The sequence below is a fragment of the Lacerta agilis genome, chromosome 13 (assembly GCF_009819535.1).
Source record: "Lacerta agilis isolate rLacAgi1 chromosome 13, rLacAgi1.pri, whole genome shotgun sequence".
Classification (NCBI taxonomy): domain Eukaryota; kingdom Metazoa; phylum Chordata; class Lepidosauria; order Squamata; family Lacertidae; genus Lacerta; species Lacerta agilis.
Window position 1 is genome coordinate 5,822,514 of NC_046324.1, and position 139,972 is coordinate 5,962,485.

General features: G+C 47.9%; 7 protein-coding genes across 15 annotated transcripts; 4 read left to right on the plus strand and 3 right to left on the minus strand.

The window, feature by feature from the left end:
- Positions 1-9,872: 9,872 nt before the first annotated feature.
- On the plus strand, positions 9,873-22,239 carry DNAAF4 (dynein axonemal assembly factor 4). The gene is made up of 9 exons (XM_033167578.1): positions 9,873-10,045; positions 10,947-11,094; positions 13,816-13,949; positions 14,400-14,628; positions 15,771-15,916; positions 17,266-17,375; positions 17,670-17,823; positions 19,991-20,096; positions 21,873-22,239. Exons 1-9 carry the CDS (start codon positions 9,923-9,925, stop codon positions 21,971-21,973), a joined length of 1,251 nt encoding a protein of 416 aa, XP_033023469.1. The 5' UTR covers positions 9,873-9,922; the 3' UTR covers positions 21,974-22,239.
- Positions 22,240-23,503: 1,264 nt separating this feature from the next.
- On the minus strand, positions 23,504-27,228 carry C13H15orf65 (chromosome 13 C15orf65 homolog; the record flags this gene model as incomplete). The annotated part of the gene is made up of 2 exons (XM_033167603.1): positions 23,504-23,928; positions 26,623-27,228. Coding segments are annotated over 2 exons (969 nt in total), but the record flags the coding sequence as incomplete, so codon positions are not given.
- CCPG1 (cell cycle progression 1) lies at positions 26,871-45,166 on the plus strand. 7 transcript variants are annotated; one of them, XM_033167635.1, is made up of 11 exons: positions 26,871-26,961; positions 31,381-31,451; positions 32,117-32,243; positions 33,991-34,070; positions 36,465-36,687; positions 38,253-38,303; positions 39,641-39,895; positions 40,710-40,721; positions 41,910-42,058; positions 42,943-44,342; positions 44,762-45,166. In XM_033167635.1, exons 2-11 carry the CDS (start codon positions 31,392-31,394, stop codon positions 44,943-44,945), a joined length of 2,541 nt encoding a protein of 846 aa, XP_033023526.1. In that variant the 5' UTR covers positions 26,871-26,961; positions 31,381-31,391; the 3' UTR covers positions 44,946-45,166. The 7 variants fall into 7 exon arrangements, with proteins under 7 accessions (XP_033023526.1, XP_033023528.1, XP_033023527.1 ...); XM_033167637.1 differs by having other exon boundaries at positions 41,937-42,058; XM_033167636.1 differs by lacking the exon at positions 40,710-40,721.
- Positions 45,167-45,415: 249 nt separating this feature from the next.
- Positions 45,416-60,007, minus strand: PIGB (phosphatidylinositol glycan anchor biosynthesis class B). Its single transcript, XM_033167643.1, has 12 exons — positions 59,848-60,007; positions 58,262-58,397; positions 57,086-57,203; positions 56,082-56,186; positions 55,806-55,939; positions 55,048-55,188; positions 54,713-54,764; positions 53,260-53,471; positions 50,937-51,001; positions 48,939-49,161; positions 47,651-47,831; positions 45,416-45,836 (listed from the first exon to the last, which is right to left on the minus strand). The coding sequence occupies exons 1-12, from the start codon at positions 59,969-59,971 to the stop codon at positions 45,711-45,713; spliced, it is 1,617 nt and encodes a 538-aa protein (XP_033023534.1). The 5' UTR covers positions 59,972-60,007; the 3' UTR covers positions 45,416-45,710.
- Positions 60,008-66,354: 6,347 nt separating this feature from the next.
- RAB27A (RAB27A, member RAS oncogene family) lies at positions 66,355-88,758 on the plus strand. 3 transcript variants are annotated; one of them, XM_033167494.1, is made up of 7 exons: positions 69,821-69,839; positions 73,003-73,059; positions 77,333-77,506; positions 81,414-81,499; positions 82,885-82,988; positions 84,112-84,235; positions 86,366-88,758. In XM_033167494.1, the coding sequence occupies exons 3-7, from the start codon at positions 77,354-77,356 to the stop codon at positions 86,562-86,564; spliced, it is 666 nt and encodes a 221-aa protein (XP_033023385.1). In that variant the 5' UTR covers positions 69,821-69,839; positions 73,003-73,059; positions 77,333-77,353; the 3' UTR covers positions 86,565-88,758. The 3 variants fall into 3 exon arrangements, with proteins under 3 accessions (XP_033023387.1, XP_033023385.1, XP_033023386.1); XM_033167496.1 differs by lacking the exons at positions 69,821-69,839; positions 73,003-73,059 and adding an exon at positions 66,355-66,763; XM_033167495.1 differs by lacking the exons at positions 69,821-69,839; positions 73,003-73,059 and adding an exon at positions 73,719-73,979.
- Positions 88,759-102,079: 13,321 nt separating this feature from the next.
- On the plus strand, positions 102,080-106,874 carry RSL24D1 (ribosomal L24 domain containing 1). Its single transcript, XM_033167539.1, has 6 exons — positions 102,080-102,234; positions 103,199-103,312; positions 104,387-104,459; positions 105,068-105,131; positions 105,680-105,765; positions 106,742-106,874. The coding sequence occupies exons 1-6, from the start codon at positions 102,154-102,156 to the stop codon at positions 106,813-106,815; spliced, it is 492 nt and encodes a 163-aa protein (XP_033023430.1). The 5' UTR covers positions 102,080-102,153; the 3' UTR covers positions 106,816-106,874.
- Positions 106,875-121,383: 14,509 nt separating this feature from the next.
- LOC117056911 (rho guanine nucleotide exchange factor 11-like) lies at positions 121,384-122,333 on the minus strand. Its single transcript, XM_033167605.1, has 2 exons — positions 122,180-122,333; positions 121,384-122,057 (listed from the first exon to the last, which is right to left on the minus strand). Exons 1-2 carry the CDS (start codon positions 122,331-122,333, stop codon positions 121,489-121,491), a joined length of 723 nt encoding a protein of 240 aa, XP_033023496.1. The 3' UTR covers positions 121,384-121,488.
- Between the last annotated feature and the right edge of the window lie 17,639 nt (positions 122,334-139,972).

Sequence of the window (139,972 nt, forward strand, 5' to 3'; positions counted from 1 at the left end):
GTGATATTAGTACACACTCACCCTTTCCAAGACCCATATGTCCTCTGCAGTGGCATTGCAAGACCATGAAGTGTGATGCTGCCATCCCAGTGTCGGCTGTCTTGGAACTCCATTGTGGTGCTAGATTGGAGTTCTGGGCTCTTTAGACTTTTTTGTGCAATGAATGTAATCCAGATAAATTTGCTAGTATGGTAAATTGTTCAAGTCCCACTGTCTTCAGAGGGACTTGACTTACTAAGCACGCTAACTTTTCTTTGGCTTGGGATTGTGCATTTGGTTCCACATGGACTTACTCTGGTGCCTGCTGTACAGAATTTATTGATGCACATAGGCAGCCTCTGTGTCTCCCTTTCTTCCTGCCCTCAGTCGCAGCAAGCTTGCACATTTGGCTTTGTTTGTAACTCTTGTTTTAGTGTGTTTTTGTGTCTGCTCAGCTGCTCTTTGCAGTGCTTCCTTTCCCTTACAGTTCAGGGTCTGCCCTGGGACCCTGGCTGCTTGCTAAGATCCACTGCCATCGCTTGCTTGCTCCTTCTTCTGCTGCTTCCAGTTGAGCTTCTCATCTCTGCCGCTGTTTTTGTTTTGCTTCTGGCTGTGTTCTTGAAAATGGCTTGTCTTTGGAGGGTTTAATATCTCCCTTCTGGGAAGGGAAGGTCACGCCCAGCATTTTTCTCCTCCACTCGCCCCAGTGTAACTGCCTTTGGGGATTTGATACAGTAGATCAGGTGCAGAGACCAGAGTGCAGGGCACAAACAATAGCCCAGGTTTCCCAACTCTTTAATATCTAAGGCTTGTCTGGAAAAGACCCTAGGTCAGAGTTTTTCTCCATTACAAAAAGTCTTTTTTCACTTCCATGGGAATCTCAAGCTCTTCCAGCACATTGTGGCTTCACTGATCTCCTCTGGAGGTTTACAGAGCACATGAATTTCTGAATAATGCTGGAGGAATGAGCAGCTGTTGCAGCTATGGATGGTTGATGGAAATTCTACTGTGTTTTAGCCTCATTTCCCCCACTCATTAAATAAATAAATAAATTGTTCCCCAGCCACTCTGGGTGGCTCCCAACAGAATATTAAAAACATAATAAAAGATCAAACATTAAAAACTTCTCTAAACAAGGCTGCTTTCAGGTGTCTTCTAAAAGTCAGATAGTTGTTTATTTCTTTGACATCTGATGGGAGGGCGTTCCACAGGGTGGGCACCACTACTGAGAAGGCCCTCTGCCTGGTTCCCTCTGACTTCACTTCTCGCAGTGAGGGAACCGACAAAAGGCCCTCGGAGCTGGACCTCAGTGTCCGGGCTGAACTATGGGGGTGTAGACGCTCCACACAGGCAGCCTGAGGGGCCCACAAAGGATGCTCTGTTGGCATGCCTTATTTGAATTATAATTCCCCAAGGCCCTTGATGTTTGAATTAGATGAATTTAACCTTGTAGCCCATCAAGAGAAGAGTTAGTCCTCCGTGGGCTGTACCCAACCCACACTTCTCTGTTTAAACCAGGCATAGGCAAATTCGGTCCTCCAGATGTTTTGGGACACCAACTCCTGTCATCTCTGACCACTGGCGCTGTTAGCTAGGGATGATGGGAGTTGTAGTCCCAAAAACATCTGGAGGGCCGCGTTTGCCTATGCCTAGTTTAAACTGAAGCTTAAATCCAGGAATGGCTACAGCAACCACATAGCAGTTTTAAATGTTACATTTGGAGTTCCATCCATGAGAGTTGCAAATGCATCAAATTTTAATCCAATTTATCCCAAGATTTTTTTAAAAAAAACTTTAAGATAATCATCTATCTTGGGACCAGCAAGTTCTAGTTTCTCAAGAACAGCTAGGAACTGGGTTATGTGATTGCTACAGTCCTTCTGCCATGCCTCCAAGCAGAGTACTGCAGCAGAAATGTGCTGGGCCCCGAAACTGTATGTGGGAAATGTGTTGAGAATTAAATCTGTAGCTTTAGATCTAAACCTATCACACACGTGTTGGTGAAATACAAAAGTAATCCGGCTATGAAGCCTTTTTAGCAGAATAAGTTTTGCAGCTTATTGAAGCCTAGGAATTAGGCAATTATACAATTTTATTCCTTCTATTCATGGTCTGTTGACCTTCCCCTCTTCACCCCTGTTGCAGAGAATGAACCACATGTTTTTAGTAAGATTTTTTTAAAGGGGTTTACTTACATTTCAATGCTGGCAGCAAATACAGCAAAATAGTGTGCAGAAAATACTTCTAAGTTACAGTAAAATAAAAGTTGGTAGTCAACTAACATGGCTGAAAGCAGGAGCTTTAGCCATGTGTATCTGGTCAGCTTGGAGGCATAGCGGAAAGAGAGAGTCTCCTTACAGGCAAAAGGAAATATAAAGAATTGTCTCATTTGTTACAGAGTTCCCTCACAGAGGAGGCAGAGGAAGTGACCACACACAAGAGGGTTCTCTTTAGAAAATTCAAGAATTCTCTGTGCTTGTCTAGCAAAACATCCAATTGTGATTTTGGCTGTAAACCCCACAGCTTCCCTCCCTCTTCAGCCCTGGGTTCTTGAGATCATGTAACCCACAGGAGGCAGTGTGTGCTTCAGTCTAGATCTCATCTTTGTGACCTCATGAGGCCTTTCTCCCAGCCTATACTGCTGGGGGCTGGGAGGCCTAGGTGGGTTGTCATTAGCCTGGCCTGATAATAAGATTTTGAAATAAGGCAAGGAAGTTTTATTCCAGAACAAGCTGTGATATAAATGAGCTCTGTGAGAGCTTGTGGGAGTTTGAATGCCAACTCTGCACTCTCATTTGTTGGGATTCTGAATTATCCAGCCAAATTCCTCTTCATGGACTCTGCACCAAAGAATGGTCTTATCTTTCGTAAGGCAAAGTTGAGATGTCGGAGGGGCTTGCACTTTCTCTCTTTTGCAGCCATGCACCAGCACACCCTGGAGGGTTCCAGCAAAATAGCAAAATATGTTTAACCTACTACCATTGCTGCTGCTGCTGCTGCATTCTCAAGAGCATTCTCTTGGTAATTGCCATAGAGGAGCACCTGGGCTCTCTTGCATGTCTCGTCATTTTATTGTTTGTACTGCATAAACCCTTGGGAAGTTCCAGTTTGATTGAAAGAGGTGCATTCTTGTGCATAATGCCCATGTGACTGTTTTGAGGAGGGCTGCTTTTCTTTCGTTGGAATGTGCCCTGCCAGTTGGAAAAATGTATAGAGTAAAGAAAATTTGGGGCACTTGAGATACTTACGAGTTTGAGGTGCTTGCAATAGCTGTGGTCTCAATGATGGCCTTCAACTCTAGAATCAGAGCAGGAGACCTCAAGGCTTAAAAGGTTTAGCTGGGACCACACCTAGACTTGAATCTCCTTTGTCAACAATGTGCCTTATTCTGTGACCTCTGGGTTTGTTTCCCCATGATGAGTTGTGGTTCATTTTTTGACTCTTGGTTGAAAGTAGCCATGCCAGGAACAAAGAGTAGACTGGTGGCTAGCCTTTGTGGACAACACATTTCTCTCAATGTGGTGTCTTGCAGCCCTTCTAGAGCTGTTTCAAGGTGCTCACACACCCAACATGAACTTTCTGTTGTATTCGGTGTTGTGGAATGAGAATGTAAAGAAACACATTTTGTGAGCCTTTCTCTTGGAAATGTTGTTTGCATTTGTGGCTTTCTCCCAGCATGCTTTTATCACCCCAAACTAAGAGTAAATCAGTGTCATCATAAAACTAGAGCCCTGGAGTGCCTCCACCACTCTTTAGGCAGCTTTGCACATGTGTGCAGCCTGGCCATAAAGCAGTGGTCCCCAAACTAAGGCCCGGGAGCTGGATGCGGCTCAATTGCCTTCTAAATCTGGCCCACAGATGGTCTGGGAATCGGCGTGTTTTCACATGAGTAGAATGTGTCCTTTTATTTAAAATGCATCTCTGGGTTATTTGTGGGGTCTGCCTGGTGTTTTTACATGAGTAGAATGTGTCCTTTTATTTAAAATGCATCTCTGGGTTATTTGTGGGGCAAAGGAATTCGTTCATATATTTTTTTCCAAAATATAGTCTGGCCTCCCACAAGGTCTGAGGGACAGTGGACCGGCCCCCTGCTGAAAAAGTTTGCTGACCCCTGCCATAAGGTAATGAGGGTGCACAACTCAGGCAGTGAACCTTATGCACCAGTAGGGAATGTAAGAAGAGCCCTGCAGCTGGGTCAGACCAAAGGAGGCCAATCTAGTCCAGCATCCTGTTCTTACAATGGCCAACCAGGTGCCTCTTCTGGGAAACCCACGAGCAGGACACGAGCACAAGAAGATAATCACAACTTGTTGGTCATCACAACCTCCTCCTAGAATAAAAGTTATAAATGTCCTAAATGTCAGCCATTGGTAATCTTATTCTCCTCCCTGAATTTGCTTTTTTAAAGCTGTCCAACTTAGTGTGCATCACTACACCTTATGGCAGCAAATGCCACAGTTAGATTTAGGTGCTGTCACCTCAGCAACATGTTTGTACTATCAGTTTTTAACTCAGGTGCAGTCAACAGCAGGAGGCTTCTAACAGGAAGCCTTTGTATTTATTAATAGGTGGCAATCATTCTGCAGTATCGGGGGGGAAAGGAACATCTCATTTTATCTAGAAATCAGCAGAAATGCAGCTTAGCCAGAGAGGAACACATATGTAACTTCTGATCCAACATTTGGTTGCTGCCATGGAATCCTGGAGATGTGGCTTCTTGTTTCTGTGTAAAAAAAGCAAGTTGCTAGGCCTCGTGGTTCTGAAGAAAAGCAGCAACTGGCAGTCTGTGCAAGGCAGTCTTCCAGTGTTCAAGGTGCGGTGGTACTTCACTTGCTATGGGTCGTTTCCTTTGAGAAGAAACTGAATCATTCTTTTCCAGGATGTGTCAAACAATTTGGAGTGATAGTATCCAGCTGTGGCAAAAGACAAATCCAGGCCTAAACAGTGGGCTGGATATGGAAATTAGTAAATATGTGAAGGCTTGTGCATCACAATTCGTTCTAGGTACTGATTTTGAAGTTTTCTTCATCTAGAATTTTGGGTAGAGGCTAGCACACTCTCATATGCTCTCCCTTCTCCCAATCCCTGTGTTTTGATTAGCCAAAGCTTCTAAAACCTCTCTGAAATCTCTGGCAAATGAGCAACTTGGCAACCCATAAGCTGATGGGGTCAGATTCCACTGGGGTAGAATTTCAGTGCTGCAGACTGTGGGTTCAGTTTAGTGTTCGATCTGTGCCTCTGCAGCCTCTCTTGAAATGAAGAAAAGCTGGTTGTATGGTAGCAGTGCCCTGGTGAGTTGGACCCTTGGAGGAACAGTTTACTGGTTAGCAAAATGAGGATAATGCTGCCAACAGTAGCTAGACAAAAAGGTTTGAATGTGCTTAAGTAGAAGACAGATGAGAAGTGTCTTATCAGAAGGGTCCCTTCTGCGTAGGGCATCTGGTTCAGCTTTCTCCCACCAGCTTTGCCTCTGGAGGGTCAACCACAATGTGTTCACTTAGGCAGAAGACAGGTGCACTGCAGATATATTTTGTCAAAGCACATGACTGGAGCCAGAAGGAAAGAAACAGCCTTCAGGACCTTGTAGCGTGCCATTGCAGGGAATGGAACCCTGCAACGGGTTGGACTCTGTGCTTCCAAAGCAAAGTCAGAAAAGATTATTCCTTATATCTGTTGCACATTTTATGCTTAAATATCAGCTGTCCTAAATTTATGAATGTCTAAGTTGGGTTAAAGTTGGGGTGACTAACCTGTGGCCCTCCAGATGGTGTTGGACTCCAACTCCCATCATCATAATGCTGCTTGAGGCTGCTGAGATGCCAATAACATCTGTAGTGCCATAGGTCAGCTGTCCCTGGGTTAAAGAGATACCAGTGGGTTCAAGAGCCAAGAAGCCCACCTCTTGTGGAGTGTTGATTTATCCTTATGTCACGTGCAAGTTAGTCACTTGAATACCACAGCAGCAAGCATCAAACACTGGCATCCGGATGGCCACTGAGAACAAGATGCTGACGTAGGTGAGTCACCAGTTTGATCCAGCATCCCATTCTTCTCATGCTCTTAATTCCACAGAGAGAAGTTTCATATTTCTTAGTGCTTTCTCTGACACACTACATTTCCATAGCATCGGCTGACATATTTGCCTAGAGGCATTGCATAATGCAAAAGGAATATATAAGCTGGCTCACCTCTTCATCTCTTTTCTTCAAAGTGAAATAGATTAAGCTCTCTTAAGTTTTCTTGAGATAAATTTCCTATCCCTGTGGTCATTTCGCTCCTTGGAATCATAGAATCGCAGAGTTGGAAGGGACCATGAGGGTCATCTAGTCCAACCCCCTGCCACGCAGGAATCTTTTGCCCAATGTGGGGCTCAAATCCACACCCCTGAGATTATGAGTCTCATGTTTTACCAACTGAGCTATCCTTCTGACGTACATTTACGTCAATTGAAAAGCCCTCTAAATTACCTTTAAAAATATCTAATTTTACAATTATATCTTAAGATGGCAATGGGTTCCAGCTTTCCAGGTGGCAGCTTTCCTGCCTCTCTCAGGCTGGCTGTTTTGCAGGCATCTCGGTAGACAACTCTCCCTCTTCTTGGCTCCTATTCTCTGCCTGTGACTAATGATGGCTTTGAATGATGTGGGTTAATCTGTCTTCCAAGTGCTAGGATTCTGTTGCCCAGATCCAGTAAGGTGTGGTTTCACATAGAAGCAGATTCTGCCTACTAATTGTTGTCACCACATGGCCAAGAGGAGACACACCCAGCATCTGGCAGCTTAGGTTGCACATGGTGGTCTGGCTCCAACACAGCAGGCCCACAACTATCACTTGATCTGCTTTCCTCCGAGACCGAAATTTGTCATAAGCACTCAGTCTCTCCCACAAGCTCTTAGGTTAGGGTGTATGAGTGAGACTACATTTAGCAATGCAGATAATTATCTTAAAGGCCCGCAATAAAATATCATAATTACTTGTGGGATTATTTCTCACATTTGTTAATGATAAGGGATAATATTTCACAAATGTTTTTGGCTTGATATTTTTTATTTTTTTTAAAAAAACCCAGTCTTGAACTTTGACAGTTTCCCATGTCATTTCAATCTAATAGTAACGATACCACTTCACGTTTAAAATATATGTACCCCTCTCTTTATATATAAATAATAGCCTTGCTTGCTAGTAAAGGTACGTGTGACATTTTATACGTAGTTTGATCATGTGTTTTTTTATGTTGTATGTGACTTAATGACAGTTTCATATTAAAACTAGTCTTTCCTTATGTACTGCTTACATATACCTGTTTTTGGGATATCAGTTCAGTACTTTTATACAATCTCAAATGTGTTCCACATTGGTGACATTTATTTTTGCAACAACTTTAAATGAAAACGAAATTAGAGCATGTCTGAAATAACACGTGCAGTAGAACTGTGGTGTGCGGCAAAGTTGATGTATGTAATTCAAATTGGAAACAAACACCCAGACTTTGTCCATTATTATTCCTTTAGTTCAGCCTTCCCCAACAACGGGGACCCTTGAAATGTTTCTGGACTCCAGTTCCCACCATCATCCCTCAAGCCTGGTCATGCTGGCTGATGCGAGTTGTAGTTCAGTTGAACGTCTGGAGGGTACCAGGTTGGGGAAGGCTGCTTTAGTAAGAAATTTAATTACTATGTAATGCAAATGATTTCATATCATGGTGTGTGTTAAGCTACTCTATGACGTATAGGAACCATGTTTATGTCTCTGGATAGTTAGCTGGTCTTACGTTACAAGCTGAGTTCTAGTAGATGATAGCAAGTGCATCAACCAGTGTAAATGCCTTAAGGCACACACAGAATTTGTGTCCGATCTAAATGGTTAAATGTTTCAATGTGCGATACTGAGAAATGGGTGCCCATTTGATTGCATTACCAAAATGACAATCCTATATTTGTTTTTTCTTCAGGATGTTCATCATGAAAAAAGGAAAATGTGAGGGCACTATATCAGAATTTTAATTCACTGCTGGAATTGTTAATATTTCAATTCACTTTTCACAAAGTTGAAGACAGACAGAATTAAGTGCTTGTAAAATGAATGTTAATAAAGTCTTGTCAAAGTAACAAAGGAGAATGAAAGGTGTTCTGTTTGTGCATGAAGCACTGCATCACATACTTGCTTGTATTAGGAAGTCATTGCGACACCCCCAGTAATGCTGCCTTTTGTCACATCTTAATTGATCATTGTTGTGAATGTGAAGAATCAGGAAGGAAAGATTTTATCCTGTTTAATTCACAAACTGCTAGATTTGATGTTTACCTGACTGTAGTGGGTGCTTGCTGGAGTGGCAGCCGTATGAACTCTTCTTTCCCTGTAGGCAGCAGCATCTCTGCCAGAAGGGAGAAAATGAGTTAGAATACCTCTACAGAGTGCCTTGACCCATCTTCATTGCTAGCAAAGGCTGCAATCCTGTGCACATTAACCTGAATGAAAGCCCCATCGAACATTGAGAGTTACTTCTGAGGAAACCTTTAGGGTCCAGGTCACAAATTGAGTTGGCTGTTACTGCTGGTTGAGCAACACTGGGATTAAAAAACAGAAATGCCTTTTGAGTCCAGCTGGATGTGGGATCTGCACTCATTCTTGCCCCAGACTGCTCTCTCTGTGTCTTAATAGAAGGCATGAGCTGCCATATAGCTGAAGTTCAATGGGCAACTTAACAGGGGTTAAAAAGGACTGCACGTGGTCACTATGGCTGGGGATATAGCATTCACGATCATTTTAAAAACATTTTTATTGAGGATTTACCCATATAAGGAAAAATAGCATTAGTACAATAATGAAGCTAAAACCAATAAGCAAATGAGCAGCAGCTGGCTTATTGACAACAGGGCACAACATGGAATGATGATTCATGTCAATCAAGGGTATTACGTTAGTATTGTTCATTCATACATTTGGACTCATTCAGCAGGGGAAGTGTTTCCAAGTGTGGAGATGGCCTATTAGCAATAAAACATGCAGGAGCTTCCTCAGGGGGGAAAGTAGCAACCCTGAAGGTTTCTGCAAAAACATTTTAAACTACTTTAGTTCTGGGAGTTTTGTTTTTGTTTCTCTTCTACCTAAAGCATGGGAGGTAAACTCTTTAAATAAGCTGCACAGCTCCTCCTCCTGGCTACAGCCAACCTGTTCCAGGCATTCTTATTTATAGCAACCAATCTATTTTGGGAGTTATACTTCAGAGGTTGAAGCCACTGTGATTTAACTTTGCCTACCGGACTGCAAATGGCAGGTGTCTCATGGTCTGAGTAGGGAGATGTTTGCTTTTCAGCAGTGCTGTGAGCTTTTGATCTCGCTGATAAGAAGTCTGGGTGGAAAGGATTTTCTAACTGCCCAGCATTTGGAAAATCCTGCTCCTGCTCTGGCCTCTCTATTCCTGTATTTTCCCAGTTGAAATGTATGCAAATGATTAATACTCTGGCCTGTGTATTTATCATGACATTTCTCTACTCCCTGCTAATCTATATACTCTGATTATGATGGTGCCTTTTCTCGGGGTGGGAGGGAAACGAAGGAAAAAGCAAACTATATTTAAACGTTTTCGCAGTTCGGCAAAATAAATATAAATGCCTCCTCTTCAGGAGCTGCATATGGCAGACTGGAGTTTTTTTGCAGGGAGCACCCAGGCGAATTTCGCTGTGCAATTTTGGAGTGCAATTCCAGGGCACAACCTTGCACTTAGTGGATCTCCTGTCCTCAACTGAGATCCACTTCGCCAGTGTACAAGTGGTGGCTGAGAACAGACAGCTATAAAAGCGCCAGGAGGGAAGGCAGCGCGCACGCGCGACCGCCCGCTATCCGCAAAGGCTCCGTTCGCCGGAAGTGCTTAAGAGTTTCCTGGAAACCGTTGCTTAGCAGCGGCGATGCCGCCGCGGACGCGGCCCTTAGCAACGGGAGCATGCCGGTGTGGGTGCGCGACTACAGTTGGGAGCAAACGGCCGAGGCCGTCTACCTGGTCGTCCCCTTGAGGGCAGCCCCTCTCCGCCGCGACGGCATTTTCTGCACCGAGCGATACCTCAAGGTCTGTGTGGTAAGACCGGCGGGGGCAGGAAGGGCCTGGGGGTGGGGTGGCCCTCATGCAGTTGGGGGCCCTTTGCCAGGAAAGGAAAAGAAACAGTTGTTGTTGTTGTTGTGACAGGGCAGGGGGCGCCACGAAGACCCTAGCGGATCGCTTGCGGTGCAAGCCTGTATGTGTCTACTCAGAAGTAAATCCCACCGAGGTTTGCCCTCATCAGGCCCATGCAGGCCTTGCAACCTTAAGCTAGTGTTGCTGCTCTTTAAGGTAGACTCATACAATTGTGAAGTTGGAAGGGACCCTGAGGGTCATCTAGTCCAACCCTCTGTAACACTGGAATTCTGATCGGATCTCCCCTTCTTGTTCATGTGCTTTTCTTTAAAGGAGCCGCAAAGGGATGCCTCAAACTGGATCGAAAGAGCAGCAGTGTGTGTGTGTGTGTGTGTGTGTGTGTTTGATATTGGGTTGTTGTCTTTATTTTGATTATATATATTGTGTTTTTTAGGTTGATCTTTTCTGTGAACCGCCCTGAGACCTCCGGGTACAGTGCGGTATATAAATTCAATTAATAATAATAATAATAATAATAATAAAAACAACACAGGAGTATGCAGCTATCCCATATGGGGATCAAACATGCAACCTTGGCGTTATCAGCACCATGCTCTAACCAGGCTGACAAATGAGTTGGGGCTTAGCAGGTTTGGTGCAAGTATAATGTGTAAATGTTTTGGGATACACATCATCATCATCATCATCATTATTACTACTAATTGCATTTATATCCCACCTTTCCTCCAAGGAGCTAAAGGTGGTGTGAAGCTTTGACTTGTGCCCCCAGCGTGCTGTCCAAGTGTGTTTCTGAAATGCAAGCATATTCACGTCGATTTCTAAATGTTGTTCTTAGGTAAATTCTCCTCCGTTTCTATTCGAAGCCATTCTCTACGCTCCTATAGATGATGTCCGCAGTACTGCCAAAATTGAGAATGGCTCAGTTTTCTTCACCCTCTATAAAAAAGAAGCGGCCATGTGGGAATCCCTCATTATGGAAAATGGTGAGTTTTCCATTGGGTTGGTCTTAAACAAACCTTTGCTGACCTTCCTGCAGTGTGTGTGTATATATATATTCTTTGCCACATATATGCATCACGATACTTATTATATATTAGCACTCACAATTCCTAACATTTTATATCTGATTTAAATAAAGCTTAACAAGTGATGTGATGCCCAGATACAGCAATCAACCTGGTTTTTGTCTTACATACAATAATAACTTTTCATTTGGCAATAACCATTATTTTTGACTATATTCAGTAAAGTTAATCCAGTTTCCCATAAAGTTGTCTTTCCTTTGGTCCTTGATTCTAATAAAGTGTGTTAGTCTAGTGATTAAGGCAAACCCCTTTCCATGGGCATAGCTAAGGGGGGCGGGGGGGGGGGGAGCTTCCGCCCTCCCTAGATCCACAAATATTATTGAAAAGCATTGAAAGTTGTTGTCTGATGTAGAGCAGTATATATTCTTTAGAACATCCACATTTCTTGCCAAGGCTTTACAGATTTGTGTAATAAAACCTAAAGGGGGAATGGGAAATTATTTATGGTATCCTGTAAAGGTTGGGGAGTGGAAATGTAAACCACTATTATTAGCAGTATTATTCTTCTTATTATTTTTATGTGTGTAATGGCTGCTCGCTAAACACAATACTGTAAATTGAACTGAACTGAACTCATTTATCTGAGGTTCTGTGTCCCCCCCCCCCGCCCCCAGCAGAAGCTTGTCCCCTGCAGTGCCCTGTTTATGGGGTATTTTACCCAAAAAAATCCTGGCTACACCCATGCCTCCTTCATTTGTCAACTCATCTCTTTAACAGATGATATAGTCAGCCGTCTCCACTTCCCCACATATTGACTGGACTCAAGGCAGCTTACAGATAAATACAAGAACTGTTAAAACATAGAAAAAACAATCATTAAAAAAATTAAACATAAAGAGTTTTAGCTTCTCTTGCCATATAAGAAACACCGGTTCTAGTAGACTTTCATGTCACACAGTCCCTTTTACATGACTTTTAATTTTTATCCAATATTTCTTTGTCATATCACATTCCTGCCATGTGTGGAACAAGTTACCATTCTTTTTTGTATATATGGGCAGCACTGTGTTTTTACCTTTGCTGGGTATCCAGCAAAAGTAATGAGCTGTATCCTCATTATCTGAAAACAGTTTTCTCTTATTTTCAAATTTAAAGAAAGCTTGTGTGCACTTTCCCCAAATATCTAATGCGTTATTCTCCCCACAGAGCCCATTTCACCATGAATTCTTTAACTTGTTTGGCTCTGTATTGTATTTAACAAGTAACTGCTAGATTTTTGCTAATATGTGCCAGTTGGTCTCTGTTATTAAGTTGTTGAACTCTGTTGCTGCTTTTATTTGTTCATGTGTTCAGAGATTTTCCTAGACCTTAAATACTCAAATCATGGGCATGTCTTCCCTTCTCTTAATCTCCAATTAAGTGATCATAGTCCCCTGATATAATAAATTTTAAATCCTAAAAAGATTATTATTTATCCAGATTTCAAAACTTGTGCTTGTATTCCCATTGATTCTTGGCAGCATAGATTCTAAGGGTTTGGGCACAACAATCACATATAATGATCCCAGACACTTAACAAATTAGATGGTAGAAAATTCTCTTTAACTGTGGCCTTGCATTGCTGTTTCCCTATAATATTTTGTGCAAGGCTGTTCTAATAACATCTGCTCAACTCTTGATATGAAATAGTGGGGTCACTATCCAACCTCCTGTCCAGTTTTTGCAATCTGCAATATACAACAAACTCAAATTTGAGATCTGGAGATTACCTCATCTCTCATTTTCATAAAGAATTCTAGCTTTTACAATTTATTATTATTTATTCCAAATAAATCTTAGTATAAGTTGTGGCTGTTTGTTCAATTGTTGAGTTGATATGTGTAAGTGAGCTGAACTCAGCTCAATTCTTTCTCATGGCCTGGTAAGTTAAGTGCAGGATGTATTCTTGAAATATACACTGGCCTAACCCAAGCTTATCATCATACAGTGGCTGCCTAGGTTGTGAGCAAAGGGGCCATTTACATTGACAGGCCCTGTTCTAAAAAAATCATCAATGGAGAGCCACCCATGGTTTATGGGTGCTGCTGGTGGCAGAAACTACCGGTAAACTAATCACATTGGTAAGCTGCTCTGTGTAAACTGGTTATCTTCATAATTTGGCAGTGGATGAGAGGCCTAACAGTTTGATCCAAAAGCCAGAAGAAGCATTATAAAATTGGGAAGTAAGAGCAAGCTAAAATGTCAAGCTGGGGTGACAACCCCTCTAGGAAGTGCTGCAAAGGCAAAGGGGGGTTGGTAAGTAGCAATTAATTTGTCTCCAGAAGGGTTTAGTCTGCAGGGAGTCCTTGGCTCCTCCCCATGGATTGCTTACTGCTTCAGGGGGCATGATCTTTAGGTCCACTTCTTGCCGCTACTGTCCAGGGAGAACAACTCAGTTCCCAACTCCTTGGCTGCAGCTTTGTCACTGGAAGTCTCTTTCCCCCTTCCTTCCTGCTGTTGGATGAGGGGATGGAAGGTGTTCCCCAATCAGCAGTGTTTGGCTTGCCTTACTGTCCCACAAAGAACAGTGCCTGAATATCACTTTGGCTGGCACAGTTTCAGAATCTCTCATTTCTCATACCTCAATTGTACTATCACACCTACTGGTCTTTTAATTGCTATTGGAATGGTTCTCTTTAGGGGACAAGGGAGAAATGCAGAGAATCCGAGAGGATGCTGTGCGCAAAGCACAAGAGGACGCAAAATCAGAAGCAGAAGCAAAAGCTGCTCAGAAACGAGAGCGCAGCAAGTTTGCTGTGGAGGCCACAATTAAGGTAAATCAGGTGCTGCCTGAGTCATCCTTACGAGCAGAAAGCAGGATTGCAAATAATGGATAACCAATATTATACCTACTGACAATATTATACCTACTGACAAATGTTTCTTCAGATGCTACAGTTTGCATTGCAGCCTCAGAGTTAACATTACACACATACCGTATTAAAAACACTGTGAAAATGCTTTCTTTAAAAACATTTTGAAAAATGCATTGAATTTGGCATATCACATTCCTGCCATGTGTGGAACAAGTCACCCTTCTTTTTGTATATATGGACAGCATTGTGTTTTACCTTTGCTGGGTACCCAGCAAATGTAATGTGCTATATCCTCCATCCCCTTCTTCATAAGAATTACTGTGTTGAATATAAGAGATAAATCATGAAAGACTTTGCACCTTAAAAGTAGTCGTAGTGCAGTGTTTGACGGTTCTGCAATTCAATCAGCTAGAAGATGTGGAAAGAGAAAGGATAGAAAAGCTGAAAGAAAAGGAGCGGAAAAAAGCCACTGAGGAGATTGAGAAATGGAAAGAGCAGAATGAGAAACAAAAGAAGATTCATTTTTGTCAGCCACACCAGGAACACAGAAAAACTCCAGAGCAAAGCAAGCAAGAGAAAAAAAGGAAAGTGAAACCTTCAAGTAGGGGAACATCCAAGTCAAGTACAACTACAGGAGGTAAAATGTTCTTGCTGTGTTGAAAACAAACTAAACATTTTAACCTTTCGCTGCTTTTGGCTTGTGAAACCATTTCTAATCTGTCTTCACCCTAGTATCCAGGCTCAGCATTATTGCTCCATTTTTTATTTCAGCTGATTTAATTCCTTGCTAAAGTGTCAGCACAGTACTTTCCTCCATTGTGGCATCTCCTGATAGGATGGATGAGGTGGGTGCCTAGGTAATGAAGAGTGTTGGCCCATTAGGTAACTCTGATCCTGCCCTCCTCAGAAGGCAGAAAACGTGCCTGGCTGGTATGATTTTTCTGTACAAACACCATTATCGCACAGACTACTAAACAACTTCCAAATTGAAGTAACTTCTTATTGTTCCTACTGTCTTCATTAACCTAGAAGCTAGCCTTTCTTCACCTGTGGGTTCTGTGAAAAGGGAACAATAAACAACTAACTTTAATACAAAGGTCCTAGGACTTTACAGTATTGACAGTACACAATAGTTTATCTGTAATTGGTTTTATTTTGACCAAACCGCAGGAGGCAGTGGAAGAAAGGAGTGCCTGGCGTGCTCTGGTCCACGGTGTCACGAAGAGTCGGACACAACTAAACAACAACAAAATTGGTTTTATATGTTCTCCATTATTATTTGTTGTTTATATTTTATATAAGCTCCAGTTATTGCCTTTTTGGCTTTTTTTCTTTCTTTCTAGTGATTTAACCTTTGAGATAAATTATCTAAAAGTGTTTCCATCCTGAGAGTTAGCTTGCCTGTTAGTGTTTCCCTGAGGTCTTTTTCTTCCTTCTCAGTAGCTTGCACCAACAAATGCACATGTGCTGGTGTGCTTCTTTGGGCCTTCAGGATCCCACCTGGCACTACCCCCAGGATATTGGATGCTCTAATCATAGTAAATGCCAAATATTTATCTCAGCAATGGTGATACAAATAAAGAGACCTTTTACATGCAGCTTCAGCCCTGTTAGTTTTAAATAATCTGTACTTGTAGCATCCTGCCAACCTCTGCCAAATATAGGCTAGAAAAAGGAAACCTTTTTTGATCTTTGCCCAAAGACTTTTCTTTTCCCTCCCTGGTTGCTGTGAACTGATACATTGAAAAATTAATTCATTATGTATCCTGATTATTGCAGGCACAATTTCTGGAAATATGTTTTCAGAGAAGTTGAAGGAAGAATCTATCCCTGCTCCGCGATCTGCCAGTAGCATTGAAATAAAATTCACCCCTCGCGTCTTTCCTACAGCTCTCAGAGAATCCAGGGTTCCAGAAGAGGAGGAGGTAGGGAGACCCAGCTGCTCTGCTGTGGCTTCAAGGCATGCTGAGGAGCTGCAGTTGTAGAGTGGGGCGTGGGGGTGGGCAGGCCTCCGACATTATTTTAACCACTTTAGAATCTAGATAGACAATCCCACACGTAGAAAGCGAAAAATAAAGGTACTTTGAAAAGGTCACAAAGTGATGTGGACTTTAAATGAAGGGAGTGGATTTGTCCTACTGGTTGCTAATGATGTTATAGATACTGTCCAGTAGGGGCCAGTGACACTTCTTCAGTCATGTTCCTCACAGCACTTGAAATTGCAATGTCTGGGCTAGCTGCAGGCAGGAAAGGATGTCAGTGAAATGTTGGCAATGAAATAGCCCCACAACACACATGGCAAATTGAGGGAAGACTTTAGCCATTGAGAATTAACTGTGCACTTATGATGTTGTAAACCGATGGTCTGGAAAGGCCTGTTGTTGTTGTTGTTCAGTCGTTCAGTCGTGTCCGACCATTAATTAGGAGGGCAGTGGAAGCAGGATGTAAACAGGGAAAGGAGAGTGGTTTTTTGTGGAATGTGGTTTTCTTTATGAATGTGTGCATGTACTGCCATGACTTGTAAAAGTAAGCAGTGCCTGTCCACCAAAAGGGATTATGACAATGACCCTTGCCACAAATTAGAGCAAAGGTAATGCACAAACACTGCCGAGAAACTGTAGGCAATGCTTCTCTGGAGGTACTGATTTTCTATCACAAAAGACACAAGCAAACAAACCTGAGTTAACTGAAAGTCATCAACAGCCATTGGCCATAATAACTCAGTGGAACTTTCCATGGGCAGAGGCACCCTTCCTCCATACATTGGTTGCGGAAGGAGAAAGCAAATGACGAGGGAGGGTGTTGGTTCCAGGCCCTGCCTGTGGGCTCCCCAGAACTACTTGGTCTGCCACTGTGGAAAAGCAGGATGTTGAGCTAGGTGGGCCCACCTTGACCTGATCAATTTGGGCTCTTCTGGCATTCTAAAGACGCCTTCCCCAATCTGGTACCCTTTGGAAGTCTAATGCCAATACACTTGGTGTTCTATATTGTTGCCATACACTGGCATATTTACTGTATATTCTGGCGTATAAGACTACTTTTTAATCCAGGAAAATCTTCTCAAAAGTCGGGGGTCGTCTTATATGCTGGGTGGAGAATCTGCGGCCAAGTATATCTCAAACTCTATAGTTTAACTGGGAAAGTTGGGGGTCGTCTTATACGCCCAGTCGTCTTATACACCAGAAAATACGGTACTTGCATTTGCTAAATAGGGCAATTGAATATACTTGTACTGTTTTAGGCATAAAGCACTGCACATATCTTTTACTCACAGTGGCTATGTAAGCAAGCAGAGGCTCGCAGGATCATAAATTCAGACCTTGCTGAGCTAGAAGATTTAAAAGAAGAGGAGAAGAATCCAGATTGGCTGAAAGACAAAGGAAAGTGAGTTTGGATGTTGCTTCAAAGGATGTGTAAAACCACTTTTATCTCACATGTAATAATGGTTTGCTGTTTATGGGGGAAAGGGAATGAAGTGCCAGCAAGTTGGATGGGCAGCGTATGTGTGTTTGTGGTTCAGTGCAGGCTTTTGCGATTCTTCTCAGGCTCTGCCAGAATGGAAACAATTACGAATCCCGGTGGGAGTCCTAGAAGTGAAGTAAAATTTAGTTGGATACAACCCTTAGTCCTTTTGGAAATTTAATAACCAGACTCTTCTGTATACTCTTATCTTTTTAGTAAAATGTTTGCAACAGGAAATTACCTTGCCGCCGTCAATGCCTATAATTTGGCAATTCGTATCAGTAATAAGATTCCAACATTGTACTTAAATCGAGCTGCCTGTCACCTTAAGCTGAGAAATCTACACAAGGCGATTGAAGATTCCTCAAAGGTATTTGCTTTTATCAAAGCTTTCAGGTCTGTAGCAAAACTCTATCACTTTCTTTTGTCACCCTACTGTGACTATACAAGCCTTACAGTATTCTGTGCAATACCGTTATTGTTTAACACCAAGTACAGTGGTACCTTGGGTAAAGAACTTAATTCGTTCTGGAGGTCCATTTTTAACTGTCTGTTCTTAACCTGAGGTACCACTTTAGCTAATGGGGCCTCCCACTGCCGCTGCGCCGCCACTGCACGATTTCTGTTCTCATCCTGAAGCAAAGCTCTTAACCTGAGATACTATTTCTGGGTTAGCGGAGTCTGTAACCTGAAGCGTCTGTAAACTGAAACGTCTGTAACCTGAGGCACCACTGCAATTATAATTTCATCAAATATCAACATTTCCCAAAATTGACACCCAACAAAATGAAATTTGGTAAAAATCTGTTGTGCCATCATCTAGGTTAGCTGAAACTTTATTAGCATTTGCTGTCTGCCATGGATTTTTGTTTGTTTGTTTCATGAGAATGTTTTGTAAGCTGACTTGAGAGCCTCTTGGGGCTATAAAGCAGGATATTAAAAAATATAAAATAAAATTGGCTGATGCTGCTGTGTGTGTTAGGGTTACAAAACGGTTGGGTTCAAGGGCAAGTTCGTGCTCCCCCCCCTTCTGTCTGGGTGTCACTCGTAAGGATGAATGTGCACTATGCAGCTGTCAACTGATAAGCCTGGTTTTGCTACTTTAAGCAAGGGTCTGGTACTGTCCTTGCCTGCAGCCTGCAGTAGTTTCCCTACCAGTCTACTTACTGCCCTCTTTTATTATTATTATCTGCTAATTTATATGCCTCTTAATGGCCACATGACTTCTGAGTGGTTTACAAAATATGAAAACTAATTGTGCAATGTTGTTAAAATGCAGTAAAATGAAAAATACACCATTATTAAAATACATAATAAAATAATCCCAGTAAAAATGTCAAAATATAAATGGCTGTAGCTCAGTAGTGGAGCATCTGCCTTGCATGCAAAACCATCATGAGAACCATCATGATGTGGTTGGAGTCTTGGACCAGGGGGTGAATCCTCACTTGGCCATTACCCTTACTGAATGACCTTGGATCAGTCACTGCCTCTCAGCCCAATCTTCTTCACAGGGTTGTTGTGGGGGTTAAATGAGGAGGAGAACCATGTACACTACCTTGAGTTCCTTGGAGGAAAAGGTGGCATATGCATGATGATGATGATGATGATGATGATGATGAATAGGCCCCACGTTCAGTTCTTGGTGACATCTCCGGGTAGGGCTGAGAGAGACTCCTGCCTGAAACTCTGGAGAGCTGCTTCCAGTCAGTGTCAATAATGCTGAGCTAGATGGACCAATGGTCTGACTCATTATGAAGCAGCTTCCTTTGTCTGTAGTCAAAATATACAGTAAAACAGTTGGGCAGTTAAAGCAAGAGGGTTAGGGTCTGTGCCCATTTGTGCACCAGGTAGCAATATGTTGTAGCTGCTGCTGCAACAGGGCAGGCGCTTCAGGGTGGAGGAACTAGAAAAGCCTCTTTGATAGTGAGAGAAAGTTTCTACTGGCCAGGTTTCTCATGGTTTTATAATATTTGAGACCAGGTAGAGGTTGCCCGAGTCATGTTAGCTGGTTGGGTTAGACTTCTACTTCCAACACCTCAGTTTATGGTACGTGGCATGGATCACCTGCTTGAGCAGCATAGGTTTGTTTTTGCCTAGGAACCAAAAGAGCCCAAAGAGGAACACTGGAAGAACAGTACCCAGTTGCAGCTGCTGTGTGCAGCATCTCCACAGTTAAACCCAGGAATCCTGAGAATGTGAGACACCTTGTTGGTGCAAACTGCTTGGGCAGGTTTAGGAGCCTTTTGATGGAGATAAGACAGATGACACTTGGTGTTTGTGATATCGATTAAAAATAAAATAAAAAATACAGATACCCACTAAGACTTCAGACACCTCAGCCCAAGGCTCAGCTTGTTTTGTTTATGCTCCAGGGTGGTCCTGCAGAGAGGTACCTGACATGTTTGTGTCTCTGCACATGAAGGCAAGGAACCTGATAGATTTGAAAACAAATGCCGGCAAATGCATGTGTGAGTCGTACACTGTCTTCAAGGGACAGCTAAGCTTACTTCCAAACTTGTGTGTTATTTTTCAAGGCCCTGGAATTATTGACTCCTCCTGTTCCTGACAATGCTAAGGCTAGAGTGAAAGCTCACGTGAGGCGTGGGGCAGCATTCTGTGGACTGGAATTGTATGCTGAAGGTAAAGGAAAGATACATGCTGAAGATAACATTCCTGGATTTGTTGGGATTTATTGTATGATATGAACAAGACTTTGTTAATCTGTACTTTTTATTTTGCTTGTTCATCCAGAAAGTTAAATCTTTTTAAATTTTAGTTTTGTTTTATTTATGGAGATGGGATGGTGCAATACAAGGCATTCGCCAGACTCAAAATAGACCTAATGACATCAGCAGACTTAGCGAACTTCTGCCCATTGATTATTTCAGTAGGTCCACTTTGAATTATTTGCATAGATCACCCACAGTCTGTTAACACATTGTTACCCACAACCAATAGGAACAAAACCACAAAAGTAGCTTTCTTCTTTCTACAACTATTACTCCTGTTAGATGAAATCTTTAAGTATATCAGGCAGTGTGTTGTATTGGAACACTTTATTTTCTAAACTAGCTTTCTTTGCCCAATGTGAAAGTGAACAGAAAAGTCTTTGGTATCTTTCTTTCCTTTTCCAAGTAGTTTCTCTCTTTGTAAATATATTTGTTTGCTACCTTGTTTCCTTTAGCTTTACTGTACATCTAATTTGGAGCTTGACAAAATGTTTCCTTACCTCAATCTGCTTTCATCATTTCTAGCACCTGTAGATTTCTGTAGAAAAATAATTGCTATGTTTTGCCTTTAGCTGTATTTTTCTTGTCCAGTACATTTCCCCAAAGAAAATTACCGGTATGTAATACTTCTCCCTAAATTTCTGGAAATTGGAAGCTGAGCAGCCATTATGTGCCACTTCTCCCCTCCAATGTAGCACAAAGTAACTCAAAAGACAAGGCACCAAAACACCCATTTCCCTGTTTATTCACTCCATGCAGGTGCTTTTGAGAAAAAAGAAATGCACCAGCTTCTCAGCCAACTACACATAACCATAGTTTTATCAGTGACTCAGCACAGTCGTGTTCCTGTTGTCAATATCTAGAAATCTAACTTGCAGTTCTGCAAAGTACTCTTTTTTATGGGTGGCTGTGGGGAGCCTTTGGGTTCCAAGTCAAACCTGAAGAGCAGGCATTGCTTGTATTCTGCTTTAAGAGCTTTCCTTGCCTGTAAATACCATTGTTTATTAAAGGAAAATCTGTCTGTCTGTTTCCCAGGTCTTGCTGGTATAAAGACTCTATGCTAAAGGAAGTGTAGAACAGCAACAATAAAGTAGGGTACTCCCAATGCCTTTGAAAATGTCCCAGCTAGGCCACGTTATAGGACTAAGAAGCACATTCTGTATTGGTCAGCAAGACAATCTTACTCCTGGCCAGGCAGCAGCAGGGTGTAATGAAGTGGTAGAGCCAGGGCTGCATCTCCATTGCTCACATTATCCAGGACAGATGGTGGAGGGGGTGGCACAAATGGTGGAACCAGGGGATCTCAGGCCACCAACTCAGCCCTTTCCCATACCTCCATTTTGGGGCTTTTGTCAGGCAGAAGAAGGGGTTTGGATTGCAGCCCAAGGCTATAATCCAGGGATGGGGAACTCCAGATGTTGTTGGACTCTCATTTCCTAGCAGCCCCGCTAGCATGGCCAGTGGTCAAGGATAGTGGGCTGTCCAGCAGCATCTGGAGGGCCATAGGTTCTTCACCCCCAGTGCAATTCTATACATATAGTACTTACCTGTGATTAAACCCCCTTTGAACACAGGACTTACTGGTACTTGTAAGTCAACATGAGCAAAAGTAGATGCATCTTCTAATTCTACTTTATAGTATGTTGCTGCCATTGTATGATTAAAATGCATGCTATATTAACCCTAGGTCTCCAAGATTATGTTGCTGCTCTCAAGATTGAGCCCACAAACAAAAACGTAGAAGATGATGCTGAGAAGATTCGACGCATAATTCAAGGAAATGAATGATTTGGGGACGTGGAGAATAGAATGCAAATTTGGTGATCAGCTATCATGTCCATGCTAGTAATGTTGATACTTATCCTTGGAAGATATTTTGTTGGTGTATTAAATAAGTAGTTGGATATTCCTCTTCTTTAGCTCGAGTATAGTAGTTAACAAATAGGGCAACATTTGAGGGCCTTTATATTATAAGAATATAATATAAAATGCTTTCTTAAACTTAGAACAACATTTTTTCTTATCTTGCACAATAAACAAATAGAAAAGCCTAACTTTACTTAAGTTTGGATTTGTTTTAAAACTTGGGGAAAATAACTTGTAGTGTTAGATCATATTGCATAATTTATGAAATATGATGTCACAATTCATAAGGTGATAGAATTAATAGCCACTAGTCTATTTTCAGTAGATAAAAGGTACAGTAAAATACTCCCTTGAAGAAAACCTCACCAAAAATACATGCCACTTCTATTTATTTCTAAAAATCAAATTCTAATGTGCAGTATGTAAGATGGTTATATACTGTAATCAAAGCCTATTTGTTCCTCTGTAAGAATCCATAACCCAACATTATTGAAAGGTTTAATCAGAAAACTGTGGGCTTATTTTTTGTTGTGCCAGTTCTCCAGGGGACGCCATGACCGTCCTTTTCTTCTTTGGCTTTGTTTATTGCTGTGCAGAAGATGGCTTAACTGAAGGTTTAAGAACATTTGTCAATTGAAAATGTGCCTCAGTGATCCCTCTTTTAACATAAGAAGTAGTACTTCTTGAGCTACAGTGTCCTGAAGCTTGTTATTTCTTGGATTTGTAGGGCTTGGTTCTCTTACAAACTACTAAAGTACTCCCTTTCTGGTATATTCATATAACCATTTGCATAGTTATAGGGCTGTCAAAAAAGGCATACATGAAAATGTATGCTGAATATGAAAATGTATGCTGAAAATGTTTCTGAATATGGAAAAGTCCTCAATCCTACTGGAGAAACACCAAAAAGATTTTTTGTTGTTGTTGTTAATCCCATGCAACAATTCTAATTTCTGATATGAAGAAGAAAACTCATGTTGGTAATAGGAGCATGTCTTGATGCCAGCAACCCTCTAGGGAGCCAGCACAGAAACCTAGTTCTCACTAAGATTTTTAAAAAAGTAGTGTCTGTGCAGCATCACTACAGACTGCAGTTGGGGGGGGGCTCTGAAAAATGAATGCTTCTCCATACCAAAGCCAGCGTGGCAGTGTCCTGCATATTTAAAAAACAAACAGTTACATTATGGAAGTCTAGGATTAAACCTTCTCCCCAACATACTTAATAGAGAGGAGCATTAAATCATGCAAGTTTTCACCTGCATTCAGATACTAGTCTCTTACCTCAGTAAAAACTAGATCTTAGAATTCCATTTGATGAAAGATCTCCTGACTTTATTTGCTAGCATACTTAATAGGATGTTGAACCACATATTTTTACTGGTAAGGCCTTATTGAAATCAGCCTTACCTTCAATAAAGATGTTTCAGTATTAGATTATTCAACAAAAAAGCCACACTGTTACACTCTTACTTGCTTTATTATTTTAATAGATAACAAAAACACACTATTATATTTTATAAAGTGTGCATAAGATCTGAGAGATCACAAACTCTGTTTTTGTCAGTGCCAGTGTTAATACCATTAAATCGTGTCATCCCACAAGTGAACAAATGATTTGTGAAATTATTGTCCTTTGGACAGAATTTACAAGGTACCATTTGTGTGGTAGGCGGTATAGCACCGTATTCACTTGATGTTGTTTTATAGAGCAAAAGCTGGGGCTTAGTTAAGAAATTGCTAGAGGTGAGAGTCTTTGCCTCCAACATGCAGGAAAACACAGGATTGCCAGGGTTTGCACATGGACGCCACTGGAAAGAGGCTGTCTTCTTTGCACCACCCATTGGTTTTGTTTCTGGCTCAGAAGTCATTTTCAGTTCCTGTGCAAAAGCAGAAAAATTAAGAGGTTCCATAAGAGCACTGGTAGTTAAATGACATATTTAAATCTAGCTTTATAGATGGTTCACTTTTAAAAACAGCTGGCGCAGCAAGGAGGTAAATCCTGTTGAGCTCAATGAAACTTCTTCTTCTTCTTCTTCTTCTTCATGAAATTTGTATACCACTCTATACCTGTAGATCTCTGGGAGGTTCACAACATAAAATTACAATATAAAAAGCACATGATACATAATAAAAACTCAATAATCCCCCCTTCCATAACACATTTAAAAGGGCAGTGGATGTCAATCAGCCATACTATTTTTTATGAGTGGAAGTATTTAGGACTAACTGAGGTGCATGATGCTTGCATGGTTGTCTTCCTTAAAAGCAAGTGACCTTTACCCCTCATTGAAAGGAGCCCTGATACAGATTTAAGGGACCCAGTGTGACTTTTGTAGCCCCAGTGAAGTCCCTCTGAGCTATATGCTGTCACAAACTGATTGGCTTGGCTCAGAACTACTCATACCTAAGAGCTCAGAGTCTTGTATTTTTTGTCTTATGTCTCAGAAAGAAATGTACTCTTAAAAAACAACAACCCACAACTTCAATTTCTAAAAAATGATGCTCCGAAACAAAAACCTGGCAATCCAAAGGCCTATATCGCCTAATAGACTTTTATAAGAATAACAAACCTCTGTCAACACAAGAAATACAGGACAAATTAGAAGACACTCAAATGCCCTGATTAATACAACACCAATTACATGCCCTCTTAAACAATCCAACAGTAAAATCAGCAGCAACTAGACCCCTGACAACCTTCGAAAACCTCATCCTAATGACAAAGGAACGTGCCAGAGGGCTGGTATCCACAATATACAAAATACTACTCAAAAATCCCACGAGCTCCCTAGACACAATCAAAAAACAATGGGAGGATGACATAGGATACGAAATCAACCCCACCCAATGGACCAGAATGTGGTCTAAACCCCCCTTTAAATCCATATCAACAAAAAGAAGAGAACTCACTCTAAAACTAACCTACAGGTGGTATCTAACGCCTAGAAAATTAGCGCTAATACACCCGGGAACCTCACCAAAATGCTGGAGAGGGTGCACTTCCACAGGCACATACTTCCACATGTGGTGGGAGTGCCCCAAAATCCAAACATTCTGGACAACAACCACACAAGAAATATGTAAAATAATCAAGCAAGTGTTAGAAACCACCCCAGAATTGGTCTTACTAAACATCTTCCAAGACAATAATGCCCACTTACAACACAAAGAACTCATAATCCATCTACTCTCAGCATCCAGAAACATCATAACCAGACACGGGAAAGACCTGTCAGGAGTAAACATGGATCAATAGTACCAAGTAGTATGGGAAACAGCCCTACTAGAAAAACTAACCAGTTAGCTGAAACTGACACGGGGACAAACAGAAGAAGGCACCTTCACCCTGGTATGGTTCCCCTTCATCACACACACAGCCCAACAAGACAATAACAAAAATCTACCGACAGCATACAAATCAATATGGCTAACCTGACCCAAAACACCCACCAACCCCACTCACACAGGAAACCAAAGACCACCACAGCCAACCACAAATGAACAATCACACCTCACGCCAACCCCGGCCTCTCTCACCGCCAAAGGAGCACAAGCAAACAACAGAGAACAACATAAACAACGCTGACACCAAACCCTACTCATATCAAGTAAAAAAGAAACATCGACACCCCGCCCCACCTATCTCCCCGTCCCACCCACCTATCTCCCCCTTTTCTTCCTAATGTCTCAACAACAAAAACTGATTTGTAAAAATGTTATATGGAAAAATACGAGAGAGACATTTCACTACCTTTGTAAATCAAGAAAATCTTTAATAAAATATTAAAAATAAAAAATGATGCCCCGCTCTGCTTCTTAATATCGATTTACAAGATACTACTAAAAAGAGATTTTATTGATGCTTTTGAATTATGCTGCTGGAGGAGACTCTTGAGAGTCCCATGGACTGCAAAAAGATCAAACTTATCCATCCTTAAAGAAATCAGCCCCGAGTGCTAACTGGAAGGACAGATCCTGAAGTTGAGGCTCCAGTACTTTGGCCACCTCATGAGAAGAGAAGACTCCCTGGAAAAGACCCTGATGTTGGGAAAGATGGAGGGCACAAGGAGAAGGGGACGACAGAGGATGAGATGGTTGGACGGTGTTCTCGGAGCGACTAGCATGAGTTTGGCCAAACTGCGGGAGGCAGTGGAGGATAGGCGTGCCTGGCGTGCTCTGGTCCATGGGGTCACGAAGAGTCGGACGCGACTGAACGACTGAATAACAACAACAACTAAAAAGAGAAAAGCGGCAGGGAGCAGCACTCCTAAAAAGGCCTTTCTTTGCTGTGATGCAGGCAGCTAGGCCAGGCGAGCGAGTCATCTGCCCCCCACTCTCCCGCTACAGCCGCTGGGCTTTGAGGGCCAGGCTCCGCCGAGCGGCCCCAAGAGCGACAGCCTTGCCGGGGAGGCACCCCGCTCCTTACCGCCGGCGGCGAGAGCTCGGGACTACCGACTGCGGAGGATGCTGATGCTGCGCCGGGCTGTGGCGTCCGGTTGGCTGGCCGCGTCACCATGGCAACTGCCTCAGCATCTCCACACGTCACACCCTCCCCCGCCGCGTCGGCGCACCCTTTGTTGACTTAGCGTCCGGGTCTCCGCCAGCGTTGGCCCCGCCCTGCAGCGCCCGCGGCTCCTTGGGGCCTGTAGTCCCCGCGCGCCTCTCTCTGCCGCTGCGCCTGGCAGAGGCGAACTACCGCTCCCAGGGTTCGTCCGGGCCCCGCGGGAATGCGCAGGCGCAGTGCTCGCCTCCGCCTTTCCGGCTGCTTGTTTGTTGTTCTGGCGAAGGAAGGAGGCGGCGACGGCGGCGGTGACAGCAGCAGCGGGAGCAGCCCGGCCCGAGCGCGCCTCACCTTCCCTGGCCTCTGCCCCTCCTGAGCTCCTCGCCCTCAGGGGGCCGGGCTCGCTCAGGTAGGCCCGGCCGGGAAGGCCTCCTCGCCGTCCGGCACCTGCGCCCTTTGCCCAGCTAGGCCCCCGAGAGGCCTCGGAAGGGAGACCTCCGGGGAGTCCCGGGAGGGGGCGGGCAGGTCTACTCGGGAGGAAGCGGGTTTCGGAAGGCTGCCTCCCCGCGAGGCGCTGGGGAAACGCTTCCTGCTGCAGGCCTCGCTGTCTTCGGCCGGCCGAGGGACAAGCCGCACTTTGCAGTTCAGGGGTTTCCAAAGCAGAGGCGCCTCTGGATTAGTGACTGGTTGGCCCTTCGCTGAACTGGAATTTTTGAGAATAGCACAGAGCCGCGCAATTATTTCGTTCCCCGAGTGCAGCTACTCCGAACCCTCCCCTTGGCTCAAGTGGAGGTGGGTGACAACTTGGCTCCTTCAGGGGAAGGTGAGGCTGCAGCAGCATCCCCTGCCTGTCCTTCTCTCAGCTGCTGCAGGGGGCTCCTGGGATTCCCACGCTGGCCCTGGAGAGTGTTTTGCTCTGTGACAGCTGACTCAGGAGTGGCGCTGCTGGTTCTTGACCAGTGTCTGGATGCAGTGGTGGGCTGGGTGAATTCTGACAAGGCAGTTGCTATGGGAATTGGGTAGGTTGCCTGCCCAATGGGGTTGCATTGGCCCCTTAAGGAGCACATGTGTCATCTAGGGGGATTCTTAGATCCAGCATTGGTGATGGAGGCTCGTGTTGCTTCAATGGCTAGGAGTGCCTGTTGGCTAGCCATTCCTGTGGTCCATGCATTGGTCTTATCATAGTTTGTTTACTTTAGTTTGTGTGCTTTATTTGGGGCTGTATTTGGGCTTTGTTTGGAAAGTGAAGCTGGTGCAGAATGCGGCAACAAAGTTGGTGAGTGGGGTAGCTAGCTGCAAATGTATAGCAGTTCTAAAGGAAGAACATTGGAGGCCAGTTAACTACTGAGTCAGGTTCAAGACACATGTGTTGGCTTAGGACCTAGGTATTTTCTGTGCCCTCGCCCCTCACAGATTTAGCTGACACCAACCCTGATAAATTTAAGGCAATTTAGTAAAGACATTTTTATTTGCTTAGGCATTTGGTTAGTTGATTGAAGGAGATAGTTCTGTGACATCATTTTGATTTATTGTTATGGTCTGGGTTTTTTAATTTATTTAAAATTATTTATTATTTTATGTATATTGCTTTAGGATTGATTTTGATGAAGATCAAGCACCTAAATGAAATTAGCACACTTGTAATCAGATGTAACTAGATGTAGCAATATGTACTTTGATGGGAAGCTAACATTCCTTATGATCTCTGGTCAGATGGTGTGATGGACATCATGGGGAAATTAGTTTCTTTCTTCCTAGGAGAAAGCTCCAAAACTGAATCCTAATCAGGGAACAGCTCTGCTGTTTTAGACATTTCACCATTAATTTAAAAGATTTTTCTAAAAATTGCCAAAGGTGGCTGCCTGAATCACTATTAAAACAATGCAACATTTTAAAAGCTAAAACGTAAGGAGTATAAAACAGTAAGATAAATTACCTATACAAACTAGAGAGTTCCTTGGTGGGGTGTAATTATAGCATCCCTGCAAATCAGTTTCTGGAAGCTGCTAGCCCACCTACCCACAAATCCCTGTGTTAAGATATTTGTGTTTTAGAAGGGAACGACTTTCATGACTAGTTACCTGGAATAACTTCTCCCTTGCTGCTAAGGCAGCTAGCTAATCAAGTACTGGTAGCTTTAGAAGTACCGTACAAGTTGTACAAACAAAAAATACAGAGCGATCAATAGCAGCCATTGTATGCAAGATTAATACTGTAATCACTTAACATTCTTTAACGTTAAAAAGACATAATGGCTCTGCTTGTTGACTTGATGTCTGTTTTAATACTCTGCACAAGAATGACTATTCCACCTGACTTCATTGCCCTGGGACTACTTTGCGTCTGTTTCCATTGCCCATAGGCATAAGACAAGCCCCTTAGAAGTGGAGGAAGGGGCTGGGCACTGCCAATCTCTTCCTGCAGAGTGATGCCACTCATGCTGAGCTCCCCGTTCTGCCTCCTAATTGGGGAGGTGGACAGAAACTCGCCATAAGCCCTGAAACAGAGAGGGGCTGAGCTGACTTGGGATCTGTTGGTTCCCAAGTGGACCCTACTGATTTGTTTCTACTTTCTGCCCTAGGTGGCATGAGTGAGCAGGCTGTGGGTATGGTGGTGGCCCTGTCACTTTGGTTAAGCTCTGCTCCTGTCCAGATGAGGTTTGGCTTGCAGCTGTATCCGGGAGTAAGCAAACACAGTGGAGGTCAGCATGCATATTTAAACTGGCAGGTGATCACCATTTGAGATGACAGAAAAACCTGTTATGTAAAGTAAGGCTTTCAGCAGATTTCATTAGCACTGGGCTGTGGCTGGAGTTTGAAAGAGTTTGAAAGAGCTAATATTCTGCCTGCATCCAAGAAAGGAGATCAAATTGCTAAAGGTAGTATAGCTGTTAGGTTATTTTCAGTGGCAGATAAGGCTTAAAATAATAAATGTTAAAGTGGATGTTAGGCAGGATAGGTTCACTGTGGGTGGTTTCAAAGATCAGTGCGTTTCTGGAGAAAGGGAATGTACTACACTCAGTCCCATGGAATTTCAACTTCCTACTCTTAGAAAACCCATTCCATATAGAGTTGTATCCAACAAGCTCTTCTGTCAAGGATGAACTCTCCATCTGAACGAGGGGCTAGCAAGGAACTGTTTGGCCCAGTCCTTGCCTACTCCAAACTGGAGAGTCTTGACTGTGCAGGGCATAGACAGTTATGAGAAATGAGCTGCCCCTCAGGTAGCTGGCCCAGCATTGCTGACCTCCAGGTTCCTGGGAGCATAAGTTTAAAACCACTGCTCTAGTCTGCTTAGATTTTAGCAAAGCATTTGCTGATAACTATTATTTAAACAGGAAAAAGAGACTGGTGAAAAGACAGAAAGGCTGCAGAGTCTGTGGCTAGGTGCTGTGAATACAGGAAAGCATGCCATTGGCTGAGAGCAGAATCAGGCACCCTGAGTACATCAGCTGCATTTGTCAAAAGAAAAGAAGTGCCTTCCAACCCATCTGGCTAGTGTGTGGCCAAAGACTCAAGGAAGTGAATTGCTTGGCTGGATGGGAAAGAAGTAGCTAGCCAAGTTTTTCAGGGATCAGTCTAGGAGCCTGTTTTAGTCAGTATTTTTCCTTGGAAGAAAAGCGAGAGGAGTGTCCCTCTGATATTTGCATGTACCTAACAAGGAAGTGTAGTTAATACAGAAAAGGCATTGTTCCTTAGGGAATGTTATAGAGCAAACTGGGTGATCTTCTGAACTACCAAGTGACATTCAGCCGTGTCTAGTGTCAGGTTATGTGTTTGGGGGCAAACAGTAACTGTTTTTACTACTGGTTGCAAAATAGCAAAGGAGGGAAGTGTGCTTGAGTACTAGTTCATCACAAAACATCTGGGAGCTGCTCAGACGTGACAAGGCAAAGTTTTGGATATATCAAGTGAGGCATTTCTAGTTAAGTTAATGAAATATTGGCTCCCTTCCACGAGCTATTGATGAAGCAGTAGTTCCCCACCCTACCCCTTTCAGAAAGGGTGAGTTGAAGCTGGAGCAAACGGAGAGAAGATCAGTTAATGATCACAGGAATAGAGAATTTCTCTTCAGAGTCTAAGGAGGTGATAGAGCATCATTGACATCTTTCTCTCAAGTAGGATAAGGTTTAGTGGCTACCAGTCATGATGGTTGTAGACCACATTTTTGGAGACCGTTTCTGGATCATCACTGGGGAGACTGCTGTTGTGTTTATGTGGAATTCCCATAATGTGCATCTGACTGGCCATTGGGAGAACAGGACGGGCCTTTGGCCCTTCTTACATTCTTAGAAATGCAAGCAGAGAGAGGCAGTATGTCTGCATTTGGTACTGGAAAAGGAAGAGGCAAAGGTTCAGCTGGCCCTCTTGCAGTCTGCCCTTCTTCCCTAGTTAAATTTTGCCTCATGTTCAGCATATGGTAGGTGACCATATTTAGAAAGAGTTCTCTCTTTGAGTTAGATCAGATATGGCCCAAGAGCCCTTTCCTTTCCTCTTAGGCTGCTTGCCTTGCTTGCCAGCTATGGGGAGTGTCTTCAATGTGGGCACGTTTGTGCAGTGCCCCTGCACTGTCCACATGACTTGGATTGGATCAGGTGAATATGGACAAGAGGTTAAGGGGATGTCCTGTCATGCAGCAAAAGGTTGGATTAAATCACCTTTGCCCCCCACTCTGTGATCCCCCAAATGCCATGAACTGGCTCTTTCTAGATTCTGTTTGCAGTGGTGAAGTTTGAAATGTATTTGAACAGAGATCCCCATTTAGAGTCAAGTTGACTAATCCTTTCAGGTGCCACATTTGTAATGTTCTTTTTTTTTTTTACTTTCAGCATCTGTCAAAATGTCTGAAAACTCCAGTGACAGTGATTCATCTTGTGGCTGGACGGTCATCAATCATGAGGTACTCTGTGGCAGTGTCTTTTAAGTAGGGCTGGTGGTGATTTACTCTTAGACATTTCAAGCTCATCTTACAAATTTCCTTCAGTGGTTGTTACTTTGGACTCAATGAAGGGAGAGTCCTCTAAGCATTTTCCTGCAATTTCTGGCTAAGACAGCAATAAATGAGTTGCTTTCTATAGGACACTTAGTAGAATCAAGCAAACCTCACAACAGAGCCCAGTAGCAGGGAAGAGCTCAAGAGCACTGATGAAGCCGATCCCATTATCTTAGACAGGGCAAAGGAGAAGTCTAGATGCTTGCATAACCTCAGGGCCACTGCAGCAAAATTAGATAAACAAGAGCAGTTAGGATTTGAGTTTGATCTAAACTTGAATGTGTTTCAGTAGGTTATGCTCCGCTGGCTTAAGGTTTCCTGATAACCCTGAAGGAATTTCTTGTATGACTTAAAGCCCCCTGAAGATAGGTCTGGGAGAGATGCATGTCCGAGACCCTGGAAAAGTGCTGCTATTCAGAGTAGCCAAGGCAGTGAGCTGGATGGACTGAGAGATGCAGCGTGCAGCCCTTTGAGCTCACAGGAGCCTTTAGCCATTTATTTTGTTTGTTAGCTACCACCAGGTGAGCACCTCTGGTTTTACTTGAGAGCTCCCCCTTTTCTTTTTCATTTAGGGCTCTGATGTTGAGGCTGTGGCATCTGAATATGAAGCTTTAAGTGGTCATGTGGAGCCAGCCTTGGATGAATCCCCATCTCTCGCACAAGGTGATGATGAGCAAGAGCAGCCCATCGGCTTGCAAGGTAAGTCTTGGGCCACAACTATGCCAACTGCAACCCCGTGTGCAGTGACAACTCGACTGCTTCTGTCGTGAGCTTGGGAACACTTGCATAACTTGAAGATGAATCTGATCATCAGGACATGTCAGTAAGGGCAAGTGAGCATGGGGAGCTGCCTTATACAGAGACAGCAGGCCTTTGTACAGCCCAATATAATGACTGGAAGGTTTCAAACAGGAGACTTTTCCCAACCCTACTTGGAGGTGCTTGCCTGGGATCAAATCTGCAACCTTCTGTGTGCAAAGCAGATGCTCAGTCATTAACTAACAGCAAACATAGGAGCTAGGGCAAAATGACCTTGGATTGTGCCATTGTTAATACAGGTATATACATGTCTTTCATCCAAGGAGCTCAAAGTGGCATACCTGGTTCTCCCTCTCTGCATTTTATCCTCACAACCCTGTGAGGTAGGTTATGCCAGGAGTCTGTGACTATATTCGTAAAAGAAGTTGGAGTTCTTATTGCCAAATACACTTAAAAGAATCCAAATGAGAACTCTGGCCAAAAATTTTTAACCAAACAACATACGTTTACTCGTGAGTAAATCCAAATAAAATATCAATTCTGTAAAGAGTTACAGACTTAAATCAAAGGTAGTTTCATATTGGAATTTTCTTGAGAGTCTTTTAGAAATTGATGTCAGAGCTTCTCCGATGCGTGTCAGATGTAAACCAGGGATACCAGGACAGGGCCCCGTTTCGGCATGGATGCCTTCTTCAGCTTGTTTTATATGATAGAAGTGTACAAATTGTATATGGTGTCTATTTCTTTGATTCCTAAAGAGGATATAGCGTCTTTCCTTCCGAATACTACTAGGGGAATATGGAGGTGGGTGGAGGAGGAGGAGGAAGAAGCTGACCGCCAGAGCCATCATTGGACTAGTTATTAGTAAAGTGGTAGGCAGGAGGTGGCTGGCCTAGGGCAATCTGAGGTTGGTAGGGCAATGCCCCATTTGCTCTTGTGGACGAGCCTCCATGGACTCTCAGACCAGCCTCTTCTGATTTATAGCTCTCTTTATCTTCAAAACTCCTCAGCCATCTTCCTCTCCTCCGCTTACCAGTTTCACTTGCATACCATGTTCTCATTCTCTACTCCCATCATTGCTATCTGGATGGCTTAAAGGTTTGATGGGGGGGGGGGAGTGGAGTTTTGCAGAGTTTCTTTTTTGCCCAATGTTCTCCACCCCATTTCAGTTTCCTGGCCTGACCTTTCGTACCTCCTGGCCTCTAAACATACACAACCAAGTTTTGCAACCAAGACAAACACAAGGCAGCCAAGAGCCTCCTTGTAACTGTTCACAGCACAGAAGTGTGGAATAAACTCCCTGCCATTGTTTTGGAAGCAAACACAGGGAAGGTTTTGTTACTTTGTTTAAGGAAGAATTTGCAATGCCTACAGAATGGATACCGGTAATTTGTCTACAGGGTGTTGTCTGTGTCTGTTTCTCCTCTCTTTCTCTCTCAGATAATTGTAGTACAGTGGTACCTCGGGTTGCGGACACGATCCGTTCCGGAGTGCCGTTCACACCCCGAAAAGTCCGCATCCTGAGTGGCGATATCGCGCTTCTGCGCATGTGGCGAAACCCGGAAGTAAACACTTCCGGGTTTGCTGCGTTCGCAACCCACAAAAACGTAACCCACAACGGACGTAACCAGAGGTATGACTGTACTTGCCTGTTTATCTTATATGTGCTCAACTTCTATTTTTGTAGCTGAATTTGGCCAAGGTGATGTGTCATCCATGATAGTTCAAAGTCATTCTACCTCAGAGGCCACCAAGCCAGTTCCGGAGGTAAGTTGTAGTTCTATGAAGCACACAAGCATAAGAACAGGGGTTGGCAAGGTTTCCCGGCCATGGGCTGGATCATTCCCACGGAGATCGTCTGTGGGCCGGACATGCGCAGTGCGATGCTGGAAATCGCTTCTGCGCATGCCCAGATGCCGGAAATCGCGCCTGCACAGAAGCAATTTTCGGCATCTGGGCATGCGCAGGTGTGGTTTCTGGCATTTGCACGTGCACAGATGCCATTTCCGGCACAACTCGCCGAGTCCCTGCGCAGTGCTGTGCTGGTTTAGCGCAGCACGGGGGGGGGGGGGCTTGCCGAGTGGGCGGCTCGTGGGCCGGTAACACAGTCTTCGTGGGCTGCATCCGGCCCATGGGCCGGAGGTTGCCAACCCCTGCATAAGAAACTTGACAGGCTTCAGGTGGGGGTGCCAATTATACTTTGTCAGCCAGTTTCTAAAGGCAGAATGTGGCAAGAGGGATTTTATGGTTTGTGGAGAAGTTCTGTTCAGACAAATGGCTGTCAGTAGGGAGGTTACACATGGAGAGAGACTCTCTGGAAGAAGTTGTTTGAGCGAAAAAATATTATGATAGCCCCAGTTCATCCAGGCCATTTGTTGCCTTTAAGGTTCCTAAATTACATCTTTTTGAGGCAAACATTCTTTGAACCAGGCACTGGGTAGGAGGATTTGAAGATGTAATGCAAGGGGCTAAGCTTGTTAGGCTTTGTTTGATTTGAGATAGAAGTGATGGAACTCTGATACCAATAGTTATAATTAAGTTCATAGATTCAAGACTGTGCAGAAATGCTAATTGAATTCTTACTGGCTCTGAAAATCTCAAAGCAAAACAGCTAACTCCATCAAAAGGGACCACCTCCATATTTTGCAACTTGCACATGCTGTGGTGAGGTTGTGTAGCAAACAATCCACTTCCTTGTGTTGCCAAGTAGTCCTGGGACTCAGGGGTGCAAATAGAGGTAGAGATGTGGTGTCAGATATTCAGACAAACACCTGAGAAGTCTCCGTTCAGGTCATGGCAAGTTGGTCCTATTCCCCAGTAAAGCTGCACAGTGGAAGTATGTTTTGACCATGTACAAGTATGGCGTCAGATGGATGTCAAGGAATCAAAGAACTGTAGACTTGGAAGGGACTCTGAGGATCATCCAGTCCAGCCTTCTGCAATGCAGGAATATGCAGTTGTTTCATACAAGGAAGGATCAAATCTGTAATCTTGGCATTATCAGCACCATGCTCTAACCAGCTGAGCTACCCCTGCACTTATTGCCACCCCTGATTGTTGTACCCCAAAGCTGACAGATTCCGGGCACCAGTGTATTGAATCTTTGACTGGCTGTGTTATCCCACAAGAGCCTGCTGCAGTGATGCTACAATGCATGGAAGTGGAGGCAATAGTGAAAATTAGAAGTGATTGAACATTTTGATTATTTGATATTTTTATGTATAATTTGGAATATTTAATGTGATTTGATTGGATTGTTAAAGTGGAAAATTTAATAAAAATGATTTATTAAAAAAAAAAAAATTAGAAGGGATGCGAAGGACATCCAGTCTGGAGCTGATGGATTCATGGCTGCATCTGCAGCTGCGCTGGCCAAGGCAGAAAATTAATGGAGTGGAGGCATTTCCCTCCTTTTCACTACATCAAATCCAGATGCCCAGATAGATCTCTTCACCAAGGATCAATCTGATCCATTGCCATTCTGGCTCTTCCCCTGCTCCCACCCGCTGCCTGTAATGCCTCAGCTTTTGGTGGGCACAGTGGAGCACATATGCTGCTTTTCTAGAATAAAAAGGTAAAGGGACCCCTGACCGTTAGGTCCAGTCGCAAACGACTCTGGGGTTGCGGTGCTCATCTCACTTTACTGGCCAAGGGAGCTGGCGTACAGCTTCTGGGTCATGTGGCCAGCATGACTAAGCCGCTTCTGGCGAACCAGAACAGCGCACGGAAATGTTGTTCACCTTTATCTACTTGCACTTTGGCATGCTTTCGAACTGCTCAGTTGGCAGGAGCAGGGACCGTCGCAGGGATTCGAACCACCGACCTTCTGATCGGCAAGCCCTAGGCTCTGTGGTTTAGACCACAGCGCCACCCGCGTCCCTATAGTTTTTCTCAAAAGCAGTTTACAAAAAATATTTTGTCATGTTAGAGGAGAGATGCAGAAGGGGAAACATCAACTAAACAGCTAGCTCTGCAATTGTAATCTTTGCTGATCCTTTTCTGAGATATGCCTTGAAATGTGTGTTTTTTGATGTGAAGCATTCCCCCCCTCCAAAAGCTGCAATGCAGATGTTCCAAAACACTTGGAAGACAATATGGATTCCACAGGTGAGAAAAATGCTTTATCCTGTGTGACACCTGTTCTTTTACATTACATCCAAGGATGAAAAAGAGAAAGTGACAGATGAAAGCTCCTGCGTGGGGGCAATTAGCGATGACTCTGACATTGTGACACTCGAGACACCGAAAGTAGAAGAAATTGGAAGCCCAGAAGAAGAAGAAGAAGAAGAAGCTGTGCCTGCTGATGAGGCTGTTCCTGCCCCTGATAATTTTAACATGGGCTCCTCTTCGAGCAGCCAGTACACCTTCTGCCAGCCAGAAACAGGTAGGTGACGTCTCTTGCACCTTGTATTCCAGACTTGGCCAGAAAAAACGGCAGCAGGTAGTGCCATGCTTTGCAGGCTTCACGAATCAACTGACCACCTTTCCTGCTGCCAGTCAGGTTAAGGAAATGAGATCAGTTTCAGGAGCAGCCCATGAATGAGTCAGCAGTGACTTGAGCAGCCTCACTTTCATTCCCCAAACCGTGGTATCGTATATGGCCTTTCTCTTAAAAGAAACTGATTTTGCACCGTACTGATGGATCAAGTGATTAATTCTTGGCACAGTCCATTTAATTCAGTTAACAGTATGGGAAATCATGATACCACTTGCAAGAGACAGATAACATGGGAGCCAGTCAAAGAAAGCTCATTCCTAGGTAATGTCTCCCTCCAGCTTCCATTCATATGTGCTGGTGTTGTTTGTTCTTCTTGCTGTTTTTTTTAATTAAAAAAACCTGTTGGTTTGGTACCAGGAGTGTCTACTGAAGTGGTTGATGGCCTTTGAAGCTGCAGCCCCATCTTTAAATATAACCACATGAAGTCTTGGGGAAGAAAATCTCCTCTTTCCAAACCACACCTAAGCTACACAGGGGGAAAAACGAAGCAGAAAAGGTGCCCCGGTAGAGCCCTGCATGATTTCTGTTAGGCGGGAAAGATCTTTAAATACCGTAATTGGAGGCTGTCTGGTTTCACCTTGGCCTGGATGTGAGGTTAGGCTCTTTTCAAGTGTTAATACTTGGCTTTTTCAGCCTTTTCTAAGCAAATTTGCTCTCTGGCCTCTATCACTTCTTCAAGTCCCATGCCTTTTCTAATCACTGCAAATTTAGAAATGAAATGCTAGAACTGCCTGCCTGTTCATCAGATGCAGTTGTCTGATCTTATTTCCAAGGGATGCTGGGATTCCCAGGACTGAAGTCTCGTTAGGTAAGCCACCCTCCCCCAACATGGTGCCCTTCAGGTGTTGGGGATGCTGCTACTGCCAGCCCCAGCATCATATGGGGCTGCTGGAATGTTAGGAGATGCACTTCAAACATCTGTATGGCACCAAGTTGGGGAAAGCTGCTGCAAGGAAAATGCTTTCACCCAGCCAGTGCATTTTGCCTGTATGACTGTCTCTTCTGAGACTTCCCCAGCAGCCATCTAAACATTAACAGAATGTGCTTGACAATCTTAAAGTGTTCATAGTCCTGCCATGTGCCTCTTATTTAAAATTTACCCAGAAGAGAAGGAGCAGTTTGTACAGGGGCATGTCAGAGACTGGACTGAGTGTGTGCCCACTGCAGGGCCTTCAGAGTCAGGGTCTCAAAATCTGAGTCTGGGAGAGTCATGGCCTAGGGACCACCCCCAGCTGCTGACAGGGCAGCTGCTCTTGGGGCCAGGGGTTTCAGAAAAGAAGCCTTTGGAAACCCTAATGTCTAATTTGCTTTTGATCGAGTTGTCATGTACCTGTGCTTTCTTTCTATCTGCTCCCACCCTAGCCAAATTGCTTTGTGGTCCTGTGTTGCATTTTCCTTTTAGTCAGAGGTTAAAATCTCTTCTTTCTGTTATATATATATACATACAAAAGCCAGTTGGCTGGAGAAGCTCCGGAAGATCCCAGAGTGTATCAGTGGATGGGGTGAGCAGCTAAAGCAGCAAATGGCCGGCAAGGTCCCTTTCCAAGGTGGCCCAGCTGCTTGTGCCTGGTGTGAGCTGTGGCTTGTGGTGTGGCATCTTGTCTGCTTGTGTGGTGGGGACAACAGTTTCAGGGGCTAGCTCAAGTTGTTGCTTACTGATGGCAGGATCAGGAAAGACAAATGTGGAGGGGGCAGGGAAAGGGCGGAAACAGTAGAGGGGGAATCCATTTGGCTTATTCTGGGAAGCCCCCTGCATTTTGAATATGGGAAGCCCTTCTCCAGGGACAAATAAGAACAAGCCTATACCCCCTAACTCAACTAAAATGTGTGCCATTAAATGCAGTAATCTATTACAATCTTTATAGATTAATCTAATGTGTCAGGTTGTTCCTCTTCTTTCTGGCTTGCTCTTGACATGCTGCATTGCATCACTGGCCTATTGGTGATGTGCTTGAATGTTGAGTGAACTGTCTGCCTTAGAACTGGTAGGAATCTTAAACTTGTACATTACTAGGGGGAAAGCCCTTTGGGTTGACAGTAGGGAGGAGGGCTCTTTCTGGCCCTTCAGCCACAGTGACCCCCTTCCATTTGCTCCATGGCCACCTGAATGACCATCCTGTCACTGGTTTCTCATAGTGGGTGCCCCCCATGATGTGAGGCCATGTGGCCTTGGCATGAGCCAATCTTTATCTTACAATCCTGTTTGTGCATTTGTGTTGGGGCGGGTATGATGTTTTCAGTTGCAATATAGATGGAATGGATAAAAGGGCCATTTAGGCAGGCCCCCTACTCCTAAAAATGCACTCACACCCTTACTCCCAGGACCAACCCACATGATCCAGCTGTTAATCTACTGATCACTGCAGCAAGGAACCTACAGTGCAGCCAAGTTCTTGGTTACTTGAGTACAACAACTGAGTCCCACACTGCTGGCAGAATCCCAGGGGTGGATGGGGACAAGAAGATTCCTCCTGGTTCTGGGTTTCTGCTTTTTCAGAAACCCCAAAGCCAAGTTTTGTCAGAATTTTAAAGACCCCAACACCTTAAATTGTAAGAAAAATAATGGTATTTATATAAATATTTTCTTGCCCCTCTGAGAGGGAACAAGGATATCATTCTCTGTACACAGCTGAGGGAAGGAAGAGGGTTTGCTCAGAACTAGCGGTCTGTGGGTGAGGACATGGCTGAAGGGGAAGCTCCCGCCCTGCCACAGGGGACACACCTTAGCAGGCTCTAATCTTCTCCTAGGATGAAGAGGACAATACTCCATATTTGTGTCAGGATAGGAGGCTGCACATTCCTTGCTGAAAGCATAAAGGATTGTGGGTTTGCTTTTCAGTCTTTCTGCCTCGTCCCAGTGGCGAAGAATCAAGCAGCGACGAAACCAGCAATCGTTCCAGCCCCACCCTGAGGCGACGACGTGCGAAGAAGAGGTTGGTCTCAAGTTCTGAATCAGAGGATGTGCCACCTCTTGAACAGGAGACCGAACAGGCCAAAGAGCATTCACACAAACATCAGTTCAGTAGTGGCCTTAATAGGTGCATTATCCTGGCATTGGTGATTGCAGTCAGCATGGGCTTCGGGCATTTTTATGGTGAGTACATGAATCATCTTCATTGAACTAATAAAAAATACATTTTTTAACCAGTGGCATTTCCTCCCAGAGTGCCGTAAAGACCAGATCCTTACTTGCCCTATCCCCTGCAGGCCAAATTTGAGAGATGGGCAGCCCCACTCACCTGACATCGCAATGATTGTCAGGACTTCAAAGCAGTTAAGGGAGTTGTCAGCATATGGAAGTTAGCTTGAGGACATTTACATTCACATCTTAACGAGCAAAAATCCCTACTTGGACTTGCAAGTGCCCAGGTTGTGCCTTTGGACCAGGGAAATTCTCTTGCATTGTCCTCAGCTGCTGGGTGAGAAAGTGGGATATAACAGAGGCTGACAATATAGATGAAAAGATATGTGATTCTTACAGCTGGAGTGTGTGTGTGCATGTTCTCCCTGCCTCCCTGTCAGTCTGCAAGCTGAGGGAGACTTCTCAGTTAACTGAGGCTCCTAGGCAGGATAGGTGACTTGTGATTTGACACATTCCACTGACACATTCTTGCTTTGTGTGTGTGTGTCAGTTTGAAATTTAGTTATAAAATCCAGTCACTGATCCCCTGCCTGTGTTTTGTGGTTTCTGCTGCTTATCCCAAACAATAGTGACCAGTCATCTAAAATAGAAAAAGTCCTGTGTGCAAAACTCCTTTAGTTGACAACCCAGATTCCTGATGTTCTGTTCTAGTAATACCATTTTTACTGGTGTGTGAAAAGAGACTAAATATTCTTGACTGTTATAAAGCATTTAGTAGAACAACCTTGGAGCAAAACTTAACACCTATCCATTATTTTGTCCTTAGGGAAATTTGAAGGTAAGAGGCTTGGTTGGAATGTGTTGCTGTGAAACAGAGGCTAACGGCCTTTTCTCTCACCTTCTCACTGACATGCTTTTTGACTGTGGATGCTCTAGCAGATGAACCTTGTTTTCCACTGGGGGGCATCATTGCAGGCTCTTGGACTTGGGACTATTCAGTCCAGCTCCTACATTGGGAAACATTTTTTTCATGACTTCCTGATTCTTTGGAGGTAGCATGCACATTTTGATATCGACACTGGAATTCCTGGATGGGAGGTGTTTTTGTGCTGCTTGTATAGGAGAATCAAATTAGCCTTTTGCTTCTTGAGAAGGTAAATGCGTCCGCTGGGCCAGTAATTTGTGCTCAGGCACTTAACCAAAAATCTCTATGGGCTTATGTGGATTCCAAGCATCTTGTTGCTGCTGCTGCCCCTTGTACCTTTTCCATGATTCTTGAGGCCATGGCCCTTTCCCCTCCTGGGTGGACCTGCCCTTCATTGTTTTGCAGTTGGTTTGTGCTCAGAGGGCAGGACTTTGAAGCAGCCTCCACTGCTCTCCTCCTTAGTTACTAACACAGGCCCAGGGAGGATTTGTGGTCCTCTGGCCGATTCCAACCACTGGCCATGCTGGCTCTTGGTGTTCAGCAACATCTAGAGGGCACCAGCTTCCCTAGCCCTGCTCTCACGGCACTGAGTGAGCATTTGTGACATGACATTGCATGAAATAGATTTGCATGTAGTTGCTTTCATGTTATTTGTACTGATCGTAGTACTTCATGTGTTTCACCTTTTCAGAGAGGAATGTATGTTAAGGCTTTCTTTGTCCAAATTGATGCTGCTATTGTAATAGATGTTCTAAAGAGGCCTGGCCTGGATTAGCCCCTCTGATTGTGCTGTTTTGCTAACACAGGTTAATGTGCAGCTGTGCACAGGGATACACTGGGGCTTTGTGAGTGTTCTGAGCCCCATCAGCCTGTTTGTTTAATGATGGATCAGTGTCTTTGCCACTGAGCCTAGCTTGCTTTCATCAGCGTAGCGTTCATGCCTTTTTTTGTTAATGCTAAAGTCTAGCACAGCTGTTGCAAACAATTAAAAAGGTGACTGTTTTAAACTATACTGTTCACTGATTAATGTACTTTGCAGGACTGAAGAGAGAAAAGCCATCATCACTGATAAGCTGCCTAATTTCCAATTTTTCTTGTCAGATAAAAGAGAAAATTTTCTGTTTCAAGGTACTGTTCAGATCCAAAAACGCCAGCAATTGGTTGAGAAAACTCATGAAGACGAACTGAATGGTATAAAGGATAATCTTATTCAGTGCCAACAAGAACAAGGCATGAAAGCAGAATGTAAGGTAAAGGTGGCTTTCCCATCATACTTGAAAGTGAGGATGATATTTTGCCTTTGGCTTGCAAACTCCACCTCCACTGGGAAACTTTGCTGTCATTACTACCACAAGTGTTGGAAGCTGTCTTCTAGATGAAGGCATGGCAAAATCCAGTCTTGGCATAGCAGGCGATTTTGAACTGGTTCAATATCAACCACAGAGGGTAGGAGAAGATGCCATTGTATCTGCATCTTGAAGCTTTTAGAGTGGGTCAGCAGATTACAGTGGACGGTCGGGTTGTGAAGGTGATCCACGTGGGAGGCACGTTCGCAACCTGCAGCGCCGCTTCTGCGCACACGCAGGTCGTGATTCGGTGTTTCTGCGCATGCGTGAGCGCCGAAACTCGGAAGTATCCCGTTCCGGTACTTCCGGGTTCGGTGCGAGCACAACCAAAAAAAAGTAACCCGCAGCGTTCGCAACATGAGGTATGATTGTATTCTGTAGCAAGGGCTGGGTAGTCCCAATTGCCACTGTCCTTGCCTTGAGCGCTTTCTCCCTGGAAGCATATCCAGCCTCAGCTTCCTCTGTGCTTGGCCCATGGAGGCTCCATGGCTCCCCTCCTCCTTTTGGGGCTGCAGCCACGCACCTTGCTGTGGGCAGCTGGCCCCTAAACACACTCCCAGGCAACGTTTGTGAGGTTTTCTATCAAAAGTGGAGGAGACTCTGCAGGCTTTCTGGGGGAATGTACAACCCTAGAGCAAGTGCCAGAGAAGCTCCTTACTAACCCTACTTATCCATCAGTAGGTTGGGTCCTGCTTAGCTGTCTTCCTCCACCCTCCCAGAGTTCTTGCAGCATTAGGACACTGGCACACAGCAGCTGATGTGTTTGCTTTCATTTTGTCTCTGATCAGTCTCTAAAGGAAGGCCTTGAAACATGCTTGCATACAACAGAAGTGGAAAAGAAATCCTTTGAATCTCAGAAGCATCATCTTGCTTCAGAAAACCGGCACCTGAGAGAATCTTTAGAGAGGGAGGAAAAAGCTTTGGCGTTGCTGCAAGAAGAACTGAGGAAGCTGAGAGAGCAGATTCGGCACCTGGAGAACAAAGGTTCTGGCCCAGAGTTGGTTGCCACAGAGAATCAGAAGCTAAAAGCCCACCTGGAAGAGGAAAGGCACCGCATGCAGAGTTTCGTGAAGCAAAAGGAGACTCTGTTGGCAGAGGCCCAGATGCTGCGAAGGGAACTGGACAAAGAGCGCCAACTGACAGTGGCTCTCAGGGAAGAACTGGACAAGTTAAGTTCTCAGCAGGCATCTCCTGAGGGGGCGGGTGCTGGCGATGAGAGCCAAGAAATAGAAGCTTTGCGGGGAAGGCTGACAGAGCTGGAGCAGAAGCTGAGCTTTGAGCAGCAGCGTTCTGATTTGTGGGAAAAGCTGTATGTTGAAGTCAAGGACCACAATGAGAAGAAAGAGCAGACCGAGAGGCCGCAGAAGCCAGATGGGAAAGGAACCAACAGAGCCAAGAAGAAGCCAAAAGGAACATTTTTTGGTTCCGTGAAAGAAACCTTTGATGCCATGAAAAATTCAACCAAGGAATTTGTTAGGCACCACAAAGAGAAAATTAAACAGGCCAAAGAAGCCGTGAAAGAGAACTTGAGGAAATTCTCAGATTCTGTGAAGTCCACCTTCAGGCACTTTAAGGACACAACAAAGAATATATTTGATGAAAGGGAGAAGAAAAAGTACAGTGACTTCAGGCATGAGGCGAACAGAAAAGGGAAAACAGGCAGCTCCCAGGAAGGGCCACACAAGCAGGCGGACCACCGCTCACCTGGCAGCCAGAGAGAGTTTAGAGATGGAAGGCGATCCAAAGAGAGCCGTTCCCCTCCGCACTTCTCCAAGGATCCTCCCTTCCAGGAATGCCCCAAAGGTAACAGAAAGCATCGCCCTCTTGTTCTCAAGGGATGTTCAGGCATCTTTGACTGTGCCCACCAGGAGTTTGTGAACCTCTTTGACAAAGACTTGGACCCGATTCGGGCAGATGAATTTAATCAATTAATGCACAAATATTTGCAGCAAGAAGTAAAGAACTTCCACCACTGGCGAGAACTGGAGATCTTTGTGAATAGGTTTTTCCGTAATGGCGTCTTTATACATGATCAGATGCTGTTCACGGACTTTGTTAATGACGTTAAGGATTACCTTGAAGACATAAAAGAATACCAGAGCAACAGGGATGGTGTATTTGAAGACCTGGATAAATTTATCTACCGATACTACTTTCATTATGATCACTTGCCTCAGCACGGACCAAGGTTAGTACTAAAATTCTGTTAACAATTTAAACTGGGCATGTTTGAGTTGTGAAAGAAGGAAAGCTTCAGCTGGCTGGCTTAGCAGGTTATTTCCGTTTGTTGAGCTTTGCAGTTGCTGCTGGGCAGATGAGGAAAGCCTCCATAAAGAGGGGTGATTATGCCATCCTCAGATAAGGGCACCAGTTCCATAGTACATTAAGCACCACAGTACAGAATTTCTAAAGTAGCAAAGTGGCAGGGTGTCAAAAGGAAGGGAAGGAATTCCATTCCACTGACTTGCCGTATCTACTTTGCTTATTTTAAATAACAAGGTTGGTTGTAGCCTTTTGGAGGAGTTAAAATGTTTGGGGCGTTGGGCTTAAGGCCTAATACTGAGGTGCTCATGCAGCACTAACTTCCTTTCTGTACTTTCCTTTCAGCCACCCTGCTAGGCGGGCTCCTTTCACGCACCCTCACAGTCCACAGCAGGACAGACATGCAGCAAAGCATCAGCATCGCTACAAAAGAGAAGGCCGGTGGCACAAGCAAGGGCGCAGCAATGGAAGGCACATGGCAAATTTGGAGATAGAATTGGGCCAGATGCCCTTTGATCCAAAGTATTAAACAGCTGTTGTCCGATGGAACCCACCAGGATAGTAAAAATAGTGGACAAATGGCTGTTTCTGCAGCTGGCTGAGGCTTCCAGCAGAGCAATCGAGGGCACGTTTCCCCTTCCCTCCCCCCTGCAAAGATCAGCCCAGCTTCTCCATCTTTCTCCTTTCCTTGGGAAACATTAATTTGGGCGCAGTCCTACTATTGCAATAAATTAAGCAGGGTAAGCAGTAGCTTGTGTGTGTGTTTGCAAAATAAGCTTCTTTGCACTGGTTGATACTATAATTCATACTTGATTCAGACTTAATGTTAGAGTAATATTATGATGTACTAATTTCATCTCATACTGTTCAGAAGCATGTCTGTTTTAAAACTGTCTGTTTGTTCTTGTGATGGGGTTGGAACCTGTTGACTTCATGTGTGTGCTATTTTCTGAAATTTCTTGTGCATCTGCAAATTATAGAAGAAAAATAAAGATGTGGTTGGAAAAAGTTACTTTTATTTTTATAAGTTTGCATAGCTAAACATCCTCAGAGAAGGACTCAAAGGCCACTCTTCTGTTATCTTGTGCATGCTGTCCATGCTGAAGTGTTTCTTCTATACACCCACAATGAAAAGTGGTTGAGGCTGCAATCAAAGTTCCATTAACTCAGCAAGATTTACTGCTAAGTGAAGAGGACTGTCCTATTAACTATATCCCATGTGAAACACAGACCCATGTTGTGATCTTTGAGCAAGATATAGTCATATTCCTGTATTTGTTGTTGGACACCATCTTCAAAGATGCTTTTGATTTCTTTTGTAGACATGAATGGAGCTCCCGATTCGTCCTTGAGGCAGATGAGTGTGAAAAAACACGGCAACTTTTTCATACCTGTTTGTAACTAGAAATGATGATATATCCTAGAAGTAAAAAAAATCAATATTCAAGTAACAGTTCTGGACCAAATGTCAGGGTCCAGCAAACAAGAATTGAGTAAGAACCATCATTATGCCTGGCCACATTCATTTTTCCACCATTTATTCTGAAGATCGGGGGAGGGGAAGAGCACTGTAGAATTGTATATTGCAAGGAAGTTAAATTTTCATCCTAATTTTGTTGAGTAACTCATCAGCCGCTAACAACTTGTATTTTCATAAAAGTGGAAAGGGCACAATCCATTATCTATATTCATTACCCTAAAGGCCAGGAGTTGCCAACGTTTTTGGACCAGTACACTCATTTTTTTTATTTTGAGACAGTGCTACAGGCACCAGTCACAAAATGGCAGGACTATAGTTCATCCCAGAAGAGCACGTGAGCACACACACACACACACACACACACACACACACACACACACAGGCCATCACAGGAACCACCACACTGACTATCCTTGCTATGGCCTGACCAGTTCAGGTGCTCTGAATTTCTCCACATGGAACACATTTTGTGGCACCAATTTCTAATAGTTTATTTTCAACGATATCACAAGAGGAGGAATTAGCTGGATCAAAGAGAACTGTGGCCAAACCAAAATGTGAACCCTTCCTTACAGTGTGGAGCTCATGGGTGGAAATAGCTTCCAAGGTGAGGTGATGTCTGTTAGCTTTAGTGGCACAGAGGAGGAGAATGAAGCCTATCAATTCAGTCATGGGAAGAATATGAACCCCCAACTTCAGAGGGAGCAATGAAAGACGCAGACAGTTGGTCTCATCCAGTGGACTCTTTTTACCTTCTTAAACACATGTATGCTCCTCCCTCCCTATCCCCCGCTTTCTGGGACCTTTCGGGCTATGCAGCATTCATTCATTTCCCATCCTCCACCCCAAGTTCCCCAGGTGGGTCACAATTTCAAAACAACAATAAAAACAGTTTAAAACAATTTCTGCTTACACCCTCTGTAATCTGGGAGTCATTTTGGATTCACAGCTGTCCATGGAGGCACAGGTTAATTCTGTGTCCAGGGTGGCTGTCTACCAGCTCCATCTGGTACGCAGGCTGAGACCCTACCTGCCCACGGACTGTCTCGCCAGAGTGGTGCACGCTCTGGTTATCTCCCACTTGGATTACTGCAATGCGCTCTACGTGGGGCTACCTTTGAAGGTGACCCGGAAACTACAACTAACCCAGAATGCGGCAGCTAGACTGGTGACTGGGGGTTGCCGCCGGGACCACATAACACCGGTCCATAACATTGGCTCCCAGTACGTTTCCGAGCACAATTCAAAGTGTTGGTGTTGACCTTTAAAGCCCTAAACGGCCTTGGTCCTTTATACCTGAAGGAGTGTCTCCACCCCCATCGTTCAGCCCAGACACTGAGATCCAGCACCGAGGGCCTTCTGGCGGTTCCCTCATTGCGAGAGGTGAGGTTACAGGGAACCAGACAGAGGGCCTTTTCAGGTAGTGGCACCCACCCTGTGGAACACGCTTCCATCAGATGTCAAAGAAATAAGCAGCTATCCTATTTTTAAGAGACATCTGAAGGCAGCCCTGTTTAGGGACGTTTTTAATATCTAACGCTGTATTGTTTTAACATTCGTTTGGGAGCCGCCCAGAGTGGCTGGGGAAGCCCAGCCAGATGGGCGGGGTACAAATAATAAATTATTATTATTAATTATTATTATTATTATTATCATCATCATCTCGTTCATCTCCTTGATGAAGATGCCAATAGGGGTGTGCTTGATGCCCCACTGAAAACAATGAGACTGGGATTCTTCTGCGCTTCCCTTACCTGCTCAAGCACGCTGAAGAACACCAAGTGTGTGGGTAGCAGCGTAACATTGGAAAACGTTTCAGTGAGCCAGCTGAGAGGGTCTGCATAAAATAAGTCAGCTTCATCAAGGTAATTTGCCCTTCCGGTCAAATCAGGGGGGCACTGAAGAAACCTCAAATGTAGTGGGCAATGAACATGGCTAGAAAGGGGGAAGGGAGAGAAACAGGCATTAATACAAATGACTGAGGCTATTTTGCATTAGCAAGTGGTGTTGGCAGCGCTTCTTTTCCATGTGCTGATCTGAATACACACATATGGTACCAGTGTCTGTCTGTGTTCTCAGTTGAGAGGCACAGCAAAATGGGAACTGCAGGATGGGTGGGAAGGGCAGAAAGTGACTTTTCCACACACACTGCTACAGGTAGTCCCCATGTCACCTGGTGAAGACGAAAGCGTGAGGCAGTGGAGACTTCCTGTGCTTTGGACCGGGAAGTGGCACTGACTCTACAGGCGCAAAGACATGTGGAAATGGCTCAACAGCTAGAATACAGCCAAGGTTCCCACAACCCCAGTAGGGGCACAACTTCCAGGGTCCCCTCAAGTGTGAAACTGGCTTAAGGTGCTTGGGCAAAGTGTTACACAGATACAGGGTTCTGGGTTCTCTATCTCAATCTCTCTGCATCAGTTACAGCAACAGCTGCTGATCCTGCCAGAAAGACACAATAAGCCCACAAAGGCTGCTGCTGTTACAAAAAGTATAGCACAGAGGTGTAGACTAATAATGAGTCAGTTTAAGAAGAAACATCTTCCAAAGGCTGATTACATCAGTGTGACTCCAGCATAAATTATTTAGAGGACAATCCTATCAATGGTCCCTGGCAGGCTGTTCCAAAGGCCAGATCAGGAGGTTGCCACACAGAGGCTTGATCATTGCAACCACAAAACTTCACAGCTGTCACTTTCAGCAGAAAAGTGACGTTCCGGGTGTGGCTTTGCCAAATCCAAAGCCTTTCTGTTCCCCTGATGTAACCCAGAAGGAGATGGAAGTATGCTAGTCCTGGAACTGAGATCAACAGGAAAAAGGCAAAAGAAAGAGGCAGAAGGGAAACGGCAGCTCTCCTGCCCCAATGCTTTTTGCCCTCCCGGTGTGATCCCAGGAGGGCTTGTGATGAGGTTCCTCCACTTTGGATTCACCCTCTCCTGCCTCCTCTGAATTGCTCTGGCAGTAAAAGAGCAGAAAAGCTGCAGATTCCCATGCAGAGTGCCACCAGAACCTCACACACATACACCCCCTGCTGGGTCTTACCTATAAAAAGGAGTTGAATGGCAGGGCATGAGCATGAAGACGAATGCTGGCTGCTCTGGAGAGTCAGCAGGAGTGCTGCAGAGGCTTTGCAGGTGGCCCATGACATCCAGGGTTCCACGCTGATGGACCAAGCCAGTGTAGAGGGCGAGCAGCAAGTTTGTCACCAGCAAGAAGGAGACGGCTGCTGCCCGCTGCCACCTTTTCAGCTGCTTAAGTGAATACCCTACAGGAAGGAGGGGGAAGGGAGCAGAAAATGGAGCAGATGAATCTAGGGTCCTCAGAATCAGGGACCTGAGCAGTTCCACAGACTTCCGAAAAGCAGCGTGGTGGAGCTTTCCTAACATCTACAGGGATCAGCAAACTTTTTCAGCAGGGGGCCGGTCCACTGTCCCTCAGACCTTGTGGGGGGCCAGACTATATTTTTTTTGGGGGGGGAATGAACGAATCCCTGTGCCCCACAAATAAGCCAGAGATGCATTTTAAATAAAAGCACACATTCTACTCCTGTAAAAACACCAGGCAGGTCCCACAAATAAGCCAGAGATGCATTATAAATAAAAGGACATATTCTACTCATGTAAAACACACTGATTCCCAGACTGTTTGCGGGCCAGATTTAATAGGTGATTGGGCTGGATTCAGCCCTCGGGCCTTAGTTTGCCTACCCATGATCTAAAGCTTCCTCTGCAAAGACCCTTCCTCCTTTGGCTTAGCCCTGAGGCTTCTCATCATTCTGCATGGCCTCCCTCCCTCCCAACTCACGTCTGCCAGCACCTGAGAGCTATTTCTACAGCCTTTGCTTTCATTCCTGCCTCGGAAACAGCCCAAGCACTAAACCTGCCAGAAGCCAGAGCTGAATCTCTTTTTAAACAAACAACAACATTGTATGTAGAAGATGTACTTATTAATCAATGGGAGCGAAATAAGGTGTCACTATTGAGCAGTTTGCTTTTACGCTGTTTTGATGGATGTTAGGGCAGTTTGGACACAATGGCAGCATTTTTTCCTGCACTGACAACACAATCTCTGTATCAAACCATTTAAGATGCTCATTCCCTCTAGAAGAAGGGAGCAGTATTTCAAACTTCTCAAAGATGAGACACATTTTGGCACCAAAACTTCCACAACAGCAAGTTTTTTCCTTTAGAGTGAGCATTTAACAACACCATGAATCCAAATATACTGGCCAAACGGGACATATGTAAGGTTATACGCAGGCAGGAAGAACCAAATGCACAAATACTATCTAGAATCAGTGTGATGTAGCAACAAAAAAACCTAATGCTATACAGTGATACCTTGGTTTACAACCATAATCTGTTCCTGAGGTCCGGTTGTAAACCAAAACAGGTTGTAATCCAAGGCGCACTTTTGCCAGTGGGGCCTCCCCCCCAAAAGGGGGGGGGGGGCTTGTAATAATAAAAAAGGGACACGCACTTCCGGGTTTGACGTAGTTGTAATCCAAAACGGCTGCAAACCAAGGTACCACTGTATTAGGCTGCATCAACAGAAGTATAGTGTCCTGATGAACGGAAATAATAGAACCACTCTATTCTGTCTTGGTCAGACCACACCTGGAATATGGTGTCCAGTTCTGGGCACCACAATTTAAAAAGGGTTTTGACAAACTGAAATGTGTGCAGAAGAAGGCAACAAAGATGATAAAGGTTCTGGAGACCAAAGCTGGGGAACGGTTGAGGGAGTTGGGTATGTTTAGCCTGGTAAAAAGGAAACTGAGAGGAGGTAAGATGGCCACATTCAAATGGGCTCTCACATGGAGCAAACTTGTTTTCTCCTATTCCAGAGGGTAGGACCTGAACCAATGGCTTCAAGTTACAAGAAAGGAGATTTCAACTAAACATCGGGAAGAACTTTCTGAAAGTTAAGAGCTGTTTGGCAGTGAAACAGACTTTCATGAGAACACCCAGGGTATGTTCCAGCTCTACAATTCTATGATTCTATGAAACATCATAATGTGTTTAAAATCAAAATGCTTACCACAGAACACCATGCACATTGGCAGCACTGGGTAGATAAAGCGGAATTCTTTGTGGCTCAGGGTGCTGTAACACAACAGGAAGAAGGTGTAAACGGAAGGATCTTGCTAGGCATCTTCCCAAGCCCAGGCCTCTTCCCTCAGGAAACTCCATCATCCTTAGTGCAGAAAAATCTGCCAGAGGTCCTCCCAAGTCACAGAAGCAGCCAGCTGATGGGGCCACAGCCCAGTCCAAAGGCTCCCTTGGAGCTGTGATGGAGGAGCCTGCCACCAACATGGGAAGCGCAGAGGACTGTGGCAGACTACACTGTCCCAAAGCAGATTTTAAAAGTAAGATATATAGTGATATATCACCCAGGACCAGTATGAAGGGCAGACTGCAGTGACGGCTTAACTCAGTGACATATCACATGAGCCAGCAGCTCCGTTAAAGTGCTCCCCCACCCCAGCTGAGAGTCCCAATCCTGCTGCTTGCAAGCCGGCACCAGGGTGCGGGCTCCATTAGACTCTGCCCTCCCGACCTGCGAAGGCAGCGGTTGAGGCAGGCCCCCGGACGCTTGCCTCATCCACCACTGCCTTGGCATAGGAGTCAGGCGGGCTCAGATAGGCAGTGCAGAGACAAAGCGCAGATAGGGTGGCTTTGCACCCCACACCTTGCAGAGTGGTGCAGAGGCTGCCTGATGCTGGCGCTGGGGCGGAGGCAGCCTTGCTTGGCTACCCTGCCTTCATCCATCCGGGAGGGCAGGGGCGTTCCTAGCCCCTCGGCTGCCCGGGGCGGGAAGCCAAGGGGCACCCCTGGGGGGCGGGGCATCGTGGCGCGTGCGTGCGTCATGACGTCATGACGCACGCGCGGCGACGGCCCGGCATCCCCGGGGGCGGGGCATCGCTGCGTGTGCGTCATGACGCGCGCGCGCGGCGACGCCCCGCCCCCTGGGGTATGCCGGGCGGGGGCTTGGGAGCATCGGCGGGCTACAAAGAGCCCCGAAGCCGCAGCCATAGCGCAAAGGGCTGCCAGGCTGCGGCTTCGGGGCTCTTTGCAGCCCACCGAGGCTCCGGAAAGCGGCGGCCTGGCATCCCCGGGGGCGGGGCATCGCTGCGTGTGCGTCATGACGCATGCGCGCGCGGCGACGCCCCGCCCCCTGGGGTATGCCGGGCGGGGGCTTGGGAGCATCGGCGGGCTACAAAGAGCCCCGAAGCCGCAGCCATAGCGCAAAGGGCTGCCAGGCTGCGGCTTCGGGGCTCTTTGCAGCCCACCGAGGCTCCGGAAAGCGGCGGCCCGGCATCCCCGGGGGCGGGGCATCGCTGCGTGTGCGTCATGACGCGCGCGCGGTGACGCCCCGCCCCCTGGGGTATGCCGGGCGGGGGCTTGGGAGCATCGGCGGGCTACAAAGAGCCCCGAAGCCGCAGCCATAGCGCAAAGGGCTGCGAGGCTGCGGCTTCAGGGCTCTTTGCAGCCCACCGAGGCTCCGGAAAGCGGCGGCCCGGCATCCCTGGGGGCGGGGCATCGCTGGGGTATGCCGGGCCGCCACTTCGGGAGCCTCGTCCGTGCAGCGGCGGCGCATGGGAGTGGTGGGACGCGCCGCCGCCCCCTCCGTCACCCCGGGAGCAGCAGCACTGCACACACCCGCCTAGGGGCGGCACCAGGGGCGGCCCGCCCCCACCGCCCCCACCCTACGACGCCCCTGCGGGAGGGTGAACTGCGTCTTTCCTCCCAGGGTGGTTGTTCACCCCAGGAGGAAAGATGGGACCCACTCTCCCGGGTGAAGGAAGCAGCCGGGACCAGTGCTGGCCAGCAAACTCAGGCAGCCCCGCTCCATAAGGTGCAGATAGGGTGGCTATGCATCGCACGCCTTGCAGACTTCACCTGGGAGGGTGGGCTGCGTTTTTCCTTCTGGGCTGAACGACCACCCCAGGAGGAAAGACTAGCCCACCCCCTTTCATCCACCAGCACAAGGAGGAACCGAGCCAGCCCAGCAGTTGGAAACAAGGCCTCTGGTCACCAGCTGCAGCTTGAATCAAACTTTTCCAGAGCAAGTTCCTAACATGCCATCATAGAAGCCACCCCACCTGGCTCCATAAGGAGAGGCAAGAGTGGCTGCCATTTTGCTCTGTCCCTCCCACCACCAATCCACCAGAACACCAACTGCTGAACTCTATACAAGAAATGGAACCCACATTTTCTTCCTATTGGATTTTAAACAGTGAGCTGGCTCTTCTGGCACATTGGCAGGAAGGCAGCGTTAGAAGCACCCTAAGCAAACTAGCCAACAAATCTGAAGAAGGAAATACCTGGCACAGAGTTCTGTGGTGTGGAAGGAAGCCTACCTGTAAACAGCCAGCGTCCACAGCACCACCACCAGGAATATGCCATGCCTCTTGGATGCTTGGAAGCAGCCATGGAGAAAGAAGGGGAGGTGAGGGCCAAGGACCACAAGGAAGCCCTGGGTGAAGTACCAGTGCCACGGGTGGGATCCGTAGAAGGTGGCTACATTCTGCAGCACGTTAAACTTCAAAAAGTTCAGTTGAACCAGGACCCACTGCAGGAGCAAAGAAGACGGGCTTTATAACAGGAGAACTGTGGGAGGAGGGGAAAGGAGTGGTGTATTTGTCCTGACAATGCTTTTGTAAGCTTAGGACGGCTTCCTCAACATGCCCCACTTCCAAGGGAATTGGAATCTGGAGCACCAAATCCATCAACACAGCCTAAGCATCTCTTAACTATCCCTGTCACTGATGTTTGCCAGAACTCTCCAAAGAGGATGGGGAGTGGGCTGGTAGAGATGGGGATGGGATACTCCTTCCCTCTTTCGCCTGTTTGCTGGCAAAAAAATTAAAGTGCAACCTACTAAAGTCTGAGCGCTTGTGTTCAAGGCTGGATTACTGAACTGCTTTAAGTTGCTTATTCATTTGGCGCTCCTAAAGGAAAGAGAGAGAAAGAGAGAGGAGGAGATGAGAGGAAATGCCCACATTCCAGGCAATCACCTGGATGCCCTTGTTGGCATGGTGTCAGCAGCTATACCAGGGGACAACTGGGCAGAGGGCAGACAGCCAGATGTAAAAGCCACCCCTGCCCAGCTCCACTCTTCAGCAAGTAGCCAAGGGGGAAATGTCCCCTGCCTGCCCAGCTGCTGCCTTCCCTTGCAGTTCTCTGGCTCTTCTCATTTCAAGTCAGGGAAGGAGAGCATACCACAAGCACTGCTCTCCAATTCTGCACATTCCTCAGAAAGAGCAGAGACTGGCAAAGAGCACAGGGGAACCCTGATCTTTCTCTGGCTGGGAAACTTCAGCCCAGCTCTTTCCAGCTGGGCAAATTGCCCCACCATGAGTTTCCTATCTGACAGCCCAACAAATGCATTTGTTAAAAAGCAGCCCAGCTGCTTAAACAGTCAAATCTCAATGCCAGGATCACACTGTCAGCACAAGTTTCTCTTTGCCTGAGCCACCCTGGCCATGGCTGGCAACTGCACAGGCCAGCCCTGTTCCCACAAGCGTTGATGTGCCTCGTGGAGCTGAGGGAGAGGAGCTGCCAGGTGGAGTGGTGATGGGGGGTGTGTATGAAGACAAAGTGAAACTCCCCTGGCTGGCGCATTACAGCTCTTCTGGAATCTGGGTGCAATACTCAAGCAGGAAGGGGAAATGCGTCCCCTCATCCAAGCCTCCTGCAAGAATGGCAACAACCACAGGAAGGAGTGGCATTTGGTTAGGGAAAGTCTGTGGCACCATCTATAGGAGAACTCACTTTAACTGATCTCAGAATGCTGAGCGAATGCCAACTTACCTTGCCAAAAAATACTCGGTCAGTAATTAAAGAGGATCCCAGAATGATCAATCTGTCAAGAAAGAACACACTGGAGAAAAGAGGGACCTGCTGGGGTGCACCCGGCAACCATCTTCCCTGGAAGAGTCCAGCTCCCACCTGCTCCTGGCACCGTTTCACGGGCCTTCTCCACACTGCCCAAAGTGGGAGCTGCCTCTCCTGGCTGGAGGAAGAGTCCTTCTCCAGGCAATCAAGCTGGGCCAGCTGCTCTGCACAGCACCTGTGGCCTGGCTCTGCTCCTGCTATTTGGGGCACTCTAGCTCACCCAGGTCTAGATTCAGAAGAGACGCCCTTACCCCACTGGGAGGCAGCTGTGCAGGACGAGGTGCCGCTTCCGGGGCTCCTTCCAGAAGTGCCGGAGCAGCAAAGGCACCCACAGAATGAGAGCGGTGGGGCGAATCACAAACGAAAGAGCAACCAGGGTCAAGTAAGGGATGCTGGAAAGAAGAGGCAGCGGTTGAGGGCAGGAACATTGGGGGCAGCTTCAGCAAAGCCAGCCAGGCTGGAGTGGGAGCCTGACCATGGGGGGATGAGAAGGAGGGTTGCAGGCAGCCTTACGGTTTCACAGCTGTGGGGATGCCTTGGAAGGCAGCCCTGCTGCATATAATGGGGCTTACACCCAGGTAAGTGTGTTGAGGACTGCAGCAGCCTTTTATATAACATGTCTTGAGAAAGGGAAAATGTTGCCATTAAGGAAGAGAGGCAGACAGACAGATGTGAGAGCTTTTGCATTTATCTATACACACCACTGCCAATACGGAGCTGGGCAATGCCTTAAAGCAAACCCATTCCTTTGCCTGTCAGGAAACAACACATTTGAAAACGACAAGGGTGTTTTTGCTTGAATGGCGAAAAGAGTTCTTGGTGACTGGATGACCCCCATTTACATACAAAGAAATAGCTAAGCTAGAGATGGAAATATGCTGCGCGAGGGGAAAGCTCAACAAGTGTGTGACATTTCCCCAAGCCTACCATTATAAACCTTTTAATTAAGTGCCAGGGCTCTGCCCCAGCCCCTTTAATGGCTATTAAAGATATCCATAGGTATTCTCACCTGCTCCCCTTTGTCTTGGTGCCTTCCAGGGGATAGTAGTAAAGAGCGAAAGTGGTGAGAACGGCTTCCATGGTGTTGGTGAGAGTTCTGGTACAACAGTACCACGTGAACCAGGAACACAACTGGCAGAAGTACTGGAAACAAGGTGGGAGGAGAAGAAGAAGAAGAGCTGGTGTGGGATGAGGGAAAGAAGGGTCACAAGGCAAGACAAAGGACCAGGCACTCATCACCCCCCAGCCGGCACCCCAAGAAAGAGGAAGGCAGACAGGGACTCACCACCCACTTGGCCACCTCTGCGCCATCCAGTCGCTTCACCAAGGAGTACAACACCACGTCTGCCAGCGCAGCCAGAAGAGCCTGTGCAATTCTAGGGAGCCAGATCTGTTAGGGTAGAAGGAGCACAAGTCATTCCTGTCTGAGGAGGGATTACTCACGCATGGATGACATTAATGTGAGGGAATACACAAGCCCCAGTTAGGAAGATGACGCTTCCAAATCAACACAAACTTCATTTATTGGTTGCTTTGCCACCCTTTAGGTTTCTGTTTTCTTCCTTCCTTCTTCAGTTGTTGCTGTCATGTGGCCTGTGTGCCTTATGCACAATGTAAACTCACACTTTCCTTCCCATGGACACCAGCAATAAAAGTGTTTCCAAACGGGCTAAGGATAGAGAGACCACACAAATCTGCTGAAGCTGTTGAGCCTTTTGCTGAATGGCAGTGAACTGGCCCCAAGACTCAGATCTTGGCACAAAGGAGTGCCTTCCTGGTCCTGACCCCATGACTGAGGCCCACTCAAAGAACCCCAGGTCCCATTCTTGGAAATACATCTCCAGGGATGTTGAAAGCCAAAGCAGGCAAGGCATGGGGCTCCTTCACTCCTAGCTCTCTCCTGCTCCCACTTTGCACTATTAAACCCAAAACCACTTGGCCTGAGAGAATCCTCTACCAGATCCCAGCTCATTTTGCATGGTGCAGCCAGAAGCAGGGATGAGGAAAACAAGAGAAAGACAGCAGGCAACAGCCCCCCCACCTATCATTGCCCCCCCACCATGCTAAAAGAGGGTGGCTGCTGCCTACCCTTCTCCATGTTACCACTGGACAATCCCCAATCCCCCTCCCACCAACTATGGGTATTTGCCTGCATATCCTCAGCAAAGGCACCATAAGGTATGCTCCTGTGTGCTGAAGCATTAGCAGAACTAGTTAATTCCTGCCACAAAAGCAAAATGCTTGATGTGTTTCTGGCAGCAGCTGAATGACACCCAATTCCACACTCACCAGCAGCTGAACATCATCCTTGTTAAGCAGGTGCAACACTTTATAAATGCTTGCGAACAGCAGAGGGTAGAGATGGCTCCGCAGACCTTCTGTCCACTCCCAGGTCAAATAGCCATAATTATCATCATTAAAGATATCATAAAGAACAGGCATGGAGCATGGCCAACCTCCAACGAACTCATCAAACAAAATTCAACTAATGTAATATTTTAGAGCCTTTGACAATTATTAAATTACCACCACCCCCACCTGCTAGAAAACTGAATCTTGTTCCACCCAAACCCACATCTCAGATGTGTCAAGAGTCATCTAGCTGGCACGTTCCTGTGGCGGGCAAGGGCCTTTTCCAATACCAGTTTGCGTCTCAAGTTCCTTGTATCTCAGAGCATGCTGGAGGGAGAGGGAAAGGAATGGGCAGGACTTCAAGGAAACCATCCAAGCCCCACACCTGAGCTTCAGGGGCCTCTGCACTGCCTAACGCTTCATGACAACTGATAGTCAAAATGGCCCAGTTGTGACAATAAGAATCCTTCCAAGCCTGATCCTATACACTCCAGGCAGCCTTCATGGTGCTTCCTAGGCCTCTTCCAGCAGGCTACCTTAACCCAGCCACAACATGCTCAACCATAGCCATGTACCTTTACTTCATAAATTTACATCCCACTATCACAGAATTCAAGGCTGCACACAGGTAGAGTTTCCAAAGGGTCTCCTATCCAGGCCCTGACCCAAGACTGAGTGATTTTTCAGCAAAGTAGATGCCCTAGGACAGTGTTTTTCAACCACTGTTCCGCGGCACACTAGTGTGCCGCGAGATGTTGCTTGGTGTGCCGTGGGAAATTACTTTATATATAGTCAATATAGGCACAGAGTTCAATTTTTTAACATTTTCTAATGGTGGTGTGCCTCGTGATTTTTTTCATGAAACAAGTGTGCCTTTGCCCAAAAAAGGTTGAAAAACACTGCCCTAGGAGACTGCAGGAGCCCCTTTGGAAACTCTGCCTGTGTGCACTCCTAGGACTGAAGTTGGATTTACTCTCAAGTTGTGCAGCCCAACAGGACGGTCGAAAGCATGTTGACTTTATGCTGAAGAAAGTCCCATTCTGGGACCTACTTCTGACCTGTCCTAACTAGGGAAAATTTTCACTTAAAATTTCACTACATAAAAAAGGATATTTGAAAACCATATGATGTGCAACTTCAAGTGACTGCCAATATTCATCTGGGACAAAGCTTGTCTGGACTAAGAAGCAGTTTAGTAGCCTCACCGTGATGGTAAACAAGCACAGATAAAGGTTTTCCCCAACAAGAGCTGGAAAAAAGCAGATGGAATTAACCTCACGCATAGTGGGTTTTTTACGGTTATGTTGTAATCAATTGCAAATATATAAACCTTGGATACCTTCTGGGAGTCTTATTTCAATTCTTGCCCTGCCTCCGAAGCTGTGAATTGATTTCTCAGCATCACAGAATCAGAATTGCAGAGTCTGAAATGACCACAAGGATAATCTAGTCCAACCCCCTACAATGTCTTTTGCCCAATGTGAGGCTTGAACCCATGCCCCTGAGATTAAGAGTCTCATGCTCTACTGACTGAGCTATCCCTTAGTTTGTGGACAACTCTAAAACTGGCTTTTGCACAACAACCTTAGCAAAACAGAACCTTGATGGTGGGTGGGTGGGAACCCTGACATCTCTAAATTAGAATTGACTGTCTTTCTTCTCTTTGAAGGGGCTGAAACAAAAGAGGCTCTTCAGAGATGAATCTTAGGTCACATCTAAAGAGCTAAGTGAGCACTGAATCCTCCAGGCTCCTGAGTCCTGGAGTTTTCCTCACTAGGACTCCACAACACGGGTCACCTGCTGGGGTCCTGACTAGCAAAGCTACCTTTGCTAAACCAGGAAAGGCTGCAATGACCTGGGGCAGGTGGCCTCAAAGGGGGGGACAAGGACAAAGTCTCCAGACTTGAACAGGTTTTTTCAGCAGCCATCCCTTTAACGGTCTCAAAGGAGAATGGAAGTGGCTGAGAGACAGCTATGGCTATACACAGCAAGATGCCACAGCTGCCCTTGATGTGCACTACTGGCCTTCCTCTGGCCAGCCACCAGGGCTTTGCTCTGGCCACAGATCTACAAAAGGAAAGCACCAAAGCCACCAGCTCCTGCCTGTCAGGTGCGATGTGGCAGCAACAACGCTGTCATCTCCAAAGGCATCTTGGTGCCGGAGGAGGCAGAGGCAGAAGTGCAAAGGTCCTCCCTGCCCCCATTCAAGCACCCTGTAACCCAGCAGGAAGTTCTCTTGCACATGGGCCACGGGTGTGAATAGGCATCACTGCAGCCTTGCGTGCCTCCCACGGAGTTTGTGCAGGAGACCTTCCCAAAGGATGGGGCCTCCTCATTGCCTTTTGAGGGACAAACATCCCAGGGGCCCAAGAGTCCCCCAATGGGTGGGAGGGAGGCTGGAAATGTGCTTCGTGCATGACGTGGCCTCTTCTTCTGGCCCTGCAGGTGTTGGTCAAGGCAGCTGGAAGGAGCCGCCCTGGGCTCACAAGGCAGCGCTGGACGTGCACGCCGCCGGCTTCCTTGCTCCAAGGACGGGCCGCCCCCAAGCGTCACTCGGCCCCTGCGGGAAAGGGACAGCCACCTTGGAAAGGCCCCCTCCTGATTAGGGCCTTGGCTTCCTTAGGCCTCTCCCAGCGAGCGGGCCGCTGCTACTCTGGCCTCACAACAGCCCCGCGAGGTGGACCACTGCCTCTTCTCACCCGCACCCCGCCCAGCGGAGTTCCCGGAGGGGGCGGGCCTGTACAGCGTCGACTTCCGCTTCCGCAGCCGTACAGGGAGGGTCCGCCTCCCGCCGCTGCCGTCGACCCCCCGCGCGGGTTCCATGGCGACGCCGGCGCGGCTCCAGGACAGACACTTCCGCCTTCCGGGTGGGAGGGAGGGAGGGCGGGCAGCCTGCCTCCTCCGTCGGGGCGCATGCGCACCCCAAAGCCGACCGCTACTTCCTCCTTTGCGCATGTGCGTCTCGGCGCCCCGGCTGCTCTTCTCGCGAGAAGGGGCGGGGCGAGAGCGCGTGTCCTCCGCGGCTGAGCCACGCCGGGGCTGCGACCGCTGCGCGACTTCCGGCGCCTGGAGCCGAACCGGTTGAGCGGCTGCCTGAGGGAGAGTTGAGCCGCCGAGAGCGAGAGAGGCGTCGCGGAGGCCATGCTGGGGCGGCGGACCTTGTCCTTCGGGCAGCTGCTCCTGGCCGCGGGGCTTGGCGTGGCGGGAGGCGTCTACATCTACCAGCCCATCTTCCAAGGCGGCCCACGCGCAGGAGGCCCTGCCCCGGACCCGCCGCCGCAGCAGGAGGAGGAGGAGAAGCCGCCCCCCGGGACCCGCCTCGGCTGAACCGGAGAGAGGCCGGCGCTTCCTCGCGGCCTCGACGAGGCTCCTTTCTTGCCCCCCCCCCACCACGGGAAGCCCACCCGGCGCACAAGCGCTGCGGAGAAACCCCTCCGAAGCGAAAGAGATGTGGACTGAAGGGCCTCCTTCGCGGGGCTGTAGGAGCCGTGCAGTCTGAACGCCGCCGTTTCCCCACCCCGTTTCTCCTTCGACTCAACACGTTTTCGCCTTTCGAGGAGTCAGCACCAGTTCAACTGTGACCCAGCGGTTGGGTGTTGGCAGTGCGGGAAAGGGGCTTTTTGTGGGGGCGGGGAGAGCTCAAAGAAAATGTGAAAAGAGCAGATGCCTAGCGCGTGTCACTTTAGAGGGGTGAAACTGAATTTTTGCAAATTTATTCGGTGAGGGGTTTTAAAACACGTTTTTGGGTGCGAGGGATTCAAATGTGCTGCTATTTTTGTGGATGGGCAGCATTTAGCTTGTTAGATCAACTTTTGATGAGGAAGTACATGAAAACCAAATAATTTTAAATTTACGTTCTGAAAATGACAGGTAATGCTAAGTAATAGTAAATAAATAAATACAGTAATGCTTTTTATAGGTAATAAAATTGCATGTACTAGGTAATCATTTCTAATGATTCCTCTGCAATTCTACACACGTTTGAGTTACTGAGCAAAACTAAATTATGTTAACAAAATGACCTTTTCAATTCCCAAGTCATATTTCAACTTTTTTTAAAAAAAGTTGAAAAATTCAACATGCCATAAGCCATGTGCGAGGGATCATCAGGAAAGGGGCTGAATATATATGGTACCTGCCAGCAGCACAGCTCCAAACCACGACATCCACAATTGTTGGAACAGCCAAGAACTGGGAGGGGGGCAGGTGATACCTTTGCTGTAGCTGTCACACTGAGAAGACATCAGTAGCCACACAGAGAGGACATCCTGCTCTGCTTGGGACTGACATGGCTGGGATGCCGAAGAAAAAGAGGAGCAGAGACTTGCATATGTTGTTCAGCTAGTGACTGTTGTATCGCTGCCCTTTAAATTGTTATTTGAATACATACCATAAGCCACCTCGAGAACTTTGGTCAGTAGGCAGGGTGTAAATACTAAATAAATAAAATAAAATAGACAATGCTTGGAATGCCAAAACAAAATAAAAAATAAATTCCTTCCAGTAGCACCCTAGAGACCAACTAAGTTTGTTCTTGGTATGAGCTTTCGTGTGTGTGCACACTTCAGATTCAGACTTGGAATGCTGTGTGCCTTTTTGGCTCACTTAAAAATGGATGTTGTGGAGTTGGAAAAGGTCAGAATAGGGCAAACAAGAATGATCAAGGGGGTGCAGCGACTCCCTTGTGAAGAAAGGTTGCAGCATTTGGGGCTTCTTTAGTTATGAGGGAAGTTTATAAAATAATGCATGACACACAGAATTGAGTTTCTCTCAAAACATTAGGACCCAGTGGCAGATTCAGGAAAACCAGAAGGAAGGACTGCTTCACATAGTTAAGCAAGCTCACACCATTTTTTAAAAAATTAAATTTATATACCACCTTATCTTCTAAGGAGCTCAAGGTGATGCACATGGTTCTTCCCATTTCATCCTGTGCGGTAGCTTAGGCCAGTGTTTTTCAACCTTTTTGGGGAAAGGCACACTTGTTTCATGAAAAAAATCACGAGGCACACCACCATTAGAAAATGTTTAAAAAATTTAACTCTGTGCCTATATTAACTATATATAAAGTAATTTTTCAATTTTTCCCATGGCACACCAGGCAACATCTCGCGGCACACTAGTGTGCCGCGGAACAGTGGTTTGGTTGAAAAACACTGGCTTAGGCTAATAAATGGTCTCCCAGTAATCCAACACGCTAACCATTACGCCACATCGGATGGTTTAAAAGAGGATTACACAAATTCATGGAGAAGGCTATCAACAGTTACTACCCACAACAGCCATGTTCCACCTCTGCTGCCAGAGGTGGGTGGTATTTTGTGTTTCATTTTTCCCCCCTGTTGTGAAGTGCCCTGGGATCTTTGGATGAAGGATGGTATACAAATTTAATAAATATAGCAACAGCAATAGTATGCCGCTGAATGCCAGTTGCTGGGAACTGCAGGTGGAAGAGTGCTGCTGTTGTGCTCAGATCTTGCTTTTCAGCTTCAGATTTGGGGCATCTGGACGAGGTGGGCCCCTCTGGCCTGACCCTGATGCAGCCAGACTCTTTGGCTTCCCCTCCGGGCTGAAGTGAGCCGAACTCACAGTTTTGCATCTCTGGGTGAACTTTGAAATCCTTGAGAGTGGCCGGCCGCCAGAGGGCACCAAAGCCGCAGGAGTTGTGGCAGCTGCTGCCTGGTTGATACAGTGGAAACAGAGCTGCTCTTGTAGAGCCTGTTGTAGCAAAACAAATCGAGGATCCTTAAGGGTGAGCAAATGATGGGCCTTCACCCAAGGAAGGCTTCACTCATCCTGCAGGCACTGCCTTGTGGGGAGGGAAGCTTCAGCCTCTAAGTGGTGCCTCCCCTTGAAACTGGTTTCAAATGACCCCCAAATCTGTAGGGGGCTACCAGTTGTTTTTGTGGGCATCACCACCTCTCCAAGGGGGCAAGCCTGGGCAGACTTCCCTGCCAGCCCCTGTGAGCTCACTGGGACTGACTGCCTAGTAGGTAGACGGGAGCAAGTTAGCCAGGGGAAGATGTAGACCCTACAGAGCCCCAAATCTCCATCCAGCTGTGCTGGCAGAATGGAGACGTGAAGGCCCAAGGGGGAAATGGCGGGGCACTGTGCCATTTGCTTTAATGAACCGACCTCCACTGGTCATGTTTTTCATATTTAATCATTTTTATTTTCTTAATTGCTGTGTCTTTTTAAACATGCTGCCTTGGGACTTGAGGAAGAGGTGGCATGGAAATGCTTTGAACAAACCAACACATTTTCAGTTTGAAAGCATCCCAGAGTGCTAATCTCCAAAGGGTGAGCTGTGTTGGTTTACTGCAGAACAAAGTGTGATGAGGCTTGTGGCTGGCTTCAGCCCATGGAAGTTTATTATGCCATAAAGTTATTAAGTCTTTGAATTGTCACAGGATTCTTGGCTGTTTTGAGAGCATCAACCAAGTTCCTCGTCTATTTCCTTCAGCAAAATCTATACTCTTTCAGGGCATGTTCCAACAAAAGTTGAACACATTTAAAGCTGCAGTCCTATACCTTGGAGCTCAGTAGGATTTATTTTGGAGTAGAGATGTATCAGGCTGCATTGATTGCAAAAGGCAAAGTGAAGCATATGCCTGCCTCTCTCCTGTTGGGAGTCCATGTGGCACAAAAACAATGCCCTCCCCAGTGGGACCCACTTTTGATGCCTTCTTGCTAGGACATTGATGGTTGCAAGAGGCTGTCCTTTTAGACAACAACAAGGCACCTTCAGCTCTTGTGTTTGAGGTTCAAGTCTTGCAACTCATCCATGCTGTTCCACACGTTACACAGAGAAATCCACTGCTTTGCTACCATGTTCAAAAGGAATCTGAGTCCAGTAAATGTATGAGATACCCATTTGTTTCAATCCCTGGTCACGTGGGCATCTGCTTTGCCGCTGTGACAAAAGAGAGTTCGGCCGTTGTGCAACATCTTGCCCGATGAAGAGTTCTGGAGAAGTCAAAAGCCTGCTTCAGTTTTGTGACATGATTGATCCCAATAAAGACACGATCCACGGGTGGTTTTGGGAGTTTGTTTATGGGACTGGCTTTGATTCCCCCCTCCTCATGTTGTTGGGTAGCATTTAAAGGACCCACATATTTGATCTGATATGAACTGTATATATCTGTCTCATGGAGACTTTTCTTCCCCCACAAAAGAAAGAACAAATAGACCTTCTGTCTGCAGACACACATAATTAAGGGGATAGAAGTAGAAAGGAGAGGCAGGCAAATTGCTGGGGGGGGGGGGCTCTGCGCTCCCAGTCTCAGGGAAGGAAGGACATTCTGGTGGTGCTACCTTCAAGTCAGTGCTCCGATTATGGGTGGAGAAGTAGGGGGTCTTTAATTAAACCCACAAGCCCCATCCAACTTAGCTTCTCCCAGTTTTAGCCTGCCAATATTTGGGTTTCCTGTCCCATCTTCTGCAGTGCTGCTCTTTTAATAGGCATGTCTTATAAGGGTGTCTCTTGTAGATCCCTCTCTGGTCCCTCCATGCGGACCTTGAGTCCACTGCTCTGGTAAAAGCCATTCCTCCTCCTCTCCCTCCTTGCACATCAATTTTCCAGGTGGTTGCTGGGTGCCGTCACAGGACTGGTTGCCATAAGACCCAAAGGGGGTGGATGCTTAGGGTAGGGCAGGGCTACTGCTGCAGATTAATTTCTGTCACTTGGGCCTCTCTTGATGCTTCCTGCTCAAGGTGGTTGACTCATGGGAGCGCCGCCCCCCTCGCCTGATGCAAGCTTGCTTGAGATGAGCAGGAGGGTCCAGAGGTGCCTAGCTCCCATTTCCTTGCACTGTACTGTGCCCAGGCTGTCAACCTGGCTTGTCTCTGTGGTCGAAGTGGCAACAATATGTATGTTTCCTGCTGCCCAACAGATGTTTGGACTAGGCCTCCCCATCAGCTTCTGCCAGAGTGGCCAAAACATCTAGAGGGCAAATCTAGAGAACGTTGGTTATTAAAAAGCTTCCAAGAAGCCAGACAAGACTTAATAACATTTCACCCTTTGGGGGAGTTGATAAATTTGCAGTCAAATTCTAGGTCCCAGGCCTTCACCAACCTGGTGCCCTCCTGTCCTTAGGCCATCAGGGCTGATGGGAGTTGTAGTGCTAAACACCCAGAGGGCATGAGGTTTGCAAAGGCTGAAGGATTCGTTTGTGTACTTGAAAAATGCAAATACTGGAAGTTGGATTGTTTAGTGATTTCCTTCCTGGGACTATTTTGCTTTCTCTCTCTCTCTCTCTTTAATGGGAAATGTAATTTCTTTGCTTATGACTGACTCATCATGGGCTGATGAAACTAATCAACCTTCAAATTCCTCTTGGGTGTTAAAAGGCAGGTGTGGCTCACTTCTCTACCAGTGGAGAACCACCCCCTTTCGCTAATGCTTGGATGAAAAATTTAAACCTTAACGGTGACAGCTGCCTTCTATAAACGGTTAGCATTTCACAATACATTATTGCACCCTTCTGTACACATCACTGAGGTCTAAAGAAGCATAGTTAAAAGGTGTTAAGGGAAGGCTGGACCTTGTGCATGCACACACAAGTTGTTTTCTCTCCCATGTTATCCTTCTCTGCTTCCAAGCTGTCCCAAAAAGCATGGAGGGTGGAAGTGGGATGAGGGAAAACCTGTGGTCCTTCAGATATACCAGTAGTTGATCTCCAGCCCCAGTCCTCATCATCATCCCTGACCACTGGGCATGCCAGCTCCTGGAGCTGATGGAATCTGTTGTCCAGTAACCCCTGGAAAGCCCCAGAGGTTCTCTATCCCCACACTCTTCCTTACACTGAACCTGCTGTGTGGTGGCGAATTAACAAGGGTTTTCATCCTTGCTGGAACAGCCTGTGGGATGGGCTTTAATGGGCAGGAGAGGATATATTAATTGCAAGAGCAACTGCGTTGCATGCTGAAGGCCCCAAATTCAATCCCTGGAAGCATCTCCTGTGGTTGCTTGGTTTGTTTCTGAAAGCAGCATTGCAGGGGAAAGCCTCTCTGTGGTCTGAGCCCCTGATGGACTGCGCCATGGCAGGCTAGATGGGGCCTGTGGTCAGATGCCGCAGGGACGACCCTCTGGTCTGCCTCGGTGGAGAACAGCCTCCCTAGTCTGGCTCCGTTTCCACCCTTTTCCAGTGGACCAGCTGCAAGAGCAGCTCAGGCCCGCCCCCTCCAGCCTGTGCTGCTGACAAACCTCTAAGCCCCAGGGCTGGCCACGGATGTTGTGGCACATTCCTGCTTCTCGGGGCAGAAGAAGGGCTTGTTTGCAAGCTCCTGCGCCTGGGAAGGGAGGCAACACCACGATATCACTTGATCAGCCAGCGAGGCCACATGACAAACAGCTGAGAGTCATTAGGGTGGGCTGGCAGGCAGGCTGGGCTGAGGGAGGGGGGGCTACTTTGGGTGCAGCCAGACTAGGGGAGAAAAGGGGGCCTTCTGAAAACCGGCTCCTTGTTGCTCTGACCTCCTCACTTGCCAGCTGGCTGCTTTCCATGGCTCTGGTACTGGACCACAGACCCAAATTCCATCTTTGCTTGGGGACCTGTCGGTAGGACCTGCTGGGAAGGTGTGGGCAGCCGAGCATCTCCTGCCGATTTCAATCAGGTAAGGAAAGGATTTCTTCATTCCTCTGCTCTCCTTTCTTCTTCTTCAGCGGTTTAAGCTCACGTTAATCTGTGTGCAAACTACCTCACTAAAATTACACACCTTCACTGAACCCAAACTTAGCTGAATTATACCAGGGAATTAGGGTGAACTGCAGTTACGATGCCAATCTGCCAAAGGGGGGGATTTCAGATGGTTTCCGTGAAATCCCCCTTTGAGCTTAGGGGTGAATGTGTTTAGGGTGGCAGCCCCAAGCCCTTGGGGGATGGTAGGGTGGGCTCTGTGGTTCTTTGGAGTCTGACCCAGGGCTCTGCTTATCACATAATGTGTCTAAATGCTGGAGGCTGGAGGCTTTCTTGCTGAGCTGACCCTGGGAAAGTGGGTTTCCTTTAATTTTCAGAAAGCACATTTTAATCTCTAAGCTGTGCTGCCCTAGCTTGTTCTATATAAACGGGGCATGTTTAGGCCAAAGGAAGAAGTGTGAAAAAGAGAAGAGGTGCAAATGTATTCAGGTAGCTTTCAAACTCTGAAAGGGATTTCTGAAAATGAGAAGGAGGAAGGTGTCTTTATGCACGGCCAGGGCATTGTGAGTTTAGCTAAGCAGGTGTTTTGCACTACAACTCCCATCGGTCGCAGCCAGCACAGCCTTTTCTTCCATTTGCTCCTCAGCTGCATCCATCTCCAAAAGCTCGTGCCAAAACACAGCAGATGGGTCAGGAAAAGCTGCCCTAGGACATTTTGCTGCCTTAGGAAATACTGCAAATCCTGCCCATACACTTTGGGCCAGGGCCGGCCCACCCTTGAGGCAAGGTGAGGCAACTGCCTCAGGTGGCAAGATTCACCGGGGCAGCAGACCCTGATGTCAATCTTCTCCCCTCAGCCCTTGTTCCTGATGTAGATTTTCCTTCTTCACTGGTGGGTTGGGGAGCTCCATGATGGGGTTTGCCTCAGGTCCCAAAATGTCTTCCGCTGCATCCATGTCTGCATGCCACCTGAGGTGCCCTGGGGAGTGAAAGGAAGAGTGCAGCAGCGGCAGGAGGGCAGCGGTGGGCATGCTGGGGTGGGCCTGAGGCGGCCGCCTTCCCCCACCTCATGGGCAGGGTGGCTGGCCCAGCGGCCAGGGCGTGTCACTCTTCCACATGGGTAGGAACTGTCGTGCAGGGGCTATTGTGCTGCTCCCCTCACTTTCTGTGGGGCCTGGACAGGAAGGCTCCCCACCGGATTGCGTCCTTTGCCTTTCAAGATGGGCCACGGAGAGCCTTGTTACTGGGTGGCTGGCCAGCGCAGACTCAGAAGACATAATGCTCTTAATGAAGGGAAAGAGAAAAAGGCCACTTTGTTACACGCATTCAGCTCCCACCAACATGAAAAGAAATAATTCTTTGCTCGGGGATCATATGATGCAGCCTGGAAGTTGGCGGTTTGTCAGTTGTGCGCTGGGCCAGACGCAGGTCTTCAGCCTTGCTGCAACTGCAAGCTGGGCAACTGCAGCACAGTTGTCTGGCAAGGTTCCTCTTCCTTCAGCTCCTCTGAACTTCACGAAAGCGAAGGGGATGTGGAGAAAGAGCTTGCAGAATTTATTTTTGTTCAAGCCGTCCGAAAGCGCTGAGGACCTGTCAACCACTTGCACTTTGGGGCTGATTATGGTGAATTAAATCAACCACATTTAGCAGACAGAATAAACTATAAGGAACTCAAGCATTTCCCAGATCATTTCAGTCTGTTTGGCTGGCTGCCAATGTGAGGTGCAACCTGGAATCGGGGTGAAGCTGCTTTGGAAGGAGAAGGTCCCCAGCTTTGATCCCAGTCCAAAGGATCAGTCATAGGAGAGGCTTCTCTCTGCCTCAAGCTGATGTTTGTTTGTTTGTTTGTTTGTTGTTAATACCCCACCCATCCGGCTGGGTTTCCCCAGCCACTCTGAGCAGCTCTCAACAGGAGCAGGCAGGAGTCTGAAGGGTGGGCCGAGGAGGCAAGGGGGTAGGAGGATGATCCAAGGGTAAGTGCCAGTGATTCGTGGGGTTCGGTGCCACCCATGAAGCAGGGGGAAGAGGGGCAGTCGGAGGGAAGAGGAGGTGGAGGAAGAGTTGCAGGAAGGTGAAGAGGTGGGAAAGATTCCTGGGGAGAATTGGGGAGAATCTCCTCCATCCCCTGGTATCTACAAGGACAAGGAGGAGCTAAAAGCGACAGGAGCTGCTGGAGATGCTTTTGTGTGGTACATCAGAAGAGGGGAGTTAAATGTTCTGATGGAGGCCTGGTTGCGCTGTTGCACAAACTGTTTAGGGACTCAGCTATACAGCTGCTATAGCATTTTTTCAAAACGATTTTCAAAAAAGCATTTTCACAACGTTTTTAACGTATGTAGATTCCACCTTGGTTGGAGGACAACTCTGAAGATGGAGATGCCTATCTAGCTATTTAGCAAGAGTACTACATGCATTTCTTGCACCTTAGGAGCTGACGTAATTGAGTGCTTTGCAATAAAAAAACTGGACTTCCAATCACATGTCCTCATTGGGGGCTGGGTGTGCTCAGGAGAGAAGCCCCGGGGAACCCCTGCCTGTTTAAGTAGACAAATCTGGGCTAGACAGATCTTTAAGTCCAGCTTGCTTTGTGGCATTTCCTTGTTGGTATTTTCAGCGCACTTTAGGCATTGAGGTCAGCTTAAGCCTAAGAAGTGGACTGTGCCTATGAGGCTAAAAGATGCCCTATAAACTTGCCTTACAGTCAAAGTTTATGCCAAGTCTAAGAGAGGACCAAAGCCCTGGGGGAAAGTCATTAAACCCCTTAAGAGTGCAAACCCCCCTGGTTTTTGTTCACTCTGGTGAAATTTGTAGTGATTATATACCACATTCCCTTTGGGCACAAAAATGTTCCTTAAAGCCTTGCATGAAATGTCCGCCCAGGCAGTGAACAAGCGCTACCCATTTCCTTGCTTCAGAGATTTCTGTATCATTAACTGCTAAACAAGTCATTTTCAAACATCCAAACAGGGAACGCACTTAGAAGGTCACCTGGGCATTGAAGAAAAGGCGCAGGTGGGCGCTTCAGCGATAAAAGAGCCATCCTTTGTTGCCAGGTAAGTTGTGTCCAAAAATCAAAGGCGAGGGAAACAACAAGGACTGAGATAAAAAGCAAGAATCCTAGCGAGACTAAACAAATGCGACTTGAAGGCCGGGCAAGGGCTGAATCCCTCCAGCTGGCTATGACTGACAGCTGCTTTAAAGGGAAACTCCCTACTAAATCACCACCACGGGATCCAGGGCCAAGAGCTCTTTGGGCTACTGCCGTTTCTGCTCTGGTGACGCCTGGAGTGAAGCTGAAAAACGCCTAATTGCCTGTGATCAAACTGATTTGCCCAGAAGGAAAAACCACGCTGTTTGTTTTAGTGGAGAGGCCGATAAGCACTCAGCGATGTCACTTCCTACACCGTCCAGTCGGAGCCTAGTGTTTCCCTGCTGCTTTTTGCAGGAAACAAGCGAAAAAGCAGAAAGAGCGTGGACTAGCTAGCTGCAGCTCCAGATTAACTCTGTGCTGTTCAGAGTGAGTTAGAGGAGTTCCAGCTCTGGCCACGTGCGTCGCTTCCCAGGCTCTTCTTTTCTCCAACGGGATCCGCTGCTGGGCGAGGTGAGGAGGAAGAAAAGAGCACATCCCCAGGTCTGCCACAGGATGTCCGGCTTGCATCTCTATCATGCATCTCTAACATGGTATTCTAGCCATAGCAACACAGACCCAGCCCAGTCCTTTGCTGCCTGGGTTTTCTTGTTACTGCAAGAGGCCCCAACCCTTCTTGTTATTCTTCTCGGTCTCCCTTTCCCCACAGAGGAAATCCTGGTAGGGTTCATTTCCTCCAGACTTGACAGGAGTCGGGGAGAGTCTCTCTGCTTTAAGGCCAAAGTGGAAGCAGAGAAGAAGCCTGGAGAGTCCGGGGTGGGCAGAGAAGGCAGCTTGGCCTGCTCATAATTGTCTTAGCACACTTGGGACAGTTGTCCAGCTCCTGGCCTTAGCCTTCCTTGTGGAGTTTTATTTTTATTTTTAATGGGGGGTGGGTGTACAAGGAATGGGAGATGAGATCCGATTTCTTCCTTGTCACCAGATGGGCCTTCCACATTTATAGAAAAGGGCTTGGAAGCAGATACAGTCGTACCTTGGAAGTCAAATGGAATCCATTCCAGAAGTCCGTTTGACCTCCAAAACGTTCAGAAACCAAATTGCAGCTTCTGATTGGCTGCAGGAAGTTCCTGCAGCCAACCGGAAGCCCTGTTGGAGGTTTGCAAACCGGAACAATCACTTCTGGGTTTGTGGCGTTCGGGAGCCAAAACGTCCGAGTTCCAGGGTGTTTGGGATCCAAGGTACGACTGTATTACCTAGGGCTTGCTGATCAGAAGGTTGATGGAGCCCACCTAGCAATTCGAAAGCACATCAAAAGTGCAAGTAGATAAATAGGTACCGCTCCAGCGGGAAGGTAAATGGCGTTTCCGTGTGCTGCTCTGGTTCGCCAGAAGCGGCTTTGTCATGCTGGCCACATGACCCAGAAACTGTACGCCGGCTCCCTCAGCCAGTAACGCGAGATGAGTGCCGCAACCCCAGAGTCGGACACGACTGGACCTAATGGTCAGGGGTCCCTTTACCTTTACCTATATTAGCTTTGTGCTGTTGCTAGGGTTGCCAGACCTCCAGGTCTGACCTGAACTCTTCAGGTTTCAAGTATATATAGTCCTCAGGAGCTGGCTGCAAATTAAAGCATAGACACTTGGAGGGAGGTGTGTGTGGCAGGTCCACCTTCCTCCACTCCCCTCTCCCAATTTATCTCCACCTTCAGGGCCCACCTTGTGACATCACCAGGGGCTGCCCCTAGGTCTCAGGTTTGGGTCCTGAAATCTTAGGGCAGACGGGACGTCCCTGATTTAGAGAAGCCGTCCTAGTTTCTGATTTGATCCCGGAATGTCCTGCTTTTCCTTAGGACGTCACTATTTTCACTGGAGAAAGATTGGAGGGTATGGCATTATCTGCCCCCCAAGCCAACAGAAGGCAGCCCTGTATAGGAAAGTGTTTTTTATGTTTAATGCTTAATTATGTTTTTATATATGTTGGAAGCTGCCTAGAGTGGCTGGGGCAACCCATTGAGATGTGTTGGGTACAAATAGCAAAATTATCATTATGGAACGGGACGTGCCTATTTTCATCGGATAAAGGTTGGAGGGTATGTCCGGGTCTCAGTTGCTCCTGGCCTGGCAGCCATAGTTGTTGCCCGGAACGCATTATTTAAGCACGGTCAAAATGGCAGTTGTTGTGGCCAAATGGCAGGAGAGTGAAGCCAGGACACATGTCACAGTCCAGTTGTCTACAACTCCCTTGAACCCCAGCCAGTTGCAGTCCAAAGCAGCAGGTCAGCAAAGGCTGTCCTAGGTGATCAAGTTGCCTTCCTGCAGCTTTCATGTCTTCCCTGCTGACCCCATCAGGACCACATGACTCTGAGTGTGGCCCATTGCAAACCGTTTTCACCAGTGGCGTTAAGGAGAGTCTTATGAAGAAATCTTTCATGTGCATGCTTTTTGGGTATGTGGGTTTTGGTTTTTTGGCATGTTTTGAGTTCGCTTTAATTAGTTATGTTCCGTTTTCTACCATCACCACCCCACATGTTGCCTCCAAGGTTCTTCTCAGGAAAATGTGGACTTCCTAGCTTCCCTTTTCTCACCCAGTTGTCTAAGGCAGAAGCTGCAAGCGTTCTCTCCAGCATCCTTTTTCCTTCTGCAATGAGGAAGGGGGTTGTTTTGTAAAAGCAGGTGATGGCTCTGCCTTCAGTTAACTATTTTCACACACAGAGGCATGGTCACCTCTCTTCCGGCTTTATATTTACAAGATCCTATTTTCGGCCACTTGATTGCACCAACAGAAAAGTGCAAATCCAGAAAAAGAGTAAACCCCACAGGAATGTAGGAAAGGGCACGGGAGTCTGCCATATAACAGATCACACTATTGACCGATCTAGGTCTCCATGTTGGCTCTGCTGACTGCACTGCTAAAGTATGGAAGCACCTGGGTTGTACTGAGTTTTTTGTACCTTTTTTTTTAAAGTCCTACCATTTAAATGCATTGCCTACTTCTTGCCTCTCAGACTCTTGGAGGCAGATGTAAACAAGAGCCCAGACTTTGGTAGGAGGGAGCAAATAATCCCTGCTGCCACCATGGCCAAGACGCACTGCGATTTCCCTTTCTCTCTCTCTCTCTCTCATTTGCAGAAGCCGCCTCCTGGCAGCTACAACAGACGGGTCTCCGAAGGACACGCTCCGGAAAGGGTACGATTGCCAGGTTGCTTATGGCTGTTATGAATCAAACATGACAGACGGTGCACAGGCAGTAAGCCTCTTCCACGGAGTCAGGGGCCTTCTTATCAGCTGGCCTTCGGAAGCAACAGTGGGGAATACGATATTTTGAGCACAAGGAAGCAAAAAGTTATGGCTAAGTGCCTGGTGTGCAAGGAGTCAGATGAGCTGATTTCTAGTGCGTCAGAGCCATCCTCTTCCGTGTTTGGAAGTGCCGTAGGTTTGCCAGTCTTCGCTTGGCATTTAAACAAATAAATGAAACCCAGATCACGAAAAGTCAGGTAAAAACACACGAGGGCAAAATGACAATTAATATTCTAGTGAATATTACGGTAGTCAACAGAAGGTGAGAAATGCATCCCGACCCATCAACGCCCCCTGGTGTGTGTACACAAACAGGAGCTGTCCTGTTGCGAACAGCTGGAGCCAGGTGGGCAAAGCTGTGAAAGGGACAGCAGTGGGGAAACAGTTTCACCTGGATGTAAGGCAGAAATGTAAACACTCCTTTCCTGCTTGACACCTGGCGATTGCTCCCTTGCCTTCCCACCTGTATGCTGCAACCTTGTACCGTTTTTGTGTGTGTGAGGGATGATGAGTCTGGAAGGGGTAGCGATCTGAGCCCCCCCCCCAGGAGATAAAGGGCAGCTGTGTGCCTCTGTGCCCAGGTGAGGAAGGGGCTGCCCAGCCCAGCCCTGTCTCCAGCCCGCCTGAGGCACACCTGCCCCACCTGTCAAGAGAGCAAACAGGTGACACGTAAGCTGCTGGCCGGGCTGTGTGCGAAGCAGGTGGGGCCCCACCGCTGCTGCTCCTCTGCTAGCTGGGCTGGGGAGAATGTGCCTCGGGCGAGAGCACGCTACTGCTGCTGCTGTGGTGTTGCTGTCCACAGGGGAGAGGTGAGTGGCCTTTCCTTTCTGGGGCGATGGCTGGGTGCAATCCAGGGGAGCAGCAGTCGGTGGGGGTGGGGACATGGCTTGAGGCAGGTTGGTGCTGAAAGTGATCATTTACCTGGTCAGTTGTTAGTCAATGCCTGGGTGGGAGGAAGGAGGCAGGGAGGGGGCTCTGAGCTGCTGCTGGGGATTCAAGCTCACTTTGAAATGGTGGCTTTCCTAACCCTGACACCTGCTTTCCAGCTGTGCTGTTTTTCAGTGCAGGAACTTCCGTTTGTATTATTTGGATGTAAGAATGAGCTGCAGAGGTCTGGCCTTTCCCCTCAAAGCCAGCAGATCTCCTTCATCAAGCAACACAGCTCTACCCTGAAAGACCTGGGGTGCCCTTGGGCAGGCTAGGAACTTGGAGTCAACCCCCCCCCCCAATCATGCATCCCTTTTAAAACGAGGCTGCCTGAACTCAAGCTGCCTGCCCCAACCCATCCAGTGCTCTCCAGATGTTTTGGATGATAGTTGCCGCAGCTGCAGGATCTGGCGTCCCAAATATCTGAAAGTTAAAACAAAATAAATGAAAAAATTCCTTCCAGTAGCACCTTAGAGACCAACTCTAACCAACTTACAGTAGTTGGTCTCTAAGGTGCTACTGGAATGAATTTTTTATTTTATTTTGTTTTGACTATGGCAGACCAACACGGCTACCTACGTGTATCTGAAAGTTAGGAAAGGCCTGCCTAAAGCCAGGGATTACCATATTTAATGGGGTCTAATGCGCCACTGAATCTAATGTGCATCTCAATTTTCAGAACCTTGAAACCAAAAAAAGTAATTGCTGACGAATGTAAATGTGTGTCGAACCTAACGCTCACCTTAATTTTTGCAATGTAATTTGGCCAAAAAAGCTGAGCATTAGATTCGAGTAAATACCATATGTGCAACCAACTTAATACTGGTGCAAATTGTGTACAGGTGCAGAAGCAGAGGGGTTAATTCTAGCCGCCTTTAGCGAAATGCTCAGGTCAGGGAGAAGCAGCAGGCAGAGCAGAGTGCTGCTGACTATGGCTGGGACCGTTTGCCTTGTAGCCCCCCAAAAGCCATGTTTTGTCTCTTTCTGGAACCCCATGTTTGGCCATCAGTGGAAATCTGCTTTATGTGGCCGTTGCACACAGAGCTGGTCCATTCTCAGGGCAGAACTTATTGTGCACTGCTGCAAACCCTCCATAATGGGAGGCTGGCTTGGCATGCAATGAGTCCAATAGCAGCCTCTTCTCCAGCACAGCTCCGGTATGCACCATGCAGGCCTTGCAAATGGCCGCTGTGTGCTCAGGTGGTCCTGTGGGTCTTCCTTTAGTCTTATGTGATGCTGCTCCGAGGATTCTGCCTGGCCAAACCACATTGTTCTTTCCCCACCTTGAAGTGGAGGCTCTTCCAGGTCTTCTTGTGTCATCTGCACCTTGTTTGTGTCCTCCTGAAGGTATAGATTGCTATACTAATAGGCATTCGGTGGAGTGTGTGACGACATTTGCGAAAATGCTGTATATGGTCGTCATGCTGACTAACCCGCCTGCTGAAATCCTGCCTCGGTTTTGCTGCTGTTCTTGTGGAAGGGCTCCTGGGCTGTTCAGCTTTAACCTAAATAGACTAAGGGTGGAGACCGCTTCTTAAATATTTGTGCAGGGAGGAGGAGGAGGATGAAGCTTAACCCTGCCGGACAACAATAGCCTTGCTGCCTCTCTTATCTGTGCCAGCCTTCCTTGGGAGAGATTTTCAGCTGGTTTCCTCTCAGGGATTGTCATGCCCAGGCATCAATGAGGTGTTGTCATTTCTTTTTTCCTAAATAGCATATCTAGCCCTCAGCCTGTCTTAACAGTCCCACTTTCCACACGTAGAACAGCTTGTTCAACAGTATAGACTATTTTTGTATTTTCTCAACTGCCTTGAGCGCCGTATTCTGAAGACAGGAAGGACAGGTAGGAATTTAAAAAATAAATCATGAAAACCCATGCAGGTTGGAAGTACAGGTCAGCAAAATTTAGCTCTGTTACCATCAGCTGAAAACGTAGAAGAAGCACATTGGCATCACTTCCCCTGACTTTAAAGTTCCTTCTTCTCAAACAAGGCTGAAGTACAGTCAATAAGCCTAGGCCTGGCAGCCTCATCTGTGGTATAGTGTGACGGAGAAAGGGAGAGAGAAAGTGGGCCATATTCTGGATGTACTGGCTCCCTAATCCCCCTTTCTATGCAGAAGTCCATTAAATGGTGAACGCCAGTTGCTACTGCTTAATAACGTTTATCAAGTGACTTCTTCAGACAACCCGTTTATTGAGCGTTCGCCCTGACTTGCCCTGCACAAAACACACGTGGAGGTTAGACTATGTCCCGTCTTTATTGAGCGTTTATTCTGATTTGTTTGTGGGGAGGTTATATGACAAGGGGTGTTTGTCCCAATTTGCTGTGTCTTCCCACTGATCCTTTGTTCACCCCACGCTTTGCAGTGTGTTTGCTGCTCACTTTCCTAACACCCCAGAGCCAGGGTTTTATTTAATTAAAACAAAAAGTTTGTTGTGCTAGGATGACGGAGTGCTTTAATCCATTTTTATTCCAAGAAAACTAAATTCCCAGCACGCACTTGAATTCCTCCTGCAAAATACTGACAGTCTGGAGGCGAGCAAGGGTGATATCAAGCTTAATTACACCTTTTGTACCAAGAGTATGCAAAGCTTGTTCTCATGCCAACACTTCATCTGGGGTTTTTCTGTTTTTAAACCAAATGTTACCTGGTGTGTGTGTGTGTATGTGTGTGTGTGTGTGTGTGTGTGTATGTGTTGGGGGTTAGGGGCTGGAGGTGGTTGACACTCAGGCCAGCTGCACCAGACACCTCCTGTCATGTGTACTTGAGTCCTGTGAGGGAGTAATTCTTCCATGCCTATTCAGAAAACTTTATGACTGAAGGAGGAATCTGAATCGGAGTCTGGATTTTGGCTTCTGCAGCCATGATGTTTTCCTTATATGTATTTGGGGTGGGATGGACAAATGGACACCTGTCTCATGTATGAAGACTTTCCTGGTTTCTGTGCATGTATGTAAATCTATTGCAAGTTACATCTTCCCAACATGTTCTGCAAGGAATCTTGTGTGCACAGTCTTCTTCACACTGTTCTTGTATGCACTGTTCTTTTCAGGGGAAATGTCCCGTGTGCTTAGATTGGGCTCCATGGAGGAGGTGCTGTGAGCTCTGCAAGGTTGATAGCTGGGATTTCAGAGAATGTAATATATAGTTATTGGAAAACGAACGGAAATGAAAGCTGCTCCCTTCCTCTTCCTCTTCCTCTTCCTCCCCTCCCCTCTGTCTCACCCCAAAGGCTGTCCTCAGAGTTCTCACGATGTCTGATGGGGACTACGATTACCTAATCAAATTCTTAGCCCTGGGCGATTCTGGCGTGGGGAAGACCAGCTTCCTTTATCAGTACACAGATGGCAAATTCAATTCCAAATTCATAACAACTGTTGGCATCGACTTCCGGGAAAAGAGGGTGGTAAGTTCCCACCATTTTCTACACCTCCATTTTAGGGGGGGGGGAGACTCACTTTCAGCTACCTATCAGAAAACTGTGATCAGAACTCAGACCTGACCCAGTTTCCCCTGAACTTGGCAGGGCGTGTGGATTGCTGGTCCATCTTGGACATAAACAGGTGAGAAGCAGAGATGAGGCCTGCAGGTCCGCACTTTGGAAATGGCTCATATTTATGGTGCAGTCACCCATTAGCTCACCCCAACTTGCTTTTTATTTTTCACACCAAGACCAAAACACCAACATGGCTTGCAGATATAAAGAACAATTTTACTTGATTAAAATTGTGTGTCATAGCGCAGTGCAAACACGCAAAGTTTCCTGCAGATAGTTCTCCACATTTGCTGTGTACTTGCTGTGCCTGTGAAGATCTTATATTCTTGATGTATCATGTTAAGTATATAGTATTGTGAACTGAAGAAGCTGCTGTGAAACCTGCTTATCCGGAGTACAGGTCTTCTGATCTACTGTACTGCTTTCGCCGAGGGACGGTGAGGAGGTGTTTGTCTTCGTCTGCTACTCATGCATGACCCCTGCCTCTACACATGGCTCTGTGAAGAATCCTTCTCTGTGACCGTTCCCATTTACATGACTTTGCGCTTCTAATAGAGAACTATCTGCAGGAAAATTTGCGTGTTTGCACTGCGCTGTGACGTTATTATTATATACATTATTGGCAGAGTTGTGCCATTAGGTCACTGTTTGTCTATAAGTATCTCCAGGCTTTGACATGCACGTTGCACTTTAGTGTGTTTAATCAAGTAAAATTGTTCTTTATATTTGCAAGCCGTGTTGGTGTTTTGGTGTATCATAATCGGTTTAATACCTGATACTTTCTTTGTATACATTTTATTTTTCACAGCCACTTGCAAAATGTGACAGCCTTGATTTTGCCTTTAGTGACCTTTTTAGCAGTTTGGCCAAATGGGCCTGGGTGCCATTTCCGAAGAGCACCCTCTCCACAGGCCTCTTCTACAACCACCTCCTTCTGTCCTCACAGGCCTGGTGGGTGTTGCACACAGCATGGTCTAGTGAACCAAAGCAAGTTTCCCTTTTAGTTTCAAGCAATGAGAACAATCTGGGGAAGGGGCAATTTCCACCCCCATTTCTGAGACCGGACTCCAGTCCAGTCCACATAGGTTTCCTGCTGCCACCACCATCCCCCCTCCCTCCAGCTTCTACCCATCCACCTGTGCAGTTCTATTGGTTATAGAAGCAGCAGTCTCTGGGAAAGGGCCTGGGAAAGGGCCTGGGGCTTTTGTTTGCAAGGAAGATGGTGGATTTGGTCAGCTGATTCTGTAGCAGAACAACCCATGAGATTCCCTGTAACTCCCACAAGAAGTGGTGGCCACCTGTCATGGATGATCTAGTTGAGAGTCCTGCATTGCAGGGGGTTGGACCAGATGACCCTCAGGGTACCTTGTAGCTCGGTAATTCTATGGTTCGGTGTTTTAACCACATCGCTTGATGCAAACAACCTGGCCCTAATAACTTCAAAGTCCTCTGTAAATTCAAAGTCACCTGTTCCTGCCCAGCCATGGGCCTCAAAGGGCTTATCCACTCTTCCTCTTGTCCTGCTACTCCCCCCCACCCCTGGAAAACTGCTCTTTAGCTCTCAGTCGGAGCAAACGGCAATTCAGGTTTTCTCCAGATTTGCTCTAATTTAGAGAGAGAGTCTGTTTTCCCTGGGAAAGGAGCAGGAGAAGGGGAAAACTGCTCGGACGCTTGCTTTCTAGGCATGGGATGAGCGCAAGTCTGGATGAGCCCAAAGTCAGCTGGGCCCTCCTGCTGTTCTGACTTTCTGATGGTCTCAGCCCCACCTGGGAGCAATGAGATTGCATCATCCTACTAAGCTGGGCAGCACAAACTGCATTAAAATAAAAGAGAGCTGCTGGGAATGGAAAAATTAGGCATGCAGAAATGTGTTTGTCTTTCTTGAAGCCTTGTCTGCTGTCATCATTAGAACAGGCTTCCTGGAAGTCCCTTTTCCAGGTTGTTTTTGCTGCTGCCCCTAACAGAAGCAGAAGCAGCTATTTCCTTTCCATGTACCTCTTCCTTCTGCTGCCTCTGCCTGCCTGGTCTTCCATATATTAATATCCCGTCCCTTCCTATAATGAGATCAAGTTGACACTGTCCGGGAGCCTCCCTTTCCTACCCGCTGGTAGCAATCAATGCCAGCCTGCCAGGAGAAAAGGTGCTGCTAAATTGCCAGTGTCTTCCTTATCTGATTGTACTTTTTGCAGTTACACTTAAATCTAAGCAATCAAAATCAGGTTCCACACGTTTTGGATTTATTTACTACCCAGACACCATTTGCAGTCACCAATGATGGCTCCATTTGTGTGCCTGAGAACGTGGGGCAGCACGTGTGTGTTTGTGTGTGTGTGTGTGTGGAGTGGGGTATCTCTAATGCCTACCGCTTAAATGTTTTGTGATTAAGCAACCTATGAATCTTTCTAAATACAGAAATATTGCACAGGGCATTGGAGCAGGAGGAAGAAGCTGTGTCAGGTCCCCTAGCTGCCCTCCTCTTGGGAAATGGGACTAAAGGGGGTCTCTCTGCTTTCACTTGGCTTTGGGGCAGGGCCTTGCCTGTTCCAAAGCCCAGTGTGATTGGAGGAGCTCCTCCTCTGCTCTCCTTCCCAGGGTTTGGGGCATGGATGGGGTGGGTTCTCAAATCGCAGCGAGCAGAAACTCTTTACAGATGGCAAGTGGATTTTCAGAGGCCCGAGTAACAACATTTCCTAATGAAAACTTCCAGCCGTTTCTGAACGATCGTCATTCAGAAATATGCACTGGAAATTATTTTCAATTGTGAGTTCTTCCAAAGGCTTCTGCTGCTCCACACTAGGATTGAAATCCTCTGAAAACATCCTGGAAACTGCGGGGCAGAGATAAAGAAATGTGACCAAAAGTTTTTCTTATATGCGACCACAGGGGCGAGGCTTTTGCTAGCGCAGGTCTGGAAACAAAAAACAGTACCAACTGTGCAGCAATGGCAACAGAAAATTACAGAACACATGGAAATCGCAAAAATTACAATGAGAGTCAGACAGCAGGGGGAAGAAACATTTAGAAATGAATGGGGAAAATTTACGGATTACTTGGACAAGGTGTGTAAGACGTAAAGGATGACATATAACACTTGGCGTGTAGTTACTATATACAAGAAAATATTTAAGAAATAAGGAAAGATATTTAATATGGAAACAAGAGTGTAAGAACAAATCGAAATCCGATAAGGAAAAATTTCAATTGGAGTAAGAAGAGTTGGTGTGTAAAACATAGATATATGATTTAGAGAAGACATAGGAAGGAAGAAGGGAAGGAAATGAAATTTGAATATCTAAAAGATAAGAGTGGTATATATCTTTGGGAATTTAAGTTTTTGTATTACTGTACTTGTCTCTATAAGTTCTGTGTTAAATTTATGTTAAAATCCAGGGAAAAACCAATAAAAATTATTTACAAAAAAAGAAAAGAAAAGAAAACATCCTGGAAACTGGCCAAGCCCTCTAGGAGGCCAACTAGGCTTATTTGGGTTGCGCAGCTTGAGTTTTGGACCCTGCAGAAACCCTCACAGCAGCAGCAGCAGCAGCAGCAGCTCCTGGGGAACAATATTAAAATATTGTATTCATTGTATTTCCTCTCCCTAAAATAAATCCAATTACTAACAGCAGATAAAGCAGACCATAGGTGCAATTAGTGCAGGAGCAGAGCCACGAAAGCCAGTTCGATACCTGACTCTAAGCCCACAGCCCAGGCTTCCCGAAGACTGAAGGTGTGGGGGCCTCTTTGTGTGTGTGGGGGGGGAGACCCCCAGAGACGCTAGTTGGAGGCACTCGTCCTATGTCATGCCTTTTTTAAACAGGTGTACCGATCAAATGGGCCGGATGGCATTAGTGGTCGAGGACAGAGAATACACCTCCAGCTGTGGGACACAGCTGGGCAAGAAAGGTAAGGGATGCAAACTCCGAGACCAGAGGGAGGAGAAGGTGCAAGAAGTTTGGAAGAAATTTAAGGAATATTTGAAACGACGCGAAAAGTTAGATATCTGAAGTTGAAATCAGTGGACATTATAGGTGATAGCATTAAAATGTTAGTTTAAAATAGTACATAAGAAGAAAGAATTGTGATTATTTTCATTTTTTTGTATTTCTGTTAAGAATAAGGTGATAGATATAAGATGATAGATAAGGATTAAGATTAGTTGTAAAAGTAGAGTTAAAGTAGTTATAAAGTTACTACAGTATATCTGAAATGAACGCAGAAGAGAGGACATGAGGAAGTCCCCCAAGTAAGATTATAAATAAGATTAAGATAATTAAATAGGTGTTTTGTTGTTTTAGGTGTGTCTTATGTATGGTATAAGTCTTTTTTGTTTTGTATTTTGTAGTCTGTATTGTCTATGTAGTTTTTCCTTTTCTTTTTCTGTATTTTCTTTAAATACCAATAAATTTCTTTAAAAAAAAGAAAGGTAAGGGATACAAAGAAGAAATATGTAATGTAAGAACTTCAGAAGATCCTTTCTAGTTGAGCATCCTTTTCTTGCAGTGGCCAATAGCTCTCTCTGGCTTGGGGTCTCTCTCCCCCCCCCCTGCATCAACTGGGATGGCTGTAGCCTCTGTCCCTGCAGATGCGATGTGCCACCCCTGAGCACAAGTAGCTGCTGGCCACCTCCATTCATTTTCCTAATCTCATTCATTTTCCTAATCTCCTTTTTAAAGTCATCCATCTTTGCAGCCCTGGCTGCATCCTATGTGTATGTTTCATTGCTGACATTTTTATTGTTGCTTTGAGATGTTCCTTAGGAAGTGAATCTTAAATGAAACGAAATAAATAAATAAACAAATAAAACAAATAAACTTGGAGGAGCAAATTCCAGAATTTAATCATGAGCTGCTTCCTTTTGCCTGCCTGCATCTCCCCATCAGTCAACAGAAACAAATGATTCTGAGGTCTAATATTATGAAGGGGGAGGAAGAAAAACATCTGCCTTTCCTCCTTTCGCCACATCATCCATTGTTTTATACACCTCTAAACCCGCCCCCCCCCGGTCAATAAGTTGTCCTTTATCCTAACTTGACCTCTGCGCTAGCTTTTCTTCTGTTGTTGACAATTGGCCAAAAGGCCTTTGCTAAGAGGTTTCTTGAGACACTAAAGCCCCTCCCCAGGAGTCCCTCTGTTCCTTTCAGATTACTTGACTTGGACCATAGTAATTATATCAAGAATTCTGGCTCCTTTGAAGTCAGTGGTAAAATGCTTCAGACTAGTAACTTCCCTTATTGCAGGTCCTTGTTTATTCTTGGCTGAAAGAATATCTTTGCTTTCCGTCCTTGTAGGTTTCGTAGCTTGACGACTGCCTTCTTCCGAGATGCAATGGGCTTCCTTCTTCTCTTTGATTTGACCAACGAGCAAAGTTTCCTCAACATCAGAAACTGGATGAGTAAGAGGCTGTCTTCCCGCACTCCCCACTGGGCAGTTGCCTTTCCCCAGTATGACCCCTGTGGGTGTGGGGCTGTAGAGAGAGACAGGCCCGTAATTCACCCTGGCACCCCAAGTCAGCATTGAACAAGTCTGGATACATTATTTTGTGCCGTTAACAAAACATGGGCCTGTAGGGATTTCTTCTTCGACAGCCCTATAGGAAGCCGTGAGCCACTGAGGCACAAGCGGGCATGGGTCAAGGAGGAAAAATAATGCCTCCCCGGTTGGTAGTGTCTGTGCCCAACCCTGATCACCTTCCCCACAGTTGTCCCCTTGGCGTGCAAGGTTGAATCCAAAGCAGCCATCTTTAGGTTTTCTGTGGGGGTGTATTTTCAAACAGTGTTCTTAACGAGAACTGTCCGTGAAGGTGGCAAAAGATGAAAAGTCCTGGCAAACAAAGCCTTTTATTTACGGTAAATCTTGGAGGCGGATGCTGTCTTGGTTGGGGACATGCCACAGCTGTCCTCCGTGGCATTGGGTTTCTGTGGTGGGCAGGGCAGGTTCTTTTGTAAGAGGAATGTCATGCCCCAGCCTCAGATTTCTGTCTGGGGTCCGTCTGTCCCCACCTGCACAAGAACCTCCAGAGGCATTTTTCTGACTTTCTCGGCTGAACTCAGTGAAGGCTGAACAGCTTTCACTCGTCCACCCTGGCGAGGGGTGAAGAGGCCTTCGCCCTAACTGCATCTGCCTGTGTAACCTTGCTGCCTCCAGGATGCCCTCTGAATCGCTTCCTTTTCCATTGTTGGGTCCTGTGGGTGCAGCAGCAGCACCCAATGCATTTGTTTTGGGTCCTGGAGAGGAGGGTGTCCACTGCATCCACACACTCATGCCCCCCTCTACTAGCACCAAGCCTGGTCCAGGTTCACAAGGGTGACAGGCTGAATTCTTGCATGGGAGCAACAGGACACCTCCGGGTGCCCATGGAGGGCACTGGGTGTGTGACAGTCACAGGTAGGGAGAATTCACTGTAATGTAAGAATGGAGGGATCTGTGCAGGAAGGCCATAGAGTGCTCTGCTTTCGCCACTTCTCTGGCTGTTGCAGCAAGTGAGCCTGGCATTTCCCTTTTCCTGTTACTGTTAGGCCAGTTGCAAACCCACGCCTATTGTGAAAACCCTGATGTGGTCCTGTGCGGAAACAAAAGCGACCTGGAAGAGCAGCGGGTGGTGAAAGAAGAGGACGCAAAGGAACTTGCAGAGAAGCACGGGCAAGTCACATCCTCCCCGTTATTCTTGCGGTTTGGGCAGAGCGGTGGCTGCCTCCTGGAGAGGCATCTCTGTGGTCTGGCTGGAGGGAGCTTCTCTAAGGAGCTGCTGAGCAGAAAAAACTGGTGACCTGGTACTCCTCAGGCAGATGGAAATAATCCTTCAGAGCCCAGGATCCTTCCTCAGTCCCTTTCCCCCCACCCTCCACTGCCTCCCCCCCCCCCTGCGCATCTGCACAGGTATTTCTGTATCTTTGTGTGTGCACCTTTTTTTAAGAAAAAAAAAACTCCCAGGAAGTGCGCAAGAGCAAACTTTACCCACCTTAGTTTTCATGTTTCATTTGGGGAAATGGAAGCTTGTTGGGGGCGGTGGTGTCATGTATGTGGGGGACAAGATCTTTTTCCATCTGTTGTTGTTTTAATGATTTAATATGGAGGTCTTGTGCAGGAGTGGTATTTACCTGACTGAGGCTTGCACAAGAGTTATAAAGAAGCTTTCATTATATTATATTATATTATATTATATTATATTATATTATATTATATTATATTATATTATATTATATTATATTATATTATATTATATTATATTATATTATATTATATTATATTATATTATATTATATTATATTATATTATGGCAGCCCTTGATGCTCCAGAAAAGGTGAATGTTGGTGGGGGAACCCTCGAAAACATTAGGAGAAAACTCTTCCTGGTGCCAATGAGTCCCACCTCATTGACTGGGGACAGTGGCGTAGGAAGGGCGAGGTGTAGAGGGCAGTGCGCCCCAGGTTCCAGGGGAGGGGGGGTGACACTCGGTGGCCCCTCCCCAAAACGAGCCCCGCTGCCTAGCACCCGTCAGTACTGCTTTACAGACGGCTGGGGCAGCCCCACAACCCACTGCTTGCTCAGCGGCTCGCCCGCTCGCAGCAGCGCCGGCCCAGATGGACTGGGCATGCGCGGCATTTCTGCACATGCGTATTCTGTCCGACGTCGTGACGTCATGACGCCCCCGTCCCCGGGGAGGTGCCTCCGCACTGCCGCCCCGGGCAGCCCAAAGGCTTCCTCCGCCGCTGACTGGGGATTCATTGCAGGCAAAAGGATGGTTTCATGAGGAAGACCCTCCCCTCCACCTCCAGTGTTCATCCTGAACACCAGTTACTGGGGGATGACAGCAGTGGGAGGCCGGGGTGAAAGAAAGCCAGTGTGGTGTAGTGGTTAAGAGTGGTAGTTTTGTAATCTGGGGAACCGGGTTTGTGTCTCCACTCTTCCACATGCAGCTGCTGGGTGACCTTGGGCTAGTCACACTTCTTTGAAGTCTCTCAGCCCCACTCACCTCACAGAGTGTTTGTTGTGGGGGAGGAAGGGAAAGGAGAATGTTAGCCGCTTTGAGACACCTTTGGGTAGTGATAAAGCGGGATATCAAATCCAAACTCTTCTTCTTCTTCTTGGGGCACTGAGCAGAACTGGGAGCAAGCTGGCTCCTCCTTCCCGTAGAGGGGTGGGTCTGGGTGGGGCCCCAGTGGACTCTGCCAGTCTTGTTGGCAATCGTGCAGGGAATGCGGTGCCAGAAGGTCCTGCTCTCCACTCCCAAGTGAGGACGTGAACCCAAAGGTCAGACTCTGGCCTGCATGAATGGACTGTTTGGTATAGAAATTACAGCCAAGTGAAAAAGTAGCAAGGAAGTGGCCTGCAAAAACAGCCACCTCTTGAGCACCACCAGCAGGAGAATATTAGGACCTGTTTCTGCCCAGTTCTCGTGCAGAAGACGGTCGTCTTCCTGCCCTTTGAAAAGCCCTGTTTATTCAGCAGCATTTGTCCTGATTTACTTGCTCAAAGCTTACATGGAGGTTAGATTATTGCACATTTATTCTGATTCTTTTTTTAAAGTGGATTTGTTGTGCTAGGGCAACAGGGAGCTCTAATTCACTTTAAAGCTGGGCAAAGCTAAAGTTCCGGTATCCTTCCGGCGAAAGAGTGACTGTCCAGAGGCAGCCCTTGTGAGTGCTTCCGATAAAAATTGTGTTCTGAGAAGCCAAGCAGGCCTTAAACCTCCTTTCCTTCCTGAGATCCGCCATTATCTCAGAATGCCACAGCTCCGCAGAATAACCCTTTCTGATGCCTTCCTTCCAGGATCCCTTATTTTGAAACGAGCGCTGCCAATGGGGCCAACGTGAGCAAGGCCATTGAGACGCTTCTGGACCTCATCATGAAGCGAATGGAACGGTGTGTGGACAAGTCCTGGATCCCAGAAGGGGTAGTGCAGCCTAATGGGCACAGCTCCACAGAGCAGCTCAGTGAGGAAAAAGAGAAAAGCAAGTGTAGCTGCTGATCACTAGAGACGCGACTGCAACATTTTAAATTAAGCTATGATGATATTATGGCTCAAGCTTAATATGAATAATTTTTGGACCACCTCTATACATAGACGTAGATGTGTGACGATCATCTCTGCTAAGCACCAGTTTACTATCAAACAACACCGACTTGTGCTTTTCAGCTGTTTCCCTTAATTAGTTACTAGCTAGACTGGGCTACGTTTTCAGGATTTAGACTGGCTGCTCAACAGCAAGTGTTATGTCCTCTAAGGCCCCAAATTCCCTTGTTGCAACAACAGAAATGGGCAGGTGGGCTGAATTGGCCAGAGGATGCAAGTAATTTGTTCTTCGTTACTGGAAATGTTCTGCAGTTTAATGTGTTAAAATAGATAAATAAATCCTTAGTTATCAATAATAGGGAACTGGCATCCCATCTCCACCTCCGGATGTTGCTAGACCAACAGTTCTCATCATCCCTGACTCTGCTGTTGAGGCTGATGGGAGCTGCAGTCCAACAACATTTGAAAGACAACTGCTCCCCTATCTGTGGTTTTTAGAGACCTCAAGCTGGCCCTTGCAAACAGGACCAAACACTGCCACCTTTCAGAGTTAGTATTGCTGGAATCCAGGTGTGCTATCCTGCCCAAGTAGGGGGAGCAAGAGTATGTTGCATGTATACGGATGCAGAAGTGTCATATGTAAACTTTCTTGTTTTGACAGGAATAGAGGGCAAGATAATGCTTTGTGCTAAATTTCTTTGTTTGGAAAAAGTCTCCTTCACAATCGGACCGAGAATATTATTACTGACTGTTCTGGCGAGACCTTACCCTGTTAAGCAACAACTCTTGGCTTACCGGTATACACCTGCCGTCTCTGTTTTCTTTGCTTTGGTAGAATCCAGACTCATTTGCTGTGATTCTGCAGCTTGCCTGCTTTCGCTGGTGTGTGTGTAATCAAATGGTCTAGATCAGTTTATTTATTCTCAGGCAGAATCAGTATTTTGAACAGGGCTTAGAGCCTCCTGGGAGCACCTCCTGCATGTGCTTGAAGGGGGATGAGAAGAACACCAGAAGAGGGGAGGGGGCTTTGCTGTTTGCTTGTGCAAAGTGGGGGTGCAGAGTTACTAACTTTGTCTTACCATGCCATGCCACTGAACAATCTTTTCTGAGCACCTACATTTTCCCAACACCTTTAAAAAAATCTTGCTCAAGTCTTAACAAAGTCTTATTCAGTTTCTGCACACTTCAGTCCCTCCTCTATCCCACTGCTGGACTTGAAGCTAGCAGCCCATAGCCATGTTGGGTGTGTGTGTCAAATGGTCCAAACACATACAAGCAAAGCTTTCCACAGCATCTTCCATGATGCACCAGCCTTCCCCACCCGCCAAACTGCCTAACTGGTTGGTTGTAAGACCTGAGCATTAAATGTGACTTGATGTTCGGCACTGAGGCCCAGATGCTTTGAGATGATAAAATAAGAAACCCTTACCTGTTTGTGCAACATGCTCTGCTGGGCTGTCACCCCGATGTAGACAAAATAGCACCCAAAAATCTATTTATGTGAACACCCTGGATATTCTGTTCATCACGTGCTGCAGGTCAAAACCTGCCCTGCCAAATACAGTTTTAATAAGGAAAGTTCTTAATTTGAATGTATTAAAAGGATAGTAGCAGTTGGGTAAACTGTGAACATGCTTATATCCACAACTGCATTCCAGGGGATTAAGGGGATCTGTTAGTGTTCTGAGAAATTTGTTGTGCTGTTTTAAAACCCACCAAATGCTCAGCCTCAAGATGGGACATCCAAGTGTGTGTTGGGGGTATGAAAATATTGGATCAAATGTCTGCCAATGCCTGAGACGCACAACTGACTGGAGGCTTTTTGCTCATTATAAGTGCCTTTGAAAGGACCCAGGACTAGCAAAAGAGCCAGTAATTTTTTGAACGAAGGAGAAATACAATTTCACTTTGTGGAAGAATGTCCTGGAACTCTGCCACCTGTACACTAAGGCTAAAATCACGCCAGCTGAAACGTCGGGGATGCATTTTTCTGAAACCAGAGGTGTGTTTTAGATTTGATACAAAAGGCTGAAACAGCCATATTTTTTGACCCGCATGCTGTATTTATCGAACTGTATAAATGGAAAATTTATAACTGCCATGTACTGCCATGAAGAGGTATCTCTATTAAAAATGAATTATAGCAGTGGCCTGCATCTTTGACTTATTTGTAGCTGAGATCAGGAATTTGTGCTGATAGGGAAATTTACCCGCCACCACCTTCCCCCACCGCTATGCCTCCCCGGTAGCGAGTGCGGGACTCGTGAACTCACTAAAAGCCCGACGATGAGCGGGCATTCTTTCCCCCTTTTTATGTCCATCTCCCTACACTTCACATGTCGCACAAGCACCACATAAAACCCTCGTGATGAAGGGTTCCCCAAAATCCCAATTTGCGTTCCGAAAAAGCCTCTGGAAAAGCGCTTCTGTCAAACAGCGCTCCGCTGGTCTCCATTTTCTCAATGAACGGGAAACCCACCAATCAGGAGCATGCATCCAGCTCAGCCTGCAAAATGGAACGTTCAGGTCAGCTACTATGATTCAATCATCACCTTCACGCTTGACTGAACACTAAGTGGGTTTTGACAGGCTCCCTGCTGGGAGAACAATGGAATCGAAACCAAAATGTAACCAGTTGAGGAAACTATTAATTATAACTTGCAACAATGTATCAAATGGACAATTTAGACGCTGGGTGGCCCAATTTTGACAGCTCGAAGTATTTATTATTGTAAAAATCCACAACTCCTGAACGCAGTGTCCGATTTGCTTGGTTCGGGTGTCTATTTGCTCCTTGTAAAATAACCTTTTTAACCCCTCGGTCCCCGCCATCCTCCGATCATCAGAAGTATATTATTTCAATACTGCATAATTTTTGGACTCTCCACTTAGTGGCTTTCATAATCCCCTAAGCAGCGAGTCACGTCCGCAGGAGGAGATGCCCCCTCCCGATAATCCAGTCAAGCACCCATCCATCAGCTACCATGGCAGCAGACATCCTCCTAGGAGCTTTCTATTGTCCTGACGCAGAAGAAACCTTCAATGTGTATTGCACCCACCCTGGATCCATTCACCGGTTCCTGCCATCCTTCCTGATATGCAAAACTTGTTTTTCCCCTATGTAAATTTTACTGTAACCTCCTCTCTCCCCTCCCATCTCTGACGTTTCTGTGATGTATTTCGCTATGTATTCTGGGCTATCGCGGGAACTTTTAAAAGTCCAGGACACCCTTTGTTCGGGGTTCGGATCCTCCTGAACCTTGTTGCGCAATAAACTCCTTTGCTTTTGCTCCAATCTCCGGCTGGTCTCCATTGCCTCCGCAGCGAACCACGGGCTTCCTCCGTAGGACCGGGAGCTGAGCCTTCTCGACCCGGTAATTTCCGTAACAGTCTTGGTGCCGAAACCCGGGATCTGCGTTCTCCCGTGGTGGCCGGGGACCCCATCGAGTCTTCAGCCGGCATCGGGACCCTCTTCTCCCGTGGAGACCCCATCGGACCTCCGGCCATCCTCCGGGCGGTAATTGCAGGTCCCAAGGGGAGCCAACCGGGGAGCAAAGGCAAAGCTCAGCCGGCTTCGTCTTCAACGATCCAGCGGATCGCAGTGGAAGACGCGTAAGTATAAATCCAGTGCACTGGTGTGTGTGGGAAGGGGGGAGGAAATCCTGGCAACCGCAACTCTGCTTTCTTACCTATCAATTCTTGACTGTTTCTTGGTCTGTCCAGTGGACCACTGCTCGACTCGAAAAGGGGAGTTCTGAGCTCTATCTCTTTTCCTACAATACCCAGTCAGCCGCCCCGTTAGCTGGTCTAACGAACGCAAGGGACTGGGCTCTTTTTCTACTTTGCCAGCTGCCAAGGGGCAAAGGACTTCTCTGCACTATCCCAGACCTCAGCCGCCCCGGTCGGGCCATGTAAAACACGCTGGTCGTGCGTGAGCCCGCTTCCGAACGCAAGGGAGGTTTTTCCGGACCGTTTAAACTCTATCCAAAGGGCTGCCCGATCTGGCACTGCAGTGGCAGGCGTCCAGTAGGGCTCCCTTCCTTAGCTGTTGATGATAGGTAGGAGGTTGCCAGGCGTGGGGTTATTTTGCACGGGTGGAAATGGGAAATGAGAAATAGGAATAGTGAGAAGAAATAGTGAAAAGAGGAACACGGAAGAGAAAGGAAGAGGAAGGGAGCTCCAGAAAAAAAAAGAGGAAAGGAAAGAGGTAGTTTAGTGTAGATCCCCCTGGTCAGCCGCCCCGCTAGCCGATCTAGTGAACGCAAGGGACCAGGCTAGATTATTGCAACGTTGTGTATTATTTGCTGTTAGAAAACCCCTCTGTCCCACTCCCCTTTGTGAAATTCCCGTTTTACTGAGATATCTCTCCCCTCCCTCTTTCCAAAACCCCAGGTTCCTCTTAAAACCAAGGAACAATGGGCGCCAAGGCTTCGAAGCCCAGTCGTACTTCCGCTGGGAGGAAGGCTTCTTGCAAGCCTTCTTTTGCCCAGCCGGAACCCGACTCCCCCCTCGAGTTTGTACTAGATCACTGGAAAGAGATTCCGGGCTCAGAATTATTATCTAGGCAGAAGTTGCAAGAACTCTGCGAAAACACCTGGCCATCATTTACTGAAAAAATGACATCTGAACTCCGCTGGCCACCGGAGGGATCCTTCAACCAGGATCGTTTGAATGCTCTAAAGAAGCACTTACTTGAGGAAAGACCCCGCCAATTGGACTACCTAAAGGCTTTTGAGGTCGTATACCAAATCCTCACTACTCTGAAGGATTCCCCGGCTCTCCAGATGCCTATGATAAAACCTCCTAAGAAAGCCTCTAGGAAACCCAAGGGAGGTCCTGCACCGCCCCCTTATGAGGATCCATCGGACGATGACTCTATGGATCAGGCCATGGCGCTATACTATAATAGACCCAGACAAGCACCCACAGCTCCCCCTGCACAGAATGATGTCCCTGGGCAACATAATCTCCCGGGACCCGAAAATGATGCAGACCCGAACAATCAGGCAGGAGCTCAAGGCGGGCAGCTAATAGTCCAACCCATGGACCAGGAAGAGATAGCCACAGTATCCAACGACCAAATGGAACCTGACCCGGTCTTAACGCCGGTCAGTGACCACGCTGCTTATACTCTGTCGCCCCACTCCAATCCTCTTGAGAACGTGGAGGGCATGACCACCCGCTCTATGGTGCAGACTGCTAAGGACCTTGCCATCCGCATCCAGGGTGCCTTTTCGCCATCTGCTTCCCGGCAGCCAGTAAAGGGAAAGGCTAAAGGGAGTGGGGGAATCAATCACCAGGCGACCTCCTACCAGATGCCCCTACGTGCCTTCCCCATCCCTCCTGCAACTCCGGATGGGGCCCCGCGGATGATTTACACCCACCAGCCCTTCCGGACTGCAGACTTAGTAAACTGGGCAAACGTGATGCCCTCCTTGAGGGATGACCCTGACAAGTGCCACCGGCAAATCGCTACAATCTTCTCTTCCCATCACCCTTCTTGGACGGATGTCCACGTACTCTTAAATGCCCTATTCAATGAGGCTGAGAAGGCTGACATTCTCAGTAAGGCTGAAGAAGCCCTAAACCAGGAAAACTACCAAGAAGGAAGACCTCAAGGGGTGGAGGCCCTGACACCTAGGGATCTCCGTATTGAACCCAACCCTGCTTGGGACTTCAATACCCCTAATGGCGTCTGGTGTCTGAATCTGTTTAAAAAGGCCATCTTAGACGGCATTAAAGCTTCAGGACAGCGCTCCATAAACTGGACTAAAGTTCAGACTGTGATCCAGGGTCCCAATGAACACCCGTCGGACTATTATTCGAGGTTGGTGGCGGCTATTAAAACCTGGGGCGGAATAGACCCCGAGAATCCGCACCATGATATAATAGTAAAAGGTTTTTTTAAAGATCAAGCAACGCCAGACATCCGGAAAGCCTTAAATCTCCTGGTTGGCTACGACGGAAAAACTTTTAGCGAAATATTGTCCATCGCCAAGTCCGTCTTTAATAACCGGGACGAAAAGAAAAAGAAAGACACCAAGGCTGAGGATGAGGCAGTGCTTGCTCTCAGCATGGAACCCCCTTACTTCCCAACCCCAGGATTCCCGGCAAGAGGGCGAGTCAGAGGAAGAGGAAGAGGAGGGGGACCAACCGCGAATCCAGCAATGCCACGACCTTGGGGCCCCTCTACTGGCCTTTGCTATCTGTGCTCCCAGCCAGGGCACATAAAACGAAATTGCCCATATTTGTACCCGGGGAGCCCTTGGGTTGAAGCCACCACTCGCCCAGCCCCTGAAGGAAATCCGCCCTACGCAGCCTTTCCTCAGCACCCACCTAGGCACCAAGGGTACATCAACCAACAGATGGTGCAACCTCCTCCACCAGGAAACTGGCCTCCGCAAAGTGCCCAGGGCCCAATGGTCCAGCCAACTACTGGATCACAACCATCAGCACCCTTCAGTGCTCCTCTGCCAGTCCAACCAACACCCCAATCTGCTCAAACCCCTGCTTCCGAAGCTAGAAGGAACCCAGCTAACCCATATTGACAATCAACAGGGGATCTCACCCAAGCCCAAGCCATCTGTCCCGTGTTAGCTCTATCTCCAGAAGATCCCGTCTGTACTATTGAGATAGACGGACACCCCTACTCCTGTCTCTTGGACACCGGGGCTACTTATTCAACTTTAACCAGTAGCCACCTTAGACCCGGAGAAGAGACTAGGAAAGTAATGGGTTTGGATGGGATACCCCGCACCTGCCCTCTGTCACAACCAGCAAAGGTTACTTTGGGACCCTTATTGGCCGAACATACTTTCCTCCTTACCTCTAGCCCAGTTAACCTGTTGGGGCGAGACCTCTTGTGCAAACTAAATGCCACCATTACCTGTTCCCCTGATGGCATCTACTTACATATGCCAGATGAGTCAGTGGCATCTTTCCAGGGGATCTTGCAAGAGGCTAGAGATGAGCGCCAATTCCCCGACCTTCCTTTGGAATTGGAGCAGGAAATGCCACCCTGGTTGTGGGGGACCGAGTCTACCTCTGTGGGGCTTTTAAAGTCAGCAACCCCAGTGCGAATCTCCTTCAAGACTGACCAACCATATCCGTGCGCAAAACAATACCCCATACCCCCAGAAGCCATTGAAGGACTGACACCTATGATACAGGACTTTTTGGAACAAGGAATATTGGTTCCCTGTGCCTCCCCTTGCAATTCTCCGATACTCCCCATTAAAAAACCGGGAGGTGAAGGAGCCCCTGTGCGCTACCGCTTTGTACAGGACCTTCGGTTAATAAACCAATTTGTAATACCCCGGCATCCGGTGGTGGGAAATCCAAACTCCCTCCTAAATGCAGTTCCACCAGATACCACATGGTACAGTGTAGCTGACTTGTGTTCTGCATTCTTCAGCATACCTGTTGCCCCGGAGAGCCAATTCCTTTTCGCATTTACTTGGGGACCTGGCCAATTAACCTGGACCAGATTACCCCAAGGATATGTGGAATCACCGGCCATCTTTTCAGCAACCTTGCACCGCGACCTCCAGGATGTCAATCTCCCTGCAGGCTCCTCCTACTTGTTATATGTAGATGATATACTCATTTGTTCTAATAGTGAGGAGGCGTGCAGGAGAGACACTAAATACCTCCTTATACAGCTAGCCTTTAAAGGGCATAAGGTGTCCCCCAAGAAACTTCAATTCTGCAAACAGGAAGTCAAGTACCTTGGGCACATCCTTGGGATTGGAACCAGAAGCCTGGCTACCGATCGCGTGGAAGCTGTCGCCAAGATACCCTTACCCCAGACTAAGAGACAGTTGAGGGGGTTTCTAGGAATGTGTGGGTTCTGCAGAGATTTCATCGTAGGATACAGCCAAATTACCAAGCCCCTCTCTGCAATGACACGCCAGGACCACCCAGATAAACTGCAATGGTCAGAGGAAGCCTTTGCCCAATTTGAACGGCTGAAAAGGGAGCTCCGATCCGCCCCTGCTCTAGGGTTACCAGACTATCGGTTACCCTTTAATCTATTCGTCCATGAGCAAGAGGGAGTAGCTTCTGGGGTCCTAACCCAATCATTCCGGGACCGACAAAGACCTGTAGCTTATTACAGTCTCCAATTGGACACCACAGCAAAGGGATCCATTAGCTGTCTAAGGGCAATTGCTGCTGCTGCCATTTTACTCCAGAAGGCACAAGATACAGTACTAGGACATGAGATCGTTGTGCACGTCCCACATGCAGTAGCCACCCTGCTGACTCTCAAAGGAACTCACCATTTCTCAAATCCCCGCCAAAACCGGTACGAAGCTCTCCTTTTAGCCCCGTCGAATGTAACCATAAAAAGGGTTAACTCTTTAAATCCAGCTACCCTTCTCCCACTACCCGAGGATGGCACCCCGCATCACGATTGTACCCAAATAGTCAGACAGGCAGAGAAACCCCGTGAGGACTTGGACCATCTACCCCTGCAAAACCCAGACCTCATCCTATATACCGATGGGAGCTCAAAGATCGTAGAAGGGGAACGGAAGACGGGGTACTCTGTGGTGTCTGATTTCGAAGTGGTGGAGGCAGAGCCAGTAAACCCCCAGTATAGTGCTCAAGCTGCTGAGTTAATTGCACTCATCAGGGCTTGCGAGCTAGCAGAGGGACAGCGAGTGACAATCTACACCGACAGCAAGTACTGCTTTGGTCTAGTCCATACCACCGGACAAATTTGGCTTCAGCGAGGCTTTCTTACCGCCTCAGGCTCCCAAATCTCCCATGCTGCCTTAGTGGAGAGACTCCTAAATGCTATCCACTTACCAAAAGCTATAGCCGTAGTCCATTGCAAGGCACACACTAAAGGAAGGGATCCTGTCTCAAAAGGAAACAGACGGGCTGATCAGGCCGCCCAGACAGCTGCCCTTCAGGCCATAAGCGAAAGCACCCAGTTCCAATGTATCCAACTGCCTGCCGAAATTGATTTCAGCCTAATGTATGATGGTGCAGGGAAACAGGAACAGGACATGTGGGCATCCATCGGGGCAAAGCTAACCAACGGGATATGGTCCCTGCCTGATGGAAGAATCATTATTCCTAAGGCTTGGACCCCTAAATTTGTTAGAATCCTACATCAACAAACCCATTGGGGAAAGACCAGGCTCATAGACTACGTCCAAAGGTGCTGGTATGCCCCGGGAACTGCCATGGCCGCTACCGCAGCAACTAAGAATTGCCTTACATGTCAGTCCTTCAATCCCAAGAGGGAACCAAAACGTCCACCAGGGGCTAGACCATGGGCTTTTGTCCCTTTTGAGAGTCTGCAGCTCGATTTTATCGAACTACCCCCATGCCAGGGGTACAAGTATGCCCTCATCGTAGTAGACCAATTTTCCTCTTGGGTAGAAGGGTATCCGGCTAGAAGAGCCACCGCTACAGTCGTGGCAAGGGCCCTTTTGCAGGAGATCATCCCGAGGTTTGGGGTCCCACGCAGGCTGGACAGCGACAGGGGGACCCATTTCACTGCAGAAGTGGTCCAACAGATTGCCAAGGCTTTGGGAATCAAGTGGGAGCTACATACTCCTTACCATCCAGCGTCATCAGGACAGGTGGAGCGCATGAACCAGGAGGTAAAGGTACAGCTTGGAAAGTTATGCAACAGCACTGGACTCAAATGGGTGAATGCGCTGCCCTTAGTGCTCCACAACATAAGGAGTGCCCCTACAGGACCCTTAAAGCTCTCTCCTTTCGAACTATTGTTTGGTAGACCCCCCCCTGTGTACAATACACAGTTTCCCCTCTCTGAACTTGACCTGGGGGAAGCGGAACTTACCACTTATGTGATTCAATTCCAACAACAATTACGCCGCCTCCACCAGTACGCGGCTGTAGAGGGCCAGAACTTACCAGCTGATATGGCAGTACACTCCTTCCAACCTGGGGATTGGATCCTCACCAAGGTATACCCAAAAGTGCCCCTGCAACCCACCTGGGAGGGCCCCTTTCAAGTGCTCCTCGTCTCACCCACTGCTGTTAAAATTGGGGAGAAGAACTCCTGGCTACATCATACTCGATGCAAGCTAACCCAACCCCCTCCGGACAATTTTGAGAGTGGGGGGGAGGACTATACGTTTGATAAACCCCCTTCTGCTCCAGACTCCTACATCGACGACCAAGATCCCGAAGAACTACAGACCGGACCTGATTCGGAGCCACAGGATCGGGCTCTACAGACCGGACCTGATTCGGAGCCACAGGATCGGGCTCTACAGACCGGACCTGATTCGGAGCCACAGGATCGGGCTCTACAGACCGGACCTGATTCGGAGCCACAGGATCGGGCTCTACAGACCGGACCTGATTCGGAGCCACCGGATCGGGCTCTACAGACCGGACCTGATTCGGAGCCACAGGATCAGGCTCTACAGTCTGGACCGGACCCCGGTGCCACCGAGTGGACATCGGAGCTCGTACCGGACGGCATCCGACTGCGCTTGAAACGCAATTGATAGATCAACGCACCCCAGCATCGCTCCCCAGTTCCTGTTCACCGCACCCCAGCATCGCTCCCCAGTTCCTGTTCACCGCACCCCAGCATCGCTCCCCAGTTCCTGTTCACCGCACCCCAGCATCGCTCCCCAGTTCCTGTTCACCGCACCCCAGCATCGCTCCCCAGTTCCTGTTCACCGCACTCCAGCATCGCTCCCCAGTTCCTGTTCACCGCGCCCCAGCATCGCACCCCAGTTCCTGTTCGTCGTACCCCAGTTCCTGTCCATCGCGCCCCAGTCCCTGTGCCACCGTTCCCAAGTCTCCAGACATCGTTCCCGCCTGTGTTTTCGGACTTGCCGCCATTGACAGCTTTTGACAGCTGTTTGACAGCTCTCCGTGTTTTCGGACTTGCCGCCATTGACAGCTTTTGACAGCTGTTTGACAGCTCTCCGTGTTTTCGGACTTGCCGCCATTGACAGCTTTTGACAGCTGTTTGACAGCTCTCCGTGTTTTCGGACTTGCGGCCATTGACAGCTATTGACAGCTGTTTGACAGCTCTCCGTGTTTTCGGACTTGCCGCCATTGACAGCTTTTGACAGCTGTTTGACAGCTCTCCGTGTTTTCGGACTTGCCGCCATTGACAGCTTTTGACAGCTGTTTGACAGCTCTCCGTGTTTTCGGACTTACCCCATTGACAGCTTTTGACAGCTGTTTGACAGTTTTCTGCCTTTTCAGAATTGCCGCTACTGAAAGCTTCTGACAGCTATTTGACAGCTCCCCGTGTTTTTTCGAACTGGCTGTCATTTGACAGCTTGCCTTGGACAGCTTACTTCGACAGCTTTTTTTTTCCTAAAAAAAAAATGAACCCCATCACGATACTCTTCCTTTTCCCTTTCCTGGGCAGGCCCCTCGCTTGGACCTCTGAACACTGCCCTGGAATAATGACTGACTACCAATACCTGGACTTCCACCTTTTGGAACAGGGTGGAAAGCAAAATCCGGACCGGATTGGGGATTTTGACTTTTGCCTTCCCGAAAGCAGGACTCTGTTACGCCACTCACTGGTCCCCAAGATGAATGGGACACAGCAGTGGGAACTGTTTGTACGCTCCAAGGACTATAGGAGGCTGGGCTCAGCCTCCGTCATCCTAGATCAAGGGAGGTATCGCCTTACCTGTGTCAATGGCTCATACCTCCTCTTTAGCCATGGAGAGGTATCCAAGAGCCCTAATTGGACTGAAGTGCAGCAAGGTGGGGGCTCCCACACTTTTACTGACACTTCTTCTTCCCCCACGCAAAACCTCATTTTTGGGTTTCAATGTACCCGCCTGGTACCACCGCCTTCCAGACCCCTGATCCAAGGTATCTGCCTGAGACGTTTCTGTTGCTTATGGGACCTGGGTCCCACTAAGGACTGGAAGGGCTCTGACTACCTGGAGGGCTGGTATCACCCCATCCTGCCCTCAGACCCACCAGTTTGGGATCACACCGGACCCCTGCGATGTGGAGGAATTGCCAAGACAGCCTCCCTGTTGAACACCACTGATCCCCTTCACCCTGTTGGAACTGCTCCACGTCGCCTGGCTGCAGACTCTTCCATCCCTGAGCCAGACTTCCTCTCATCATGGGATCAAAACTCCTTCATCCAACTCCTTGGCAAGGTGGCCAAGGAGACAGAATACCCGAACTGTTGGATTTGTGCCCATGCCCCAAGCCACCTCCGGCAAGGACTTCCCCTGGTTCCTTTTGCAGTCACCCTGGAACAGCTCCGCCTAGGAAACGTGGCTTCATGGAACCTCACTGCCTTAAACCTTACCCACCAGTATCTGTATCTCACTGGTCCTACCCACGGACCCCTCTGCCGTGTTTTCTCTGGAGATGGTGCCTCAGTAGGGACTAGTTCCTGTGACACCTCTCTGGAAATTCACGAGAATGGACAAGTGACTGTTAGTACCCAATCAAAATCACATTTGGTCACTGACCTTCCATCAGCCTGGGCACTGGCAGTAGGTGCCAATCCAGTGGACCAGACCTCGCGCCCCAACATCGCCTTCCTCCACAGCTTCGCCTCTGGCAGACTCGGGACCGACCTAGCCGGACTGTGGTGGATCTGTGCCCACCGTGCCTACCGATGGGTAAGCCCCCACATGTCTGGCTCCTGCTACCTGGGGTACATCGTCCCAGGGGTACGCGTCACCCAAGACCTACCTACTGGGAGACTGCGGAATAAGCGGGAGGAGCAAGCCCTCTCCGACCTGTCTGATGTGGCTGCAAATGGAGAGACCTGGGGAAGAGCCCTATTCCCAGCATACGGCGCCGGTTCAAACCACGTCGATATCCTGAGGCTCACCGATGTCCTCCTCAAATTCATGCGGGAGGCTGAGCAAATCACGGATTCGCTGACCACCGAACTCTCACAGGTGAGACAACTTGGAATTCAAAACCGAATTGCTACGGACTTTTTATTATCGGCGGAGGGCGGGACTTGTGCTCTGATTGGCTCCGAGTGTTGCACATATGTGACAGATCAAACCCTGAACATTACAGGACATTTGAACAACATCCACCGTCTGACCTCCACTTTGCACGACATTCAACATGAAGGAATGTCAGACTTTGATCTTTGGAGCTGGTTGCCCAACTTGGGGTGGGCGAAACAACTTTTAAAGGGTATTTTTCTGGTCATCATAGTAATAGTGTTGTGCATGTTAGTGCTTTGTTGTATCTCTCGTTGCTGGACCCCATGCTGTTCTTTGACCCGCTGTCCCTTAAACCCACCTTCCTCCTCCATGTTTCCCCTCCGGGCTTACTATCATGGCCAGCCCACCTTCCCTGAATACGTCCAGTTAAGACACCTGGGGGAAGGTGAGTACCAAGTTACGGAGGTGTAGGTGTGGAGAAAAGGATTTGTGGTTCTGCGAACCAGATTACAAATCTTATCTCCAAGTGCGGGACTGATAGGGAAATTTACCCGCCACCACCTTCCCCCACCGCTATGCCTCCCCGGTAGCGAGTGCGGGACTCGTGAACTCACTAAAAGCCCGACGATGAGCGGGCATTCTTTCCCCCTTTTTATGTCCATCTCCCTACACTTCACATGTCGCACAAGCACCACATAAAACCCTCGTGATGAAGGGTTCCCCAAAATCCCAATTTGCGTTCCGAAAAAGCCTCTGGAAAAGCGCTTCTGTCAAACAGCGCTCCGCTGGTCTCCATTTTCTCAATGAACGGGAAACCCACCAATCAGGAGCATGCATCCAGCTCAGCCTGCAAAATGGAACGTTCAGGTCAGCTACTATGATTCAATCATCACCTTCACGCTTGACTGAACACTAAGTGGGTTTTGACAGGCTCCCTGCTGGGAGAACAATGGAATCGAAACCAAAATGTAACCAGTTGAGGAAACTATTAATTATAACTTGCAACAATGTATCAAATGGACAATTTAGACGCTGGGTGGCCCAATTTTGACAGCTCGAAGTATTTATTATTGTAAAAATCCACAACTCCTGAACGCAGTGTCCGATTTGCTTGGTTCGGGTGTCTATTTGCTCCTTGTAAAATAACCTTTTTAACCCCTCGGTCCCCGCCATCCTCCGATCATCAGAAGTATATTATTTCAATACTGCATAATTTTTGGACTCTCCACTTAGTGGCTTTCATAATCCCCTAAGCAGCGAGTCACGTCCGCAGGAGGAGATGCCCCCTCCCGATAATCCAGTCAAGCACCCATCCATCAGCTACCATGGCAGCAGACATCCTCCTAGGAGCTTTCTATTGTCCTGACGCAGAAGAAACCTTCAATGTGTATTGCACCCACCCTGGATCCATTCACCGGTTCCTGCCATCCTTCCTGATATGCAAAACTTGTTTTTCCCCTATGTAAATTTTACTGTAACCTCCTCTCTCCCCTCCCATCTCTGACGTTTCTGTGATGTATTTCGCTATGTATTCTGGGCTATCGCGGGAACTTTTAAAAGTCCAGGACACCCTTTGTTCGGGGTTCGGATCCTCCTGAACCTTGTTGCGCAATAAACTCCTTTGCTTTTGCTCCAATCTCCGGCTGGTCTCCATTGCCTCCGCAGCGAACCACGGGCTTCCTCCGTAGGACCGGGAGCTGAGCCTTCTCGACCCGGTAATTTCCGTAACAGTGCAGAATGATTCAGAAGTCGCACAGGAGACGTTTACGCATCGCAGGTCATGACTGCTCATAAATGTGCTGCACCGAAGAGTCAGCGACGATAATGGGAGTTCTCCGGTTGCCCCCGTTTCTGCACCTCAAGCTCCTGCATCATTGCAGAAGGCCCTGAAATAACTGACGAGAAGGGGAAGGAAGGCAATTAAGAGCCCAAGTCCCTTAGGGACCTTGCCTACTGATCCTCACCCCGGGCTCTCCCATCCATTCACCTCCTTTCACCACCACCACCACCCTTGCCATGCCACAGTTCAGTGATAGTAGTAGAGCTGCTTTGCATGCAGAAGGTCCCAAGTTCATTGCCCAGCTGTCTCTTCAGGGAGGGCTGGGAAGGTCCTGTCGGACTGGCAGCAGCGGCTCCCCAGCGCCTTTTCAGGCGGGGACTTCTCTTCTCCCAGCCCAACCTGGAGATGCCACCCTAAACCTTCTGCAGGCCAAGCAGCTGCTCTGCCCACTGAGCTGAGGCGGCCCTGCAGGGGGAGAGGGGCTGGAGGAGAGGCAGAGCAGGCAGGCACGGCCACAGCACGGGGGTATCTTCATGTCCCACCCAGCCCCACGGCTTGGAGGGTCTCTCCCTTCCTTCTCCAGCCCCACAAGGACCACCGCGTGGTGCCTCTACCGCCTTCCCGCCCGCCTTCCTTCCCCTCCCGCACGGAGGGGGCGCTGCAGGCGCCTCCACAAAGGCAACTCCGAAGCCGGCGGGCCCTTTGGTACGCATGCGTGCTCGTTCCGCTCCCGGCGCAACGGCAGAAGGCGCTGCGGCAGTGAGACGCTCTAGCCGCGTGCTCCGGAAATTGCGGCAGCGGAACTTCCGGTCCGGGTGGGGGAGAATCGCCCTTTTTTTTCCCTTTCCCTTCCACGCCAAGCGCTGCGATGCGTGTGGAGAAGTGCTACTTCTGCTCCGGCCCCGTCTACCCGGGCCACGGGGTCCAGTTCGTCCGCAACGACTGCAAGGTGAGCGGGGGCGCCTCTGAGCATGGGCAGAGTGCCGCTTCCTCCCTAGGCAGGCACGTGGCGGGGAGGGCGGATCGGTCTGTGGAGACGTCACACCCGAAGCCCATCCTTAGGGCTCCTCCATAGCGGCCTGCCACTCGATGGCTCGTATGATACGTGTCGTCCGCCCCCCCCCCTTATTGAGCATTCAGACGTGGCTGTGGCAGCTGCGGTTGCATCCCGATTGGCTCGCGGGATGTTCACGCATCTGCCCAGGAACCATCCCTTCACCCACCCACCGCACTTTTCATTTCGCTTCCTCATCTGCTAAAAGTCTGCTGTTGCTTAAAAGTGGGTTGACATGTTTCCCAGACTTGGGTCCCCAGTTGTTGGTCTATAACTCCCATCATCCCTGAACACTGTTCCTGAAGGCTAGGAATGGTGGGAGTTGCAGTCCAAAAACAACTGGGGACCCAACTTTGGGAAACACTGCTAGGGCGGCAGGGGTGTCTAACACACCTCAGTTGTGCCAGCCGAAGGTTTTGCTCTGCACTTGGCTTTCTCCCTTAACATAGTGTCAGGCCAGTAGCAGCCCTGGGAACTCCCGTCCTTCAGGGTAAACACTGTTTCCTAGGCTGCTTGGATTGTAGTGGCAGGATCTGAACATCACAAGAAATGTTGATAAAGAGATGATTGAGGGGAAGCGCAGATTGTTCCTCCTTGGGAGGGTGGGGAGCATTTTTGGCTGCAAAGTTGTGGCTCAGTTGACTGATAACCAGCTTTGGGCCTGTGTGCCTGCGGTCCCTCACTGGAGTAGATGCCACTTTATTATCCGTCTCTAGAATGGGACAGCTCCAGATTGGCCCCTTGCTGTCTCCCCTTGGGGAGAAGGCATTGGGCTCTCTCTACCCAGAGGGCCCCTTTGTGGTCCAGGCACAGCTTTTTGACCCGGGAAGCATTTTCTATTGGCTCTCTCTTCCTGCAGGTGTTTCGGTTTTGCAAGTCAAAATGCCACAAAAACTTCAAGAAGAAGCGGAATCCAAGGAAGGTCAGATGGACCAAAGCTTTCCGCAAAGCATCTGGGAAAGAATTGACAGTGGTGAGTGTGTGAGTCAGGGGTGTTGTTGGGCACATCACTGTGCCCCATTCCCATTCAAGCAAGTGGGATTCTAGGAGTGCTGTAAAATTATTATTTAAAGGTTTTGAGGCACGGAAGTGTCACTGAACTTGCACTGCTGGCCTGTAGCCGTGGAGCTGCAAGCTGAAATGACAGAGTAACTTGAAGAAACAAAACAAAATCGAAAATTCTTTCTAGTAGCACCTTAGAGACCAACTGAGTTTGTTCCTGGTATGAGCTTTCGTGTGCATGCACACTTCTTCAGATACGAAAGCTTCTTCATGCACACGAAAGCTCATACCAGGAACAAACTCAGTTGGTCTCTAAGGTGCTACTAGAAAGAATTTTCGATTTTGTTTTGACTATGGCAGACCAACACGGCTACCCACCTGTAACTTGAAGAAACAAAGTCAAGTCTGCTGCCCCAAGATGTATTGATTTTCACTGGCGTAAGAGATTTGTGGGGACTATTAGAAGCTTTTATTCATAATGTTCCACGTTCAGAGGCAGGTTGTCTCTTTGGATGTCAGCTTCTATGGAGCATCAGTTATACCTTCATGTCCCATTTGTGGGCATCTCTGGCATTGTGGGTAATGGGATGCTAGACTAGTTGGATCCACTTGGTCTGATCCTCCTTTTTGTTGAACTCAGCTTTGGTCCACTTGCCCATATTTTGCCTTCCAAAGTGACGTTACTACAGAGCATTCTCCATGCTCCACAGCACATCACAGTCACAACACCTACCCACTATGGATGTACTCAAGTTGCTGATTGGACCTTTTTGTGTTGGCAGTTTTGCTGCTTATTCTGTGAAAGGGACTTGTTGTTGATTATGGTCTTAGAGATGAGTGGTGATACATGCAGTTGAGGAGGAGGTAAGTCATTTTCATGCCTTTGGCTTGCAGCTCTGAGCAGCTGTGAGTTCTATGCTGGACTTGCAAATGTTATGCTGGACTTGCATCTTTTGAAAAATGTTACAAAAGGAAGACAGGTGTTTGGGGCACCAGCTTGAAACTTAGTTGTCTGACACCAGTTCTTCTGCTTTTATCTATGTAGGATAATTCATTTGAGTTTGAGAAACGGAGAAATGAACCCGTGAAATACCAGCGAGAGCTTTGGAATAAGACAGGTATGTTCAATTCCTATATGTGGTGTGGGGCAGGATTTAAAAAAAAAAACACAAGTAATGTTAGCAACTTGTTGTTTTTAACCAGCATAACTTAGCAGTTCACAGCATGTGAAATTTAAAAGTGCCTGTGAATTTTGTGCCAGCATTTTCTAATGGTGTAAATAGAATTTTGTGCCAGCATATTCTAATGGTGTAAATAGAATTGTGGGGTGGGAGTAGAGCTAATGATCAAGTGTAGCTATTACTACTACAACTATACTTTATATACCATCCTATACCTGCAGGTCTCAGGGAGGTTCACAGGATAAAATCAGAATATAAAACCACAAGGTACATAATCAAAGTAAATACAACAATAACCCAATAATTGCAATAGCCCCAAATAAGCAATTACTGAACATCTGATGAACATGTGCAGAAGGCTGTAGCATGTGATATAAGCATTTCATTTGTTCAAAGTACTACGTTGCTCAATTGTAATAAAGCCCTGTAAAATGAGTCAGTATTGTCCCTATTGCCAGGTGGATGGGGGGCCTGTCCAAGACCAACTAGTGAGGTCATGGCTCAAATGCAGTTAATTTTAATATTGCAATGTCTTTCTTTTTCAGTGGATGCAATGAAGAGAGTAGAAGAGATCAAGAAAAGGCGGCAGGCCAAATTCATCATGAACAGGTGAGGAGCAGCAATCCCTTTCCCATTTGAGGCATCAGCTGAGGGTGGAGGGCTTTGACCCCAGCTGCATGCTGTAAAATCACGAACATTTTGCAGTTGGGATAAGTGGAGCTATTTAACAGCATTGGCAAAATTTCCAGTTGCACTAAAGTTTTGTTCCATAAATTGGTTCTCTTGGGCTCCCTTGAGATGCCAGGGAAATTTGGAAGGAACAATTTGCTTCTCATGATGTTTCTGGGGGCAAAATCAATGAACAAGACCCACCAGTTGAAAGTGGGAAAAACGGTTGGTCTTACAAGGTCATAATTGTCGGAAATACCCAATTTGACAGCTTTGCTGTGAAAGGTATTTTTTTCCTTTTTTTAAAAAATGGGTTTCCTTTTCATTGCTAATAGCTAGACTTCTGTGAGTGATATCTCAGATCTTTTTGACAAGCATGAAATGTGTGCTCCAATTAATGTGCATTTAAAATCTGCTTGTACTCTACTTTCATTGATTTTGCAATAAGAGTGTTCCTGTTCATCTCTTTTTTCTCCCACCCACCCAAGATTAAAGAAGGGGAAAGAGCTTCAGAAAGCACAAGACATCAAGGAGGTCAAGCAGAGCATCCACCTTCTCCGGGCTCCCCATGCAGGTGAGGCTGGCTGATCAGAAAGTCAAGAGTATTGTTCCTAAGCAGCCTTTTGTAATATGAAATGGGTAGCTTGAAAGCAGCTGGCCAGTCTTCATGTGAGCTGCATGTTGACTTGTGCCCTTTGGCTCCATTCTCCCAGCTCACAAAGCTAAGCCAAATCAGAAGCCAGAGGGGCTTCCCTGAGAATTCCACAGAGGGGTTACTTCATTAAAATTATTTTTATGCTGCCTTTGGGGGCCTCGCCTGCCCGAAGTAAGTACAGTGGTACCTCGGGTTACAAACACTTTGGGTTACAAACTCCGCTAACCCGGAAGTAGTACCTTGGGTTGTGAACTTTGCCCCAGGATGAGAACGGAAATCGCGTGCCGGCAGCAGCGAGAGGCCCCATTAGTGAAAGAACGGGCCTCCGGAACGAATTAAGGTCATAACCCGAGGTACCACTGTACTATAAAATCACAATAAATGCCAAAAATCCAAAAATAATCAACCCTGACAAATGCAAGGTCGGCGGTTCGAATCCCCGCAGCGGGCGAGCTCCCGTTGCTCGGTCCCTGCTCCTATCAACCTCGCAGTTTGAAAGCACGTCAAAGTGCAAGTAGATAAATAGGTACCACTCCGGCGGGAAGGTAAACGGCGTTTCCGTGCGCTGCTCTGGTTCACCAGAAACTGCTTAGTCGTGCTGGCCACATGACCAGGAAGCTGTACGCTGGCTCCCTAGGCCAGTAATGCGAGATGAGCGCCGCAACCCGAGTCATCCGCGACTGGACCTAATGGTCAGGGGTCCCTTTACCTTTACCTTAAAAGGGCCAGTTAAAGATGGATTACTTAATTAAGAAAAGGTGGGTTTTTAAAGCTGTTTAAAAATGTTCAGTGTTGAGGCCACAGCAAAACCTCTTGAGGGAGAGGGAGTTCCACAGTCTGAGGTTTTCCAGAGAATTATGGAATTGAAAATCTGCATTTTTAATTTTTTTTCAAGGCAAACCCAAAGAGCTGGAAGAGAAGATGGTTCAGCAGTTACAGGACACCATGGAGGTGGAAGGTGCCTCCTAGAGAGCATCTCTGTTGGAGCCTATTTGTTTATTTCTGTGTCTGTAAAGTGCGAGAAGCAACCCTGTTTATCTCTCTTTGCTGCTTTGGCCATGCTGAGTGTAGCTGTCAGAGAAAAGTGAAATGGACTCTCTGTGCCAAAATTGGGACGGAAGGAGTAAAGTGGCTGATTTGAAGAGGATGGTTTCTTACTAGATTTTTATGCAATTCAAATCCAATGAGATGAATGGGGCATCAAATAAAGCATTGTGCAGGAGAGACATGTGTGCCTGGAATTGAACTACTTGTTGCAACCAGCTCGTCAGTCAAGGCATAAATGGCTTGTGAAGTGTTGCTTGGCACGTGTCCCCTTAGGGCTTATAAAATCCAGCATGCTGTCTTATTCTGCTTAAAGAAATATTGCCACATATACATCCTGCATGGAGCTGCCATGTACTAGCAGATTTCCGCAGGCTGGAGGGGGTTGGGAAGAGGCTGTGATCGACTGGTGGATTTCTGGGTGATTTGCGGGAGATCAGCAAAGGTTTTCAACTGCTTAATGCTAGCAACACGTAACAGTTGCTATTGGGCTGCTGAAACCAAAGATTTGAAGGGAGGAGGATTTGTGTGTGCTGAGAGCTCAGTTTTGATGATGGAAGCACATTCCCAGACAGATCTATGAGCCTGTAAATCTTGGATCTGTTTCTCATGCTTGCACTCCTTCCTCCTCACTGAGAGACATTGAGGCTACCCCCCTAGTGCAGGCCTTTACTCACCCAGTAAAGGGGGGGAGAGAAGGGAGATGGCACTGGACTGCCCCTCCTTTGGCCTTGACCGTGGAATGGCACCACTGGCTAGGATCTGCAGGAAGACTATGGTGGGTGGGTTCCTTACTATTTCCTGGTGGGTGGGCTTCCCTTCTATTTCTTGACAAGTGACAGCCATTGTCTGAGCCACCCAAAGGTGATTGATTGTGAGAGAGAGTGCTTAGGGGATCGGTGAATCCAATATTATGGTGTAGATTGTGGTTTGGGGCACCACAATTGTGCACCCTGAAAGCCCCCTCCTGCTGCAAAGGAGCCAGCATCTCTTTGTCCGCATCCGTCAACCAGGACCAACACCGATTCTGACATTTATGCAGCAAAGTCACTTTGAGGTCACAGAATTCAACATCTTTCAGTACAGAGTCCAGCTATTTGTTTTTTATTGTTTGTTTTTAAGTAGAATACATAAAAAACTACAAGTCAGCACATAAACCAGACCAGCTTCCAAAAACATCAAAATAGATAGGTTTGAGGCAGTGATAATTCCTATTTGTTTGAATGGCACCAGCAAGGTTAGGATTTCTGAGAATAGCCCCCCCCCCCCAAAAAAACAGCTTTAAGAGCTGATTCTAAATTGAATGGACGCTAAACAACTTTGGGGAATGGTCGGGTGTGTGGTTTTTCAATGACATAATAGGAACAACAGATATTTTTATTTTATTTTTGGTGGGGGGGGGGAAGAGGTGTTGGTATAAAAACCCACAACTTTGAGATTAAGAGTCTCATGCTCCACTGACTGAGCTATCCCATGCTCTGCTGCTGAGCCATGTGTCCTTCTCCATGGATGAGGAAGATGAAGGAGAAATTTGATCTCGATTACCTTTTCATGAAAAAGAACCACCTACTTCACACTTTCTTCTCAAACCAATGCACAAACCAAAACTCAGATAGCCTTTTACATTAGCACACCAATGGATTTTTCTATGCCATTCCAACCAATGTGTACAGATATGTATCACCTTTGGGGAAATTGCTTGCAAAAAATCTGTGTATTTGTCAAAACTGCATCTAAAAGTGAAATTTATACTAAATTCTAATGAATTTTTATGCATATTTCTGTTTTGGGGTGGGAAAGCAAATTGCTATGGATATGTGGAAAACGGAATTGAAGATTGGAAAAACGAAGTGGGAGAAATTGGACCTGACAGATTGCACACCACAAATATTTTCCCCAAACTCCACCTTTTCTGAGAAGCCATGCTGGGTCTTAGGAATCACAGCATTCTTTTCTAAGTGCTCACAGACTGACTAGGCTGCTGCTGCACCACTCTTGGGACAAGGGGGGTTTGGGGTGGGGTGGGGGGCTGCCCCCCTATCTTGGGTTGGGGGGACTGGGCAGCAGGTTGCTCCTTCTCTTGGTGTGAGGAGGGTTTGGGGGCTGCCCTTTCTATTGGGGTGAAATGAGTGCTGCTCCTTCTGTTGGGGGTTGCTCCTGGTGGAAGCTGCCCCCTTCTCCCCTGGGGTGGGGCTGTGGTGTTAGCTGCCCCCTTCTTTTGGGGGGGGCACCTGGGAAGGGTAGGGAGTCAGGAGGAGCTGCTTGGCCTCAGGGTCTTCCAGGCACCCTCTGGGCTGAAAGGGAGAAAAAGAGGGACACTCCATTCATTCATGAAATTATTTCTGTACTGCTTTGTCTCATTCACACACACATACTCATTCTTGCAAGCTGTTTACCGCAATCCAAGCCATAGAAGGATTAAAGACAGGCATGCATTAACCCTTTGTGGAGGGCTGTGTCATCCTCTTGTCATGAATATAATGCATGGGGATAGGTGCATGCTTACAAGTATACAGAAGCACAAACACAGTCCCATACCCTGAAAGAATGCACTACAGAAAAATGGCAGTTGCCCTTTGAATTTTAAATCCCCTTAGGAAACAGCGGCCTCTATAGGAAAAACGGCATAAGTAGCAGGTCGGGCTCTGCAAAAGGGCTTGTCCACACCTCAGCCATCAAACAGCATGGGGGGAAAGCAGAGACACACACCTTGTGGAAGTTGTTATTAAATGTATTTATTAAAGGTATATACTGCCCTTGATCACAGGGCGTTGACGACATAAAAATGCAATATAAAAGCACAAAATACATGAGAACAGCAAGAACAAAAAATAAACCAATAATCCACCCCCATATAATTAACAATGTTATTAATGAAAAACACTGTAAATGTTCGAATAAAATGTTTTCATAACAAAAGACCTAAAGAAGGTTATCTACTCATATGGGAACAGAAACTACCGGTAATTGCAATAGCAAAGAGATATACTAATGTTGAAACTTCAGCTGGTCAGGGGCTCAAACTAGTCTAGAAAGTTGTGACTCCCCACTGGCACTTTAAAAATATTATAGTAAGGTCTTCCCATCTTCCTTTGGAACAGCAGCAAAGATCTGTCACAAACTCAGGAGGGGAGCGGAGGAAGAGTCAAATAAAGCTAATTGGGGTGATGCTTTAACCCAAGAGAAAGAAGCAGAACAACCAGAAAAATTTGAAGGAGTCTACTCAAGCGATTCAAGTGACTCCCTGCCAATCCCCAAACAGCTGGACCCAGACCAATTTGACTGGGTGGAACCATCAGCAGAAGAATTGATTTCCTCCTTCCTCAAACCCCCTGATGAAGAACAACACAGGATTATGGACAAATTAGACAAGCTACCATGAGACATTTACAGACATGTACTCAGCCCAAGCTTGAAGGAACAGATGGAACGGAATCCCTTTGTGACAACACAAAAACTGATTCTAAGATCACTGTTGAGGCAGAGGCTGAAAATATCCCTGCTAGACACAGAATAAATATCCTTGCTCTGGCAAGGAATGACCAGCCCTCAAATATCTAGAACCACACGAACTGGGTAGCCCATTGGAATCAGCACAAGACATGGATATACAGTATACCCCTCCTAAACACATAAGCTATTATGCAAAACAAGTCTGGCAGGATCTAGAACAAGCACTACAATGTATTGAGGAAACATTCCCAACAAAGGTTTTGTTATATTAGGATTTCAATGCAAGAATGGGGAGTGGGGGGTGGATAATGACGAAATAAGTAAAGCTATTGCCCTAGATGAGGACAATATTAACACCGCAGACAGATCCTCACAAAATAGGATTATCTATAAATATGAGCAAATATATATCCCAGAATACCCCGACCTGCTCCGGAAGCACCTCCTGCTGAGGAGCTAATGCTAATGGGGGAATATGCCCTCATCTGATGGTGGCTGAGAATGAAAGGAGACGCAGTGAGGGACTGTGTCTCTACCGTGGAGGCCGGGGACATATGGCAGCCACATGCCCATCAGAGAGGGGGTCTGCTCCCTGCTGGGTAAGCGCAATCCCCCTGGCTTAGGTGGGCTACTAAGCCGGGGTCTGGCCTGTGCTATTAGTACGCCTCGCCCCACACCCTCCAAGCACCTGGTGGTATCCGTTGTCCTGACAGCTCCAGGGAGACCAGCCCTGCAGACCTGGGTCATGATAGATTCAGGGGCTATGGGCCAACTTCATGGGTGTGGACTTTGCTACCTGGCAGGGAATCCCCAGAGATCTCATTCAGCCACCTCTTGTGGTTGATGGCCAGCTTTTGGCCTTGGGACCGGTGACTGGGGCAGCGGACAAGCTGTGCTTGCAGGTGGGGACTCATAGTGAGGAGGCGGAGTTCTATTTGACTCCTGCACTCCATTTCCCCATTGTGTTGGGCCTGGAGTGGTTGGAGGCCCATGATCCACACATCAGTTGGTCCCAGAGGACAATCAGCTTTGGTGCCCCGGGCTATGTGGGCCATGTCTGTTTGGCACCAGCAGCCCTGGCAGAAGGAACAGAGAAGGATGGGCTTGCCGGCCTGCCAGCCAAGTATGCCGAGTTTGCTGACATGTTCAGTGAAACAGAAGCAGACCTCTTGCCACATCATCCACCCTGCAACTGTCCTATTGATCTGATTCCTGGGTCTCAAATTCAAGTAGTCTGTATCTACCTTTTGTCAGAACCTGAATTGGCCGCATTACACGAGTTCATCACCAAGAACCTGCAGAGATGTTTTATACGACCCTCTTCCTCACCAGTTGCTGCTTCTGTACTATTTGTGAAGAAGTTGGGGGAGTTGCGGCTTTGCAATGACAACTGGCAGTTAAACCAGGTTAGCATCCATAATTGATCCCCTCTATCCTTCATTGCCGAGATTTTCGAGCAGCTGCAAGGAGCCACACTATTCACCAAACTGGACTTGCGGGGAGCCTATAACCTGGTGCACATCTGTGAGGGTGATGGACGGAAGACAGCATTTCGGACACGATATGAGCACTTTGAGTACACCATAATTCCCTTTAGCTTAACCAATGTGACTGGTCTTCCAACATTTCATGAATGATGTGTTCCAGGACCTCCTTGACCACTTTGTTTAGCTTGACAACATCCTGATCTACTCCTCTTTGGCCACTGACCGTGAGCAGTATGTGCTGCAGAGATTATAAGAGCATTGCCTGTTCGCCAAGCTCTCGAAGTGCGAATTTGGCAAGCCCACCGTTGACTTCCTGGGCCATCGCATCTCAGCTGATGGCATTGCCATGCAAGGTGGAGACTATTTTCTCCTGGCAGCCTCCCCATAACCCCAAGGAGGTGCAGCGCCTGCTGGGACACCTCTGACTGTCCTCCTTCGGAAAAAGGCTGCGTTTGGGACGGTGCGGCTCAGGAGGCATTAGATGCCTTGAAGGCTGTGTTTGCTTGACAGCCCATCCTTCAGCAACCGCACCCAACACAGCCGTTTGTGGTGGAAAGTGATGCCTCGGATGTTGCTGTAGGGGTGGTGCTACTGCAGGCCGACCCACAGCCTTCAACATTCTACCCCTGTGGGTACTACTCCCGAAAACTTCAACTGGCAGAGCGGATTTATGGCATTTGAGACAAGGAAGTACTGACTGTCAAAAAGTGGCCTTTGAGATGTGGCATCGTTCATTAGAGGGGGCCAGTTATCCAGTTGAAGTTCGGACAGATCATCGGAACTCAGAACATCTCCAGTCAGTCAAGAAGCTGAATCAGTGCCAGATCCGAAGGTCCCAATTCTTCAATTTCATGGAGCCTAGGGCTTGCCGGTCAGAAGGTTGGCGGTTCAAATCCCTGCGAAGGGGTGAGCTCCTGTTGCTCAGTCCCTGCTCCTGTCAGCCTAGCAGTTCGAAAGCACGTCAAAGTGCAAGTAGTTAAATAGGTACTGCTCCAGCGGGAAGGTAAACGGCATTTCCATGCGTTGCTCTGGTTCACCAGAAGTGGCTTAGTCATGATGGCCAGATGACCCGGAAGCTGTACATCGGCTCCCTCGGCCAGTAAAGCGAGATGAGCGCCGCAACCCCAGAGTCGGACACGACTGGACCTAATGGTCATGGGTCCCTTTACCTTTCATATTCCCAGCAGCCAGAACCAGCGGGCTGATGCTCTGTTCATATTCTGCTGCCGGTTGCATATTTAGATGCCTACTTGAACTCCAGGCAAGCGGGGATTAAAGGGGCTGGAAACAAGCTGTCATAGTCAACTTCTGAATGCCACATCTTCAGACCAGAGCGCTTGAGTGTAGAGGTTTGAGCTTTCATGGTTAACAAGCTCAACCAGGTCATCCCGCCCACAAGAGGAAAAGCCTCACCGGAAGACTCTGTGTAATGTGATACTTGTTGTTTCTGTATCTTTTCCTTTCGTTTTTTGACCGGAGAAGGGAGAAGGCAAAATGTCTTGTGTCTCTCCTGGGATGTAATTTATGCCTTGTAAATAAAGCTTCTAGATTAGCAAAAGAAGCTGGACTTTGTTGTCTGTAATTGCTGGCATGCACACACACTGTTGCGCAAGAAAATACTCTGCGGATGGCACAGGAGAAGCAAGTGAGAATGTACAGCAGGAGAACGCAGAAGGAAGCTTGCTGGACTCCATTTGTGTGCGAAGTTGGTTTCTAGGCTTTTCCAACAATCCAAAAGCCTAGAGGTTATGGACCCAAGCTTTTACGATTCTGGAGCAGTTCTAGAGATCCAGAATGTGTGTGCTAAGCTGAGAAGTGTCTCCCTGGACTGGGACTCTGTTGCAGTGTCCAGGGAATGCTTTCTGTTCTGGCAGAAGCAGTCAGCAGTCTGCTAAATGGCTAAGCTGTCTGCAATTTGCTGCCAGTGTTTGAAAGGCAGCAGCAAAGCCCAGATTGAGGACTGCAAAGGCAGTTTTACCTCTCTGGTGAACCCCCATCTTCCTTGCCTGGGTGAGGAGCTACAGAATCGTGAGTATGCATCCCCAGGGCAAAATGGAGGGAGTCTATGGAAGTTATAGCAGCCCCATCCACTGAGAGTGGGCCATTAGGATGGGACTATTGCTTAAAGAAGCTTCACAATCCTCACTGTTTCCTAGCTCAGTTTCAGGAGCACAGGAGGTCACAACTGCTGCTCAATGCAGAGATGAGGCAGCAAGAGGGTCATCATTTGCCCACAGTGTTGATGTAGCCCAGTGCCACCACATAGAAGGTTTGGCCAGCACTTGTGAGACCTGGAAGACCCTAGCCCAGTTTCCTGGGGCTGAGGGACTGGTTGAAGAGGGTTTGGGAGACCTGCCCCTAGTTCGGTTTGTCCTGTCGGGTCGTTCTGCAAGGCAACGACGGCGAGGAAAGCAGGAGGGCCAGACAGCTGAGGGCTGTGCACCCAGAAGCGGGGGGTCTTGTCCAAGTCTGAAGCCAGCGTAAAGGCCTTCACTGCAGAGCTTTGTTTTGGCTCGTCGCCTGCACCTGGTCATGTGCTGAGGCCAAGAGATAAGGCCAAGGTCGTTTCTCACAGCAGCCACCAGGTCACGTGCACAGCTAGTGTGAGAAGCTTGATGCCACCGAAGTTCAACGGAAGCGAGATAAGCCCTATTGTTGTGATGCAGTTACCGTGGCAACGCTGAGTGAGGCCAAGACTGGTGAGCTGAGATGGGTGATCGCCATCATTCCTCCTGGTGGACATGTGAGGAACTGCAAGTCTTTTTCTACAGAGCAGTTCAAAGAGATGACTGATGGAAGCAAGAGACAGTTTGTTGTTTTTGGGACAGTCTCTGCAAGTTTTCAAGGGACAGAACTGGAGTTTTCCGTGGTTCCTGACATGACTGTGTATCTGTTGTCCATGTTGAACCTTCTGTCCAATGGTTTTGATGTCTGTTTGGAGACTAACACCTGTTCTGTTTCCAGGGGCCAGAAGTTGCTTCTACGCATGGAATGCAGCCAAGACGGGCTGTTTGCTCTCAAGATGCCTCAAGCAAGAACAGGGGGAGTTAGCGCTGAAGCAGTGCATGCGCAGTGCACCATTGTGCCCACACACCACTTGTGTTTACGTCAGTGGTACAAAAGGCTGGCAAAGTGCCACTGGGACACTGTGCTGAAGCAGCCTGAGTTCTCTGAATGGATGCCAGAAGCTAGCCTGGGGGAAGTGTTTTGTTCTGTGTGTTTGGTTGATGCTTTCTCCCACCACACGTGGTCTGCGTTGCTCAAGGAGCCAACTGAGGCAGCACCACTGGTTGCAGATGTGGAACAGCGGTTTTCTACTGGAGTAGGCTGTTCCCAGGTCTTCCGTGAGAGGGGGAGTAAGCACAGTGTGACTAACCTGCTTTCTTCACAGGTATGTGGTCTTGCAGAGAGGCAGCAAAGGATGTTTCAGGCTGCCACTGAAGACATGCTCTCGGATGCAGAGCTTCCGCAAGGGTTCTGGGTGGAACTGGGTGGTCCCAAGGTTCAGAAAGTGTTTTTCTGTGGGTACGAGCCCAGCTTGAGTAGCTGGAGGTTTGTTAGCCCAGATAGTGACCAGACCCAGGTTCTAGTCAGCAGGAGTGCTGAATTCTGTGAACAGAATGGATTGGAAAGCATCCCTAGAAGCCCTGGTGTTCTGGATGGTCCTGTCAAAGCTGGACAGGCAGATGCGCCACCTGTTGGTGGCAGTGGTCCAGGTGGACCAGCCCCAAGAGGGGGTATTGCTGTGGCTTTAGCACCTGCTGGTGGCTCGGGCCGAGTTCCCGGTCATCACCAGGGTGCAGCGCAGCTAGGGGCGACTCCAAGGCAGCGGCCTGGGAGTGCACCCGCAATTCCTATGTCAAGGACTAGGAGGCAAGCCACGCATGGCGACTCTTTGTGTGGCAACTCTTCTCCAGGAGAGCCTGGCACAGGTCTCGTCCCGGAGCAAGAGGGGGGTTCTTCGGCAGTGAAGCAGGAGCCCAAAGGCGCGCCAACGTCATCCTTGGGTGGTTCAGCTAGGATGCATAGGCGCAGCAAGTCTGTAGGTGAGATGCCTGACGTCAAGGACGTGCAGGTGGAATCCAGTGGAACTGGAGCAGAGGGAGAACCTGAAGTGGTATCACAGCAGTTTGCACGATCCACTGAAGGAATTCTGCCCGAAAGGTTCACTGCCACTAGCGTGAGTGCTTGTTTGGTTCAGTGTGAACCGGAGAGCCTTGTGGAGGTTCAATGGGCATCTCAAGGTGAAGCCCATAAATGGCATGATGCCATGGTAGAGCAGGTAAGCTCAATGAGGTCTTTCGGTGTGTGCACAACCACGACACTGTCAGAAGGTCGTTGGATGTACAGAATCAAGACGGCAGCAACGGTTGGGCAAATTCCGAGGACAGGAAATCTGTGTCTGAAATGGTTATACAGTGTGGAGGAGCTCTATGCGGGCTGAAGTCCCGGTACCAGAGCCTCATTGCTCGTTCTCATGCAGAAGCCAGGTACAGTGCGTTGTCAGTGCTTTGCAGGGAACTGGAGTTCTATAGGTGTTTGGTCCAAGAGATCTGCGATCAGAGTTGCCTACCGTTGTGCGAGAAAATATTCTGCGGATGGCAAGTGAGAATGTACAGCAGGAGAACGCAGAAGGAAGCTTGCTGGACTCCATTTGTGTGTGACGTTGGTTTCTAGGCTTTTCCAACAATCCAAAGGCCGCTTCTCCGAAAAGACTTGGAGGAATCAACAGATGGAGAAGGAGATGGTTTGGGAGGCCTCTGATATGCATCTCTCCCATTGTTCCTCGTCTATCTCCTGTAAAAAGGGGAGCCCAGAGGGGAGGTGTTAGGGGCCTCTGAGAAGGAGGGCAGCGCCTCAAGGGGGTGTGTCCGTCCCCATCACCCAGCTGAGGAGCACTGGCATAACAACCCCTGCTGGTGCCTGGGGAGTGCATGTGCGCACCCCCCCCACACACACACCATGGGGGAGGGGCATCCCAAGTGGGTGGGGCACACTGCAAGAGCGAATGCCTTCCTCCTAGGAGGGACGCAACTGGCATACGCCAGCCCAGTGCTGCCAGAAAAAGCATGACAGGGTGCGCCACCAGGAAGGCGCTTGGGACTGGGGAGGGAAACCTGCAGGTTGGCACACGCCAGTCACATCCCTGCTGGGTGTCCTTTTCAGGTGGCCTCCCAGTGGTGCACCCTTCGATACTTTTTCCAGCAGCACTGGGCCCGCTTGCAACTGGGAGGGATGCAGCAGCTGGGGTGCCCTGCAGGCCGGCACATACCAGCCATGCCCAGAACTGCATTTTCAGGCACTGCTGGACCCGCTGGTTGGCAACTGAGGCTGGGAGGGAAGCGGTGGCTGGGTGCCACCTGCCCAGGTTGTGCACCACCCGCATCTCGCGGCACACCCTGTGCTGCATTTTCAGGCAGTTCTGAGCCCAACTGATGGAGGGTGCCCTGCAGCCCCAGTGCCGCCCAGGATGCCTCCCTGTCCTCTTCCTAGGCTACTGCTGTGGAGACTCCCAGGAGGGGCTCTCTTCCAGCCTGAGGGCCACATACCCCCAGGGGAAACCTCCTGGGGAGAACTTGCTGACAGTGGGAGGGCCCAGGATGCAAAGATGAGGCAGCCATGAATGCAGTTTCCATCTTTGCCCTGTTGGCTGCAGTCCAGTCAGGCCAAAAGTCACCCACCCCACCTCCTCCACCCAGGTGGCCTCTTATCCCAGCTCAGGGGTCCAGCCAGGCAAAGACCCTCAAGTGGAGTGTGGTGTCAATACAGGGGAATTGCAGGGTCTCTTCTTGCTCCAGGAGCAGTCATGGCCCTCTCAGACTTGGGCCAGCCCCCTCTCCCTTGCCCGTGACTCCAGGTGAGCACAGGGGGTGGTCCTGTAGTGGCAGGTGAGAACTGAGAAATAGTGGGGTGCATGGCAAGGGTGAAAACCTCTTTAGTTTTTTCAGCCTGCGTGAACAAAGAGGGGCTAAGGGGTTTGGCAAGGCTGGAGACTCTCCCTCCACGCCCGCTGTCACTCATCCTTTTGACTTTGACCCTCCCCCTCCAGCACGCACGCACACACAGCTCTCCCCAATGCATCCTCTCAGGCTCTGGGTTAGACACAAGATTCAACTCATTGCCCTGCCTCTCATAGCCATGTGCAGATGTTGGAAAGTGTTCAGAGGAGGAAATAGGTCTGGCATACCAAGGCTCTGCCCCCACACTTATTTCTTTGGCCTGCTAGGACACCCTCTCATATCCAGACTCCTCACCTTCAGCCTCTCAAGGTTCTTTGCGATGCGGGACATGAGGTCTTTGATGATTGGCATGTCCGGCCGCTCCACCTCTGCTGAGAGACAGGGAACCTCCATGTTAAAAGGGTCATTCTTTGAGATGCCACCAGGCTCTTTGCAAACAGGCAGCTGCTGCCCAGGACATTTCCTGGTCTTGCCTCCTATAGCGCCCATGAGCTCCCTGGGTGGCTGAGATGGCACAAGCCAGCTCTGTCCTCTGTGGGCCAAACCATCCCAACTGATGCCCACTCTGGCCCTGTTCTCTGGGCCCAAATACCCAGGCAGGGAAACCTCAGGGAGGACACCCACCACCCACCAACCCCTCCCGTCAACCGGACCCCCTTCCCCAGGCAAAGAGGCAGCAACATTGCCCCCCCAACCCTGCTAGAAATCACAGACGTACCGCTCTGGGTCACACTGGCATCTTTTGTAGGAGCCAGTCCCCCGTCAGACTCAGCAGATTTGAGGAGCATCCTCTGACAGGTTTCTCCTGTGAGGGGAGAGAAGGGGGGGAGATGTCATGACCCCACAAGTGGGCTGAAGCCTGCCTCTCCTCAGACCTGGGGGAATTCATCCTCTGCCACCTTCCAGGACACTTGTGAGGCTGAGGGGAAGCAGGGCACCCAAGGGGACGGATGGACTGCAAGGACCCTGAAGGAAAGGAGCAAAGGCAAGAGCCCAGCTGCTGCAGGATCAGGCCCAAGAGGCCCCTCTTGCCCTGTTCTCACAGGGGCCACCTTATGTGCCAGGGAAAAGCCTCAAAGCGAGACCTGAGTGCAAGAGCAACCCTCTCCCCCACTTCTGTTCTCCACCAGCTGGTGTTAGTCAGAGGCATTGATTCCTTCCGCCAGTGGAGGGAGAACACAGCCATTGGTAGCCTCCCCTCCCTACCTGGAGGGGTCCTGGAGCCTCCCCACCCCCACAAAGGAGACTGAAACTATGGGGGGACCACAGGGGGTGCTTGGTGGAAGAGGAGACTCACTGTCTTCCACGATTTGTTTGATCAAATCCTCGGGCTCCTCCTCCTCCTCTAGCAGCTCAAGCTGGTTGTCTGCCAGGGCAGCAGTTGGCCACCATTTTGCTGTGGGGGGAGGGGAGAAAAAAAGGGGGGGAGAGAGACTTTAGAGCCCCCAAACAGCCACCCCATCCAAATCCAAAAGAGGGAGAAACCAACAGGGTGGGGCTTTTAATCTTTTGTTGGAAGCCACACAGAGTGGCTGGGGAAATCCAGCCAGATGAGCGGGGTATAAATAATAAATTATTATTATTATTATTATTATTATTATTATTATTATTATTATTATTACAAAGACCAGATCTTCTCACCAGGAGGAGGAGGGAAGGGGATGGGCAGGACACTCCCAGAATGCCTTGCAGCCCTGCCAGACCTTGGAGGCTGAGGCTGCCCCCATCATGGGAGACACCCCATGCTGCGGTGACACCCAGCAACTCACCAGAAGCCACCGTCCTCCTTCGACTCTTGCTCCTGAGGGGCATCGGAGGGGAGACGGCATCTGCTTGGATCAGCGGCCTAAAAAGGAGGAACAGAGACGTCCATCAGTGGGGAGGAGGGACTAACCCTTCACCACCCCAAGCCCGGGGGGGGGCTCTTATGGTATATGCATGCTTTTAACCACTTAATTTTATTCTAGCTTTGTAGAATTATGTAGTTTTAAAAGTTGATTCTTTAACCCAGTTGAACACTTAAGTTGTAAGCTTTGCAGAATGGAAGGCCTCAACCAGGGCTCAGCAAACTTTTTCAGCAGGGGGCCAGTCCACTGTCCCTCAGGCCTTGTGGGGAGCCAGACTATATTTTGGGGGGGAAAGGTGGGGGGGAGAACGAATTCCTATGCCCCACAAATAACCCAGAGATGCACTTTAAATAAAAGGACAAATTCTACTCATGTAAAAACACGCTGATTCCCAGACTGTCTGCGGGCCAGATTTAGAAGGCAATTGGGCCGGATCCGGCCCCCGGGCATTAGTTTGCATACCCATGGCATCAACTCTAATGATATGGAATAGTTCAAGGCTTAATAACTGCAGAGCAACCAGGACTGTAGCATCTGCATGTATGTTTGTGTATGTGTGCAATGTGGGGGTGCTACTTTGTAAGGTACAACTGAAAGATCCTTCTTCTTTTCATAAAGCGTCTGGAAGGTGGGGTCTGTTAATCAAGATGCCAGGCTTTTGTTCCTTACCTGTGAAGTTCACCTGTCTCAGACTCACGTCACGATCCCCCCAAGGTCCCTTGCCTGGAGGTGCCCCCAGCCTGGCAAGAGGAAATGTGCAGAGTGGGGGTCTCTCTCACCTGAATGGCACAGGTGGGTGCACGGGGGGCGTCTGGCGGGGCTGCCTGAAGGGCATGATGATGGCTTTCTCCGTGGCCACTGCCGCCCTCTCCAGATTCTGCATCCACCTGCCAGGAAAAAATGGGAAGAGGGGAGACAGAGAGAGACTCTCTTAAAGCCCCAAAGAGAACAGAGGAGGGGCTTCCATTTGCCAGTTTGAAAACACACACACACAAAATATACACATTTACATTGCCTTTTTACACTTAAGGTGCAAAAAGGCACACATCTTACCTGATCCTCTCGGAAGGGCTGGACGCCACCAGCTCGTAGATTTCTGGTTCCTCCTCCGAAAGGTAGACCAGAAAAAATGATCTTGGATCTGAGCAGAGAAAAGAGACCAGATGGAAGAAGGGTCCTCACAGTGTCGTGAAGAGCGGTGGTGTTATGCCCCCCCTTCTTACCTGTGGCTGCAGGGCGGACGAAGGTGGTCTCCAGAGGAACCACGGGGCTTAAAGAGGAGCCCCCTGCCTTCCTTTTGAAGCACTTCAACTGCATCCGCCGCCCCTTAGGTCTCATGAATACTACAAGATGGTCCAGAAGCAGGACGTGCAGGCCTAAGAGACACAAATACACACAGAGAGGGGCTGTTGCTCACCTGCTCCACTGTTCCTGAGGAGAACACCTAGGTGCCAGACTGCAGAATCAAGCCAAAGGCCCAGCAGGTCAGGGGGACAAAGGAGGCTGGACCAAATCAGGCCCTTGGGCCTATCTAGCCCTGTCTTGTCTACTCTGACTGGCAGAAGTCCCTCTCCAGGATCCCAGGCAGGCAGTCTTCCCCCGAGCCCTACCCGGAGATGCCATTGGGGATGGAAGCTGGGACCTTCTGCATGCCAAGCAGGTGTTCTGCCATGGAGCTACAAGGGCCCTTCTCCCACCCAAACACGGTCTCTCTGGGAGAGTTGTGGTCTGTGGCTTGTGGTTGGATGTTTTGACAGCTAAGGCTCTACTTTGTTTTAGGGATTGTGTTCTAAAACTGCTTCGTTCTCTTAATCTTTTCGAAAGCTGCCTGACGACCTTTGCTTGGTCTGTCTAGCTCAGCCCTGTCTCCTCTCGCTGGCAGCAGTGGCTCTCCAGGGCTTTTAGACTCCAGAGTCTTTCTGCCATGAAGCCACAAGCCCTCCCCTCTTTGATTCCTGCCTTAATAGAAAAGGGGAGTCTAAATGACAGAGGAAGAGCCCTGACCCCTCCGCTCTGAGAGGCCTGTGCCACGTGGGTGTGTCTTGGCAGGAGAGGTTGTTTCTTCCACTTACCCACAGTCTTCTTGCTGCTGACGCGCAGCTGCAGACGCCCCTCCTGGATCAAGTCGTGTCCTGTGAGGTCAAGGTTCTGCACAGAGGGGCAGAAAAAGGCAGCATTTAACAGAGGGGAAGAGCAGGACAAGGCCAGGGATTGGAGGGGAGGGCGAAGAGGAGGCCCTACCTGGAACTCCCTGGCCAGTGGGTGGCTGCTCTTGCGTAGAGCTCGGGCGTCCAGGCGCTGCTGGTAAGCTTGCAGCTGGCGGTGTTGTTCTGCCTGCCGCAGCTCCTCCTGGACGCCCTCCAGGATCCCCTTGACCTCATCACGGGCCAGGCAAAGGCACTGGTGCTCATAGGTGGACTCTGAAGGTGCAGAGAGAAGAGGTGAGGGGCTGGGGACACACAGAGATGGAGAGATGTAGCTCTCCTGGGACACCCTCCCCACCGCACCCAACACACAAAGATATGGAGAAAGAGAGACATACCATTGGTGTGCTGAATGATCTTATTCAGCAGCAGAGGGTAACTGGCCAGGCGCTGCAGCTCGCAACCCAGGAAATCGGTCAGCCGGCGGTGGTGGCATTCCGGGCTGCTCTCAATTTCCTGGGAAAGGCAGAGAAGGAAGCAGACAGACAACATGTTTCTGGGCACCAGAAAGAGCCACCTCCAGGGTCACAAGCAGCAAAACCAGTGGGGTGAGCCTTGCGGTTCAGCTCCTGCTTGCTATGGGGCTTCTCCTTTGGGGCAGCTGGGCGGCCGCTGTGAGACAGGAGGTTGCCCCTCATTCCAAGGACACCAAACCCAGGGAAAGCCCCCGGAACCCCTGCAATCTCGCACCACCTGGAGATTGGGGTGGCACGGAACTAGAGTTTACCCCCTAACCTACACCCTCTGGCTGGTTCTCCTGCACTTTTGCATTTGCCCAGGGAGTGGGCAGCAGGGAGAAGAGGATAGGCCTCCTGCCCCTCCCCTCGCATGGGAAAAGAGCCCCCGCCCCTGGGACAGTGCCCAGCCAGCCAGCAGTTGAGAAGGCCCCTTCCGTGAGCTCAGCCTCCTTTTCTCACGCTGCTTACCTGGATGACACGCCGGAACCGAGCATCCCTCTGCTGCTTTGCGGTGAGGATCTCCAGGGCCCTGGCCTGCTGCAGGCTGCTTTTGAGGATGGCCTGCCGGAGCTCCTCACTTGCAGCCACACCAAACTGGGGGGAAGGAAGGAAGGGGGCAGGGGAGAGGAAACACACCTGGTGAGCACCAGGAAATCAAGGGCCCCCGTCCACTGGAAACCCACAGGCAGCCCCCTCCCAGTTGCCGCCAGCCTCTCCGCCCTGCTCTGGGATCCTTACCTGGGAAAGCAGGAGGTCCCCGATCTCCCCAATGAGGGGCCCTTTCTCCTGCAGATCCCTCATTTTCCCCGACAGAGAACCTGGGAGGGGAGGGAAGAGACACGGGAGGGGAGGTTGAGCAAGGGGTACAGAGACGGCCTGCTCTTTTTTTAATACCACTTTCTCAGTGGTGGAGAGACAAGGCGTCTCATTTGTTTATGTCATTTATACCCCACCTTACCCTCCAAGGAGCTTAAGAGGGTGTCCATGGATTCCCTCCTCATTTAATCCTCACAACAACCCTGTGAGGTAGGCTAGGCTTAGAGGCAGCAACTGGCTGCCACCTCCATCCTCCCCTGTCCAAGGCAGTGGATGCCTCTGAACAATCCCCGTTCCGGGGGGGGGGGCACTGCGCTTGCGCTCCTGCCCTGCTGCTTGTCGGGCCCCCTAAAAATAGGCTGCAGGTCTGGCTGGGCCCCTTGGGCCTGATCCTGCTGCAGAGCTCTTTGGATGCTGTGCTTTTATTTTTGTCCCTTCTCCCTCTGCTCCTGACCCACCCAGGAAGGATGCCTGGGACAGCCACAGAATGGAGGGGAAGCAGACTTACGATGGATCTTGAGGAGTTCTCGTAGGTCGGGGAAAATGAGGGCCAGCTCCTCCTGCGACAGGAGTTTGTCCTTATATATCTGCTGGTAGAATAGGACGACAAGAATGTGCAGGGAGCTCAAGTGGGAGGCCTCCGTCATAAACAGCTCTGTGAAAAGAGGGCAGAAGGGGAAGAACGTCAGGTAGAGGCTGAATCCCAGGAAAAGAGGCAGCTAAAACGGGCTGTTCTTTAAAAAAAAAAAAGACTTGGGCTCTGCCTTACAAGGAGAGATGGATCCTGCTCTCCTCCTGAACTGGGAGAAAATCCCAAAGAGGGGCCACTGGTGGGGCGCCTTGTGCAGTCAGACCGTTATTTCTCCTGGCCCAAAGTGACCTCCACGCTGACTGGCAGGGGGCTCTCCAGCGCCTCAGGCAGGCGTCTCTTCTTCCCAGGCCTTCCTGGAGATGCCACTGCACTTGAGGCTCATGCAGGCAAGGTAAGCTATGGCCATTTGCCAGCCTGGGCACCAGGAAGCACCCCATGGCCCTGGCGGTTTTAGGGCGGCGTGACTGGTGTGGCTGCATTGGGTGCCACACTGCAGGGGGTGCCAAAACAATGCTTTGGAACAGAGGTGGCAGTGGGCCTTGTTGGGGGGGGGGAATTGCACAGGGTGGCACTGGAATTTAAGAGCCCAAAGTCCACCACCGCCATTCTGGGTCTTGTTTGGAGAAAAATGATCTCCTGGCCATTTTCCAGCACTCAAAAGTTCCAGCCTAGCTACCCTTGGGAGGGAGAAGGACCCACTTCCCAGCAGATCTCCCAGGCACTCCCTCCCTCCCCATGCTTTATGAAAGTGAAGGTCCCCCTGGACTCCCTTGCCCAATATTTCTGAGGGAAACCTGAGGTAAGAGCCACAGAAAGACCCTCCTTACCATGGATGGCTTCCTGCCGGAGGACCTCCCGTGCTGGAAGAGAGCTGGCGATGTTCCGGCCAGCAGTCTCCTTCCATTTGCTCCCATCATATTGGAAGACCTCTTCCAGCTCAGAGGGGAGGGAGGGGTCCGCCTTCGCTCTCCCCTCTGAGACTCTGGCTGTTCTGTGGAAGAAGGGAGAAGCAAAGATCTGTTAGACTGTAATGTTAAAGTGATGACTAAAATGCATAAGATGTTATCGGAATGGGAAACAAAGGATGAACAAGTGAAATCTTCAACAATACGTTGGGCAATAGATATTGGTCATAACATAGAAATGGAAGCATGAGAACGACTGTGGAATACGGATATAAAATTTATAACTTGATATAAGAGAAAATTATATGAAAAATGTTATATAGATGGTATTTAACACCTAGTAGACTGGCAAAAACGTATGAATCAAAAGCAATTAAGTGCTGGAAGTGTAAAGAGAAAGAAGGTTCGTTTTTTTCACATGTGGTGGTCTTGTAATAAGGTCAAAGCTTATTGGGAAATGATATATAATGAATTGAAAAGATATTTAAGATAACATTTGTAAGAAAACCAGAAGCTTTTCTCTTGGGAATTATAGGATCAGAACTACCTAAACAGTATAGAAATGTATTTATATATGCAGCTACAGCTGCAAGAATGTTATTTGCCAAAAAATGGAAAGAAGTAGATGTCCCAACAAAAGAAGAATGGATAGTAAAACTAATGGATTATACAGAAATGGCAAAGCTTACTGGAAGAATAAGAAACTAAAGAATAGGAAGAATAAGACACTAAATTTTTTATAATGGACTGGAAATGGTTTATTTACAAATAAACTGTAAACAGATCAAGACATTGGCAGGATTATTGCAAAAATCTACAGTTTCAAAAATATATGTGAGGTTAGATGATTAAAAGAATGAGTTAAGATAATTTGGAGTATGCAGAAAATGTGAAAATAAATATAAGGAACCACAGAAAGAGGGGGAAGGAAGTTGAGGTTTGAAATGTTAGAATTATAGTTGAACTATTGCTGTAATATAAATGAAAATTATATTATAAATAAAATTATAAAAAACCTCACCTAACTCTGTGCAAAGTCACCACAACTTTTTAAACAGACAAAAGGCACTGCCAGTTACTCCTCATTTTGCCAAGAGTGCAGAGCTGATCCCCAGGACTGCTCTCCTGCAGATGACTAACAAGGTCCTCTGCTCCACTTTCCACACTGGACAGTGAGTGGCTGATTCTGCCTACTCCTAATCAGAGCCAGGATAAACCCCTGGCCAGTCACCCAGTGTTACGATGCTAAATTACTCTGATGTTTTCTCCATCAAGCCTCCCCAAACCTGGTTCCCTCCAGATGTTCCTACAGGACTCCACTGTTGCAATTTGGATAGTAACAAAAAAGGAAACTCAGAAAATTTCAAAAAACTCCCTGGGAAAATTGCTGGCTCACGTCACACACAGCATGGGAGTTGGAAAGGTCAAATAACCAAGGAGCGGCTTTAAAAACTAGGCATGTGGCGGAAGCACAAATCTTCAGGATGCCTCCCCAGCGGCATAGCTACCTGCTCAGGTGCCTGGTTGGGGGGCGTGTCCTGCAGCCGGGGGGGGGGGGAGCCACCCATGGGGAGGTAGTAGGCAGACGCAAGTCCCATGCTGCTGTTTCAGGCAGTGCCTAAACCACGACGTCACTGCTAAAAAGTTTCGTGAGCCCTTTTAAAAAAATAAAAAAATAAATATCACTTTGTCACCACCCCGCATCCCCTTCCTCTGCCACTGTGCCTCCCCTTTCCCACGACTTTACCTTCTACGCCACCAGCGGCACATAATGCTAAAGATCTCCAGAATCAAAAAGGCCCAGAAAGTCAGTCAAACAGCCTTCCAGACAACAAAAGAAGGATCGCTGCTTTATGGGCTGCTAACTGATCCAACTGGCTTTCAACTGACCCAGGGATCCTTTCAAAGAACTCATCTGGCTTCCTAGGAAACAAAACATTCCGCAGGATTCCACAGCTGGTTGTGAGGTCAGAGCCTGGCCAAGGACTGGAGCCAATGGGCTCTGGGCTCCAGGAACGCTCTCTCTGCCAGGCCCATGTCACCACTGGGCAACTTCAGGAAGCTGCCATGCGTCTGGCCCAGCCCTGCATTTACCCCCAAGCAGAAGGCTCAGGCAGCTGCATCTAGGCTCTCCTTAAGAGTTTCCCCAAATCCTCCCAGCTTTGCATCCCTCTGGATAATTGAGAAAATAAGGCAGGCCATGACTGTGGTCCAGTTTCTGGCACCTCCTTAAAACTCACCTGTTTGCCCAGGTGTTGGCTGGCTAGTGGTCCATCATTTGGTCACGGTGTATTATAGGTTCCAGCGGGTTGAATCTTTTAAACATTTTTTTGTGGGGCGCTTCATTGTATTATGGAGCCACCTTCTCTCTCTGCCTGGGTGCTCACCCACATTCGCCACCTCTAGGCATCTTTTTAAAACATGCTTGTGCACCTAGAGGCCTTTCTTGGTGCTTTATTGTATTATTACATGAACACTCCATCTTTTCTCCGAGGAACTCAAAGTGGTATACAAGATGCAAGTCCTCTCTCCAAATTATCCTCACAGTAACCCTGTGAGGTAGGCAAGGCTGAGCGTCCAAAACCTAGTCCAAGGTCACCCAGGCAGCTTCATAGCCAGGGGGGGCCTTGAACCCTGGACACCTGGGTCCTAGTCCGGTCTGGACACCGCAGTGTATTAACAACTTGGATAGCTTTAAAGGAGGATCAAACAATGAAGGAGAAGGCAAACAATGGCTACTAGACATGGTTGCAATACTTTGCCTTCACAATTTGAATTAGTAATGCTTTGGAACACAGCCAGCCCAAGACATTTTGGCACCTGAGGTGAACCGTTAATTGGCGCGCACACACACGCCCCAGATTCATGGAGGTGATGGTATGGAAGAATTTTGGCTTCATCTGAAAAATGTACATAACCAGACTTTTAAACACAACACTGTAGTCCCCACACAATGAAGCCTGCAAAAATCAAGTTGTAGCGTTTTGTGCCCTCTGGAGCTTGAGTTTACCTGCTTTTAGCATTCCAATTCCGACATCAAGGAAGATTGTGCAAGCTCAGTGTTGGCCCCCCCCCCAGACACACACTCAGGTGCCAGGTTCAAATTCCAGCTTCTTTGTAAAACTCACATGGCCACTTTGAGTCAGTTACAACCTCTCAGCCTAACCCACCTCACCAGATGGTTGTGAGGAAACAATGTGCAAGGGAAGGGATAATGTACAAGATCTTTATCTCCAACAGATAAAAGATTTTTTTTAAAAAATCTAGAGTTGGAAAAAAACATTGTTACGATATACTGTTCAAAAGCCTAGCATGCAAAATCCTAGCCCTTGCATTGCCCTTAGACCTGGTGTTTACCTCTATGGATGTTGGTGATCTGACACTAAGTAAAAGTGAAACAAAAGAAGTGCCATGGTCAGATCACTTCCTGGTGCAACTGGACTTCTCTGTGACCCTTCCCCTCTGCAGGGAGGTGGGACCGATTCAGATGGTCCGCCCCCGCTACTTAATGGATCCAATTGGCTTCCAGAGAGTGGTAGGGGATGCATTATCCCATGTTGATGGCCTTTCAGTTGATTCCCTGGTGGCCCGCTGGAATGCGGAGTTAACCAGGGCTATTGACTGTCTGGCTCCGAAGCGTCCTCTCCGATTGCATGGAGCCCGGACAGCTCCGTGGTTTTCCCCGGAGCTGAGGGTGATGAAACTGTCGCTGAGACGGCTAGAGCGCCGGTGGCGGAAAACTCATTCTGAATCAGACCGGACACGGGCTAGAGCTCAACTTCGAGCCTACCAAGTGGCAATGGCGACAGCGAAGAGGACCTTCTTCGCTGTTTCTATTGCATCTGCAGAAAACAGCAGCAGGAGACTCTTCCAGGTGGTTCGCAACCTAGCAGAACCACCTTTGTCACCGGGGTCTGGTAGGGACCCCAAGATCTCCTGCAATGCTTTTGCAAAGTTTTTTGCAGATAAAGTCGCTCAGATTCAGAAGGAGGTAGACTCCACCGTGGGAGCAGGGCCGGGGCGGGAGAGTGCTAGAGCCCTGTCTAGTCATGTTTCATGGGATCAATTCCAATCTGTTACCTCCGAGGATGTGGACAGGCTGCTTGGACGAGTGAAACCGACCACCTGTCTCCTAGATCCTTGCCCATCCTGGCTTATAAAAGCTAGCCGGGAAGGGCTGGGCGATGGGCTCTGCGCGGTGGTGAATGCTTCCCTCTGCGAGGGAATCTTTCCAGACCCGCTGAAAGAAGCGGTCATTAAACCGCTTCTTAAAAAAACATCTCTAGACCCGGCCAATATGGCCAACTATCGCCCAGTCTCAAATTTACCATTCTTGGGCAAGGTGATTGAGCGGGTGGTTGCTGAACAACTCCAAGCACGCCTGGAAGATGCGGACCATTTGGATCCCTTCCAATCAGGATTCAGGCCTCATCATGGGACTGAAACTGCCTTGGTCGCGCTGGTTGATGATCTCCGGCGGGCTAGGGACAAAGGTGAGAGCTGTTTCCTGGTTCTGCTGGATCTCTCAGCGGCCTTTGACACCATCGACCATAACATCCTTCTGGACCGGCTAGAGGGGTTGGGAGCTGGGGGCACTGTTATACAGTGGTTCCGCTCTTTCCTCCTGGGCCGTGTTCAGAAAGTGGTGGTGGGGGATGAGTGTTCAGACCCCTGGGCTCTCACTTGTGGGGTGCCTCAGGGTTCTGTCCTCTCCCCCATGCTTTTTAATATCTATATGAAGCCGCTGGGAGAGATCATCAGGGGGTTTGGGTTGGGTGTTCATCAATATGCAGATGACACCCAGCTCTACCTCTCTTTTAAATCAGAACCAGTGAAGGCGGTGAAGGTCCTGTGTGAGTGCCTGGAGGCTGTTGGAGGATGGATGGCGGCTAACAGATTGAGGTTGAATCCTGACAAGACAGAAGTACTGTTTTTGGGGGACAGGAGGCGGGCGGGTGTGGGGGACTCCCTGGTCCTGAATGGGGTAACTGTGCCCCTGAAGGACCAGGTGCGCAGCCTGGGAGTCATTTTGGACTCACAGCTGTCCATGGAAGCGCAGGTTAATTCTGTGTCCAGGGCGGCTGTCTACCAGCTCCATCTGGTACGCAGGCTGAGACCCTACCTGCCCGCAGACTGTCTTGTCAGAGTGGTGCATGCTCTGGTTATCTCCCGCTTGGACTACTGCAATGCGCTCTACGTGGGGCTACCTTTGAAGGTGACCCGGAAACTGCAATTAATCCAGAATGCGGCAGCTAGACTGGTGACTGGGAGTGGCCGCCGGGACCACATAACACCGGTCCTGAGAGATCTGCATTGGCTCCCAGTACGTTTCCGAGCACAATTCAAAGTGTTGGTGTTGACCTTTAAAGCCCTAAACGGCCTCGGTCCTGTATACCTGAAGGAGCGTCTCCACCCCCATCATTCAGCCCGGACACTGAGATCCAGCGCCGAGGGCCTTCTGGCGGTTCCCTCACTGCGAGAAGCAAAACTACAGGGAACCAGGCAGAGGGCCTTCTCGGTAGTGGCGCCCGCCCTGTGGAACGCCCTCCTGTCAGAAGTCAAGGGAATAAACAACTACCTGACATTCAGAAAACACCTAAAGGCAGCTCTGTTTAGGGAAGTTTTTAATTTGTGACTCTGTATTGTATTTTGATATTTGTTGGAGGCCGCCCAGAGTGGCTGGGGAGACCCGGCCAGATGGGCGGGGTATAAATAATAAATTATTATTATTATTATTATTATTGCATGGTGCCTTGCAGTGTACACACATTAAGTGACAGAGATAAGGCACACCCAATACCCAATCCTGAGATTAGCTTCACCAAGACCCTGGGAAGGCAGTTGAGGGTGCGGTTGTCAAAGACCGTGTTGAGATGCTCAATGCCTGGCATCCCCACCATGTGCACCTTCTCCTCCTGCAGGCCGTGCCATCGCTTGCATAGCTCTAGGCTGCAGCGGCTGATGCTGTCGTCCCCATCTGCATTCACGAAGTCTGGGATCGGTTTCTGGAAGATGCCTGTGCTTGGATTTGTTTTGTATGTGGAGCTCAGTGCACAAGGACCAACACACAGTCTTCACAGTAAGGCTCTTTTCCGATGGCATGAGTATCAGGACAGTAGATTCTTATCTGCTGCAGCCTTCATCCACCTTCACAGCCATTGTAACATACTGCTTGTTATCTACTGCCTGTTCTGTCATTGAGGACTTATTGGATAATTCTTTTTCCCTTTGACCTCACCGCCTTGGGTGACCCTGCTGGGAGTACGGGACTCCCAACGGCTTTGCTCACAAGGATCACAGACGGTGAAGAAGTCCTCTGTATGGCAGTGGCACGTCCAGCTCACCACATCAGGTTTGTCCAGCTTAGCTTCTCAGGCACAGCAAGGGACCAGAGAAAGAGAGGTGGGAATCTGCCTTAGGGGTGCATCCACATAGCACAAACCTTTGACCCTTACTCTTGACAGCCAGCTGACTCTTGGGACCACAAAGGCTCCCTCCAGTGTGGACTTAATTTATGGTTATGACCTGGACAACTCCCATCAGCACCTGCTTATCATGTTGCTATGGAAAGGCACCTAGGCTGTGTCCACAGCCAATATCTTTCTGTGTCTGGTTTAATGAACTATGCATGAAACACAGGAAGCTTGGCAATGCTGAGCCAGACCATGGAGCCATCTAGTCAAATACTGTCTACAGTGACAGTCAGCTGCTCTCCAGGGTTCAGGCAAGCATCTTTCACAGCCCTCCCTGGAGACTGAATGTAGGTCCTCTGCATGCAGAACATAGAGTCATAGAATTGTAGAGTTGGAAGGGACCACGAGGGTCATCTAGTCCAATCCCCTGCAATGTGGGGCTCGAACCCACAACCCTGAAATTAAGAGTCTCATGCTCCACTGACTGAGCTATCCCATGCTCTGCTGCTGAGCCATGTGGCCCTTCTTCATGGATGAGGAAGATGAAGGAGACATTTGATCTTGATTACATTTTAATGAAAAAGAACCACCTACTTCACACTTTCTTCTCAAACCAATGCACAAACTGAAACACAGATAGCCTTTTACATTTGCACACCAATGGATTTTTCTATGCCATTCCAACCAACCAATGTGTATCACCTTCGGGGAAATTGTAGCCTGAGAATGTACACAAATTACTATGAATATCAGAAATGCTCCATAGCATAGAAGTGGAACAAAAACATAGTTGCTGTAATAAACATGCAGGAACATCCAGCTATGATTTAGCACCTTCTTCACAGCCTACTGGAATGTGCTTTGCCTATGTGTTCTAGAGTCCTAGGCCTGGCATGCTCTGTCTTAATGGCTTTCCCGTAGTTGGCTGCCACAGTTTTGTAGCCACCAATTGTCTCTCTCTGGTTACAAAGGGACACCTGATCCCAGGACCAGATCGACACTGAGAAATCTGGTAGAAGGCCTCAACATCCAGCTGGAAAGGGACTACTGCTCAGCAGCAGAAGGCCCCAGGGTCAATCCAGCTAAAAGAACCTGTTGACAGGGTCTACATGAGACCCTGGAGAGCTGCTTCCAGTCATAGCAGACAATACAGCACTGAACTGCCAGGAAGGAGCTTTCCATGTTCCTGAGCTGTTTCCAGAGAACAGAGCTTATAGATTATTGCTATTGTAAATTGGTGATAGAATGCAAATTGCTCCCCTTGTGTTAAACTGACATGCAATTTATACTTGTGTCTGTAAGCAGCAGGGTAAAGGATGGTGGGCTTGGAAAGCCGTTCGAGATGAGTAAAGAGCATTTGTCTCCCCAGCCAGTCCCTTCAGCCATGATTCATCATAAGACCCGTTGTATATTTAAATATTAAAGCTGATCTATGCAAGGCGTCTCTCTGGAGCCTATTAAAAATTCACTTCCCCCTTTACAAATACATAGTAACTCACTAAAACAGATGAAGTGAATGCTCCTCACGTACCAGAAAGGCAAGTTCTTGGTTCAAAAACAAATTGTGAGGACACTGCGTAGGAGGCAGAAGAGTTGTGAGCTCTTATGGAGTTGAATGCCATGCTTTGCTGCTGATTCTCAACTTTGCCTTTTATCACTGCTACGTTAAAGGTCAACGTCTCAAGGGACAAGCTTTTTCCTCCACAGGTTCAGCTGCCAGCATCTCCCTCTACAGCTGTGCAAGACTCCGGACTGAGACCCTGAAGAGCCCCTGCCTGAACCTGTGGGCAAGTCTTCCCCCAACCTGGTTCTCTCCAGATGTTACATGACAACACCCTCCATTGCCCCATATCATGTTGGCTGGGGCTAATGGGAGTTGTAAGCCAGAACAGCTGGCAGGCACCAGGCTGTATAAGGAAGCAGGTTACATGGAAAGCACAAATATTGAGAAGGGGTTTAGCACTTAAGCTGTTCAGATATCGCCTTGACTTGTTGGCTTAACAAAGAGTATAATTCCAACTGTATAGTGAAGCTCTCCTTTCAGCTGCCTGGCTAAATGCTGGTCTCCTAAGGGCAGACCCCTCATCCAGGTGTGTTCTAGTGTCAAAGACTGAACCGTCAGTAAATCACACTGTCAAAGTTGGAGTTAACTCTTAATTAGCAAAAACACAATCTTCACATACTTGGCCGAGTGTCAGGCCTAATGAGCACAGCAGCACACCCCCAGGAGGTCTGGCCGCCATGAATCAGTTGCTGAAACTGGAAGTCCCCATCTCCCCACAGCTGTCTTAATTTGCCTCCTTTCCAGGGCTTCTTCCAAGCAATCAAGAGACTGCTCCTGCGTGCAGCCTGCTGCTGCTCCACCTATTTCAGCTCTCTTCTGGTTCTGGGAAACAAGCGGGGAGTGGAGTATGTCGCAGCAGAAGGGGGAGACACCTGCGACTCTTCAACTGCCAGACTTATCTCTGCCTCTTGGCCTTCTTCCTCTCCTGCTTCAGCTTCTGCCTCTGATTCTGGATTCCTCTCTGTCACCGACTCTCCAAGCTCATTAAGCCCTGTTACCTCTTCCCAGTCGTCTCGTTCTCCCTCTGACCACTCATTGTTGCCCCACCTCCACTCCCTGGGCTCTGAGGCTTCTTCCCTTGGTGGTTCCCCAGCCGGTTCCTCCCACCATTCCTCTGTGTGCAACCAGTCGATGGCATCTAGGTATTGTTGGACTACAACTCTCATCAGCCTCAGCCTGCATGCTTAATGGTCAGGGATGGGGAAGGCTGCTCTAGGGAAACCCCAGCCAAACTTGCTTCTCCTTGTGGGGGGGGGAGGGGGGAGAGGAGGCCTTGTGACTTGCATCAACCTGTCTTGCAATCTGTCTCCCACTGGAGGTAGAGGCAAATCTCCTGTGGATTTCAAGAGGAGGGGACTAGATGGATTGCCCTCTGCCTAGTCCTGGCTCGTGCAAAAAGAGAAATGGAGGTGGGCTTTGCAGACCCACCAACATTTCTTTCCCCTGCTGGAGAATCTCCAGAAAGAAAACTTCAGCTCCACACATACCCAGCCTCTCTCCTCCTCCTCACGGACTAGGGAAACAGCCACGAAGGGAAAGTGATTCTGCATCAAATCTGTTTACATTTCGAGCAGAAGTGGCAGAAAAAGATTTGACACCCCCTGAGAAATTTTGTGATTTCTGCATAAAGAAAACGGGTTTTATGGGGGGGGGGATAACTCATTTTAGGTAGTCGATGAAGCTGGCAAATGCAATTTGTGAGTAAGAATCTATCTTTGTGTAAATTAATTTGTGCGTGTGTGTGTTTAAACTCATTAAGTATGTCAGTGTGGCTCAGTAAATCTGATAAAGTTGCAAACGCATTAGAAGCAGCTGTCTCTGTCCCAAGAGAAGGATGTTTCTGTTGCATCTATTAATTCTGTAGGCATATAAAATTAGGCCTCCCTTTTCCCCTGACCTCCATTCTCAGCAAAAGCAGCAGCTCTCACCTCCCCAACCTTGCGGGGCTTATTCTGGCTGCTGGCTGCTCAGGGCCCCCTGCTAGGTGGCTCTGTGCAAAACCTTGTTGGAGTCTCTGGGGGCAGGGGATTTCATGGTCCCTCTCCCAGCCCGGAAATGTATGCAAGCCCTGGAAAAGGGCTGCAGCAAGCCAGCACCCTGCCCTGCCAGTGGCTGGTTCTCACAGCAGGGCCTGTTCTGCACCCTCCTTGCTCTCTGTCTTCTGAGGGGCATTTTGGACAAAAGCAGTATTTGTGTCAAGGGAAGGTGCTGTCAGCCAAGGACACAGAGACCCCAGGAGCAGTTTTGCCCAAACCTTGTGAGTCAGCCAGCTTTTCAAAACAAGTCGCCAAATACACAAAGACGTTTCACTCCCTTGAGCAGCTCTGGAAACTAGTTCTTTCTGAGGAGGCGACAGAAGCAGAATTTCCCCCTCCTGGTCTGGACAGGCTCCCTTAGGAAGAAGCACCCGCCGCCACTCACACGCAGTCAGGAGAGGCCTACTTAGCCCAAGGCTGGCAGAATGCACGAATTCCTCAGCAAATGACCTGAAGCTCCAATCATAGAATCATAGAGTTGGAAGAGACCACAAGGGCCATCCAGTCCAACCCCCTGCCAAGCAGGAAACACCATCAAAGCATTCCTGACAGATGGCTGTCAAGCCTCCGCTTAAAGACCTCCAAAGAAGGAGACTCCACCACACTCCTTGGCAGCAAATTCCACTGTTGAACAGCTCTTACTGTCAGGAAGTTCTTCCTAATGTTTAGGTGGAATCTTCTTTCTTGTAGTTTGAATCCATTGCCCCATGTCCGCTTCTCTGGAGCAGCAGAAAACAACCTTTCTTTATATGACATCCTTCTATATATTTGAACATGGCTATCATATCACCCCTTAACCTTCTCTTCTCCAGGCTAAACATACCCAGCTCCCTAAGCCGTTCCTCATAAGGCATTGTTTCCAGGCCTTTGACCATTTTGGTTGCCCTCCTCTGGACACGTTCCAGCTTGTCAGTATCCTTCTTGAACTGTGGTGCCCAGAACTGGACACAGTATTCCAGGTGAGGTCTGACCAGAGCGGAATACAGTGCTACTATTACTTCCCTTGATCTAGATGCTATACTCCTATTGATGCAGCCCAGAATTGCATTGGCTTTTTTAGCTGCTGCATCACACTGTTGACTCATGTCAAGTTTATGGTCTACCAAGACTCCTAGATCCTTTTCACATGTACTGCTCTCAAGCCAGGTGTCAACCATCCTGTATTTGTGCCTTTCATTTTTTTTGCCCAAGTGTAGTACTTTCCCTGTTAAAATTCATCTTGTTTGCTTTGGCCCAGTTCTCTAGTCTGTTAAGGTCATTTTGAAGTGTGATCCTGTCCTCTGGGGTATTAGCCACCCATCCCAATTTGGTGTCATCTGCAAACTTGATCAGGATGCCCTCAAGCCCATCATCCAAGTCATTGATAAAGATGTTGAATAAGACTGGGCCCAAGACAGAACCCTGTGGCACCCCACTAGTCACTTCTCTCCAGGATGAAGAGGAGCCGTTAATGAGTACCCTTTGTGTTCGGTCAGTCAGCCAGTTACAAATCCACTGAATGGTAGCATTGTCTAGCCCGCATTTTACCAGCTTCTTTACAAGAATATCATGGGGCACCTTGTCAAAGGCCTTGCTGAATCATCTGTGAAGATTCAACAGGAAGCAGAGGCTACTTCCTACAGGATGGTATCAGAGATCCCAGGTCACACAAAGCTCACCTGCCTCCCATGAACCATCTTCAGAGCAGGGGGGCCAAGTGGAGGGATGTGGGGGTCTCAGAAGAAGGTGCCTTACAAGCGCTTTCTCCTCTAAGCAATTCCCGAGGGTACCATCCCTAGTTAAAAACTCTCTCCCACCCAGAGGAAAAAAATGAGACTGGTGGTTCTGATTTTTTTTTTTTATGAAGAATTTATTAGCATTTTCATAACACAACAAACACCCAAACCCACACCTACAAATATTAAACAAATACAAATACATATATTGCCAGGATTCTTCTTCTTGTTTGTATACCTAAAAAAAAAATTTCTATTTCCGAATCTTGACGTTTGACTTCCCCTGTCTTTTCACCTTCGGTTTTAAATCCATATTTTACTTTCTTAACAGCTTTTTTCTAAAAAAAACCAAAAATATTAACTTCCATTAAAGATAACACAATTATCTTAATCATCATATTCTATCATAAACCTTAACAAAAAAATTCTTATAAAATCTAAACTTATTCTTCTGTCCTTTATCATGCTGCTATTAACATAAAATCTCAATATCTCCTTATTTATTCAAGATAAACTTATAGTTAACAACCTTCACCCTCCGATTTCAGATACCATAGCAGACCATTTAAATTTTACATTTAATACTTCACCCCACACCCCCTCTGTCCATTGTCTTTCTCTGTCCTTCGCCGGAACCAATCTTCCAATCTTCTTTTCCCAATTGTCCACAGATCCAGACAACGTTCACCACAAACCTTGCATCGAGCATCAGGATACACATCACCTCTTTTCTGGGCTCCTCCGCTTCTTTGTACCATACTTCTTCTTCTTGTAAATATCTTAATTCCATGTCCCTTGCCCCCGAGCTCCCACCTCGGGGTCTGGATATTGCAAATTTTACCGTTCCGGGGCTGCCACCCCCAAAGAACGGATCTTTTTCCCGGAGTCGCCCAGCCATTACAGACCATCCTTCAAGCATCCCTTCTAACTCTTTGCCAAGGTTTTCTTCCATTGTGTAAAACTTTTGAAAAGCCTCCTCTGTGGAAAGTAGATTTTATTTATTTATTATCCCACTCAAGACTTTCAATTTCCGATTAAGCAGTTCCAGTCTCAAGACAGTAAGCATTTCTTCCTCCATTAGTCCAGAGTTCAAAACTAGTTCGAGCACAAAGTCCAGCATGTTGGGGGAAGGGGTGAGTGTCAAATTTCAGTTCCTGTCTCTTCCTTCCTTTGTCTCAATTGTTTCCCACGTCAGTCCAAATTTTCCATCGCCATTTTTCTGAAGCCAGAGCGTAAAGACCAAAACTTTAAACGGAGATATTTTCTGCCCACTTAATCCCCAGAGGGAAATCTCAGCAGTCTCAGTCTTCAAATCTCAAGCACTTTGTATCCATTATTGTAGCAGCAGTCACTTAAACTGGTTATTTTCTTTCTTTCTCCCGAAGGGAAAGAGGCAGGCTCCCTTTCCTCTTTCCCCGGATCGTTGCAAAAATATAAAAGTCAGTCAAGTACTCACAACCACCGGGTTCTTTCAGATCGTTAAGGACAGGTAGAACTTAGACGCTCGTCACGGGATTTGTCGCCGCATTTGCATCCCGGTTGGGGCATGTCCCCTATAGCCCGGCTCCGTTGTCCCTTCACCCCCACTCCCCCTTTACAGGGGGAGCGAGGGAAGGGTTCGGAGCCACAACGGGCACAGCCGGGGAGCCCAGGGTGCGGGACGCTCTTCCCGCACCCCACCGGAGCCCCGCTTTGCGGTAGCGGGGCTCCAACCCCCGGGATGGACTGGGCGCCTCGCAGCCCACGACCACCCGCAATGGCGTTGCCGCCGGAAGTCCTGGTGGTTCTGAATTTTGCCTTTTCCAGCATGGCAGTGGGCAGCACAGGGTAGAACAGAGTACTCCCTCCTTCCCTCCCTCCAAGAAGCCAAGCGAGGAGCCAGTCTGACTGGAGGCTATGGTAGCAAACAGCCCGGCTGGGAATTATTCAAGGGAGCAACAAAGGAGACAGCTCTGGTGTCAGAAGCTCTTCTGTGAAACATATTTTGAAACAGGCTGCCCCCTGCCCAGGGCTCTCTCCACTCTGAAGATTGGGTCTTTTGCTCTAAAGCCCATCTCTCCTTTGCCTTCACTCTTGGGGCTTGGATTAGGATAAATGACAACATTGTCTTTCGCTCCTGCAATCTGGTTGCAGCAGGAGAATCAAGGTCTGCCAGAGAGAAATAGAAAAAAGTTGACCCAGATGCCACCCAGCAGCCTCTCTCGCCTTTGTCCCACTTATTTGTGACTGCAAAGGTCAGGTAGGTGAAATCTTTGTGCTGGTTCTCTGCGTCTGACTCTGAAAATCAATTTGTGGCTATAATTAGGAGTCCAAGAGCTCTTCTTTCTTAGGCACATAAACCCCAGTAGAAACCCCAGGAAGAAATTAATCCCAATGGGAACAGACCAGCCTCTCGCTTTCCAGCCTCCTAAGAGGCTCAGATCCTGGAAGGTGCAGAAGGAAGTCTCACATGGACTCCTCAGCCAACTCTCTCAGCTTTAGGCAGAAATATCGGTGGTGAGGTTTGTTAACTGCCCATCTACATTTTGCTACTGTCTGCTGAAACATAAATGAGTATTGATCTAAAATGGAAAAAAGCATTGTTTTGGCGAGGTGAGGTGTCTTGGCAGCCGGTTCCTTTGCTGCTGGCCACAAAAGTCCTCGTTTATTTTGCCTTCCAAATTCGGATTTAATATTCCTTATGGCTGGCTCATAATTTGATTTGTATTCCACCTTGTCATCCCCTTAGAAAGATTAATTCCCGAGTCCTGGCCTGGGGCCTTCTCCGAATACGATCCAGAATTCTGACAGCCTCCAGAAGCAGAGTCTGCCCTGCGTGGCCACTCAAACCTTGACACAGGCTGTTTCCAAAGAGAACGCATGTGCAAAATCACTTTCTAATGAATTTTGCCAAAGAAGCAGCAATATGAAAAGTGGTGGCAGAGCCAGAGTGAGACCATTGGTCAGCTGAGGCATCAGGGGGACCCCCCCCCCACTGGCTGATGTGTGGATAGATGCATTTATTTGCAGGACTTCCATCTGAACACTTCTGGGGGGTGGGTGACCCCAGCATGGCCTGGTCCAGCACTCCTCTCCACAGGTGGCATGTGGATTCACCTGCCAAGGGCTGCATTGGCTGGCCGGGCTCCCCACTGTGTGGGCAGGCAAGTGGTACAGCGTGGCCAAACTTGGCTCCGGTGGAGTGCAGCTGGGTCATTTTAGGCTCTGAACTTCTGATGGTGTTTGCAGGCCTCTCTTGCTCATTCAAGGTCTCCTCCCTCACTTCAAAACACAGCAGCCACCAGCCCACCTGCCTCTGCTCATTCTGGTGAGTGGTGGCCCAGACATCTGCCCCAAAGTCCTTCCATGGTCCCTTTTTTGTCACCCAGTGCCACCTCAGACCCCCTCAGGGCGTGTGTGCGCAGTTATTTCCAGAGGGGCAGCAGCTGAGCTAGTCTGTTGTAAGGAAAACCACAAAGTATATTGTTGCACCAAAGGTAGGATGGTGGGATGAGCATTCCTGGACCGGATGCATGAATTGGAATTTGAAACTGACAGGTTGTGTGTGTGTGTGGGGGGGTGTCTACTGTCCTACCAATGCTCAGCCTCTGCTGCCCGACACACACACACACACACACACACACACACACACA

Excerpts from the sequence above, each read along its gene's own strand:
- PIGB (XM_033167643.1), bottom strand. The coding sequence starts at position 59,971 with ATGGAACCCGCGCGGGGGGTCGACGGCAGCGGCGGGAGGCGGACCCTC. Across the intron at positions 55,940-56,081 it reads CAGAGGTGGCCAAGTGGGTG|TACTTCTGCCAGTTGTGTTC; the intron begins GTGAGTCCCTGT and ends CCTTGTTTCCAG. Across the intron at positions 51,002-53,259 it reads TGGACGCTGGCTGTTTACAG|CACCCTGAGCCACAAAGAAT; the intron begins GTAGGCTTCCTT and ends GTTGTGTTACAG.
- CCPG1 (XM_033167635.1), top strand. The coding sequence starts at position 31,392 with ATGTCTGAAAACTCCAGTGACAGTGATTCATCTTGTGGCTGGACGGTC. Across the intron at positions 42,059-42,942 it reads GCATGAAAGCAGAATGTAAG|TCTCTAAAGGAAGGCCTTGA; the intron begins GTAAAGGTGGCT and ends GTCTCTGATCAG. Across the intron at positions 44,343-44,761 it reads TTGCCTCAGCACGGACCAAG|CCACCCTGCTAGGCGGGCTC; the intron begins GTTAGTACTAAA and ends CTTTCCTTTCAG.
- RAB27A (XM_033167496.1), top strand. The coding sequence starts at position 77,354 with ATGTCTGATGGGGACTACGATTACCTAATCAAATTCTTAGCCCTGGGC. Across the intron at positions 81,500-82,884 it reads GACACAGCTGGGCAAGAAAG|GTTTCGTAGCTTGACGACTG; the intron begins GTAAGGGATGCA and ends CCGTCCTTGTAG. Across the intron at positions 84,236-86,365 it reads GAACTTGCAGAGAAGCACGG|GATCCCTTATTTTGAAACGA; the intron begins GCAAGTCACATC and ends CCTTCCTTCCAG.
- RSL24D1 (XM_033167539.1), top strand. The coding sequence starts at position 102,154 with ATGCGTGTGGAGAAGTGCTACTTCTGCTCCGGCCCCGTCTACCCGGGC. Across the intron at positions 105,132-105,679 it reads GCCAAATTCATCATGAACAG|ATTAAAGAAGGGGAAAGAGC; the intron begins GTGAGGAGCAGC and ends CACCCACCCAAG. Across the intron at positions 105,766-106,741 it reads TCTCCGGGCTCCCCATGCAG|GCAAACCCAAAGAGCTGGAA; the intron begins GTGAGGCTGGCT and ends TTTTTTTTCAAG.
- DNAAF4 (XM_033167578.1), top strand. The coding sequence starts at position 9,923 with ATGCCGGTGTGGGTGCGCGACTACAGTTGGGAGCAAACGGCCGAGGCC. Across the intron at positions 11,095-13,815 it reads ATCCCTCATTATGGAAAATG|GGGACAAGGGAGAAATGCAG; the intron begins GTGAGTTTTCCA and ends GGTTCTCTTTAG. Across the intron at positions 14,629-15,770 it reads GTCAAGTACAACTACAGGAG|GCACAATTTCTGGAAATATG; the intron begins GTAAAATGTTCT and ends TGATTATTGCAG.
- LOC117056911 (XM_033167605.1), bottom strand. The coding sequence starts at position 122,333 with ATGTTGTCTGTCTGCTTCCTTCTCTGCCTTTCCCAGGAAATTGAGAGC. Across the intron at positions 122,058-122,179 it reads GATCATTCAGCACACCAATG|AGTCCACCTATGAGCACCAG; the intron begins GTATGTCTCTCT and ends CTGCACCTTCAG.